Source organism: Manis pentadactyla, chromosome 10 (genome assembly GCF_030020395.1).
Source record: "Manis pentadactyla isolate mManPen7 chromosome 10, mManPen7.hap1, whole genome shotgun sequence".
NCBI lineage: Eukaryota > Metazoa > Chordata > Mammalia > Pholidota > Manidae > Manis > Manis pentadactyla.
Genome location: NC_080028.1, coordinates 29,218,426 through 29,362,604, shown reverse-complemented (window position 1 = coordinate 29,362,604; position 144,179 = coordinate 29,218,426). Strand labels below are relative to the sequence as shown.

General features: G+C 40.8%; 2 protein-coding genes and 1 pseudogene across 7 annotated transcripts; all 3 read right to left on the bottom strand.

Moving 5' to 3' along the window:
- Positions 1-61,367: 61,367 nt before the first annotated feature.
- POC1B (POC1 centriolar protein B) lies at positions 61,368-143,290 on the bottom strand. Of its 6 annotated transcripts, none has more exons than XM_036890097.2 (12): positions 142,539-143,235; positions 141,797-141,881; positions 123,044-123,215; positions 118,762-118,941; positions 104,377-104,484; positions 104,135-104,250; positions 102,891-103,024; positions 100,807-100,875; positions 99,924-100,076; positions 94,672-94,752; positions 66,054-66,272; positions 61,368-62,459 (listed from the first exon to the last, which is right to left on the bottom strand). In XM_036890097.2, the coding sequence occupies exons 1-12, from the start codon at positions 142,551-142,553 to the stop codon at positions 62,355-62,357; spliced, it is 1,437 nt and encodes a 478-aa protein (XP_036745992.1). In that variant the 5' UTR covers positions 142,554-143,235; the 3' UTR covers positions 61,368-62,354. The 6 variants fall into 6 exon arrangements, 5 of the variants coding, with proteins under 5 accessions (XP_036745992.1, XP_036745993.1, XP_036745995.1 ...); XR_005025778.2 differs by lacking the exon at positions 61,368-62,459 and adding an exon at positions 71,784-71,980 and having other exon boundaries at positions 66,140-66,272; positions 142,539-143,290; XM_036890098.2 differs by lacking the exon at positions 94,672-94,752 and having other exon boundaries at positions 142,539-143,268.
- On the bottom strand, positions 78,301-78,400 carry LOC118914850 (U6 spliceosomal RNA; annotated as a pseudogene).
- Positions 136,330-141,789, bottom strand: GALNT4 (polypeptide N-acetylgalactosaminyltransferase 4). The gene has a single exon (XM_036890096.2). It carries the CDS (start codon positions 141,236-141,238, stop codon positions 139,490-139,492), a length of 1,749 nt encoding a protein of 582 aa, XP_036745991.2. The 5' UTR covers positions 141,239-141,789; the 3' UTR covers positions 136,330-139,489.
- Positions 143,291-144,179: the final 889 nt, after the last annotated feature.

Genomic DNA, 144,179 nt, shown 5'->3' with positions numbered 1-144,179 from the left:
CTCCAAGGCCCCGGCCCCGCCTCAGCCACCGCACTCTGGGGGGTTGCTCTCGATAATGATTTCTGGGTAGCGAGGTCGACTTCCGACCGAGGAGCCGGTTGGCGGGACCGCCTGGGCGAGGTGCACCAGGGCGCACAGTGCCTTGCTGGCTGTCCCAAGCATGGGCGAGGCGTGGAGCAGTCGTCCTGCAAGGCCGTCAGGCTGCGGACGCTCTGGCGGACTCGGGGACTGATTACTGTAGACCCGGAGGCACGTCGGTGGGGAGCCTTTCGCTCGCCCGCGCCGGGCCACCCCTTCCCCACCGGAGCCGCAGCCCCCTCCCCGCCTGGCCGAACACCGACCGCGCCTGCGCGTTGCGCTCCTTGCCAGCACCCCGGCGCCCCCGTCTCCTCGTTCAGGAGGCGCGGGGCATTGGGCTACCCTGCAGACGGGTGCGGGCAAAGTACGGGTCTCTAGACTCCTTAGCGGCCTGGGCGGGTGAGCGGCAGGAGGAATGCCTGCCGGGACCTCTCGTCTCCAAGGAGAGCTGGGAGTCCCGGGGAGCGTCTGTGCGGCTCTGCAGAGCCAGCAGGTAACTGCAGGGGTGCTGGCCAGGCTAGCGACCTGCGCCCCGCCGAGGCGCCGCGGAGCTGGGAGGGCCGGCCGGGACCGGATGGGGGCGTGGCCGGTGGGGGCCGCGGCGGCCAGGGGCGCATTCCTGGCGGAGTCTATTGTTATATAAAAGGGCCGCGGCCTGCCCCTCCTGAGCGGAAAACCACCTGTGTGCGGCCGGAGCGGCGCTAGGGCTGGGGGGCGCCCTGCGGCCGGAAGGCGCGGGCCCTAACCCGGCTCCCCTCCCTAACTCCCGGCAGAAAAGAGGCCGCGCCTTGTCCCGCCGCCGCCTGGGAGGCGGAAGCGGGAGCAGCGGCCAGGAGGGGAGCGGGTTTTGTGAGCGCCCCCGGCGGATAGAGTAGAGGGCACCTGAGGTCGCGGAGGTCTTCCCTAGCCTGGCGCCCCGCGCCCACGGGCCTCCCCGCTCACACCCGCTACAATTTGCATTTTTAGTCACCCGCCTCTTCCCTGGTTTGGGGAATGTAGGCTAAAAAAAGGCGGCTGCGAGGCCCCGTTGCCAATTTTGGAGCGCTGCTGCAGGCAGGCTGCCCCTAGAGGAGCGTGGTGGAGGAAGGTGGGGGCTGCCGCGCTCCTCTCCCCGAGCCTTTTTTGGGCATCCCTTGGAACAAAATTCCCGTTTTAGTGGATATCATCCAATTCCAGCAGGAAGGCGCCTGCGCTGGAGTTGACTCCTTCGATCCTCCCTCACTTGTTACAGACGTTCCCACCCCAAGACTTCTCCGTCACTGGGACCTGGAGTGGAGAAGAGAGTCACCATGTCCTACAGCTCAGCCGAGAAGAGCAAAATCTCCAGGCCGGGACTTCCAACAGAAGAGGCAGGGAGGAAAACTGGTTTCTACAGAGATGTTTAAAAGTGCCGTTACATGAGCCTGGGCATATATATGGGAGGATGATCCCAGCATTTCTCAAACTAGAAGAGAGAAACATTTAGTTTGACCCATGCTTCTGAACCCTATGGCAACGGAATGTCAGTGCTTCTCAGCACATTTTATTAAATGGCATTCTGACCAATCTGAAGAAGTGTAGCATAAAGGGCCTCTGGAGTGGGGCTGCCCGGGTTTAAATTGTGCCCCTATCTGTAAACGTACGACCTTGGTCAAATCATCAAACTGTTCTAAGAGGCAGTTTCAAACACTTTGGCGTAACCAAGATAATAAAAATTAGTGCTTGGTAGGATCACTGTGATGATTAAATGGGTAAAAGGAAAAGCCCTAAGATGGGGTTGGTGTGCCATTAGCAGTTCATAGCCTTCTGAATTCCAAACCTGCGCAAGGGTCTGAGTTCTTTACATCTCAAAGACACCCTTTGAGGCCTAACAGCCCGCGGAGAAACCTAGTCTACAGAGCAGCCCTCAGCGGAACTGTCCCAAACAGTTTAAACCATCCCAATTCAGCTGCAAAGCAAAGCAGGTGCTGTTACAGACAAGGTCAAAATCCTTTAACACCAACAGAATGTACCCAGTTACCCTTCTGACTTCTCCCTAATGGGTCCCCTTTTAAACCCTCTTCTTCAACCACACCAAACTGATAGAATTTTATTTAATTCTGTAAACTGTATTGGGCATTCACTATATGGTAAGCACAGTCTTGGTTTCTGTGTTTACATGCATAATTTCCATCAGTCTCCAGATAACCCATGGAAACTACTGTTCACAGAGATTAAGGAGTTTGCCCAGTAGTAAAGGGTGGAGCCCGGATTTGAGGCCCAGACCTTTTATAGACCACTAAGGATGACCACATACACCCATTACAGGGCGTTGAGACCATACTCACACGCTGCATTGTTTCCTGCCGAAACTCGTAAGATGAAAGTCTGCATTTCGAATTTTGACCACCAGGTTTTCTAGCTTCACATATTCTGTTGCACATATATATCAAGGATCAAAAGTTAGGCTTATTTCCCTTCTCCTTTTACATTTGGTGGTTTTCTTTGCACGCACCTCTTCATCAGTCAACCATTCAGTAAATGCTGCATATCTTTCTTCTTTACAGTGTGTCTTAGATTCTAACCATCCCAACTAGCACTACTTATCTAGTCTGTCAGCATAGCCTATGACCCCAGGTTCAAAGTTTATCTCTGTCACACAATAGTAGTCTGACAAAGGAAAAATACTTATACTCTCTGGGCCTCCCTTCATTCATTCATTCTAGGTTCCAGGAAAGCAGCAGTGAATAATATGGACAAGAATACCTTCCCCCACCCCCAGAGTTTACATTCTAATGAGGACAGACAATAATAAAAATAAATAAGTATACCGTATATTAGAAAGTCAAAGTGTTATGGAGAAAAATAAAGCAAGGAAGGGAAATCAGCAGAGTGTAAAATTGGGACTAGTTATACCTACCTTAGAGGACTGAGGATTAGAGATAATCGAGATGACATACGAAAAGTATGGGGCTTCTCAAAGTGGGGATTGAAAAGTTGATGTTTTTAACTCACTGTTTCATTCCTGCATAAAGCTGACTCCCTGTGGCTGGTGATCCTGCCTTGAATCTTACCATTCTGGCCACATTGCCTGCTCCCAGGAAAAGCTGTCTCAAGAATTCTAGCAGCTGGAAGAAGCACAGGCCTACTTCCAGAGGGGACCCTTCATGGATTAGAGACTTAGTTTAAAGACAGGAAAATATGGCAGGTCATCCCTATTCTCCTAAGTACACAGAAATAATTTCACAGATCCTGATTGTGTGTGTGTGTGTGCGCGCGCGTGTGCGCATGCATGTGTGTGTGTGTGTACCAAGCTCCCATGCTTACATTCTTCCTGGTGTTTCCCCTGAAAGCTACTTAAAAATATGAAAAATATGTCCTTTTCGTTGTAATTTTTTGCTTACCTATTAGAGAAGCATTCCAGCTTTGCAGATATTTTCCGAGTTTGAGGACACTTCCAGTTTATGAGGCCCAAAAGGTTAGCATGACCTTTAATTTTCTTGGAGTAATCTCTATGAGTACAATGACATTTCTTAACACATCATGTGAAAATAGTTAAACAGATTTCAGTTAATAGGGACAGAGTGTTTTAGAAGGTCTGACTTAAAGTGTAGTTTTGTGGCATATTCAAGATTCACTTTTAAAGGTCCCAAGGAGCCCTGAAAGTGACAACCAGTGGCTTTCAGAACAGCTAAATATCAGAACAGAATTCAACCACATTTAAGAAATATATTTGACATGGTCTGCCTTAAAATAAAGGGCATATGGAGTTCACAGAACTCACTCTGAGTTTTCCTGATAGGTGCCTAAAAAAGATGGCAAGTGATGTTTAAACAGCAGGAACTGTAAACCCAAGAGGCCCAAAGACTGACTATAGAAAACACAGGTTCTGTGCATTGTTAGACTGAGCACAGAGAAAACCAAAGACAGTTTCAAATATGAGCTCCAAGTTAAAATACCACGCCTGTGGATCCTGGTTTCCATCAAATTTCTCCTCGCATAGCAGCTCCACGCAGCTTGCCCCAGTTGAGGGGCTGCAGGGTTTTAATAAAGGTGAATGATTTTCCTAAACAATGCAGGCATGGGAGAAGGCGGGTTAGGCTACACGCAGACCAACAGGTAGCTGGACAGCAGCAGTCACGTCTAGGGAGGGGCTAGAGCTTTCCTATAAACGAGATAGCACTTCGCACCTTACCAGAATGATAGGACCTGAAGGAAAACATGGAACTATTGTGAAAGTCAGATTTTATCCCCAATCAAGCTAAGCTTTTAAAAATCATCATCTTTGTCAGATATCTTGTGTTTCCATTTCACAACACCTAATGTGAAAGCACATTAATTTACTTTCAGGATCCCTTCAAGACTTTAGAATATTCTTTTGAAGTTAGTCTCTAGCAAGGAAATTCATTTGAAGATAATAATGTTGATTTCTTCCTTCAGATGTTTTAGTCCCTTTCCTTCCGGTGGGAAATCACTCACTGATTCTTTCCTGTTATCCTTTACCTCACAAAGCAGGAAATATAGAAGCACATGTAAATGTATAGGTAAGAAATTATCAGGAAGTTGCATCTTTGCCATACAGCCCAGCTCTCACCATTTTTTTTTTTGGAGGAGGAGCAACAGTACCTTGCTTCCCATTGCACTATTTCCAGTGCTTCAGCAATGACACTTAGTGGGAAACTAGGCTTGCATTGCCTTCCAGGGAGGCCATCTTCCCAGAAGATTCCCTGGCCATGTCATGGAGCCCCATGTGTGCAACACTCTGGACGTCAGCCATGCTGCATCTACACGCACAGTATTTGCCCTGTGTGGGCCATGTTTCGTCTGGTGACTTTTCTCCTCATCTTGTGTTCCTTTATTTATGTAGGAGTGAGCAGTACAAATAGCTGTTGTGTAAGAGAACTAATTATTTTTCTAAGTAGGTATTCCTGCCAGCTTATTTTTGCCTAAGCGATCAGTGGAAATGACTGTGCCCACAATAGGAGGAACACTTTAACTTGGTTTATTGAGCTTAAGAACTCACAGATCCTCCGAGAATTATTAGTGGAACCCCAGGGGGCTTCCAATCTCCAGTCTAAGCAATACTGCTTTAGGCCATTTGGTAGGTTAATTACAAAAGTTATATTTGGATATATCATGAAAATAACATAATGCTACAATCTATTCTACACCAAAGCTTTGTACATGTTAAATCTATCGTAACTTTGCAAAGCAGGCGTACCATCACCACAATTATATAGTGGAGAAGGCTGGGCTCTAATGTCAGGTAATTACACTGGAATCCAAACTCACATCTCATCCCTTCAAAGCCTCTCTAGTACGTTCTACTAGTAAGTGTGGCCCTAAAGGATGACTCCATGCAGCCTGTTATGAATCCGATCTGTTATAAAATGGTAGCTTCCACATAATTTGTTAAATTTTATTTGGCTGGGAAGACTGGGAGTTCTGGATTCCAACCACTTTGGATTCCAAGCCTGACTCACCTACTTTCTATTATATGAGTCTAGGAGAAGTCACATAATCTCCCTATGCTTCAGTTTCCTCATCTGTTAGAAGGGGATACCATATGACAGGGTTACTATGATAAATAATTTGTGTATATATAGAGGTAGGAACGGTCCTGAAATAATATAATTCATTGCCAGTTACCTTTTTTATTGTTAACCCCCCCCACATACACACACACCTATAGCTCCTAATAAATGTTTATTGACCTTGCTGTAAGGGGATGGTATAATGGAAAACACTACAGTGTCAATTAGTTCTCAGGAATAGAACAATTCACATAGATTTTTTTTAAAAATTTAGAGAACAAAGTCAATTGCTTCATCAACCCTCTGAGCTGCTCATTTAAGCAGCCCAGAAATCCTGGTTTCTCAATTTGCCAAGAGACCTGGATGAATTGGTGACCCTGGGACCGCTGCTTGCTTCAAAGGGATTTCCCAGCAGTCTGGAAACTGTTAGCCTCTGAGGAGAGCAGGTGCTTTCCCTGGCTCCAGTGCCACAAGCGCAGGCCGTTCCTGTGCACTGCATGTTCAAAGACTGGAATTGGAAGTTCACTGGCCAAAACAGTGTAATGATCATCTCTCAGAGATCTGGGTTCACTGTCACTGATGGGAGGCACCCATTTATATTCTGGGTCCTCAAGTTTTACGTCATCCTGCATCTAAGAAATCTCATCTTCTGGGAAGTTCCTTTCTTCCTCTGACTTCTTTCCCAGCAGGAGCTTTGCAGATGAGGAACCAGGGGAGCTGGTCAGAGCTGGTCTGAGAGCCATTGTCCTGCGACTGGAAGTCATCTTCCATTTGCGGGTGAAGGCTGTGTGCTGGAAGCCACATCGCAGAAACATACCTGGCCTTAAGTAAACAGATCACCTTCTTAGCAGTTTCTATAGTAATTTTTGCACATGTATGATTCCAAGATCATTTTATGAACCATTTACGACAAGGGTGCACCTTTTGGTGTATTCCCATCCAGTTTTCCTGGGCCCACCAGTAGTTTTAGATTTTTTACCCAAACCCTCAAAAATCTAAATCTTTGCTAGGTCATGCCCCACTGCACCTTCCTTTCTCTCCACACTACCCCTGTCCTTGCCTAACCAGTTTCCCAGGGAAAAAGACTTTATGATGGGATTTCTCTGCCCTTTGGTTATATTGTCCACATGGTAATTGGGTACCACTACTGTAGGACTTTAAAGCTTTAGGAATGGGTAATTAGCTGTAACATTCTTTAATATGAATCAGTACCTTAGACTTGGTGACCTGAGGTGGGGGGGATTGTCTTTAAATTTAGCATGAAAGATGTTAAAAATGATTTGTGTTGCTGAAATTGGTGGCATTTACAATATGTCATTGCTAGAGTGTGACAGGGCCCATGGCTCTTGCGTTAACAAGACAGAGGAAGGTGCCAGCCAGCTGCACGTGCTGCCACCCAGCCTCCAGCACTGCAGCCTATGACCCTCTGCTTCTAGGGTCCTGCCCGAGAGACCACCAAACCTCACTGCTGCCTTCCCTGCAGGATGGCCCTTTGCAAAGTGCTGTTAATCAAAGCACTGAGGGTAGAGAGAAGGGCCGTTCCCCAGCCACGCACAGTTTGTATACTGTGCCTACCTGCTGAGACGTATCTTTTCATTTGTTAAATGGGGTATGAGATTTAGTTTTACAGTGAGAGTGAGGATGGGTGCAGTTAGGAGCATGACCTAACCTGGGGCCTCCAATCCCTAGAGGCCTCTGCTTTTTATCAACAGAATCTGGCATTTATCCAACCAGCTGACTGGCTTGAAAGCAAAGCTTTCAAGAAAGACAGATGCCCAAGACCATCTCCAGTAATTCTGATTTAAATGATGAATGGTAGGTCCCTGGGGTTGGCATGCCTCAAAAGCTCCCCAGGGAACCCTAATATGTAACCTGAGCTGAGAACCACTGGCTTAGAAGGATTCACAACACTCGTCCTCCATCAGTCCCCTTGCCTAGGGAGAGGTTTCCAGCCAGACCCGTAGGTCTCAAAGTTAAACACTTCAAAACACCTCGAGGTACCTGCTTACAGTCCACACCCTGGCCTCTTGCTCAGTGTCTTTGACCGAGAAGGTCTAGAGAAGGGCCCAGACAACTGTCTTTAGTCCAGCAATCAGGAGTGGCTCATACAGATGGACCACACTTCGGAAAGCTCCAAACGATACCCCACACAGCCCATTTCCTCCTCCATCACCTCTAGACAATAAGTATAGAAATTTTCTTGATGATTACCTTTAAGGATGAATCAAATAATATACTTTACCCACAAAGATCAGAACTTCAGAATGGAAAGGCGCAATGTTCAACATAACAGCTTATCCTTGTCAGTTCAATTCTTGAACTGACACACGGTCTGATTTGTTTTTAGGAGGCCTGAAATTATACCAGATCTGCCTGTGGGTTTTCCTAAAAGAAGGTTTCTCTTGACAATAGCATCAAGTGCATATTGAGCACCTGTTCTGTGCCTAGAACTGAAACGACTAGGGGGTGGGGAGGAGCATGTGGAAGTCCCTAAGACCCAAGATCTGCTGTCACAAAAAATAAGTCTGACTTGGGAGGTCAGACACATGCCCAGGTAGCTAGAATGTAACAAAAGACATGTGGCAATCACAATATAAAGGAAGGGCTATGGAAACAAGAGTAGGAAATGGCTCACTTATCTTGGGTATTGGGAAGAAGCCACTATCTGAGTTAGATCCCTATGAGTAAACAGATTTCTCCTTTCCCTCATCCCACAGGGACAGGAGAAGAAAGGCCCTCTAGGCTAGAGAGACAGACAGTGAGCATAGTTTGGAGGCATAGATGTGCATGGCAACTGGCACCAGCTGAGCAGTGTGGAGGGCACAGAGTAGCAAAGAACACAGGAAGGGTAATTAAAAACCTGATGGAAATGGGTTTGGATGTCATGCTAAGGAGTTTGGAATTTTTCTTTAGGCAGTGAGTAGTCATCAGAGATATTTATCCAGGGGTGTGACGATTTCAGAATATGATTCTGGTAACAAAGGAATGAGCCTGGGTGGGAGAGAGAAACCAGGGGCAGGAAAACCAATTAGGAAGCAATTGCAGTTGTCCAGGAAAATGATGTTATACCACAACTGCCCTGCTTCTGAAATAATGTACTAATCATCCTGCTTCATTTTACTCCTCTTATTTCTGGGGCTAGAAAAATCACTCAGTCCTTCTGTGACTCAGAATCCCTCCCTATTAATAGAAGATGACAAAATAATTACCTTACCTCACACAGGGAGGTCCTGAGAGATTCTTGTAATTGTGGCCAGAAAAGACGGGAAAATGTTATTCTAAATGCCAGTGGTATGATTCCTCTCCAGGAGAGAAGCTGCCTTTTGCCTCTAACTTTTTATTATAAAACCTTCAACTCTACAGAAAGCTGAGTAAAAGCATCAGAAATAATCTCTGGAGGGAAGCTTCTGCAGAGGTTCCAAGTGCTCACTACCCAGGAAGTGGCAGTTCTCATATATGAGTCCATCACCTTCAGGGTGAAAATGTTCCATGTTTGTTTAAAAAGGCTAGATTTTGTAAAAAAAAAAAAAAAGGCCTATCTTCCTGTAGTTTTTCCTTATAAACAAAACTGTAAGGGATGTTGTTACTCCTGAAATGCTGAAATGGGGGTGGGGGTGAGGGGCACCCCATGTTAGTAGAAGGAATTAGGCACAGTCATTTAAGTGAGGGCTTGGGCATAGTGCTTTCAGTCTGTGCTTGCCTTTTGAGTCTTGGAGTCTGTCCTCATAGCAAGGGGCATGTGGCCATGCCTTTCCCATCTGCTGCCCAGCCCTTTCTCACAATTGGATCCCCATTTCACTGTCAGGACCATACCAGCATCCTCTCCTCTTTTGGGAAAGGTACCAATGGTCTCTATCACAGAAAGCATGACAGACTGAAAAATGCTTTAAATATTGCCAAAATGACTTTGCTTTCTACCTTTTCAAAAAAATCCATGCTCGAGAGGGGCGGAAGATGGCGGCGTGAGTAGAGCAGCGGAAATCTCCTCCCAAAACAACATATATCTATGAAAATATAACAAAGACAACCCTTCCTAGAATAAAGACCAGAGGACACAGGACAATATCCAGACCACATCCGCACCTGAGAGAACCCAGCGCCTCGCGAAGGGGGTAAGATACAAGCCCCGGCCCCGCGGGAGCCGAGCGCCCCCCCCACCAGCTCCCGGCGGGAGAAGAGCAGGCAGAGCGGGAGGGAGACGGAGCCCAGGACTGCCGAACACCCAGCCCCAGCCATCCGGGACAGAGTGCAGGGCCCTCGATACTAGGAAAACAGGGCAGCAAGAACAGTGAGCGGGCACTGGAGGCTGGGCGACAGAGGGCATGAGAAAAGCGCGCGACCATTTTTTTTTTGCTTTTTTGCTGTTTTGTTTTGGCGAGCGCTTTTTGGAAGTCTTAAAGGGATAGGGACCCCAATACTAGGGAAACAGGGCAGCAAGACCGGTGAGCAGAGGCCTGAGGCTGGCACTGGAGAATAAAGAAAAACGAACGACCACCTTTTTTTTTTTTTTTTTTAATTAAAAACTTTTTTTTTTTTTTTAATTAAAAAATTTTTTTTCTCTTTTTTTTTTTGGTGGGCGTTGTTTTGTTTTGGCGGGTGCTTTTTGGAAGTCTTAAAGGGGCAGGGCGGGTCACTTAATCCAGAGGTAGGGAATCCGGGATCACTGGGCACCCTAACCCCTGGGCTGCAGGGAGCAGGGAGGCCCCTTACAGAGATAAATAGCCTCCCAGCAGCTCCTGCTCCAACGCGACTCCACCATTTTGGAGTAGCTACCAGAGCCAGGCCACGCCCACAGCAACAGCGGAGATTAACTCCATAGCAGCCGGGCAGGAAGCAGAAACCCTGTCTGCGCGCAGCTGCACAGCACAAGCCACTAGAGGCAGCTGTTCTCCCAGGAGAGGAGGGCCACAAACCAACAAGAAAGGAAGTCCTTCCAGCCGTCACTCGTCCCAGTTCTGCAGACTATTCCTATCACCATGAAAAGGCAAAGCTACAGGCAGACAAAGATCACAGAGACAACACCAGAGAAGGAGACAGACCTAACCAGTCTCCCTGAAAAAGAATTCAAAATAAGAATCATAAACATGCTGACAGAGATGGAGAGAAATACGCAAGAGAAATGGGATAAAGTCCGGAAGGAGATCACAGATGCCAGAAAGGAGATCGCAGAAATGAAACAAACTCTGGAAGGGTTTATAAGCAGAATGGATAGAATGCAAGAGGCCATTGATGGAATTGAAATCAGAGAACAGGAACGTATAGAAGCCGACATAGAGAGAGACAAAAGGATCTCCAGGAATGAAACAATATTAAGAGAACTGTGTGACCAAACTAAAAGGAACAATATCCGTATTATAGGGGTCCCAGAAGAAGAAGAGAGAGGAAAAGAGATGGAAAGTATCTTAGAAGAAATAATTGCTGAAAACTTCCCCAAACTGGGGGAGGAAGTAATCGAACAGACCACGGAAATACACAGAACCCCCAACAGAAAGGATCCAAGAAGGGCAACACCAAGACACATAATAATTAAAATGGAAAAGATCAAGGACAAGGAAAGAGTGTTAAAGGCAGCTAGAGAGAAAAAGGTCACCTATAAAGGGAAACCCATCAGGCTAATGTCAGATTTCTCAACAGAAACCCTACAGGCCAGAAGAGAATGGCATGATATATTTAATACAATGAAACAGAAGGGCCTTGAACCAAGGATACTGTATCCAGCACGACTATCATTCAAATATGACGGTGGGATTAAACAATTCCCAGACAAACAAAAGCTGAGGGAATTTGCTTTCCACAAACCACCTCTACAGAACATCTTACAGGGACTGCTCTAGATGGGAGCACTCCTAGAAGGAGCACAGCACAAAACACCCAACATATGAAGAATCGAGGAGGAGGAACAAGAAGGGAGAGAAGAAAAGAATCTCCAGACAGTGTATATAAAAGCTCAATAAGTGAGCTAAGTTAGGCAGTAAGATACTAAAGAGGCTAACCTTGAACCTTTGGTAACCACGAATTTAAAGCCTGCAATGGCAATAAGTACATATCTTTCAATAGTCACCCTAAATGTTAATGGGTTGAATGCACCAATCAAAAGACACAGAGTAACAGAATGGATAAAAAAGCAAGACCCATCTATATGCTGCTTACAAGAAACTCACCTCAAACCCAAAGACATGTACAGACTAAAAGTCAAGGGATGGAAAAACATATTTCAAGCAAACAACAGTGAGAAGAAAGCAGGGGTTGCAGTACTAATATCAGACAAAATAGACTTCAAAACAAAGAAAGTAACAAGAGATAAAGAAGGACACTACATAATGATAAAGGGCTCAGTCAAACAAGAGGATATAACCATTCTAAATATATATGCACCCAACACAGGAGCACCAGCATATGTGAAACAAATACTAACAGAACTAAAGGGGGATATAGACTGCAATGCATTCATTCTAGGAGACTTCAACACACCACTCACCCCAAAGGATAGATCCACTGGGCAGAAAATAAGTAAGGACATGGAAGCACTGAACAACACAGTAGAGCAGATGGACCTAATAGACATCTATAGAACTCTACATCCAAAAGCAGCGGGATATACATTCTTCTCAAGTGCACATGGAACATTCTCCAGAATAGACCACATACTAGGCCACAAAAAGAGCCTCAGAAAATTCCAAAAGATTGAAATCCTACCAACCAACTTTTCAGACCACAAAGGCATAAAACTAGAAATAAACTGTACAAAGAAAGCAAAGAGGCTCACAAACACATGGAGGCTTAACAACACGCTCCTAAATAATCAATGGATCAATGACCAAATCAAAATGGAGATCCAGCAATATACAGAAACAAATGACAACAACAACACTAAGCCCCAACTTCTGTGGGACACAGCAAAAGCAGTCTTAAGAGGAAAGTATATAGCAATCCAAGCATATTTAAAAAAGGAAGAGCAATCCCAAATGAATGGTCTAATGTCACAATTATCGAAATTGGAAAAAGAAGAACAGATGAGGCCTAAGGTCAGCAGAAGGAGGGACATAATAAAGATCAGAGAAGAAATAAATAAAATTGAGAAGAATAAAACAATAGCAAAAATCAATGAAACCAAGAGCTGGTTCTTCGAGAAAATAAACAAAATAGATAAGCCTCTAGCAAGACTTATTAAGAAGAAAAGAGAGTCAACACAAATCAACAGTATCAGAAACGAGAAAGGAAAAATCACGACGGACCCCACGGAAATGCAAAGAATTATTGGAGAATACTATGAAAACCTATATACTAACAAGCTGGGAAACCTAGGAGAAATGGACAACTTCCTAGAAAAATACAACCTTCCAAGATTGACCCAGGAAGAAACAGAAAATCTAAACAGACCAATTACCAGCAACGAAATTGAAGCGGTAATCAAAAAACTACCAAAGAACAAAACCCCCGGGCCAGATGGATTTACCTCGGAATTTTATCAGACATACAGGGAAGACATAATACCCATTCTCCTTAAAGTTTTCCAAAAAATAGAGGAGGAGGGGATACTCCCAAACTCATTCTATGAAGCTAACATCACCCTAATACCAAAACCAGGCAAAGACCCCACCAAAAAAGAAAACTACAGACCAATATCCCTGATGAACGTAGATGCAAAAATACTCAACAAAATATTAGCAAACCGAATTCAAAAATACATCAAAAGGATCATACACCATGACCAAGTGGGATTCATCCCAGGGATGCAAGGATGGTACAACATTCGAAAGTCCATCAACATCATCCACCACATCAACAAAAAGAAAGACAAAAACCACATGATCATTTCCATAGATGCTGAAAAAGCATTTGACAAAGTTCAACATCCATTCATGTTAAAAACTCTCAGCAAAATGGGAATAGAGGGCAAGTACCTCAACATAATAAAGGCCATCTATGATAAACCCACAGCCAACATTATATTGAACAGCGAGAAGCTGAAAGCATTTCCGCTGAGATCGGGAACTAGACAAGGATGCCCACTCTCTCCACTGTTATTTAACATAGTACTGGAGGTCCTAGCCACGGCAATCAGACAAAATAAAGAAATACAAGGAATCCAGATTGGTAAAGAAGAAGTTAAACTGTCACTATTTGCAGATGACATGATACTGTACATAAAAAACCCTGAAGACTCCACCCCAAAACTACTAGAACTGATATCGGAATACAGCAAAGTTGCAGGATACAAAATCAACACACAGAAATCTGTGGCTTTCCTATATACTAACAATGAACCAACAGAAAAAGAAATCAGGAAAACAACTTCATTCACAATTGCATCCAAAAAAATAAAATACCTAGGAATAAACCTAACCAAAGAAGTGAAAGACTTATACTCTGAAAACTACAAGTCACTCTTCAGAGAAATTAAAGGGGACACTAACAGATGGAAACTCATCCCATGCTCGTGGCTAGGAAGAATTAATATCGTCAAAATGGCCATCCTGCCCAAAGCAATATACAGATTTGATGCAATCCCTATGAAACTACCAGCAACATTCTTCAATGAACTGGAACAAATAATTCAAAAATTCATATGGAACCACCAAAGACACAGAATAGCCAAAGCAATCCTGAGAAAGAAGAATAAAGTAGGGGGGATCTCACTCCCCAACTTCAAGCTCTACTATAAAGCCATAGTAATCAAGACAATTTGGTACTGGCACAAGAGCAGAGCCACAGACCAATGGAACAGACTAGAGAATCCAGACATTAACCCAGACATATATGGTCAATTAATATTCGATAAAGGAGCCATGGACATACAATGGCGAAATGACAGTCTCTTCAACAGGTGGTGCTGGCAAAACTGGACAGCTACATGTAGGAGAATGAAACTGGACCATTGTCTAACCCCATATACAAAAGTAAACTCAAAATGGATCAAAGACCTGAATGTAAGCCATGAAACCATTAAACTCTTGGAAGAAAACATAGGCACAAACCTCTTAGACATAAACATGAGTGACCTCTTCTTGAACATATCTCCCCGGGCAAGGAAAACAACAGCAAAAATGAACAAGTGGGACTATATTAAGCTGAAAAGCTTCTGTACAGCAAAAGACACCATCAATAGAACAAGAAGGATCCCTACAGTATGGGAGAATATATTTGAAAATGACACATCCGATAAAGGCTTGACGTCCAGAATATATAAGGAGCTCACACACCTCAACAAACAAAAAACAAATAACCCAATTAAAAAATGGGCAGAGGAACTGAACACACAGTTCTCCAAAAAAGAAATACAGATGGCCAACAGACACATGAAAAGATGCTCCACATCGCTAATTATCAGAGAAATGCAAATTAAAACTACAATGAGGTATCACCTCACACCAGTAAGGATGGCTGCCATCCAAAAGACAAACAACAACAAATGTTGGCGAGGCTGTGGAGAAAGGGGAACCCTCCTACACTGCTGGTGGGAATGTAAGTTAGTTCAACCATTGTGGAAAGCAGTATGGAGGTACATCAAAATGCTCAAAACAGACTTACCATTTGACCCAGGAATTGCACTCCTAGGAATTTACCCTAAGAACGCAGCAATCAAGTTTGAGAAAGACAGATGCACCCCTATGTTTATTGCAGCACTATTTACAATAGCCAAGAATTGGAAGCAACCTAAATGTCCGTCAATAGATGAATGGATAAAGAAGATGTGGTACATATACACAATGGAATACTACTCAGCCATAAGAAAAGGGCAAATCCAATCATTTGCAGCAACATGGATGGAGCTGGAGGGTATTATGCTCAGTGAAACAAGCCAAGCGGAGAAAGAGAAATACCAAATGATTTCACTTATCTGTGGAATATAAGAACAAAGGAAAAACTGAAGGAACAAAACAGCAGCAGAATCACAGAGCTCAAGAATGGACTAACAGGTACCAAAGGGAAAGGGACTGGGGAGGATGGGTGGGTAGGGAGGGATAAGGGGGGGAGAAGTAGGGGGGTATTAAGATTAACAGGCATGGGGGGGTAGGAGAAAAGGGAGGGCTGTACAACACAGAGAAGGCAAGTAGTGATTCTACAACATTTTGCGCTGCTGATGGACAGTGACTGTAAAGGGGTTTATAGGGGAGACCTGGTATAGGGGAGAGCCTAGTAAACATAATATTCGTCATGTAAGTGTAGATTAGTGATACCAAAAACAAAGCAAAAAAAAAAAAAAAAAAGGGCAGTTCCTGTGTGGTAACCTCCAACGAGTTCTACACAAGGGTATAAAGGGTATATAAAAGTGTAGGCAAAGGGTCTGTTTGTGTTTATACAGAGGATCAAAGCCTAATTGGGCTACTCTGAAAATGAACTAAGATACGATATGAAAAAGAACTTCCAACATCTGCACTCTCTGGAAGACTCATGCCAGAAGATGATCATCAAAAAACCCCAACAAAGATCCACGCACTGCTACAGCTGTAGATGCACTCATCCCACCAGTTCCTGGACCTGCCATGGGTATGAGGAAGGAGATATCTAAGCTGGCCTGTGCATACAGTAAAACAACAAAATTGGACTGGATCTATACTGTTGGAACTCAACCAAGAATTTGGAGAAGTGCAAATTGTAGCGCTCCAAAGTCTTACAACTACAGACTATTTACTGTTAAAAGAACATATGGCATGTGAACAGTCCCCAGGAATGGGTTGTTTTAATTTGTCTGATTTCTCTCAGACTGTTCAAGTTCAGTTGGACAATATCCACCATATCATAGATAAGTTTTCACAAATGCCTAAGGTGCCTAACTGGTTTTCTTGGTTTCATTGGAGATGGCTGGTAATTACAGATATGCTTTGGTTATGTAACTATACTCCTATTATGTTAATGTGTGTGCACAATTTAAGTAGTAGCTTAAAACCTATACATGCTGAAGTTACTCTACAAGAAGATATGTCAAAGAAATAATCAATCTTCCCAGGTTTTCTTCCGCCTGCTACCTCTATAGCTTTTCTTCTTCCTTCCTAATTACAACCCTTAAATAGAATTCGTGCCTCATATCAAATTTACCGAGTATCATAATTCTTCCAAGTGGTAAAGATACCTCAAGACAAATGCTGGGCATAGAAGCCACAGGGCATAAATATGCAAAGAAGTAAAAAGCTAACCTTTTCAAACAATAAGGCTTCCCTCTCACTTACCAACTTCACATTTCCCTGTATGGCCCCGGAAGATGACTGGTTAGCCAGAGACGAGTAAGATTCCTCAAGGGAGGAACAACCTAAGACAGGCACAGTCAGGTGAGAAATTGGGGATCAACAGAGGTGAGGCTTAGAACCTCACCCCCCCCTGTTCTGAGAGAAATCTTTTGCATACGTGGATGTTTTATTGCCCTGGTCTAGCTTGGATTAACACACAGTCTACAGGCACACACCTGATCATCTACATTTGCTCTCTTACAACACTAAACTATGTTTTCTACCTTTATCTTGTATCTACCTACCACTTCAGCATTTTATTAAAAATAATAATAATAAAGAGAGAAATGTGGTATCCACATATAAATCAAGTATAAAAACCAAATGAGTATTCATATTTGAACTGACTGTTTAGAGTTCATAATGCATGAGCAAAACCGAAAGTTTCTGTGATGACTGCCCTTGTACGGTTCACTATGTAACTTATTCATTATGTAAGAATTTGTTCTACATGTAAGAACTTGTTTGTTATGCCTCAGAAGATTGGAGACTGACGAAAATTAGGCTTGGGGTGGATTAATGATTGTGCATTGAACATTGACTCCCCTATACAGAATTTTATTGTCGTTAACAACCATTTGATCAATAAATATGAGAGATGCCCTCACAAAAAAAAAAAAAAAAAAAAGGACAGACTTCCAATGGTAAAATAAATAAGTAACCGGGATGTAATGTATAGCGTAAGGAATATAGTCAAGATATTGTAACAGCTTGGTAGGGTGATAGCTGGAACCTAGAATTATGTATATAAATGTTCTACCACTGTGTTGTACACTTGAAACTAATGTAATGTAATACTGTGCGTCAACTACCCTTCAATAAAAAATAATTATTTAAAAAAAAAAATCCATGCTCCATATAACTGTTGAGTTGGTGCAAGATATTCTGAAGAACAAAAAACTAAATCACACAGGGACACACCCTTCAAGAAGCTAACAGGTAGGATTATTACCTAAGAGAATGTTACAGAGGTGGCATTCAGTGTGCTACTAGAAAAATTCAGAGCTCCAGATCCAAAGGGTGGTCATGTTGGATACTGATGGAGTCCCTCCATCCCAGGATGGGATGATTTGGAATTACAGGGAGGAACTCCACAGTATTTTATATATGAAAACTGAAAGGTTATAAAGTGATATAATATGGGGCATATCAGGAACATGTGAAGAGAAAAGGTAATATAGGCTACTTTCTGAGGTGCATTTACTTAAGTAATAAATGATTAGTTCTTCCAAATGGAAATATTTGCTCTGGTACAGTAAATTACCCTGATTCATTTGTTCTCCCTTAATAGAGTTCTTGGAAAACTTACTGGTGAAATTTATCACAAAGCAATTAGGAGATTACAAATTACAGAGGAATAAGCTTCTGTACAAGTCTTTACATGATTAGGTTAATCTTTACAGAAATTAACTCTTTAAACTCTTTAAAATTTTTTAAACTCTCAGGGAAGTTTCAGTATCTTGCCATCACAGTCTGCATTTGCATGTACTTGTCTATTACTCACTAGATTCCTTTACTACAAAGAGCTCAAGGAAATATGACTGTGCTGACAACAGTTATAAAGGGAAAGTAATAATGATTTATCCATTTATTAATAATGTCACTATTTGATAATTCTAATGTCTGACTCAGTGTTCAAAGGTGACATTCACTTATTTTTTAAAAAGTGTGCAAGCCACAGACAGGGAGAAAATACTTGCAAATGACAAATCTGACAAAGGACTGTTACCCAACATATATAATGACCTCTTGAAATGCAGCAGTAAGAAAAATGAACAATAGGATTAAAAAATGGGTGAAAGGCAAATTAAAACCACAATGAGATATCACCTCACACCAGTAAGGATGGCTACCATCCAAAAGACAAACAACAACAAATGTTGGCGAGGTTGTGGAGAAAGGGGAACCCTCCTACACTGCTGGTGGGAATGTAAATTAGTTCAACCATTGTGGAAAGCAGTATGGAGGTTCCTCAAAAAGCTCAAAATAGAAATACCATTTGACCCAGGAATTCCACTTCTAGGAATTTACCCTAAGAATGCAGCAGCCCAGTTTGGAAAAAACAGATGCACCCCTATGTTTATCGCAGCACTATTTACAATTGCCAAGAAATGGAAGCAACCCAAGTGTCCATCAGTAGATGAATGGATAAAGAAGATGTGGTACATATACACAATGGAATATTATTCAGCCATAAGAAGAAAACAATCCTACCATTTGCAACAACATGGATGGAGCTAGAGGGTATTATGCTCAGTGAAATAAGCCAGGCAGAGAAAGACAAGTACCAAATGATTTCACTCATATGTGGAGTATAAGAACAGAAAAAAAACTGAAGAAACAAAACAGCAGCAGACTCACAGAACCCAAGAATGGACTAACAGTTACCAAAGGGAAAGGGACTGGGGAGGATGGGTGGGAAGGGAGGGATGGGGGGGAAGAAAGGGGGCATTATGATTAGCATGTATAATGTTGGGGGGGCATGGGGAGGGCTGTGCGACACAGAGAAGACAAGTAGTGATTTTACAGCATCTTACTACGCTGATGGACAGTGACTGTAATGGGGCTTGTGGGGGGGACTTGATGATGGGGGGAGTCTAGTAAACATAATGTTCCTCATGTAATTGCAGATTAATGATACCAAAAAAAATGGGTCAAAGATCTTAACGATACCTCACCAAAGATGCTGTGCATATGGCAAAAAAACCATATGAAACAATGTTCCACATCCTATGTCATCAGGAAAATGCAAATTAAAGCAACAGTGACATACTGCTGCCCACCTATTAGACTGGCTAAAATCTGGAACACTGATAACACCAAACGCTGATGAGGATGTGGAGCAGCAGCAACACTCATACATTGCTGGTGGGAATACAAAATGGTGCAGCCACTTTGAAAGTTTGGCAACTTCTCACAGAATTAAATAAACACATCATATGATCTAGAAATAGAACTCCTTAATAGAAGTTGAAAACACATCCACACAAAAACATGCCCACAGATGTTTATAGCAGCTTTATTCACAATTGCCAAAACTTAGAAGCAACCAAGAGGTCCTTCAGTTGTGGAGCAGATAAGCAACTGTGATTCAACAAAACAATGGATTATTCAGTGTTAAAAAGAAATGAGCTATTAAGCCACAAAAAGACATAGAAGATTGTTATGTGCATATTTCTAAGGAACGAAGTCCATCTGAAAAGGCTACATACTGTATGATTCCAACTATATGACATTTTTGAAAAGTCAACACTATGGAGACAGTAAAAGATCAGTGATTGCCTGAGGTTAGGAGGAAGGAGGGATGAACAGAGGATTTTTAGGGCAGTGAAACTACTCTATGACAAAGTGATAGATACAAGTCATTATACATTTATTGAAATCCATAGAATGTACAATACCAAAAGTGAACCATTATGTAAACTCTAGACTGTGGGTGATGATGTAGTGTCAATGTAAGTTCATTGATTGTGATAAATGCACCACTTTGGTATGGGATGTGGTGGAAGGAGCTGGGGATGTTGGGGATGGGGGGGTGGGGGCAGGACATAGCTGATCAATCTCTGTACTTCCTGCTCAGTTTTGCTGTAAACCTAAAGCTGCTCTAAAAAATAAAGTCTAAATTTAAAAATAATAATGTGTATGCTATTGTCAAATAACTTGGAACTACAGAATATAGTTTTCCTATGAATTAAATGAAAGCCCCTTTTCAAATGCCTACATGTCACACAGTTTTTCTTCTCTTAAAAAAGTAAAGCATTACTGAATTATATTTGGATAGGTGATATACTTGTACATGGAATAAAACTCAAAAGGAAAGAAGTGATATAGAGTAAAAATCTCTTCTACTCACCTAGTTCCTTTCCTTAGAGGAGTCCACTATTAACTAGTTTTTGCCTATCTCTAAAGAAATTGTGCATGTAGAAGTATATACATTTAGTATTATTGATATTATTACTATACAATTGTAGCAGACTAAACAGAGGAGTGCAATTTGATTTTTCACTGAACACATTTTAGAGATGGGCTCATAACAGAAAACAGAACTTCCTTATTCTTTCTAATGGCTACAGAGTATTCCATTGAATGAGCATAGCATATTTATTTATCCAATCTTACGAACTTTTTTGCTACTTCATATTCATCCACTTTTCTATGTGGGTCTATCTGCAGGATAAAGCATTAAATGATTGAATTGCTTGGTCAGAGTATGTGGATTTGTAATTTTGATAGATTTCACCCAAACCTCCTTTCAGAGATTTTACTAGTTTGATTCCCACCAGTAATGTATTTCCTTATACCTTAACTGACACATTATGCTCTCAAACATTTCGTTCATTCATTTGATAGATGAATATGTTATCTCATGGTCACTTTAATTTGCATTCCTCTTATTAAGAGTCCTATAGATAATCTTTTCATATGTTTTAAAAGCTGCTTGAATTCTATGAAAAATCATGTGCCAATAAATCGGACAACCTAGAGGAAATGGACAAATTCCTAGAAAAGTACAACCTTCCAAGACAACACAGGAAGAAACAGAAAATAGGAACAAATACCAGTAATGAAATTGAATTGGTACTCAAAAAACTCCCAACAGACCAAAGTCCAGGATCGAATGACTTCATGACTGAATTCTACCAAAATTTAAAGAAGAGCTAATACCCATCCTTCTTAAACTATTCCAGAAAGTAGGAGGGAATACTTCCAAACTTATTCTATGAAGCCAGCATCACTCTAATATAAAAACCAGACAAAGACACTACAGAAAAAAAAGAAAATAATAGACCAATATCATTGATGAACATAGATGCAAAAATCTTCAACAAAATATTAGCAAACCAAATTTAAAAATACATCCAAAGGATCATCCACCATGACCAAGTAGGATTCATTCTAGGGATGCAAGGATGGTACAATATACATAAATCAATCAAGCTGATACACCACATTAACAAAAAAGGATAAAAACTATATGATTATCTCAATAGATGCTGAAAAAGCATGTGACAAAATTCAACATCCATTCATTAGCCAAAGTAGTCCTGCCTGAGAAAGAAGAACAAAGCTGAAGGGATTATGCTCCCTGACTTCAAGCTATGCTACAAAGTTACAGTAATCAAAACAGTATGGTACTAGCACAAGATCAGACCCATAGATCAGTGGAACAGAATAGAGAGCCCAGAAATAAATACATGTATATATGGTCAATTAATATATGATAAAAAAGCCATGACTATACAATGGGGAAAAGACAATCTCTTCAATAAATGGGTTGGGAAATCTGGACAGTTACATGCAAGAGAATGAAACTGGATTATTGTCTAACTCCATACATAAAAGTAAACTTGAAATGGATTAAAAGCCTAAATATAAGGCATGAAATCATAAAACTCTTAGAAGAAAACATAAGCAAAAATATCTTATACATAAGCATGAGCAATTTTTTCCTGAACACAGATCCTCGGGCAAGGGAAGCAAAATAAAAAATGAACAAGTGGGTCTACATTCAACTAAAAAGCTTCTGTACAGCAAATGACACCTTCAACAGAACAAAAAGGTGATCTACAGTATGGGAAAATATATTCATAAATGATTTATCCAATAAAGGGTTATCATCCAAAATATATAAAGAACTCATATGTCTCAACATCTAAAAAACAAAAAACCCAGTTAAAAACTGATCAGAGGACCTTAACAGACATTTTTCTAAAGAAAAAATACAGATGGTCAACAGGCACATGAAAAGATGCTTCACATTGCTAATCATCAGGGAAATGAAATCAATACCACAATGAGATACTACCTCACACCAGTTAGAAAGGCCGCTATCCAAAAACTAAGAAATAACAAGCATTGGTAAGGATGTGGAGAAGTGGGAACCCTCCTATACTACTGGTGCAGCCACTATGGAAAACAGTATGGAGGTTCCTCAAAAAACTTAAAACAGAAATACAATTCAATCCAGTAATTCCACTTGTAGGAATTTATCCAAAGAAAAACAAAATCCCTGATTCAAAATATATATGCACCCCTATATTTATCACCACATTATTTACAATAGCCAAGATATGGAAGCCATCCAAGTGTCCATCAGTAGATTAATGGATAAAGAAGACTTGGTACATATATACAATGGAATATTATTCAGCCACAAAAAATAAAGAAATCCTGCCATTTACAAAAACATGAATAGACCTAGAGGGTATTATGATAAGTTAAATAAAGCAGGTGGAGAAAGACAAATACTATATGATTTCATTTATTTGTGGAATCTATAAATAAAAAAAACAAAATGAACAAAACAGCAGGAGACTCATAGACACTGAAAAGTGACTGGAGGTTACCATGGGGTAGGGGTTGGGGTAGATGGGTGGGGAGGATGAGAGGGGCAAATAGGCACAAGAATCTCAGTCATAATTAAGCTAGTCACAGGGATGGAAGTGCAACATGGAGAATTTAGCCAGTAGTTCTATAACATCTTTCTGTGTTGACTAGATAGTAACTGTGCTAGTTGGGGTGAGGACTTAATAACATAGGTAACCACTGAACCACTGTGCTGTATACTTGAAACCAATATAATATTGTATATCAACTATACCTCAATTTAAAAAAGGTGTTTGAATTGCATTTCCTGTTAACTATCTATTCATATTCTTTACCCGTTTGTTGATTGGTAAATAAATAAAATTGAAAATCCTATTTTATTTTTTATACCTTATTTTCAACTGTGATATTAAGTTCATTGTAGCCCCTGAATTTAAATACCATTAATCAATCATTAGTTTCAAATAAAAAAAATGTACAGGCACTTGATAATCCCAAGACACACTTAGGTACGTAATTCATTGATCCAGCTCATTCTAAATCTCACATTGTAATTAAAACTGGTCTCCTCCTTAGTCTCACTCAAGGTTAAAGAGCCCTGGTTTTATTTGTTTTGTTTTAATCCCAGAAGAATTCTTGCCTTATGCTCTGTCTCAGCCATTATTATCTATGCAACCCTTCCAAGGAATTATAACTCATCAAAATAACAGCCTAAATACATTTTTTTCTCAGCATTCACAGCCCCTGCCTTCCACATAAGCAAAGAGAGAGAATGATACCACTAAGTATCTAAACGCCTTTTTCCTCACCCCCAGCACCTCCATAAGAAGATACTATCTGGCCCATTAAATAGAGAAGTAAAAAGTTCCTTTACTTCTCTTTCCCAGTGTGAAAAAGACTTTTGACACTAAAGTGTCTTGTTTATAATCTTCAAATATCACATTGCCCTTGGCTGCTGATATTCTTTAGCTACTGATTCAAAGACACAAAGCAGAATATCCTGAATCAAAAACGTTTTTGAATACTACTTTGAACTGGCTTTATCACAAGGACCTATCAGGAATTTTACTGAAAGCAAAATGGGAGGTAAGGACACAAAGAAGGCAGAGGTTAGCATCAAAGATACTAAGGCGAAAATCCGGAAGTGGGTTTGTAAATGGCAGGACTTTGTATACAGGAAAAGCTATTATCTATCATCTGTTGTCCTGATTCACTGCCACAAGCCAGGCAGAAGCAACCAATCTAAGAAGAGAACTCTTCTGTTTCTAATGCTATCAAGGTAAAAGATAAAACTCACTCACAGGAAAATGAGAAGAGATTTAGGAAACAAATTCTCAACTCAGAGACCTTTCACTGGAGCCACTCTGGTTAACCTTAGTACAGATTATGGATCTCCATTCATCTTTATTATGAAGAAGAAAATAGACTGTAGGCAAGAGGCTAGGTTAGAGATACAACATATGATTTAAGAGAAAAATCATTATCCTAGCCAAATCCCCTAGAAAATAAAACCTGAGGCAAAAGATCACTTGCTAAGGCTGTGCTGGAAAATGCAATCCCAGGGCCCCAGAAGTCAGGGAGGAAAAGAGAGAAGTCAGGAAGAAAAGGAAGCCAGATACCAGGCAGCGTGTTACAGAACTGGCCATAACCTCACAAGGAAATAGGAGCCAGGGGCTCCTCCTGTGTGTCCCCTTGAAGCAGTCCTTCAGGTGGGGGCAGTAGGTGGAGAAGAGGAAGGTTTGTCTTCTTGGCCTCTAGTCCCTTGACTCAGTTTAATGGCCCTGCACTTGGGGGCTGTTACTCAGCCGCTTGAGGGACCATTAGGAAAGCCGAGTCCCCATCACCCTAGTCTGCCTGGATGAGACAGAAGGAGGGGGCCCTCAGTGAGGCACGTGGGTTTGTCAGGTCAGACCCAGGCGCCTGGGAGCCACAGAGGCGCCTCCCGAGGCAGGTGGCATGGCCTCTCCGAAGCCCTGGCCCTGGGAGGCTGTCCACTCAGGGAGAGGCCACACTTGGGGCTTGGTGGGGCTGGGAAATCTTAAGAGGCACAAAACTTGGCTTGGTACGATCATGTTTTAAAATTACCAAGAACAGTTTTAGAGCTTTTTAGGATCCAAGAGTTCATGCTTCTGTGAAGGTTAATGTGAATGACTTTCAGATAAATGAGTCATCAAATCATAATGATAGAAATTCCATTATTAACAAGATTTATGAATGCCGAAATATTTTTATGGTTATTCAGATTGATTTCTGAATGGAGTTTACTCATTCTTAATCAGATGACTTTTATGATTCAAGTTGATTTTTAAAGGAGTGTCCATTAATAAAAAATGCTCTTAACCACAATGGTTTGCTTCTAAGTGGTATATATTAATTTGTGCTAAGAAACATATCTCAATTTTTAGATGCACATTTTACCAAAACTTTTATTGCACTAGGAAAAAATGATGAGTTCTTATCCTTCTGCACATTCGTGTGTTCACGGCAGGGTCCTGTGGTGTGGGTCCAAGGAGGGTGGTGATGGAAGGAAGAAAAAAAAATCACTCTGGAAAGTATGAAAAAAAGAGACTGTCAATGATATGAGTTCTCTACATCTAAAAATAAAATAACAATTACTTCTCCCAGCACATATATTCCCGTGACATTTCGGAAATTTGCAAAGAAGTAACAAGAGGGCCTAATGAAGCCTTCAGAAAATAAGTCAGTTTTTCAAACTGCATGTTCTCTTGGATTCTTGGGATTCTAGAAGCTTATTTCCGTTATCCAAGTGAAATAACCACAGTCAGAGTCATCTCCATACAGCAAAAAGCTGACATATGGGTGGTTATTCCTGAGATCATAGTATCTTTGTCTTTTCCATGCCCCCACTACCAAAAGCCCCCTCAGGAAAACAGTCTGTGTTTTCCTGCTTAATGCATATTTTTATCTGAACACCTCCCTCCTCTAGCTTCCCGCCAGGCATTTGCTAATCCTTCATCAGGTCAGGAGCTTGCCCAGTGGCCGAGGAAGAATACTCATGTCCTTCAGGAGGAGGAAGACAGCATGAGAAACTCTATTGCCACTGACTAGAAGTAGCTTATCATCTTATCTTCAGAAGGTTTCATTTCAAAACTTCAAGAAGATAAATCATCCAATCTGGGCTGCAGCCTGAGTTTCCCACTCTGCCTGGAGTTCACATGTCTGAGAAGAATCCGAGTGGATGTGGACGCACGTGTTAGTACCTGAGAGCAGGTCCAGCCCCCACCCTGGGACGCATGCACTCTTCCGTGTTTCCAGCGGGTGGTGGAAGGAACGGCAGAGACGGCCACGTGCCCACACACTCAGCCATCTGCCCTTCCAACCACATGTCTCTCCCCTCAACCATTTCCTGAAAATGATTCATCTATTCTTTTCCTCCTTGAAAGTTAACTGTGTAGGCATTTAAGGAGGGGAAAGAATCTGCAGTTCTTAGGATGAGGTAGAGCAAATCAGTCTGGAATCTCACAAAGCAAACAGTGCGGGCGTGGACTCTGGTCCCTCCCTCTCCTCCTGCTGCACCATTTCCTGGCAGGTTATCAGCCCTCTACACGAGCAGGGCTGCAGGCAAACTAGGGACACCTGAGTTGCTAATGGGCCGAAGAGGCAAACGGCAGAAGTCAGGACTCTGGATTTTCCCCCTGCAGATGCTGCTCATCTTATCATCATACGTGGCTTCTGTCTCTAATTTTACACCACTGAATGGGATCTCTGTGACTTTTTCTAATAAGCAGACCAAACAGCTATGTCCTAAGTCATGCTTTCAAGGCGACCCTAAGCAATAGCCAGAGAAGGTGATTATGGCCATGTCCTTGACACCAAAGAAGGGGGTGGTGTTACTGGCAACATGCCACTTGGGGAGGGGATGTCCAACAGGAGATGCTCCGTAGATATTTGTTCAGTAACATCAAATTGGAGGCAGATGAGCCTCAGTTCAAATCCTGACCCTGCTACAAGCTTCTGGAATATTTGGCAAGTCACTAAACCTCTGAGACTGTCAGGGATCTCGCGTGTGTGCTGGGGTATGAGGACACGTACCTCACAGGTTGGGGCGGGGACTAATGAGGATGACGAGTGCAAGTACTTTGTGCGGACCTGGGGAGGAGGTAGATCATACAAATATCAGAAAACAAGGAAAATTCCTTATCATCTCACTTCAATTTCTGCCATATTCTGCACCCGAAGGGCAGCAAGGTGAAGAACTCAAAGGAGACCTGGGGGCTCTGGCCCATCAGAAGAGGCAGGGGCAGACCTCACATGGGAACTGGCAATAGGGCTGCAAGGGACATATTCCTTGTTAATGCAAGACATGAGGGAGAAGAAGAGGCAGAGGGCCAAGCAGAGCCTGGTGACACCTTCTTCGCCAGTGCCCAACAGCCACCGCATTCCCCGGGCAAGTGGAGGGCCAGGAAGTGGGGGACCCTGTCGCTGAGTGGAAGATATGGATCCCAAATCTGATCATGTTCTTAAAGACTTCAGCGAGAGTCCTCCATGTTCTCGCCTCTAAAATAGATGTTTTACTAGTACTTATGCCTTGGGTTGTTGTGAAGATCAAATAAGATAATCCGTAAAGGGCTGAGCACAGCATCCCAGGACAGTCAGCAAGCTCTACATACGTGTTCACTACTGTATGTTGTATTCCTTGTCAGTATGTGGAATTGTTAACAGTGACTTCACTATTACCCTGTTTGTTGATTGATGAATTTTCCTTTAATAAACACTTGTTCACTCAGTCACTCCATTCATTTATTCATCATCAAATATTTATTGAGATCTTACATAACCGTGCTGGTACTATGATGGGCTCAGGGGGTGCTGAGACTCAGCAAGAAGCTTGAATACCAGTTGCAGAGAGACAGACAGGGTAAAGAAAACAGGACAAGACAAAGTACAGTAAGTGTCACAATAGGTGTATAAAGTGCTCCTGGAACCCGGAGGAGCCAGGAAGGGCTTCACAGAGAAGATGCTTTCGGAACTGAATCCTGGATGAGCAGCCTGAGGAGCTGCGGCTTGAGGATTTCAGATAACAAAAGCAGTTTGAGGAAAGAGTACCAACTTCCAGTTCTAAAATAAGTAAGTCATGAGGAGGTAATGTACCACATGGTGATTACAGTTAATCATATTGTGCTGTATATTTGAGAGTTGCTAAGAGAGTAGATCTTAAAAGTTCAAAGAAGGTGGTGGGGATGATGAAGTTGTGAAAAAAATGAGGCTGGGAGCCCGAAGACTTTGGTGTGCATGGTGTCCAGCCATCTGCCCGGCGCTGACCCCTGAATTCAGGCTCCTGTGCTTGGCTGGGGCCACGGAGTCCCACCCACAGCTCAGCCCTTCCCCAGGAGCTGGGCCCAAGCCTGCTGTTAGTCAGAGGACATATAAGTAGCTCACCTAACTCAGCGTCCGGGCAGCTGGGCTCTGGGTTCTGTTCCATGTCTAGCGCTGAGGTTTCCACTTTATTTCTGTTACAGGCTCTACTTTGTATTCCAGTTCTATTAACTGAGCTTCCACTTTGCTCCTTCCTCCACATTCTGCCTCTAAGTTTCTCTAAGCCCGGAATTCTGCCTTTCCTTAGCAGCCCTCCCCAGACCCAGGGTCCCGCCTGGAGCCCATCTTGGCCGTGGGGCCCCACTCCCGCTGCGTGGTCCACTGACCATATCGCCAGCCGGGTTCCTCCTCTTCGTCCTGCTCAGGTAGAAGAAAGACTGGTGGACTTTTGCTGAAAGTCTCTGACGACAAACCAAATGACTGACCTGCCCCTTTACTGCCCCAACAAAAACTCCCATCTACAGTCTGTTTGACTACCTGGAGGAACTGCTGCCAGAACCCTCACATCAAGCAAACTGCTTTGGCTCGCCACTGGTGGAATTCCTAAACTCCATCCTGACTATTGTGAATCAAAAAGGTACTACCTTGCTGTTGAAAGAAGCACCAAACATATGCTTTTTGGCATGCAGCTTATGCCATATGCTTTAGTAAATTCCCCACAAACGTTTGGACTTATGGAAGGGGCCATTAAATGCTACCAAGGTATACGCTACCAATGAACCTCAGCATCTCAGGCCCAGTCCTTGCTGGACTGATGGGTATTTTATAACAGGCATCATTTTCCTTGCTATTGCTAAGGAGATTGGGACACTAGTCATATGCTACCAGCCACAACTCTTAAAAAACACACTTGGTAATAAAGTCAGAAGAGGAAATTAGGACCATTTGGAAACTTGAGAACCCACACATTCTCTGTTATTTTTTTTTTTTTCTCCCAGGAAGGATTTCAAAGTTTCAACCTGTTTAATGCTAGCCCATCTGGCTGCTTTATTAATGAAAACAGCAGCATCTACTAATGCTCTCATGTGAGGCAGTGCTTTCCAAAAAATTACAGAAAGAACTTTTGGATTTGATGTACCATATTTTGTCTTCTTTTTTGCTTTGAAAAAGTAAATCCCAACTGGAGAGCATTTTAGAGAGATATCCTAAATTTCTATGTGCATAGAAATATTCAGTGAGTCACGCCTGGTGTTGAAGGTCTATTCCGGTGCGTGGGGTTTCCAGAACAATTACATAAGTGTTAGCACAGCCAGAAACTTCTGACATTTGTGGCAGCTTAATGGAGTTCTTTTCATCAGTGAAAATATCTTACTTGTTGTTTCCTTGAGTTTAAAATGCATAAAACTGGTGAAGCAGTATACGATGATTTTGAGGCATTTCTATCAAGTGTCCTTTGTTGGCAAAGAAACTGAAGAAAATTGATCCGAAGTGAAATACAGGTGATCAAGCTGTAACAACACAATAATCTAATCATCCTGCAAAAATTGCCTTAGAGCATAACTTGTAAGTGAGGCATGTTTCTTTTTCCCTCTACTCTCTGTCAAGATTTCCTTTACAATCTGAGTGTCTATAGTATCTGTGGACAACCTTAAATATGGGAGCTATTCAATAACATGGTTCTGAGAATGCTAGGATTCCAAAAGCTACTAGAACACACCAACATTTTGCCTCTATTTTTCAGAAAGCTACCCAGGAAATAAGGTGATATTCTAAGTTCCACTAATATATTTGTTTAAATTTTAGTTATCTTTTTTTTAAGATACTCAACTTCCATGGTAACTTCCAATGAGAGAAATTAGGCAAAGACCCAACTACAGCCATTGTCAAGTCATCTTTTCCATCTCAAAAGTGAGCGCTCCAAATCCAGGGTGTATGAGTTCTCCAGGGTAGGTGGAGTCCCCAGTTATTGCAGATGCTCATTCAGCATCTTACACAACTGTCCTACTGGCTTGTTTTCCTGTAGATAAGAGGTTGTCGTTATGGGTTTTACTGCATTTCTTGGTTCAAAAGGCTGGTGCAAAAGACAGACAGGCAAAGCGGGCACTGACTTAGAGGTCACTTCCCTTTTGAGCGGAGAGCACAGTCCACCCCGACCAGCTTGCACACCCAAGCACCACTGGATTCTTTCTGCATGATCACAAGTGCTTGAACCTTTCCTGTGTACAGAGCTGGTAGCATAGAGCACCCTGGGAATCCCTACAGGGCAGGAGTGGTGAGGCAGTGTGATCTGGGTGGGTTATGGTCACACAAATGAGAATGTCAATGGCTTCACAAATGGAGTAAGTATCCTGGGGACCTCCAGTCGCCATTAGAGTTTGCTTGTTGATGTTGGAGCGCTATGCACTGCCCGGGACTATTTCCAAGAATCTGCTGAACGTGTACTCCTGGGCCTTGGGAGATAAGATGAAAAGAGGAATTGGGAATCTCTGCCAAGCTTCTGAGATAATGGAGACGAGTTTTTAGGAGAAGTTATGTGTTCATCCCAGGACTGAGAGGGAAGAGGGCAGCCTTAGCAAGTAAGAAAATGTCAAAACCAAGCCCAGAGCAGAACATACTCTCTAGATCAACAGAAATGAGGTGACGGATGTTGCCCTACGTTTTCGCACTGAAAACCTCCTAATCTACTCTTCATATTCCTGGTTTTCAGATACAGTAGCCACCAAGTCCAACCAGCTCTGTCTCTTCGGATTCTGGGATGCATCTTCCCTTCTCCGTCTCACAGGCACTGAGCTCAGTCGCTTACCATTTTTCACCTGGATTCCTACAAGAGCCTCTTAGCTGGTCTCCCTGAGTATTGTCTTGCCCCCAAAGCCCATATCTCATCAAAGGAATCTTTCATTGTGCAACAATGGGAATTTATTGGGAGGATTTCTGTCAGCTGTCAGAGACCAGAAGACTCAGAAATTGATAGGAATGGGAAGAGGTGGGGATAGAATGGGTCTAGTGCCATTCAGCAGTGTCATCAGTGCCCTGCCCCAGAAGAATGATCTATCATTACCAGGGAGTTTTTCTTTTTATCCTCTTTTCAAGATTTCAATTTCTGTGAGTGAACACTGCTCCCCCTTAGTCAGATGGCTGTCTGTTGGTGAGTACAGAGTGAGGGTACTTAGATTTATTAGTCTCCCCAGATGTTGCAGTGCAGAAGAGACAACCCACTAAAAGGAAATCAAAGAGGAGTGATTAACAAATGGTCAAAAATCAGCATGTGCCCACAATATGTTGATTATAGAAGGGGTATCTGGGTGCAGCAGAAATATATGTATTATCCCATTTACCCTGTTAACTTACCTCTCTTCCCCCATAGACACTGAAGTGCTTGCAGGAAGAACCGTGCCTTATTCATCTTTGTATGCCTGGCCCCTTACAGACATTCAGAGACACATACAATAAATATTCATTGTATGAAAGAATGAATCAATGTCCGTTTAAATGAAAGCTTTGTTTTGTCTAGTCTGTAAGTTTCTAGAATTACTTTATGGTGCCAAAGCCATTGGTGATCCTTCACCCCTGACCTCAACTGCTCAACACAGAGCTCAGTATTTCTCAGCCCACTCACCCTCTGGGTACTCCCAAAGGGAAAGAGACAGAACCAAGAGATTATATGTCAGATACAAGATTCTGCTTGCATTCTTCCATCTCTTTTAGCACCATTTAGACCACTTGGGTCTTCAGGAATTCCTAACATGCATTTGTTCCAGGATGCTTAGTAGTTCCTGATGAGCTGATTTTGACATAATATAAAGGCAAGAATGTGCTCTGAAATCAGACAGATGTAGGTTCCAATATGAACCCATCAATTACTAGCTTTGTGACCTAGATTTTTTTTACTTCTCTGGCTCTTGGTTTACACATATGGCTTACACTGAAGATACAAGTGTAAATGGAACAATATATGCAAAAACACTTTTGTCATAATGCTTGTCATGTGATAGGTGTCCAGTGAACATCAGCTCCATTCCACTTTGCTGACTTATAGTGATAGAGGCATGAGGGAAATCTGCAGTGCTAGGGAGAGTAATTTGAACTGAAAGGAAAAAGAAAACAGCAGAACGAACATACTGATTTGTTCTAACGTGAATCAGTCAATTATTAACTTTGTACTGAACGATATAAAATGTACCGAAATTTTAAAAAATGTAACAAATAGGTTTAAGGGAGAAACAAACTCATATGTATTTCTAAAACAACAAAGGATTAGAAATATTCCCCAAACTAGAACCCGTACAAGCATAACATGGGAAGAAATTTCTTCTCGATGTGTGTTGTTTGATCTACTCTGGGACACACTTAGTTGAAGTCCAGGTACACTAGGAAGTATTAACATGTAACACCTGAAAGATCACTCACATGGACATCTTGGAGCAGAACAGACCAAGGATTGGAGAGTAGGCAGACATGCAAATGAATGAGCTGCCTAAAGGGTGGGGAGTGGGGGCTCCGCCCAACAACTTTGCTGCCCTTCTCTGGCACCCTTATTCTTTCAGTCTCATCAGTAAAAGACTATGTTAAATTACACATGTTATAATTAATTATATGATGTAAAAAAACACTTGTAGAGCAGTCAGTTCTAGAAAAAGGAATTGAACAAACACCCCTATTACTGATTACTGTATCTTTGTTTTCCCTTCCCTTTTGAAAAAGACACGAATAGAAAATTCAATGTACTGCAGTAGAAATATGGTGAGAGTTTCTCTCAAACTCAATAAAAATGCATTGCGCTGGGGTGAACCAAAACCAACACAACAGCTCTAAAGGAGGGTGTGATACCCGCTCCTCCCATCTTCAGTATTACTCCTTTTGCCTATTTTTTCCCTTCTCCAAAATTCAAAGCTGCTCACACAACCCGGATTGTTCCTGAGGAGAAGGAACCCAGGCTATCGTGGTGTGGGAATGCCTGGTGTGCAAATTCATGGTTTGGAGGAGAGGGAAGCCATGAGTCGAACTGAAAATACTGAACTAAAACTAGTATGACACATCTCCACGTCTCTCCCAGAAGAACTGCACTGCGTCTTCCTCTGCCAAAGGGAAGGCACGGCGCCAATCCCTACGCTGGCTGAGGGGAGGTCGGATACATGACTGAAGGCAGGTCTGTCAGATGCTCTTGACCTGGAATTCTGATGTCAGAAAAGTGACACAAAACCCAAGAATGGTTCTAAATCATTTGCTCTGGTAGCAAAGGCCCAAGGAAACTACGTTATTCCTAAAATCTGAGTTCCCAGAGCATCTCTGGAACTTTTCCAAAGCGGATTCTCTGCTTCTCCTGTTCTGTGAACTACTGCATATCCTTCCAATAAATGCACTTGTTTGCTTAAGATACCAGAATCAGCTTCTGCTATTTCCATCACAGAATTTGGACTAAAATAGCTTCTTAGGTGGTACAGGCTCCAATATGCAATGCTAAAGGTCCAAGTCTGGGAGGCGGGGAGAATCACTTGGAGTCAAACATTGACTAAAGAACCAAGTTCAGTTCTTCTCAAGCCATTCAAATCCCAAATGTTGGCTCTATGACAACCCTCACAAGCCAGGGAAGGCAAAGGAGCCCCGGAGGCAACTTCCCCAGAGTTAATTTAGCTGACATCACTAGATTCTCTAGTTGTGCCAAGGCAATTCCAGTAAGCCCCACAGATTCTAGGAAAAGGTCAGTGGTGCTGGTCTAAGTGAGTAAGTTTAAATCAGTCTTGTAGAGGCAGCCCCAGAGTTGCTCAGTAATTATATAACACATGATGATGAAAAAGCAGCCACTGCCGTCAGGCCACTAGGCATTTAAAAAATCACTGCGTGGGAACCTTTTCCAACCACAACCCCCCATTAGGAGCCTACATTTTTCAAAAGATCCTCATTCCTTCATTTAGGCTGCAGAGTTATAGTCAGCTGAAACCACAATTTCTGCACAACAGCAGCAGAGTCACATTATCTTTCTATTCTCCTGTACGCAATGGCATGTTGTATCTTTATGATGTCACATTCTTTTGAAGCTCTTTTCAGCTTTGGTCTGAGAAGTATCCTAGATCAACCATAACAAGTCTTTTCCTTATGGGGCTTAGGGAGCAAGAGGGAGTCAGGGAAAGGGGTGCCTAGGAGAAGTTTCTGACCCTTTTACCAGAGTCCTCCTCAACCTGCTGAAATTTTTTCTCTTTCCATTTGTTTGTTTTGGCCGCAGGTGCTGCTCTGGCATCCCAACCGGGAAGACCTCTGTGTATTCTTTCATTCAACATTTATGAGTACCTGCTAAGTGCTAGGCACTGCATTCTGTACCAGGCACTGATAAACTAGGCAGGCAGGGTGCTCACCTTCCAGGAACTTCTGTTCTGCTGGAGGGAGACAGAAACAAGCAAAAGGATTTCAGATCTCCTTGCCGCATGGGTGGGCCCTGAGTCTAATCAAATGGGATAAGGGAATTCTGACATCCTCACTTTCTAGGTGGAAATAGTTGTTTGGGTGAAGTAGCAGCTAGACAAACACTTCAGACAAGGAAAATCAAAACAGGAAATTGTTGATTTCAAATAAATTCAAAGAAGGAAAATCTTCCAGGGAAATGTTTACTTCCAATGACTTATGTCAGTATTTCTCGGTTTCCCTCATCTGGAACCTTTTAACCACAACCTTGCAATGATGGAATGTTCTTTAAGAAAGAAAGAGCCCTTTCTGCACATGATCTCATTTGGTCCTGTGAGATAGACTGAGTGGATACTATTCTGATTTCAGATAAGACGAGAAACCTGAGGCTCATACAACTTTCCCAAGGGTTCTCCACCAGCTTAAGGGGGTGACTAGAAGGCAGGTTTCCCCTTTCCCGGTCAGTACTATGGGCCTCACTTCTCCCCTCCACCTAACTCATTGCCATCTTTTTCATCTGTCACAAAGTCCTTGCTGCTGTGGGTGTGATTGGGATTAGTCATAATATTTTGATTGGGACACAGAACATTTCCCTGACACGCACACTCTCTTAGGAAGTACATACCTCTGTAATCTGCTACCATAATTTGTCAAAACTTATTTTTAAAACCTTTTCTTTCTGGTTCAGAAATGACTGGGGAAAAGGACCAAATTCCCAGTGAAGCATTTGCTTTCCTTGCAGGCATGGTCATAGGAAGCTATCCAGAAAGGCCCCAACACACCTCAAAACACTAGAAGCAGGAACACTGATGCCGTATTAATAAAAGCAACCTCTGAATTTGTAATGATGGCCTTAGTCTTCAATGCCCTATTTGCCTGATTCATCCATCCCCATAAAAACTGACTAATTTAATGAGAACAGAATGGAAACCACATACAGATAAACCATTTATTATAATAATATGTTCGCTACAAAAGAAAGTCAATATTTATCTAACACCTATGATAAGCCAGGCCCTCTCGTTCATATAATTATCTCATTTAATCTTTACCCCAACCTTTTCAGATAGTTGCTATTTTAATAACCACCTTACAGATGAGGAAATTGATACTCTAAAAGGTTAACTGTGTTGCCCAACAGTACAAAACTACTTAGTGATGGAGCCAGTGTTTGAAACCAGGGCTATCTGACTGTAGAGCCCTCTTTCCTAATCACTGTCCTAATTAGGGGCACAGGTTATTAGAGTTAGAACTTAGTCCAGCTCCCTATTTTACACATGAGGGAGCAGAGGCCCTGGAAGATGAAGGATCTGCTTAAAGTCACACAATGTCTCCACCAACAGAATGAGGCTTGTTTTCAATGTTGCCTCCCAACTGCAGAACAGCTAGAATGAGTCTGTGCCTATTTGCCTTTAAATTTACAGAGGAATATCTTTTGACAGTTTGAGTTGGGTCCATGCCACATAAAGTGGAATCTTGACAAAGTTATATTCAAGAATCCAATTCTGAGGTTATTTATTCAAACATAAGAAACATATCAAAACAACTGAAAACCAACCCTGTTCCAGTAGGAGTCTCTAGGTCCACCTGGATGTGTTCTTATAAGAGCAAACCTGGAGAATGATGGTCTGTTTCATAATAGTATATCTATCTCAAGCTTTCAGGGAAGTCATCTTTGAAAAACTCAACAGAAAGTTAACTTTTAATATGCCGATGATGATAATGCAGGTTTTATTACTTTTGTTGTTTTGTTTCTCTTTTCTTCTTTTTTTAAGAGCTCAATAGCCAGGCTGAATGTTAACAATCCATTAGCTCTAACAGGTACACTTTTAACTCCCAGAAAATTCATTTTACCTCTGAAATCTGAACCTGTAAACACAAAAGCTCTTTGTGTTATGAAGGTTTAGCATCAGTTGTTTCCACAAGATTAGCCCCATTGATCTGAAGCACCTGTGCTTCTAGAAAATGTAGGACATTATCAATTTTTACCATTTGTCCAGGAAGCTATGCTTGGACAAATGTTATTTATCCAGCTGGGTATACTGACTAGGACCAAAAAGATCAAAGCAGTTGGAGATTGTGTAACATCTAAGTAAGATGTGTCCTGATAATCAGTCAAGCTGGGAGCATATGGACCTGATTACAAAATACCTTCTTACACATCCTTCTGGGACACTGATAACTGGAAGGCAGTGCTCTCTGTAATGGCTATAACCTACTTCAAGGGTTCTAGGATCTCTTTTTAGGTCATTCTGTAGTTTTGCTTAGTTTTCTGAATGGTGAGCACACAAAATGCCCGAGATGAAAACCCTAACATGCAATTTGCAGCAGTGAGACCCTTGGGATTGTGTGGGAGGAAGCCTGCAGAGCTGCGCATGACATCTGTAGATGGGCCTGTGTCGGTCCTGGCCAGGGAGGAGGGCAGCGCAGCTGCAGCTCCACTTCTGTCTCCGACTCCTGCAGGAAGGCGGTGGAGCACAGGAGGAGATTCTCATCAGGGGAACCACCCCCTACAGTCCCAGCGCCTGACCTGTGTGTTCCGTGACAGCATCAGGGCTGGGGATGCAAGGGCCAAAACAGGAAGAGGAGAATTACAAGACGGTTTGGCAAGAAAGGAAAAATGGAAAGAGCAAAAAATATACAAATAAATAAGTAAAAATAAAATCAAACCCAAAACCACAGCAGGCATTTACCTGAGAAGCAAGAAACCGAAGGAAGCAATTAAGCTAGAAGGCTGCAAAAGTGGCCGGCAGCTCAGGGAGCCCCCGCCGCCTTCCCCAGCCAGGCTGCAGAGTGGGAGAATCCGGTCCAGCCAGGCACCTCGGAGCCCAGCAAAGGATTGCTCCCTGAACGCTGCTGAGCCTCTCCCAGCTGCTTGGAAAGGAGCCGCATGAAGGTAGGAGGGAAGGGAAGGCAGAGAAGCTGCTGGCATGCCTCTTCCCTCTCTGAGTTTGAAAGCTTTGCAGAGAACTTTAAAGGCTGACAGCTAAAAATACCCAGGGTTAAATCATTGAAATGGTGGTGATGTTCTTATGCAACACAGAGAAAAGGGATTCTGCCAGCACTTTCCCTACAAGGTAATGTACAGGCTCCTAGGAGCAGCCCAGCAGTTTGGAAATGGTATGAATTAAGGGGAGGCAGGAAATGTGGAAGTCTGGCTCATGGCTAAGTTGTCTTCTGGGCACTTGAAGCCTGCAGTTTGAACAGGCAGGGTTCCAGAGCTGGTGTTCTGTACTGACAGTGCTCATTTGCTCACTTGCTCACCCTCAGTTCAGCAAGATTCTTCATATACGTGGCACCCTAACTACATTCTACTTTTAAGACAGCCACTTCTCCTTAGGAACAACAAATGTGTTCTGCAAAAGGAGCTTGCATAAACCTTACAACCAGGAACTTGGACTGAATGAAGCATTCATTGTTTCAAGAGGCATCAGCTATAAGATTTTGTACCAGTTCAGTCATTTTAGAAAACGTGCAGGTACAGTTCTGGTTCAGACTGGCTTACCAGGCTGATTCTCTCTCTCTTTTTTTTTTTTCTTAAAAAATAAATGTTAAGTCAACAGTGATATGCCTAGGAGCCTTGACATATTGTGATGAGCAGGGTGCTTTACCTGTGTAGCTGTTGTCCCCCAAGCCCACAACCCTGGTCAAACCATAAGGAAAACATCAGGTAGACTCAAATTACATTCTCTCAATGATCTGACCACTACTCCTCAAACTGCCAAGGTCACCAAAAACAAGGGAAGCCTGAGAACTGTCCCAGTCCGAGGAGCCTAGAGGGACATGACAGCTGAAGTCACTGTGGTGTCCTGGATGGGGTCCCAGAACAGAAAAGGACATTAGGTAACAACTAAGGAAATCTCCATAAGACATAGGCTTCAGTGAATAATAATATAGCATTTTTGGTTCCTTAGTCATGACAAATGTGCCACGCTGATGTCAGATGTAACAATAGGGAAAACTGGGCATGGGATACCTGGGAACTATCTGTACTATATTTCCAATTTTTCTATAAATCTGTAATTATTCTAAAAGCAAGTGTTCACTAAAAAATAAATACTAAAACTAAGTTTGGCTCACGTTTCTGCAAACCCACTCTCTCAAACCCATTTCAGGCTTCTACGTACTGGTTGGTCTAAACTCCTATTCCCAATATCCCGTTATTACCAAGAGGAAAGTGAAGTGTGAAGATGAGACTGAACATGAGGTGAAGGACGATGTGGTGAAGGAGAAATTCCTCTTCTAGAACTCAGCCCCTTGGCTGTCCGTGCAAGCCCCTGGCCTGTGGGCCTTGCCTGCCTACCTCCTGCCAGGATGCTGGGTAATAAAGGAGTTTTAGGTGTTACCTTTTTAAGGTTCTATGTATTTCAATAGAATATTTTGGAGAGGGCAAAACAGATCCTAAGAAATAATTTTATAACAGTGGAATTTCTAAAAAGAGAAACTGTTGGTTAGAAATAGAGAATGGCTCCACTGGGCCTCAAGCCCTATCTACTTGATGGGCCAGGCCCTACTCAAAGCACATAGTCAGCCAGTCCTATCAGGGCAGTAGCCATAAATCCTGATTCCTCAGTTCATGACCTTGTGGAGTCCATGAGGGATAACTCATTGTCTCAGGTATATGCAACACAGTCAGTGTGGAAGTGAGTCGTGGAGTCCATGGCAGCAGGAGAGTGTAGCCAGCCCGGCAGGGATGAACCCTATCTTGTTTTTTGGACTGTACTCACCTGAGATGTTGCCACGAGCTATCTAAACAAGCTCTTTTGTTAGCAGAGACAGGCATCCAACATTCAGACTTTGGACTCATTAAATCCCCAGTTCAAGTACCCACTTTCAAGTTTGCCACTTCCTGGCTCTGTGTCCCAGGTGAGGCTGCCTGATCTCACTGATCTTTAGACTTCTCATCAGGAACAAGTCTGGTCCTCATCCTGCTTTGAAGGATGGCTGTGAGGATTAACTTTATCAAGTGTGTGAGTGCCCCTTATCAATGTCTGGAATATAGTAGATGCTAAACAAATGATCTTTCTTTTCCCCTTCCCTTGCTTTCTCACAGAACCAGGACAATGGGGACAGGTACAGCCTGGACAGTTCAGCCACTCTCACAAATGCTTCTCTGTTCTCATGAGATTAGCACTTCTAATATGATCAGGAGCTCTGCTGACTCATTGATCATTAATCCTGAGGTGTGCAAATAATCTCTTCTGATTTATGCAGAACCTAGCAAATGCTCTTTTAGGCTGTCCATTTATTTATTGTTATGTGTTATTATTTAGTGGAAAGGTCCAATTTTATCCCATCAGAATGGTCTGGGCAGCTTTCTAGCTGGACAGTGAAGGTTAATCAAACCTAGGAGGTATGCAAAGCGGTCATTAAAGAGGGATTGTGTAAAGCAAGATGCTGATAGGATGCCTGGCTGCAAAAGATGCCACTTCATCTTTGGTAGAATTGTGGGAACAAATAAGTAAGAACCAAGGTGCCTGAGAAGGTTAAGAGTGGACTGGTGGGAGGAAGCAAAACACTAAAGGGTAAGTGGCCAGGCAGGATGAACAGAAGGGAACCCTCAATACAGAAACAATCTGAAAGTGAACCGGTTGGGAAAAGTTCCCATCTGAAACCCAGATAAGGAACTCAAAAGGGAAAGCTTTCCCAACACACAGGCCATTTATATTCCTGAGTGGTGGCCGCCCTCATGGTGATTGTGTTTCCGTTATGCCGAGTGTACCAAGTGTATCTGTTACACTGGGTCTTGTCCCAACAGTGTGGCCTGCTGGGCTGCGCAATTTACATCTAACTGATAAAAGCAAGCTTCTGCCTCTCTGTAAATAAAACTAGCATTAAAGTCCCAAACTTTTCATAGCATTACTATTATTATTCATAATCTGCATTATAGCATGATGACAGCTGTCCAGCAAGCCATCCTGTAGACAAAACATGATTTTGAGGAATTCCATAGAGATGTTCACACAGTTGGCCCAAATGGGTCTTCTGAACCACTGAGGGGGAACAAAAAAGACTTGCATTTTAATGGTTTGTTGCCACATGTCCTTTGCTCTATTATTTTAGAAAACTTTTTCGTCTAACAGGGTACACGTTTCTGGTGGAAAATTTTGACAGAAGGGACCAGATAAATAAATACACTGCCACCCATGATCTCATTAAGCAAAGATAATGCAATCACTGCTGCTTTCTTTTTGTTTTAAAATTACATTTATATTTTTCATATAGAAGAATAGAAATATATTTTTCATATTTATGTTTTTCATAATTTTCAACTATCATACATTTTTAAAAAAGATCTTGAAAGTGTGTGATTTTGTTATCTGAAATTTCTATTTAATAAGATATGCAAAAAAGATGAAAAATGTATCTTTAATTATTGCACCTTAACTACTATCAGAATTTTGGTAGATACTTTTTTTTGGTACTTTTTCCATCTCTGTGAATAACATTCCTTCTTTAACATGGCTGCTGTACACAAACTGTACCTGCGGTTTAGTATCAGGACATATTTACCTGACACCCTCACAAGGTGTTTTAAGGTTACAATGTTTCTCTTCAAAAATCTTCATTTCTAAGGTCACAGAATATACAGGGGAATATATTTAACTATTCCTCTATAGCTGGGGTCCAGTTTGTTTCCAGATTTTGTTATTAAAAACACCATGGTATCCAAGCAGTACAACTATAATACATTTTTTTTTTTAAGATCTTGAAAGTGTACAATTTTGTTATCTGAAGTTTCTATTTCTATGTGCAAGGTGCTGTGATTCATTTTGGTATCAGGAGACTGTGGGAAGACAGGATATAACAGAGGCAGATGCTTACACAGTATAGTTTAATTCACACTGGAGAAGTACAAAATAGAATTAAGTGTCAAGTTCTATGAGCTAATATAAAAATCACTGGCCCCGTACCTGGCACATAGTAAGTGCTCATAACAAACCAATAGCAGTGATGAGGACGGCAGCTGTCCAATTTCTGATAAAATCATTAAATGCCAGTTTCCATGATTCATATTTAGAGGAAATAAATGAAATCAAGAGAGCAACAAAAAGTGCTCCTTGAATTATATAAACCAATGATAACCCATATATGCCCAGGCTATGCCAGCAAAGAGCACCAATTAACAAGTTCCTTCTGATTGCCAAAATGAAAGTCCTCCCAGAATGAACACTCTTTCCATAGCAATGTTGTAATGGCATGATGTCATTCTGCCTTCAGTGCTGGCCCATGGAATGACTGCTCTCCTGAATATGACATAGGTCAGGTAGAGCTATATTCAGAGAAGGGATAGGTCAATTTCGTTGTGCTTCTATTTCTTAAAAAATATATGCAGATTACAGTATTAAAACATATACAATACTAAACTTTGGTGGATTGAGGCAGATATGGAAGCTCTAAAATTTTCCATAGGGAGGATTTTTTTTGCATGTAATTCCTGATTCCCATCATTGCCTCCAGCAGCGAGGGCTGCAGACCTGAACAATGGTTAATGTTTAAAAAGGTACAGCATGTTCTGGTTCACAACCCTGCTCATTTCCTCTTCCTGACTGTTCTGCCATGACTGCGAGACTCAAGTATGGGCTTTTCATCACATGAGAACACATGAGCAGTGATGCTCAACTCGTAATTAGAACATTCGAGTGGCTTAAAGACAAAGAACTTGCAGCTCTATATGGAAAAACTTGAATTGGTCAGACCTCTACGGGGTTAGGCTTACTGTGGTCCATGGAAATGAGCCACAGCCAACACTGAAATAGGCGTAAGGATTTCACACCGGACGTGAAGGAAATGCTGCATGAAACTGAAAGCACAGTGGGATTTCAATAAGCTGAATATAGATTTTCTAGTGAGAATTTGATCACGGCACCGCTGGCATTGGCTCACCCTCTCATCCAAAGCAGTGGAAAGAATTACATGGTCTGCCCATCAAGGCCAGAACACAGAGCGCCTTTAAGTCCTGCGACGATCCTCCTCCTCCTCTTGTTAATTCCATCTCCTCAGTGCCCTGTGCGACGTACCACAAGGCCAGCGCGGCGCAGCTACAGACATTTCCCATGAATGATATGCCCATTCTTCTTCCCACCAAACCACTTAGTCCCACACTCTCCCAATTTATCCAGCACTCTTCTGCGAAGCTCTCCTTGACTACCCCGCAGTCCTTCCCTGTCTACCTCCCCAGGCGTTATTTGCTGATCAGACTCTCAGTTGCCGGTATTTACCTGTGCTCAGCGCAGGGCGTGGCATTTACATGAGGAGTGAGTCCCACTCACTGCCCTCCCAGGGGTCACAATCCGCATGGAAAGCAGTCTAATGAAATGTGATAAGGGCAGTGGCTGAGGGAGGCAGCTGCACGCACGACAGCATTCCCCCTCTGGGATGTCGGAAGGTTTCCTGGACAAGCTGACGCCAGACTTGAGTCCTCTGGGATGAGGAGAGTTGAGCGGGTGTGGGAAGGTGCGGGAGGCCAGGGACAGAGATGTCGGGCTCTGGGCTGGGTTGGGTCTGTTAGCCACCTTCCGCCTGCTGAGGAGGAGGTCTCTGAACTTGGGTTCTTCCCTACAATGGACCGATAAGCTTTTCTAGGGCCTGTATTTTCTGCTTTTGCCTTTTTCCTCACGGGTCTATGATGTATTCTCCGAAGTGTTGGAAACACTGCTAACTCACTGGCCCCTCCTGAGCACTTTGTCCACCAGGGCGAACAAGACTCCGAGCGGCCTCGGAGAGATGCGTCATATCTCGGCTGCAGGCGGAGACCCAGGAGCACGTGCATGTCTCTGACTCAGGATAAGTATGTGCCGCCTAGGCGGAGGAATCCTCCAAACACCTACCCAGAAACCCCACAGCCCCATTAAATATACCATCGTTCTACTATATATTCTTAGCCTTTGTGATGATGATGGACAGCTTATACTCAAAAAGCTCTCTCCCCGTAATTCAGTCAAGATTTCATTGGATACTTAAAAAAATGTCACTGAGCATGTATGGAAATGAATCATCCTACAAAAACAGAAAGTGATCGTTTTTAAAAATTAAGACCTTAATCACAGGGAAGACAGTACTGTAGCACAGAGAAGACAAGTAGGGACTCTGTGGCATCCTACTACACTGATGGACAGTGACTGCAATAGGGTGTGTGGGGGGGACTCAATAAGGGTGAATGTAATAACCACATTGCTTTTCTTGTGAAACCTTCATAAGAGTGGATATCAATGATACCTTCATAAAAAAAAAATAAGACCTTAAAAGCTCCTTTATTATTTATACGATTGCTACCCCAAAAGATACAAATGCTGGGTGAGTCACTGTCATCCATTGATCCATATGACTTTATTTAAAGGTGCAAATAGTGGGTGAACAAGCCAGTATCTTTCCAACCTTAGAGAGATCTGCCGAGTTTTCCCGAGATTCGCTGAAGGTCAGGTCCCTCAGACTGAGGTTGGGGTACAGGACGTGCGCGTTGTTTCTCGCCTGACGTCTGGCCCCTAGGGAGGCAGAGCTCCACATTCTAAGGCTGCCAAACTGCCATCTTTCACAGGTGGTGAAATCGCAAGGCCTTTTCCCTCTGCCTGGGGTTGGGGCCTGGGGTCGGGAGGAGAGGTTGAACCACAGCAACAGGGTAAACTCATTAAAAAAAAAAAAGAAAGAAAGAAAAAAGCACCAAGCAAGTTTCACAGGCTTTGCTGCTCTGAAGCTGTCATTTTCAAGGCTATGGCTTTAGATTGACAGAGGAGGCGGCTCTCCACCTGAGCCCTCCTTAAAGGACCAGCCAGTATCTAGCTCGCCTCCCGGAAGAAGAAAGAAAAATCCTGGCACATGGTGCCCGCTGGGGAATTTTGGTCACTGAACCCGGTGCTTTTGGAATCTTTGTTTCTGATGTCCCAGAATCGTATTCAGTGTGAAAGTGAAACTAATGGCCTGTTTTATATTCCACAACTAGAGTTTCCAAACCCTGGTGATATCCTAACAGCAAACACTACATGGATGAGGTGGTTAAATAAAAGCCACTTCCAAACCCAAGGCTGAGTCACTGAGGGGGAGGGGAGGCGAGTACCTATTTCCTTGTCTGGTTAGACTTCACAGTATCCAGGTCAAGGAACCCATTTCAAACACATTAGAAAACCTTGCATGTGAACACTTTGGGAAAGCAAATGCTTCCTGATGGACTTTGCTCCAAGCCTCTGTGTCGTCATTAGTATTTTAGAGCTATTAACAGCTTATCCAAAAAGGTAGTTATAAGGATTACACAAGATAAGATTTTCAAGTCTTCACACACAGGTACCGAGGGAGGATTTGCTTCCTCCTTTTCTCCTACTATTCTGACCACCCAAGCAGTTGGTTATATAACCATCTTGGGGTGCTTCTTTTGTTCAAGTTTGCTCTCCTGGAAGGGTCTGAAACTCTGGGGGAACGGGAACCCTGTCTGATGCACGTCCCACAGAGGACTGCGCGTGGTAGATGCCACAGTAGGTGCTTCGTGGATCTGTGTTTCTATGCCTGCAATGAATTGTCTGACTTTTCCTCCTTCTCATTCACATGCAAAGGGTGGTGGGAAATGCTTTTCCAAAGAAAATGGTCTTTCCCCACATTTAAAACACAGGCCACTAGGAATGGAGCTAGAAGGAGTAAAATATTTCTGAACACATGTTCTAATTAGAGGACAATGCTTGTATTTCTCAACCAGGACAGCATGACTGGAGAAATTATCCCCTAAATGGCTTTGTACAGTCCCAGCAAAATGTAAATTAAAAGCAATTATCTGGCCAACAGGGCATTTTAAAGACAGCTTCATCACTTTGCTGAATTCAGCTCTCTAATCTGTTGCAAAATACCAGCACCCTTGCAGCTGCCTTCTGATGCCATCAAACACCAGGCAGGGAATGCTTGGGGAGACTTGGACTGCTGGACAATTTCAATAGATACAGAAGGATATTCGAGATTATGGGGAGATGTTAAGCTGAAGCCAGAGAAGTTACAATTTGCCCAAGATCACAAGGCTAGCAGTTGGAGTTCAGCTAGATGGAAAACCTCATGTTTGATGGTTTCCAGTCCAATTCATTTATTCAAAAAAATGTTTATTAAATGCCTATGATGTGCCTAATATGCTGGAGATGCAGATGAACGTGACCTGGTCCTTACACTCATGGAGTGTATAGTCTAAAAGAGCAGGAGAGACAAGACAAAGAGCCATTTATATGACAATGTCGAGTGACAAATGTAGAGTATAAGGAGAGCCAGCCAAGGAGAGTGAGGCCCTCACCATGGGCTCAAAATTTAAAGGGACACCAAAAACTCATCCATCAAGATGAAAGAATGTCATCCAGATAAAGGCATTATCAGTATGGCTGATTTCCCCTTTTGGCTGGGACTCCAGCATGGCTCAGCAAGGCACTGTGACTGAGCTTGTCTTTATTTAACATGTTAATATTTTATTCATTGTGTATTTTTTGCATTAATTTTGATTATTTAAGTATTCTGTTAATACTTTATCTTAACTACTGAGTTTTTTTGGTGCTTCTCTCTAAAATTCTGTACCGTAGGCAAGGGCCTCACTCTGTTCTCCAGGGAAACCTGACAGGCTGCATAGGGATTAGCAGGAAAAGAAGGAGCTTTTGTGTACGTTCCAGGGGAGGTACAAGGCTTTCAGATTCTGCTTCCAAGAGGCCTGCAGGTCCGAAGAGCCCGCTCAGGGGAGGGGTAGGACCTTTTCAGTCAGAACAGTTCTGCCCGGATCTGCTTTGTTTGCTAACATTTTGTGTCAGGGTTTGCTCTATTCCTGGTTTGGTATAGAGGGATATGGAGTGATGGTGACAGTGGCCTGGTACTCCATCTACTCTGAAAGTGTGGCCCACAGGATTTGCTGAAGGCTGGAAGGGGTGTGTGAGAGACAAGGGAGATCAAAGAAGGTTCCAAGGTTTGTGGCCCAACTGGAGTTGCCATTGAGATGGGACCCCCATGGGAAGGGCAGGCTGGGAAGGGAGTAAAACTAGGGGTCCAGTTTTGGGCACGTCAAGGGCATGCAATGTCAAGGAGCAGCTGGATCTAGAGTTTGGGGCAAGGTGGGAGCTTCGAATAGGCACTAGAGTTAGATTTAGGAATTTGTCAATGTATCTATGATATTAAGGCCATATGGATGAGATCACCAAAAGAATGAGTTTAAACAAGTAAAATGTATCCAAACTGTGTCTCCTGAAGCACTCTAGAGTTAAGACCGTGAAGATGAGGGGGAGCCGGGAGGATGCTGAGAAGGAAGACGTGAACCGGGACACCAGGACCTTACGGTGTTCTGCAGCCTGGGGAAAGATACACATCAACGGAGAGGGGGTCACGATCTGTTCCCGCTGCTGCTGGCTGATGAGGTAAGATGACACTACAAGTTGCCCACTGGCTGCAGCAAGTTGGAGGTCACAGGTGACTCTGACAAGAATGGTTTTGGTGGAGCGTGGGGATGATAGTCTGACCAGAGTGGGTTTAAGAAAGAAAGGGAAGAACTGGAAACAGTGAATGAAGACAACTCTCTCAGTTTTGCTGCAGGGGAGAGAAGAGAAACAGATTTGCAGTTAGAAGTGGAAATGAAGCCAAGAGAAGGGCTCTCTGTTCATTTGTTTTTAAAGCTGGGAAAAATAAGAGACGTTTGTATGTTGATGAGAAAGCAGCACAGGAAAGAGAGGAAAAGTAAATGGTGCCGGAAAGAGAAAAGAGACCTGCCGGAGCAGTGTCCGTGGGTGGGCAAGAGGGGCTGGGGTCCGGGGCCCACCGGGAGGCTACCTCTCCTGCTAGAGAAGGGAGGGCAGGGGTTACAGCTGCAGATATTGGAAGGTGGGGAGAAGTGGTGAAGATGGTGGAAATGATCTTTTGGTGGCATCTGTTTTCTCACTGAAATAGGAAGCAAGTATTAAGGAGATGAATAGGTATTACTTAGCACAAGGAAATGAGGAAAGAAAGAAAACTTAAATATGCATGAACTTTCACTTGGCAACATCGCTTCCAGGAATTTTTCTTAAGGAAGTGATTAAGGAACTTTGCCAGATGTTCTCTGGCAGGACTGACTGTGAGAGCAAGAAATTAGAAGCAATCTAAGAGCCTCACAATAGCAGTCTGGTTATATTTAACCAATTTATTGATCAGTGCAGTGTACTCATTAATACACCTTTCAAGTGTATTTGTGGACACTGAAAGCTATTGACTGCCCATTGAGAGGGAAAGTTCCCACGTTTATAAAATCATACTTACTTGAATCTATCTACCTACATGTTTCTATGTTTAAAATTGCTATTCCTTGCCAAACTGAATTATGGATTGCCAATTCTTTTTGTTGACTATGTTTTCTGGTTTTTCTGTAATAAGTAGAATTTTGTGATGAGAAAACAACACAAGAATCTGCTCAATGTTTCTTTGCTACGTGGCACCTTTACAGTTTTTTGTGACCCTCAGGATGCCCTGCAGCTGATTAATAGGCTGCCTCTGCCTCCTCTGAACTTACTTGAAGTTAAAGCAAACCCTGGTTTAAATGCCACAAGGTGGCTACATTCTTACCTATAATCCCACCAGCCACACCATTACCACTAAAACTACCCCAACTAAAAATAAGGCCATATTTTTATCTATGTGACCATTTATTTCAAATATTTAGTATAGGCAGTTTGTGAGTGGGTATTAATTCTCAACAACAATGCAAGGAGTGATTAATTAGTATGTGAAGCACCCAGATCTAAATCAATATTCCTTATATTCGATTACTTAGCATACAGAGTATACTTATATGAATCAACACTTAAGGGTAGTTAATGAGCACAGATGTTAGAAACAGTGTTGATAGTGAACTGGTGAGTTAGTAGTGGCGGTGAGACAGGACTGTTTGAACTGGCATGGGCAAGCCTGGTAGCCCATGCCACTCAGGTCTGGGGTGTCAGAGCTCTGGGTCCCTCCACTCCATGAGGGTCCTCTTGTCTGATCTAACTCAAAAAAAAATGTTGCCTATACAATCCCGCTGTGGGTATGTCAGCAAGTCCGCTTCAGACGATGCCTTTCCTGTAAGGAGCTGGCTGACATACACAGCAGCAGAGGAAGCTGCCCAAAGCCATGGGTGCTCATGCCTGCCTGCATGCTAAAATGTGTGCATATGCTAAGCCTGTCTATTCTGTGACTTGTTTGGACCATGACAGACCAACTGGTTTGGATCAAATAATGCCACTGCCCTATTACAAGAAATACTGAAATTTACTGTGAAGAACCTCATAATCATCTGTTGGCCAGATTGGGTTAGGCCATTTGCTACAAAGAAAAACAGTCATATTGTTTGTTATGTATAATGGACATTGTCTCAGTAGTACATAAGGTAAGTATAAGCATATTTAGAATGTTCTACTACTTTTATTGATCTATTGTATATAACTTAAGTTTAAAAACTGTGCTGCCTATGTCATAGCTTTAAGACAACCCTCAACCACCCCTCTTTTAACTAGATTGCTGCCCCCAGCCTCTGGTGTACAGGGATACTGGCACTGCCACGCCCCACAGGGACTTCCATTATCTTCAGAAGGCCACCTGCCTTGTTTCCACAATGTGCCACTTACCCTTGAAATGGCTGCTCCAGAACTCACATTTCCAGCCCCAGTTGGCATTTCTCTAATCCATTTGCAACTTAGGCACTATTAATGTTTGGCTTAGACTGGATAATTTGCAGGTTAAAATTGATTCATGAGAAAGGATGACTGAGTAAGCCATAGGAGCGTGACCTGGAATAATCTCATGGTTTGATATTGCATAAACATGTTTTGTGATCTGTTTAACAGCAAACTTGATACTTCCTGAATGTGTCAACCTTAACACACCCTCTTCTGTTGGAAGGGAGAAAAAGAAAACACGTGTTTTCTTCTCATTCATAATCAAGTAAATTATTAAACGGAGAAGCCCTGGTTGTCCTCAGTAATACATTTACTTGTGATTTTCTTCTCAGGCTGTATTCTTTTTTCACCTTCCTGGGCTGGGCTGGAGGAACAGCAGTTCTCACACTTGGAATGTGGTGTTTCACCTCAAGTTTATTACTTTAAATACATCTGCCTGACTGACCAGAGATCAAAATGAGCATTGCCAATAATGTGGGTCAGACTGACATTACATGTCCTTTGAGATGACACAATGAGAGGGACACGGCACCACTCCCGTGATAGTCCTGGCAAAATGTGTATACTAATCAGAAGGAAATATCACATAAACCCTACCAAGGGAAAGTCTACAAAACAGCCAGGGCAAACTCTTCAAAAAGACTGAGGTCATGAAAGACAAAGAAAGGTTGAAGAATCATTCCAGATTGCAGAAGACCAGAGAGACATCAAAAGTATATGTGGCACATTATCCTGGATTGATCCAGAAACAGAAGAGAACAATTTCCTTTACATATTAGAGCAACAGGTGACATCTGAATGGGGTAAGTGGATTACCTGACGATACTGCATGAATGTCAATCTCCTGCTTTCGATGGCTCAGTGGTGGTTATGTAGGAGAATGTCCTTTTAGTAAGTTTACATTGACATTTCTAGTGGGACTGAGGTATCATGCCTGTAACTTTCAATTGTTTCAGGAAAATAGGTTAGGGATGACATAGATGGATATAGATAGATAGATAGATAGACAGATAGATGATAGTTGATAGATGAGATAGATGATAGATATTGATAGATGATAGAGATGATTGATAGATAGGTAGAGAGATGATAGATAGATAGATAGATTGACAGATGATAGATTCAGAAAGGTATATAGATACCAAGATAATAAAGCAGAAGTGGCAAAATGTTAACAATGGGGGAAAGGTATTTGGTAGTTCTTTGTATTAGTCTTTCAACTTTCTGAGTGTGAAACTATTAAAAATAAAAAGTAAAAATGAGAGAGACGTATCAAAGAGTATCTTAAAGCAAGAGTCATTAGATTATTTACCTTTACTTTTAAAATGAGAATGTTTAAATCACCATAAAACAAATCACAACTATCTGTATCTATAGGTAGATATTATATGTAAGATCTACATAGGTAACATCTATTGTATCTATTTCATAGATGACTATGTATACTGTTTTCCTGGGACCCTGCAGTCTACTCAGTTAGAATATGGGGACCCCGGAAGGCCCAGGGGTGATCACGGTGCCCAGCCAGTCACCTTCTAATCGAGTCCTCTCAGTCCCAGAAGCTCCTGGGTAGGCCTGAGAAGGAAGCAGTCCTGCTTCCTGTCCTCATTTCTCTCTCTCATTCCAAGTGCCCACACTCTTTTCTCCGTTGCTACTTCACTCACTAAGGTATAAATACCTCATAATGACTCAGCATAGCTTCCCAAACTGTGTTCTTCGAAACACTAATATGTACTCAGAAACAAATGAAAACAAAAACAAAAAAAACATTTATAATATGTCTTAGTTTATAAATGGCTTACAAATGACAGCATCTTGTGTAAGTCAGTATTTTGCAAACCTTTTTGGCCGTGAACACTTTCCCTACTAATTAACGCATATCACCTAAAATCCAGTGACGCTGTGCTTCTCCAGGTTGACTTTCTCCCGAAGGCGCGCGAAGCACCTAAAGGCAGTCGGGCCTCCGTCGGGGCTTAGCTCAGGGGGCTTCTCACTCTCACGGCTCTGCCTTCTTGCCTGCGTCAGCTTACAGGGTGACTTCCCTCCTGAGACGTCAAAAGGCCGTGAGCAGCAGCTGGGTCTAATGCTTCTCTCCACAGCCAGGCCGAGAACAGATTGCACCCATCCTGCTCAGACTGCCCCTGAACGGTCACCAGCTTTAGGGAAACCAGCCAGGACTCACTCCTGTGGCTGGGAGGGGCCCCTTCAGACCCGTGGCTGCACAGTGGGGAGTGGGGATGGTGGGATGGATGTTGTGGGGGTGTGGGGGCGACCTTCAGAAGGTCCGGAGTTTAAGCCAGCAGAGAACTGAGAGCATGATTGCCAGTCCCTGGGGCTGTTCTGCCTCTCCCGGGTGGGGAGGGGGCAGGGGCCTGCAGGTAGTCCCCCTCCTGCCCTAGGTGGAGTGGGAGGTTGGGGCAGGGGCGCAGGCTGACCCATTTTCTGCTCACTGAGGAAACGGAAGCATACCAGTGTCTGAGTGGCCCTTTCCATCTTTTTCATTTCTTATTCCTATCCTTTCCCATGCCTGGATTTTTCTTTTTCTTTAGCCTCACCCAGGTTTCCTGCAAGCCTTGGTCTCTGAAAGCACTGCTACACTCAAGACACTTCTAAAAAGAATACTGCACACAGGGATTGCTCCCCAGCTCCCCTGCTGGACATTGAATTCCAAAGGTGATTTTGTTTAAGCCTCAATCTCAACCTCTTGCCTCATAATTCTGAAGTAAAACCCTTCTCAAGACAGGTCCTCACAAAATGCTATGAACTAAACAACACATCATTACTATACTTGAAGTGATTTCCAAACCGCATCAACAAAGTCAAATATTTGTAAGCAACTTTGCATAGATCAGCAAGGCTGCAGCTAAGAAGACTCCAGTGCTAGGTTAACACTGGCGCTTTAGTTTGCTCTAACACACACGATGAACACGGGGCAAGTTTTCCCTCCTTTGTTTTGAAGTAGTTCATATTAACATCACAAGTCCAGTACCTGCCTAGGACTCAGCTGGCTCTGAAGGGCCGTCCCTCATTCATTCACCGAAGTAGGAGACACACATCCTAGGGCCAAGGCCTGCTCAGGGCAGGAAGCCTCGGAAAGTGCCCCACACTTGTCCCAGAGCAGATGTACAATTAAATGTTCTCTCTCTTCTTCCTTTTATTCTTTTCCTTCCTGCCAAGCCCTGCCCCAGAAAGAAAAGATCCAAGAAATTATTGAAAATTAATGTGACAAGTTGCTCGTACAGCTACTCACTTGTTGCCTTTCTTGAAATCATCAGCCCCCCATTAATAGGTGACTGCCTGGTTCATCTGATAAATTACTATTTGGTAATGTGTGTCTCACACACACACACACACACACACACACATACACACACACATTTTTAATGTTAGGTCTCCAACACCTCAATTCAAAATAGTGATGAGAGCTCACCATCAAATGCTTGTTCCTCGCTTCAATCAATCCTACAGGTAGATTGGATTTGAAACGTTTTTAGGGTCACTTTGGAGTACAAGTGGCCCCATAAATCCTACCATTTTTCAAACATCTGCCTGAGAGAAGAGTCAGAGATGGACAATTCTGAGAGTCTCTTGAGGCCCCAAATTCCTCAGGGTCATCTTAGACTTGTGAATCTCCTCTGGTCCCCAAATTACTTCTAATTCAGCAAATATAAACCACAGGATCACAGAGTCTCAAGGTAAGGGGCATCTTAAATGGTCTTTATTCTATCTTAGCTACAAATCCCTGCCGAGAGGTATTCTAGCCTCCCCTGTAACACCTCCAAGAATGAGCTGCCTCTTTTTCCTAAAGGAGGTCTGCTTTGCTTTCAGAAAGTACTCATTGTTTGAAAGTCTTTGCTGGATCTGGTTAAGGCCTACCTTTTTATAGTTTCTACCTCCTTCTGCCTTCCAGAGTAATACAGAAAATGTCCTGAGTTCTTATGGGGAAGCCTTTCAAATACCTAGAGTCAGCTGTTTCCCACAGAGGAACCCTGTGGTTGGGCAGGTGGGCTGAGGGGTCCCCCATCCCCCGCTGGGGGCAGCAGTGTGCTTCCTTGCGCCTAAGTGGCCGTGTCCTACGTGAGCACCACCCTAGTCAACCTGAAGGCTGATCCGTGGCCCATGAGTGGGCTGAGCATGAGTGTTTGTCTTGCTAGGGATGAGGATGATTAAATTAATCAATGAGATTCATTTTCTCCAAAACTGGGGAAGATCAGTTAGATGGTAACATCAGCAAAGCAGAGACAAAACAAAAGTACCCAAACCACGTTAGTGATGAAGTATTAGAATTGGAGCAGCCCTGCTGGGGATGTGGTCAAGCAGCCGGGTCACCTGCCATTTTGATCGACTTTTCTTAATCATGTTGAATGACTTCCTGCCCTAGGTCTAAGTTCTAGGCTCAGCTGGACCATGGTTCCTCTTTTCTCCAAGAAACTTGACTGTGAGCTCTTCCCAGATTGCCAAAATGCCTGGCTTTGTAATAGAGATTCTTGCCCTCAGTATTTCCACTTAGTCTTCAGAAAATTCCTGCATTACCTGAAATAAACCAAGAATCTCTAATCCTCAAACTTGAAGAATTTAACTGACATTTTCCAAGTCTTCTCTTCTCCAGGCTGAAGATCTCCAAACATTTAAGCCATCACTGTGAATGTCTTCCAATGTCTCCTGCATTTCTGCCTCCCTCTCTTTCCCTCCCCCACCATGTTTCTTAGTCCAACTTCCTCTTACCCCCAATAAACAGCATCAGAAATGGAGCAGCTCAAATGGCAACCCACACCCCTACTCTGTGTCTCCAGCAAAAGCAGGACAATTTTATGAAAGTAAACATGTACCTTCTTTCCATTTTGGAATGATCAGAGTGAAGATTCCCTACCTGATCAGCCCCCTGGAATCCAAGGATTATTAGAACCAAACTCATGAACTAAAATGGGATGATTACCTGTATGCTGTTGAAGGGCAGGTGGTGCGGAGTCTTCTATTGATCTCCCAACTAACCCCCTTCATTGGACGAGGTTGTCAAAAGTATCAGCTCTCATTTCAATTTACTTATGTCGTATTAGGAAAAGTAAAAACAAAACCAAAAAAAACCCCCTTAACTCCAGATAACTTATTTAAATGTATTTGAAAGAAAAGGTAAATGTTCTTCTGTGTCTCCATTTTTTGACTGCAAGTCAGAGAAAACCTACTTATCGTGTAAACCACAGGATATTGTTTAATGAGGTGTCTAAAACTTGTGCAAGGTCAGTGGTGCTTTGTCCCCATTCAAGGTTAGACTGTAATTCTGCCTGTAGAATTTGCCTGGCATTGTTACATAACTATGTTCAAGACTGAAAGTCCTGAAAACCTTGAGCCACCAGGAGACTTCCCCGCCTGCCTCCTTAGGGTGGAGGTGGACGGCCAACCCGAGCTACAGGGGAGCAAGGAAGTGAGGTTCTGGCTCAGGGAAGTGGGATTGTCACAACCAGGCAAAGCGGCTGCTTCAGTGTTTAGAATGTTTTAAAACAGTCTTACTTTACTACAAACATTAACATAATTATTAAAGTTTGGAAAACAGAAGGAAAAACCTCTGTAATGCCAGTACCCAAAGTCTTTTCTCCAAGTCCTATTTTATCCCTGTTCTAATCATCTTGTGCATAGAGTTTGATTTCTCTTTTCTTTTTTCACTTCACTAGATTATTCTAAGGCTCTCTGGTTTTTGAGATATTTTTACCATTTTGAAATAAAACACAAACTAAAGGAGGCCACACAGGAAGAGTGGAAAGAAGACTGGCTCGGGAGCGAAGCAACTGTTTGTGGCCGGGACCTGGGACCAGCCCCTCCCTGTATTTCCTTTTCCTCGAGATAAAGAGGGGTGTTTCCTTCGTTCTACCATTTCTGAGACTACGAGAGCATGAGAGCTGTTCCTCTGAGAAACAGCGCACACCGTTCAGACAGTGACTCAACACAGCAGCTCAGGGCCAAGCGACAAGCAGACAAGTGCATGGGAAGTTGCTGCCCTGTGAGACTGGAAGGCCAATATACAACTGGAATATATGACAATAACATGATCTTCCCATTTTTCTGCCAGGAATCTGGGTTTTCATGCGAAATTGTTTGATTTTTAAATATTCATAGCTAATTTGAAAAACATAACAAAACACCGTAGAGGCCGAACAAACCAAGTCTGCTGTGTGCCCGTTTGCACCTCCAGCTACACCAGCAGCCAGCTTGATCCACACCAGGTAAAAGGATGTTTAGAGGGCAGTTAAGAAAAGCTGCTTACAAAACGTTCAGGCTGTAGAGCAACTAGGTTTCTACAATGAGTCTAAAACATCAAATGCTTATATTAACCGTGAATAAATTTAGTCTAGGACTTTTATCATCTCTGTTTTTTTACACTGACAATACAATTACTTCCTGTTGTTGATTCCAAAATGCCCTCAGGTCCTAGCTCAGCTTTGAGTGCTGTCTTGAATAAGCATGCATTCTATTGGAAATAACTAAGTCAGGGCCCTCCTAGGCACAACGCCTTTTATATGTATTGCTCATAATCACATCTGGTTCAAAATCAAGCCATGTCTCTTGCCTTAATCACTTATTTGAAGGAGAAAATGAAAATGAAAATGACAGCAGTCTTAGACAGGTGTTCCCTTGAGCAAAAACTGCCACCTCTGGCAGGTTATTCTCTCCATGGCCTGAATGTGGCGTCTTTAATCTCTCCCTTTCAGAGACAGAACGATCAGCATCCCCAGGGGAGGCTGGCCTCTGCACTTGGCAATTCTGACTCTCGCTCACTGAAAGCAGGGCAAAAAGGATTTAACAACTTTGAACTTTTTATGTGGTTTTTGCCTTCGACACAGTTGTTATTAGAGTTCAAAAAAAGCAACAGCCCCCTACGAGAGCATCAGGCTGCTCAATGATTCATCTTCTCACAGACCTTGACATTCAATCCAGGTGTAGGAATAAGCACGACAGCCCTCGGGTTCTATCCTTGGGGCTTGGAAAGGCTTCAGTGAAACTCTATAGCAAAAGGCCCAGGCGCTTGCCCTGACTTTCTCTTTGTTCTACTAGCTTTTTATCTCTGAAAAGCAAAGGGATTTCCTTTGGGGATTAAACAGAGGAAACAACCTACAGTAGTAATAGTGTTTCAATAGAATTAAGAGATGCAAAAGTGTCCTGAAGTCAACTCTCCCGAGAAGCCCCTTCCCTAGCAGGTCTTGGACTTCGCCCCCTACATCCTGCAGAGCTCCACAGTCCTCGCCTCACTGAAGCGAATATCCTGGCCAAACAGTCGGGGTACAAGTAAGGCAGAGAGGAGTCTCATCCAGGTGTGATATATTCCGACTCTTTTTCTGTATGTTTCAAAAGTTTTTACACATATTAGTTGGTTAACACTAATCATGTAGAAATAAATATTTAAAAACCAAGAGGTGCTGTTCTCATCCTGTTGGGCCACGGTTTTGAGTCGCTAAAAGGAACAGGGGTAGAGCAAGACAGGTGATTGATTTTTCTTAATGACAGATCTTCACAAAGTGAGATGAAAGCAGAGTTTCCTGTTCACAGAAGGCCTGCGTGCTACTCCACAGATCTGTCCTCGTCACACTTTTTAGTCCAAACCAGAGTCTGTAGAAGGATTAGGGTCTGACAGTAAAGGAAAAGGATTTGTGTCAAAGCAGCTACTAAAGCCAGCCTGACATATTTGTCTCCTGTCAACACAAGCCTAGATTAAAAGTACGTACTTAGCTGCTGCTATCCAAGAGTCACTACAAAGTCTTAAAATAAACAATAACATAAATCACGTTTCTATTAGATTTGTTCCTCAAATTCTTACATTTTGATTCGTGGCTGACATTTAGCTTAAAAATGTTTAATGCTAACCTGAATGACCAAAATCTAAGTTAAACATGTTTTTATTAATTCCATGTGAAGTAAAACAAGGTTGGTTTGCTTTTTTTCTTTTGGTTAATGATTAACTTTAAAGTTTCCAAAGAGCCAATATTTATCACATTTCTTATTTTAACTTTGTTATATTTTTCTCTGATTATGATCATTCTTCACAACTTTAGGAAGATGCTTGGTTCATACTTTGTTCAGCAGTAATTCATCTCATTTGACGTATTGCATTTTTATTTTTATTTAAAAACACTCTTCACTACATTTTGGGGTTTCCTCTCTGGCCCAAGTATTATTATTTAATGGAGTTTTTTTTCTCATATTTCTAATTTTATGATTTGTCTCTGGATATCTGAAATATGGAGTTGTAACTGTTATTATGTAGTCCAGAACATGATCAATTTTTGTTTTAAAATACACCAGGGCCAAAAAGCAAATTGACTTATATATTCATGTAGTTCTTTGCACATATGTTAAGTCTGCCTTTCAAGTTTACGTAATATCATATCATGAGGGTGAACTAAGTTCTACCTCTGAACTGGTGCTATTCTCATTATGCATTGCACACCTGCCATTTTTTTCTATTCACGTGCTTTTTTAAAAGAAATTTAGAAGCTTTGCATGACAGAGTTATTTCTCCTACTGCTTTTGTTGTGAAATCTACTTTATTATGAGAAGAATCTCAAATCAGCATCTTTATTTTTCATAAGAACATGTTTATGTTTGACCCAAAAGAAAATGTAAGTGATTGACAGTAACTGCACTGGGGTATGTGTGTGTGTGAGAGAGAGAGAGAGAGGATTTAATAACATGTTGAACCACGTTAATAATATAACCAATATATTAATAACTACTGAACCACTGCATTGTATACTTGAAACCAACGTAAGACTGTACATCAACAATACTTCAACAACAAAAAGAAGAAAATGCAAATGATGTATTTGCAAAGAAAAAAGTAGTTGTGCCCCACTCTCTACCTCTACTAACCTCTGCCTCTTGGCAAGCCACTGACCTACTTTCCTGGTAAACCCAGGCTGCCACTGTTACCTGGCTGAGTCACAGTTGGGGCCTATAGAGGACAACCTGGCAATTACACAATGTTCCTACATTCAATGTACATTCATAAATCCTCTGGTGCATGAAGTTTAAAACCTGGTGACTTGCTAAGGCAAAAATATTGTGTAATTCATTTAGGAACATGAAGCATTTGGGAACATTGGCGATATATTGTAATTCTACTTCAATACCTATCATAGACTTATCTGTATTTATTATTAAATTGGCTTCTGAGTTGAACATGATTATTTGTCAATAACCTCCAAATACCTGAATCTTTTTTTTTCTTCTCTCTGCAGCCAAATATTTCTACCCAAAGATAGACAGCTTATCTTCCAGTCCTTAGATGGACAGAATTCATCTCGGGAACAACATACTCCAAGTTTGCTCGACAGACAAAATATTAAGTAGGGATCTGCACCTTAAACAAAATACCTGTTCTCCACATGGTCAAGGGCCAAGCATGGGATGAGTTCCAGGCTGTCTCTGTTTTAATAACACTCACTTGGCTCACATTCCAGGCCTTCTCCCACTTCCTATTATTGCCATCTTTAGGATAATTATGGTGTTGGTATTCTTGGGCTGTTTCTCTGGAGTTGCTCAATGGCCAGCTTTTGGCCTGAGCCTTGAAGTTTTGTGTATGGAAGGCTCATTTTTAAAATACATTCACTCTTTCTGTTGCACTTTTAAAAATGAGACATTAATTTTGGCTTAAATATCATCCTTTCATTCATTACCACTTAATATTAATCCCTGTTATCTTTTCCACAGTTACAGCTGAAATTGTATTATTTGGAAATACAGTCCAGGGGAGCAAAATGATGAATAAAGAGCAGTAATAGCTACCACTTATTGAGCACTAAACTCTGTGACAGCTACTGTGCTAATCATTTCACATAATTTACATTATTTTCATCTTTTATAAGCAGGGAAAGTAGGCTTTCTAAGTAAGTAGCTTTCCTAAGGGACACACTGCTAGAAAAGCAAAATCAGAATTTGCACCCACGTATTTCTGGCTTCAGGCTGTGCACCTAATAGCTATTGAGCTGTACAATGAATAGCAGGTCAGAGCAATGCCCGCCCAGCCCCAAATATCAAGCACCTATATTTTCGTCTAAGCTATTTCTTCCAGTCCACTCAGCCTGGTTTTAATTGCTTTTAGTTGTAAGTGAATTGAATGACAATGTTTTAAAACCACTTGAATAAATGAAAATTCTCATTTACTCGACAACTATCTGCCAAGGTCCTCCTACAAATGAGGCAGTGTGCTAGGTGGGGAATCTAAAGATGGCAGTGCTTGCTTTTTGCAAAGGTCAAGTCACGATGGGAGATGCAGAACTGCAACCATACTGCAATCTATGTTATACCACAGATATGCAGGCATGAAAGGAGGGGCAACATGTCACATATGATAGGCAGGCAGGGCACCTCTGAAGTCAGTGTGAGCAGGGCTGGGCTGTTAGGGGTAACAGAGGGATAACCTCTGGGGATAGAGGTTCCAAGCAGAGGAAATGCAAGTACAAATGCCCTCAGGTGGGAGCCACTTTTCTCCTTCAAAGGGATGCAAAGAGGCCACTAAGGCCAGAGGGCATCGAGTGAGGCTGAGCCAAAGGGAAGAGGAGGGGAGGTCCAGGAGGGAGGGGGAGGGGTCCCCCCACTACTGTCAAGCTCTGAGTAAAATGGAAAGCCCTGAAGGGTTTTAAGAACCACTGTGGCCGTGTGAGGGGGATGGTAGGGAGACCAGTTAGAAGGCAAATGAGCAGTTTGTCATCTAGGTAAGAGACTATGGTGGTCTGGGCCATGGTGGATGATGGAGGTGGGGAGAAGTGATCAGGTGTTTTGCACAAAATTTGCCGAAGGACTGGAATGTGAGTGTGAGAGAAAGGAGGCAAGGAAGGAAAGTTGCCTTTTATTGAGAAGAAAAGACTAAGGGAGGAGCAGGCTGGTGGGTGGTGGCTGGGGACAGGGAACAGCAGAGCTTGGTTCTGGACATACTGAAAGGTGTCTACTAGTCTTCCAAGTGGAGGTTTTGATCAGGCAGTTGACCATACAAGTTAGGATGGAAGAGAGGCTGGAATCTGATGAAGACCAAGAAAATCTGCAAAAGCTTTAAAAGTAACAAGGTGCAGGGGTTTTAAAATGACCCCCTTGAAAAAGTTTCAAGACATTTGAAGTTTTATCATCACTGCTTTTATACCACTTATAAAGGTCTGTGTTGACTGTAAAGATATGTGGCAACACTATATTGTAACAAAGGGCCACAGCTTGCTTATCAGTGGTTCCCAAAGTGTGGGCCTGAGGCTAAGGTGCACCAGCATTGCCCCTGAGCCTGTTAGAGATGCAAATACCGGGTCCCACTGACCTGTGAATCATAAACTCCAGGGACAGGACCCAGGGAACTGTTCATCAAGTCCCCCAGATTGCTACACACATTGCATGTTACAGTTGAGTGAACTAGAGGACAAGACGTTTAGTATTTTCATATTTTAACCATTAAAGAAAGAAACAAAGGAACTTGTTTTTAAAAATGAATGTCTTTATTGTTTGAAGCATAAAAAAGGGTAAACAAAAATCAGTATGACATTTCATTTCTTACTTAGTCTTCTCAATGGGGTTATAAAAATTCAATGCCACTTAGTCTTTATAAAATCTTAATGTCTAGACGTTCACACTTCATATAATATGAAAAGGCACTTAAAACACACACTGAGAAGATTAGAAAACCCCACTTCATAGAAACAATTGAAATTGCTTTGAGAAAAATTTCTAAATATAGACACCTACATAAATAGGATTTCACTTTTTCTTTTCCAAAACATGAGATAGCTCTTTCCCCATGTTACTTATAGGCATAAATACGGACTGCCTTCTCTCACCTTCTTTTTTGCGTTGATAGAGGATAACAGAAAAGCATGCTAAAACCAATCTGTTTTCCTTCAACTTAATCTCTTATTTTGTTTAAGATAAAACAAAATCCTTTATTTGTAACCAGATCTTTTAGAATGCCTGGCTCATTTTCATTTTGTGTCAAGTCACAATTTATTAAAAAGAAATAGGAAGATGATGATGCCAATGTTTGTTTATAAGTCCTTATTATTCAGCTGCCAAAACCACCCCAGGCGAGAACATTTCTGAAGCATGTGAACATACAGGTGTGCGTATCTTTACATACTGCTGTTGCATCGTTCTGGCTGTCGAGCATACTGAAATCACACTTGTGTGAGCCTACCCGGGACCAAAGCCTCAGATACAACCCCAGTCGGTCAGTGCCGTCGTTGGTGAATGAAAAGGTGCATGTGTTTCACATGCTTCTAACTCTTCAGTGTCTTTTAGGTCGGGCGGAGGACAAACAATGTCTACCACAGATTAAATAAAAACCCACTGCCCTATGTCATGTACGTGTTGTTGCTAATAAGTATCTTCTTGCTGTGGAAATTCTGTGGTTTGGGAATTTTATAAGATAGCCTTTTCAAGGCATTGGTAAGAAGAATACATTTTGTTGAGCTGAAAGAAATGAGTCAGATCATTAACTCATCCTCTGCGCATAGGGATGCTATTTTAGAGGTAAGTGAATTACTTCACCCCAAGGGTGTTGCTCACTAAAAATACATTAATTGCCTTAAGGATTTGCCTGAACATGGTTCATTTGAAATGATTTAACAATGAAATCCAGAGATTTGGCTACTTTCCTGGCAGGATTCGGACTAGACGTGAAAACTGACATTTAAAATAATATGGGGGAAAATATAGAGCCACTTGAATGCTTATCACTTTATTACTGTAATCATAAATGGTAATGATGTGAATTAGTCCTTGCCATTGATTTGTGTGTTTAAATTAGTCCTTTATTATGCCTTTTCTGTCTTTTATTCTGTTGCTCACCCTTTGGAGAAATGTCATGATAATTAGCACATGGTTGTGTTGCATGAAGTATCTTGTACCACCTTCCTGAGTGTATGTACATGTATTCATTTACTGTGCCTCTGCTCATGGTTTTCTATTCAACTTTTCTGATGGATAGCATTGAAAAGTTTTTGCTGATTTTCAAGGCAGTCTTTCAGCTTATCCTCTGTCAAAGTCAGTCGCTGCTCCAAGATCGAAACAGTCTGCAAGAGGAGAACAAAATGATCAGTGCCTGGCGACCTGCGGGTGGGGCTCATGACAAAAATCTTTGCCTAGGAGATCTTTATTAGAACTTGAATGCCTATTCTTTTGCCAGGAAGTTGGCTTGAAAATGAGCCAGAACTTGCCTGCTTCTGGTCCCTACCACAGGACAAAGCACTATCAAGCAATCTGAAGGAAAGAAAACAACTGATGCCTTTGAGGAGTAAAAGATCAGGCCTCTGTAGGCATTCTTACATCTAATCTTCTAAAGCATCACTGCCAGGAAGAGGCCACATGAAGGGTTCTAAGTGGTGCCACAAGCTACACGGGAGTGTGGAGGGTAGGGGTGGAATGCCACATGCCCAGCCCAGGTGCTACTTAATGTCATCACTGGTCACTCTGTCACAATCAATCCATGATGGGTATATCTACACCACCCCAGACAGCTGGATACCCAGTTTCCTTTGAAAATACCACAATGATTGCCACCAGTTCCCACACCCAGAAAACAACAAGAGTACCTCACAGGGTTTTAGGAAGACCGAATGAAATAATGCATGCAAAATGCTTTCACTAGTGCCAGCACATAGGACTTGATGAATCTTAGCTATCCTAACTCCCATGGCTAATAAATGAGCATATAACCATACACACACACACACACAAATGACAACTTAAATTCAGGAAATCTGATTTTTTGTGATATTGACTACTGGATCTCCAGTCTTTTATATTCTTTTTAAAAAATTTTTTTATAAAACAGATTTAGGAAGCTGCACAGAACATGTGTTGCTTAATGAATTATCATGAGAAAAACGCCCTATAACTAGCACTCCGGTTGAGAACTGAAATCTGCCAGCCACCCTGGAGTGCCTCCCATGTGCCTATCAGAACCACCACCCCTGCCCTCCCACATAATAGCTGCTATCCCGACCAACAGAGTAATTGCTTTCTTGCATTTCTTTCTGGTTTTATCTTTCAGGTATATATCCGTAGACACTATAATTTTGTCTTATTCATTTTCAGGACTTGAAATATCATTTATAGTCTCTTTTAATCGCAGGTCCCCATCCTCTCCGTTTCATTTCTTTACACTTTGTTGACAGGCTCAGGCTATTTGACCTGCAGAGTTTCCACCGATCTGGATTTTAGGGATGGCACCCTCAGGGGGCAGGTCAATACACGTTTCTCTCTGTATTTCCCGTAAATTGGCAGCTGGATTCAAAGGCTTGAGGAGACTGATTAGATCCCTTGGTAAGAGTACAGGTGGTGGTCTACTGTCCCATTAGAAGTAGCTTAATAAGATTTTGTTGTTTCTCTTCTCATGATGTTAGTTAGTAACTACTTCCTGTCTAGATCTATTAATTCTTGAGCTTTGAAAATGAAGGTATAATTCTCTCATTAAAAAATTATCAGTTGGGATAGTATACAAATAAGAGACACCTCCCTCATCTACTATTTGGTTACTCAGTGGTAAAGTTCATAGAGGAAAGGCAGAAAAAAGGCTTGGTTATTTAACAGTCAACAAGTTTCACGATAATGAATCCATTTCCTATCATTCTCCCAAGGTAACCATATTTATAAAATGTCATTATTTAATAGCTTTTGCTTTTATATTCCATAGTATAGATTATGTACTAATTAAAAATAATAGTGATGCTGATAATATTTTCTACCATTTCTTGAGTACCTACTGGGGACCAAGCATTTTGCCTGATACTTCACATACATCATTGTAATTACACATGCTAAAGTCTGGTAAAGATACAAATATTGTCAACACTTTTAACCCTGGTTAACTCCATTTACCTACCATCTAACATGTAATTTCATTTTAATTTATTAAATATATAGTTCAGTACAGTTATAACACTGCAACTGAGCTAGGAGATTCAGTTACCTGTAATTAAAGTAAATCAGAACAGGTTTATTTTACTTGCTACTTGCCCACAGATTCCCCGTTCCCATTTCGCAAGTGTGTTGTGCCTGCTTTTTACCTCTTCAATTGTTAAAGAAATCCAGCCTTCAAAATTAAAAATAAAAAATCATAGAGATGTTCAATAAAGTTTAAAGTGATTCATTAAACCTTGAGTCAGGTAAAAAGGAGAAATGGCCCGTGAAACTGAGAGAGTATAGAGAATGGAAAGATTAGTTTGGGAGAGGCTTAATAAGGACCCAAGATTGAATGAGATGGTGTAAGTGGGAAATCATGGCAATACGGGAAACACGCCAACTGAAACTAAGTTTGGCACATAGCTGAGAGGAAAACTGCCTTAAAGTCAAGAAATGTCTGATAAATACAGAGACCGTCACCTCCAGCACTATACTGCAAAGTGAAAACTGATGATTTTAATATGATTTTCACTCAAATCTTATGACGACTTCTCACATGGATCTTTCCCACAATCTGTCAGGAGCCCAAATCCATATATATGCCTCATCTCCAAAGGCCCAGAGATGTTATCTATGGGTAAAAATGATCACTTAATTAGTGGCTCTAAACCCTGGTGGTAAAAGCATATGGGGTGCTTACAAAACCAATCCCAGAGCAATGGAAATGAAATCTCTGGAGCTGAGAAATGGATATCGGTATACTCTTTAAGTGCCCTGGTGATTATATATATATAGCCAGGAAGGTACATTAACAGAATTAGGAGATTTCTATGCAAAAGCTACTTCAACTTGAAATAATTATTCTTGAAAGTAACTGACATCTCTCTAATTCACATTATAGCCTCCCTTTCTATATGACTTGTGCCAGTGTGTCTGCTCTGACAAATATTAACATCCTCAATCTATATCAAAGAGGAACAGTAAGACTTCTTCAGAGAAAACACTGAATTAGCAGAGCTAGAAGGGAAACCTCGAGTGTATCCATTTCAAAGCACCACTTTTCTTAAATGAGATATACATCTTTTGACCAAGAGTTGGAAGATCTTTCATATAAGATCCATGATATTCCTTCTTTGCAAAGGTAAGTTGGCATCAAAGGACTAGGTAATATTCTAAAATGGGAATGTGAAGACTATCACCTCCAAAATACAGCATCAATGTAAGAGGCTTTGGAATGAAGGAAGTTATATATATATTGGACAGTGAAAAATTCTTCAGAATGAATAACTATAAATACTGCCAATATTCATTTTAACCAGAAGTGGTTAATCCCAATACATTTTTCTTATGGCCCTAAATATTTCTCAATAATGTCCTAATCTGAACACATTACATAAAAAATTCTTAGGGCAAAACATTACTACCCAAAATGAAATACATTTACAGCATGGAGCACCATCACTGTTCTTCATAGACTCCATTGTCCCTTCTGGCCCCTGAAGCCCAGATATAATGCCGTGTGTGTGTGTGTGTGTGTGTGTGTGTGTGTGTGTGTGTGTGTGCGCGGCGCGCATGGGCTCTGATCTTATCCCACATAAACTTGCTAGAGCAGTTCGGCAGAACATGCCTGGCTACACTGATTGTCACCCTGAACTTACCTTTCTAAGGAAGAAAAATTTCCCCTGCTCTGCTAGTTCTGCAACCTGTGGCAACCAGGAGTGTTTCATATCTCTTACCACCAAGTACAAAGTATGCCAACCCACCTGTGTCAGAACATTGAGCTGTTCCATAATATGCTCTAAAGCGTCAGTCACAGCGAGCGGTATGCTTCTTTGGCTCTGAGAACGGAGGTTGCTAATGTCTTCATTTTTCTTTTTCAAGGTTGTTGGTGAACAATCTGACGACATTAAAGAAGGGTTCAAGAAATAGCCACAGATTTCTTCACCCTTGTCTGGTAGCGTTCTAATAGTGGTTTCTGTTGCCTTTGACATCATAGAAAAGACAGGAAGAATTATATTTTCCACACTTAAGATGATATATATAAAAGTTTTAATATTCCTCACTAAATGACTAGCTTTCATTTAATTGTTTACCCTCAACTATAGCAAATTATAGGAACTACAATTGTAAGAAGGAAATGAAGCTAACAATGAATAGAAAAAATTCACAATATTCCTTAATTTTTTTTAATGAAATATGTGTTGTATGTATCTGTCTGAGGGGTCAGGTATTCTACCATTAAAAGGATTGTTGATGCAGTCTACTTCTTAATTTAAAAACAAATATCACCTCTATTAAAATGACTATTATAAAAAGATGGAAAATAATAAGTGTGGGTGAGGATGTGGAGAAAGTGAAACCCTCATGCATTGCTATAGGCATATAAAATGATGAAGCCAACGGTTTGGCTATTGTTCAAAAAGTTAGACACAGAATTACCATATGATGCAGCAGTTCCAATCCTAAGTATATATATCCAGAAAAACTGAAAGCAGGAAATTGAACAGACTCTTGCACACCATTGCTCATTGCGGTATTATTCACAAGTGCCCAAAGGTGGAAACAACCCATGTATCCATCAACAGATAAACGTATAAACAAAATGTGGTATATACATACAGTGAAATATTATTTAGCCATAAAAATAAATGGGATTCTGAATAATGCTACAAAATGGATGAATCTTGAATTATGCTAATTGAAATAGGCCAGACACAAAATAAAATATGATTCTACTAATATGAGGTATATAGAATAGTTAAATTCATAAAGACAGGAAGTGGAATAGAGGTTACTATTGGCTGAAGGGAAAAGAATGCATGTTTATTTTTTGATGGGTGCAGAGTTTCTGTTTGGAATAAAAAAGTTCTCAAAATAAACAGTGTTGATGTTTACACAACACTGTGAATACTTAATGCAGTGAATTGTACCCTTAAAAATGGTTAAGATGACACATTTTATGTTATGTGAATATATTTAACAAAAGAAGTGCAAGATTTGTACACTGAAAACTACAAACTATCACTGAAAGAAAACAAGATCTAAATAAATGGGAAGATATCACATACCCATTGTTCATGGACCAGAAGACTTAACATTGTTAAGATGGCAATACTCCCTCCCCAAATTGATATACACAGAGTCAGTGCAATCCCTGTCAAAGTCCCAGTAGCTTTTTTGCAGAAATTGGCAAGCTCATCTTAAAATTCATATGGGAATGCAAGGAACCCAGAATAGTCAAAATAATATTAAAGAACAAAATTGGAGGACTAATGCTTCTCAGTTTTAAAATTTACTACAAAGCTATAGTGATCAAGACAGTGTGGCATTGACATAAAGATACACATATCAGTGGAATAGAATTCAGAGTCCAGAAATAAACCCTTCCATTTATGGTCAGTTGATTTTTGACAAAGTTGCCATGACAATTTAGTGGGGAAAGAATAGTTCTACCACAAATGGTGCTGGGAAAATTAGATATCCAAATCCCAAAAAATGGATTTGAGCTCCTACCTCATGCTACATATAAAATTAACTCAAAATGGATCATCAGCTTTAAAAGAAGAACTAAGACTATAAAACTCTAAGAAGAAAACATAGGAATAAATTTTCCTGACCTTGGATTAGACAGAGGTTTCTAGATATAATACCGAAAGTATTAATGACTGCCTAAATAAATTACTTTATAAAAATTAAAAGCTTTTGTGCTTCAAAAGATACCATCAAGGAAGGAAAAGAAAAAAAAGCCCCACAGAATGAGAAAATATTTGCAAATCATATTTTTGATCATTTGTATGGAAAACAAAGAATTCGTAAACTCAAAAATAAAAAGACAAGTAATCCAATTAAAAAATGATAATCGAAGGATTTAAAGTCATTTTTCCAAAAAAGATACAGCAATGGACAAAAAGCACATAAAAAGATATTCCACACCATTAACCATCAGGCAATATGAAACAAAACCACAATGAGATACCACCTCACATCCACTAGGATAAATAAAAAAAGAACATAACAAGTGTTAGCAAAGATACAGAGGAACTGGAACCTTCATGCAGTGCTCATGAGATTATAAAATGGTGCAGTTAGTTTGGAAAACAGTTTGGTAGTTCTTCAAAATGTTAAACACAGACTTACCATTATGACCCAGCAATTCCACTCCTCAGTATATACCCAAGAGAAATGAAAACACACATCCATGCAAAACTTGTGCACGAATGTCACAGTAGCAGTACTAATAAGAGCCAAGAAACAGGACATGACCCATATGTCCAGCTGCTGTGACAATGAAGACATAAACAAAAGTGGCCTATCCTTACAATTGATGCTATTTGTCCACAAAAAGGACTGAAGTAAGGATACATGCTACATCACAGATGAACCCTGAAAACTTTTGATTGAGCTAAGGACACTCTATACAAAGGCCACATATTGTGTGATTCAACAGATGTGAAATGGTCAGAATAGACAAATAAATGAAGAAAGACTGAGATTGGTGGCTGCCAGGGGCTGGGAAGTGGGAAGAATGAGGAGAGATTGGTATTGGGTATAAAGATGATGAAAATATTCTAAAAATCTTTTTAAAGTGATGAAATACTCCAAAATTAGATGGTGGTGACAGTTGCACAACTTCGTAAATATACTAAAAACCACTGAACTGTATACTTTAAAAGGGTGAATTCTAAAGTATGTGAATGACATCTCATTATAGCTATTATGAAAACAAACAAAAACCCAAATCTACACATCACAGGAGACTATTTTTTTTTTTATATCAGTGTGACATTTCTGGCTGTCACCTGGGACATATGCATCCCTGACAGAGGTTACCTTAAACATGGGAAGGATGCTGCTGCTGCTAACAATGACAATTAGCATTTGTAGAGTTTACTGTGTAGCTGGCACTGTTTCAAGTATTTTACATGTATTACTTGATTAAATCTTCACAATAATCCTTTCAGGTAGGTTCTACTATGATGCCCATCTTACAAATGAAAAGAAACAGAAATACAGAGAGATTGAATAACTTCCCCAAGGCCACGCAGGTAGGAAAGATGTATGAAACATAACCAATCACAAATCTAAGAGATGCCAAAGCACCCTGGGATCAAAGCCACTGTTCTCCAAGATCCTCCCAACCATTTTTTTAGAAGATAAAAACTTTCAAACTTCCCTCTGTCTTAACCATTTGTTGAAAATAATTAAAATAAACTCAAAATTCACCATTCACAATTCAAGCATATATTTAGCACGTGTATAAAACACATCTTAGTAATCCTACTTAGCCAAGTGTACCTGCTCAGGGTCTTTTTGTTTGCTCACTCAGCAAATCTTTCTGGAGTTCCCCTCTGCGCCAGGCACTGTTCTAAGTGGTGAGGGCTCAGCGGCAGGTAGGGGACCCTCCTCTGAAGCTTACGGTGCCCTCAGTCATTTGGTGGCTTACCTCTTCTACTCTTCTCCCTCAGAAACTTATAAACTAATGCCTAGCAGGCTATATTTATTTTCAAAAGCCACCCTGGTCTCTGAGCAGATATGCTCTGTACTCCCATGTTTTCTACCTTTGAGATGTGCCTGACAATGCTAGAGTGTGAATCTGAGTGGGAATGCCTTTTTAAGGTATGAAGCACTCATTAAAATCCACACCCCCCAACAATCCCATGACTATCCCTTTGAATTACTCACTCCAGCTGAGGAAGAAAAACTAAAATTGTCCTTCAAATGTCCAGAAGCAAAATTCCTAGCCATCACAGATTATGGGAAAACAAGTCAACATAAAGGATTTTTAATGCTACTCGTTAGCTGTGACCCACCCATCCATGCTCCGAGCTGAGGAGCTGGGGAAACAACACACAGAACTTATCTACCCGGGTCCCCAGCTACTAGCTGGAGGTGAAGACCAAAATGAAAGCCACGCAAAGATGGGTATAGCATACACAAGGCTTTACTAAGAAGTAACACAGCGTGTGGTCCTGATCTAGGCAACCACCTCACTGACTGGGGACAGGGTATTGATGGCCACACACAACCCTCCTCTCCCCGAGTAAATAATTCCTGCTCAGAGCACAGACTTTGTTTTTGAGCATTGCTTCTGCTCGGCTTACAAGGGCCTTCTTTGCCCTTCTAGCATGGCAAAACCCTTTTTGATCTCTACATTTCAGCTTAACTGCCACGTCTTCAGAAAAGTGGTCCCTGACCACCGCAGCGAAGCGGGATCCATCCTCTTACGTGGTATCTCGATGTTTTCCCCCATAACTGATCAGAGTCTGCATCTATATATTTTTTCCCTGTCTACTGTCTGTCTCCCTCACTAGACTGTGCTATGCCCACTCTTCTCATCACTGTATCCCCTGGAATTAGCAGGGACATTAATATTCTTGTATTATCTGAAGTACTAAAATGCAGATTTTATTACTGTTCTCATAGATGGAAACCAAATTCTTTATAACCAGGACAGTCTTTTTGACACAGTTTAGAACACACCTAAGTATGTACACACATGGCCACAGACCTCACTAGTCATATTGTAGTAACGGTTCCAGCCACTCATGGGACAAGGCATCAACTTAATTAACAAATCAGTCTTTGAATTCTGGGGGTTTGCAGTCAGGGTGGTTAGTGAAGAAAGGGAGATAGCAATAGGCCAAGAAAACATTTAAGACCATAGACAGTCCAAGCAGTAAAAGATCTCAATACAACCTTAATGGTTTTATTTGGGACCAGCAACAAATACATTCCTATCACATGACTCATGGAGATGAATAAAAAAGGGAGAAGAACATGGGAAGGAGCGAGAAAATGCACTACTTTTCCAATCCACATTAGTCAACCTACATCTCTTGTTCTTTCCCAAAGGTGTTAGGACCTAGACACTAACAAATTCTTTTCCACCAACCAACCCTACCTTTGCATCCTATTTGTATAGGGAGAGTGAGATGCTCAGCTTGAGGAAGTTTCAATGCACTCACCCGTAAAATTACAAAAAAAAAAAGACTGAGAAGGGAAAAAATACATTTCACAGTCAGGGCTATTAGAAAGTCCAGCAAATGTGGCTGCAGTACCTGCTGCTCCCACTACACTGAGGTTCCCTCCTGTTCCAAGGTTCTCATACTCATTTCTTGAGTAAATGCTTACTGAGCAACCGACATGCTAAGCATTTACCAATGTTAAATGTGAGTACTATGCGATGCCTGAGCTCAGGAATTCTCTGTTGAGGTGTGAAAATTAACACAGAGCAAGGCCTAGGTCCCCCTCAGTGCCTGACATGTCACTGAACAAGAAACAGAGTAGTCAAATGACTGAAAGACTGCAAGGAGGAACAAACGCTTTGGTAGCTCATAAAAGAAAGAAATCACACCATGTTCCCTTTCTCTTATTTCTCTTGCTGACACTTCAAGAACAGTGAGGTGACAAGAATTCATTCAGTGGTTCATTCAACAAATGAAGACCTCTTCCAGTAGGCATTAAAGCTACAGCAAACAAGTGAGATGCGGTACCTTCCTTTATGAAGCTCACGGTTCTCTAAGGAACCACTTCACCCAGAAGGGTGGCCTTCGGTTCTCCTAACCACCCCTTCAGTTCTCCTTGGACAAGCCAGTGGTTGCCATCTCCAGATGGCCTCACGAAGTGCAAGAATGAATCTGAGTGGCTGAGAAATCCTTTTTTCTACACGTTAAAAGGCTCCACTTCCCATCTGAACATATAAAATAGAGTAAAAGAGAGCTGACTGATGCAGACAACTTAGTTCTGAGAGTCAGATATAAAACCTGCCACATTCTGGGGACAAATGACTCTTAACAGGTTGTTTAGATACCATGGTTAATTTGAATGCTCAGTTTTTCACTTGTCACTTACATTTGAGAAAGAATTCTTTTAACCTATCAACAGAAAGTGAAAATTGTGCATTTGCAAACAAATTTTATTAGGAAATTAGCCATTCAACAATGTAATTAAGGTCCACACATTCAAACTATTATAATTACATAATTAAAAATGGAACATTCAAAATACTGTGGTGCAAAGTTCATACATTATATTTATACCCTTTTTTTTCTCTCCTCCTTTTACCACTCTATCCACCCACCCCTGCCTGGGCTAGTAAGTCAGAATTAATCCCTGGTACCACTACACTCTCAGAAGTCTTTGTTTGTGCCATTAGTAGAGCATTTATGCCTTCTTGTTATAATTGTGTTCCTATGTCTCTATCCCTGACTAGATTATGCGGGATACACTCTTGAGGGCAGAAGTCACCTCGCATAGTACATGAGACACAGAGCTCAACATTGTTGAACTGATTTCAGTTGACTGCATCAGTTGAGGCATCCACACGATATAAATATTAACAATTTGATAGTATATGGAGAAAAGCAAAAACCCAAGGGTAAGCCAATAGCACTCTCTGCTAAAAATTATAATCTTAAATGCCTTCTCAGAGGCAGAACAAGGGAGCAAGGCAAGAGTTTATCACTTCACTACGATCACCTGATTTTTATTCCCTAAAAGCTTATTTCATGGTTTCTGGTGGAACAGAATAAGTAAGGGTTTCTCTGACAAATGTGAATGCAAAAATAGCCATTTCACATGCAAAGATAATTAGTGAACTTCACAAATTATCTTTAATACATGGGTTAAAAGAAGTCAGTTCGGCTTATAACTAACATTTCTAGTCTTGGTTTAATTCTTGGTAAGTGGAGAACAAAAGTGGAGAGCAGACAAAGGTCAGAAAGGTCTATCCAAAAGTGGCCTTGACCCCTCCAGCTAAAGTGAGTTTCCCATCACTGAAGGGTCTAAAATATAGACGTGTGATGGTCCTTTATTAGGGATAATGTGAGAAGACACGAACATCAGCTCAGGAAATTCAACCGAATACCCTTTAAAGTCCTTTCCATTCCTGACATTCTGAGATTTTTAAATAATTACACACACACACATACACACACACAATGCCTGTGTGAAATAGACTAGGATAACAAAACACACCTTTTGCCTGGACAAAATTAAAAGCAAATATTACTTTTCAAAGAAAGATTGGATTATTTATTTTCAATGATAACATTTAGAGCAAGGATTAGAAACCTTAATCTCTTTATGGGATCTAAAATAATACAGACATACCATTCATTCAAAACAAAATTACTTTACTTAGCAGTTTCATGCCAGGAAAATTTTAGGTGCTGGAAATACAGAAGTGTATCCGTTTCCTACTGCTGTGGTAACATATTACAAGTTTAGTGACTTCAAAGCAACGCAACTTGAAAAAAGTTCTGGAGGCCAGCAAAATAGGTTTAATGGGGCCCAAATCAAGGTGCTGGCAGAGCTGGGTTTTCTCTGGAGGCTCCATGGGAGCATCTGCTCCTTGCCTTTTCCAGCTTCCAGAGGCTGCCCACATTCCTTGGCTCAGAGCCTCATCACCCCAACTGCTTCCACGTTTTATGTCCTCTAATTTCCAAGCCTCCCTCTTTCCTTTATAAGGATCCTGTGACTACGCTGGGCCCACTCGGATAATCCAGGATAATCTCCCCAGCCAAGATCCTTAACTTTATCACCTTTGCAAAGTCTATTTTGCCACATAAAGAAACCTACTGACAAATTTTGGGGATGAGGACATGGACTTCTTTTTGGGGTAATTATTCTGACTACTAAAAGGAATGAATAAACAAAAGAGACCCAGAGATCCTACTGACATGGGTTATGCTCAAGTGGGTTGAGTAGGGAAACAGATAAGTGATGTAATGTTGTGTAGTTACAAGGATTATAAAGAAAAATAAGGCTGAGTAAACTGCTACATTACAGTGTAGCTCCATTAATGATACATTTTTTTTAATGGGGGGGTGCCTAGAGAATAAATTTAGTACATTTAAGTTTGAGATACCTATTAGACTTCCAAGGGAAAAGCCATGAATGCAGTTGGAAATATAAGCTCCTAGATTTCTGCAGAGGGGTTGTGGAGAGTTACCAGAATATACACATTTACCAGTTTTATGAAGGACACAAAGGAACAGCCAGATGAGGAGGTATGTAGGGCAAGGCCTGGGAAGACTCCAAAGTGGTGGAGCTCCTGCTCCCTTGGAGTTGGGGTGCTCTGTATATAATTATTGACCACGGGTCTAGGGCCACTCAGGGAGCTGTCAAACGAAAGAGTGGCAAAGACCTCAGAAGGCAGGAAGAGCAGCAGCAGAGGTGATGGGTGGCCTGTGAGGTAGGAGGGGGAGGGGCCAGGAGGCCAAGCGAGCAAAGAGTTTCAAGGAGAAAGGAGTGAGCACCAGACAGACTGCTGCAGAAACGCTGACTTAGATCTGTCACTGGGACTTTGACACGAGTGGAATGTTGGTGACAAATGCTTAACTGGAGTGCATTCGGAAGAGTGGAAAACTGAATACAGGCAACTCTTTGGGGGAGTTTGCTATAAAGGGGAGCAGAGGATTGTGACAGGAGCTGAAAAGGGTTATGAGGGGTCAAATAAAGTTTCCCATTTTAAAGACGGGAAATATATTACAAATGTGCTGATGGAAAAGAACAAGTAGAAAGAGAGCACTGATGTCATAGGACAGTGAGGGGACAACCACTTGGCAAAGGGTTGACTCGGCAGGACTGAATGCGCCCGGCACGCTGTGCAAATGAGTGCAGGTGCGATCAGTCAGCATGGCTGTCTAGCCCAGTTCAGCTACTTGGGTATACGTGTCGAACAGGCAGAGAAACAGATTTAACGACATTGAGTTTTTGGGGGGATGGTACAACACGGGGAGAAAGGGGCAAGGGTCGCAATGATGGACTACAGCATCTGCACCAGGTAAAGGGACAGACAGACATAGGAGATGGGCAGTGAAAAGGCAGGAGGCTCAATGGATCGAAGGCCCTTCTGGATTGATGAATTATCAAAACTGGGAGACTAGAGGAAGTGGTGGCCGAAGAGTGGGAGGCTTTACACTGTTAATCATCAGCACAAAGGATTCAGTTACTGAGTTCATCTGAGAATCCTGATAGAGGATGGCTGTCTTTGAGAAGTGTTCATCTATCTTCGGTTTTTTTCCTTGAGATCAAAAGCCAGTGTTTGGCCAAGTGGATGAAACCGAAAAAGGAGCTACAGAGTCATGCATGCAGGGCTGTCACAGGACCTCAGCACAGGATTTGCTCTGTTATTTCTCAATTTCAAAAATTCTTAAGAAGAAAAGGCTGTTGATCCTGAAGGAGACAGCCATATCTCTTCTATCTTATTGTGTATTATGTATTCTTATAAAAACACACCCACCTGATCAAGCCTGATTGATTTAAAATAATTTCTAGGATAAAATCAGAGATTGTCAAGTGAAAGTTGTGTATCCCAAACCTAACTTGCTCAGAAAGCCTTCTGTTTGTCCCTTGGGAGAAATCATACATCTTTTTCTCAAAGAGGAGCCTTCAGGCTTTAGGGATATAGGTGTTTTACAGCGGGCTTTGATTTTTCTTCTTCAAATCAAATTGGAAACTTCATTTTTGTTAAAGACTTGAAAAACATAGCCCTAAGCAGCTATCAACTAGAATATCTGAATGATTAATTCAGTCCTCTTGGAAAAGACAGCTGAGGCCACAAATCTACTATCTCTTTGCTTTTAATCTTTATTCTCATCTCTAGAGAAGCTTATTAATTTTGAAGCCATGAATGGGAAAGATACAACTAGGACACATAAAATCTGAACAAAAATCTCCTGTGTTGCACTTCTTACATGATTAGGCAAATACAAACTGTGAATTCCTTAGAGGAAGATCTGTCTCCTAATGTCCTATGCTGAGTCTAGGATAGTACACTGCACCAGACAAATGTTAATTAATGATAAACTACTAACCAGAAGTATCTGGGGAGGGGAGGTTGGTAGAGCAAGTAGCCAGTGAAATAGAAATAGTGATCTGTGTTCTGAGTTAATATTAAACTACAAATGTTACAGGTAATGTTATTCCCCATATTTTAGACAAATATAACACCAATAAGAGTTTTTGAAAATGCAAAAGGGATAACAGATGGCCATCTCTTCTCTTATAATGAATCCTGCTGTTATACCTCAAAGGGCTACATACTAAGGGGTTCATTCTTACTCTCTCTTTCATATAGAATTCATTGAGAAAATTTATGTAGAAGGTTGAAATGACTAGGGCAGAAATAAACCACTGTAGTTAAACTTACTTCACTCTTTGTTCAAAAAAGGTGTGTGTGTGTGTGAATCTAAATTCTGAGACATATTAAGAGCTTATATTATACAATGATATATTTTTTAAAAGATCATTTTATATTCAAGCACACAATACACTGTGGAAAAATGGAAGTTTGACTTCAAAGCTCCATATTTGGTTTCCTTTCACCCACATGTCTCAAAAGAGCCATCTGTTCATGTTTCAGGAAGCTACCCCTTCTTTGTGTGTCCAAAGCAATCAAGTGAAATTAATATGAGTGAAAAAGAAACGCAACCTCACCATAACACTAACATTTTTTAATCAATCAGAAATCCTTCTTTCTGTCTAATGAATAATAATAGGTGACTTTTTAGAAGGCCCAACTATGCTTTAAATAATTCAATGGAAATGCATAAAGAATAACAAAGCAACCCTCTCTTTCAGTGTAAGAGATAAAATGTACCCTCTTATGGTCTATCTCCCTTCTTTTCCCTCTTAAAGGATCCCATCTTACATATAGTGTCTATCATCCTAATCTATGATCCTTTACTTTTATCACATAGATCGACATCCCTAAACAATGGTATTGTTTTTGCATGTTTTAGAACTTCATATAAAATAGTATTATATTAGATACTTGTAGTATTTTCTGCTAATTTTAGATTCTGTTATTTTGGTTTGTCCATGGTAGTGTGGTTAAGTCTAGTTCAGTTATTTTTACTGCCAAATAGTATTCCATTGATTGGACTATTCCACAATTAATGTATCCTTTCTATTGTAAACTAGAAATGGATGCTACAGTGAGCATTCCTATAAAGGTCCCCTGTATACAGATAGGAGAGTTTCCCTAGAGTGCTCAAAGAGTTAAGTCATAGTTTTACCAGCTATTGTCCAAAATGGTGGTATCAACTCACTCTTCTCAGGAAGAGTCTCCTTTTTTTCCACAAAGTTAACAGTATTTGACTGTTAAACATTTAAATTTTAACAAAATTAAGGCCAGAAATGGTATCTCTCAGTTTTAACTTCATTGTGCATTTCCTTGATCACTGGTAACTTGAGCTTATTTTATGTATATATTGACCATTCTATATATTGCCAGTTTAAATCCTTTGTCCATTTTTTAAATTGGTTTAATTCTCTTTTCCCAATTTTGATTTGAGTTCTTGATATATTCTGGATACTAATACTTCATTGTTTATGTGTAATACACCTCCTGCTCTCTGCTTTGTCTTCACTTTTATATATGGGTTGTTTTCCTTTTTTACATAAGTTTTCATCTTAAATGTAGTCAAACTTATTAAATGCTTCCCTTATAATCTGTACATTTTATATTTTGTTTCAGCAATTCTTCCCTACTCAGAATACACAATATATTCTTCTGTTTTGTAAGTTTTTAAGTATTGTTTTTCACAATGAAACCTTTAACCCATCTGATACTGATTTTGTTTGTGGTTAAAAGAACATAATTTTATCTTTTTTCCATATAGCTGGTCGTCCCACCAACATTCGTTGAACAATTCATTTAGTGACTAATCCACCTTGAAGGGTCTGCAAAGCCACACCTTTCGTATACCAACCACCTGTATTTGTGTGGGTCTCTTTATGTGTTCTCCATCCTGGACTCTTTCACTCCCTGGAACAACCACTACACTTAGAGCTTAAATGAGTCTACAAACTTTGAATCTCTTCAAAATTGTCCTAGCTATTTTTGGTTCTTGGCTCTTCCATATAAATTTAAATCAAGTTTTTAGGTTTCATTAAAAATATTACTGTGATGTTTATTGGAATTGCCTTGAATTTGTCAGTATATTTGGGGAGAACTAACATCTTCACGACACTGACCCTCCCTATCTACAAACATGGTATTTAAAAAACATGCAATATTTTATAAATGTCATGTTATCCTCACATGGAGGCCACTTATATTCTCTGTATCATTTCAATTTTAGTGTATGTGCTGCAAAAGCAAACTTGCCAGCACCATGTTTTTAGTATCTTAACAATGTACAGATGGTCCCCGACTTAATAATTGTTTGATTTATGATTTTCAACTTCACAATGGCACAAAAGTGATACACTGTATTTCAGATTTGAATTTAGATCTTTTCCTGGGCTGGCAGTATGCAGTACAATGCTCTCCTGTGATGCTGGGCAATGGCGAGCGCGTAGCTCCCAGTCAGCCGTGTCATCATGAAGGTAAATAATCGATACACTTACAGCCATTCTGCACCCATCCAACCATTCTGTTTTTCACTTTCAGTAGAGTATTCTATACATTACATGAGATATTCAGCACTTCATTATAAGATAGGTTTTGTGTCAGATGATTTTGCCCAACTGTGGGCTAATACAAATGTTCTGAGCACATTTAAGGTAGGCAAGGCTAAGCTATGATGTTCAGCAGGTTAGGTGTAGTAGATGCATTTTCAATTTAAGATACGTTCAACTTGCGATGGGTTTACCAGGCCATAATCCCACTATAAGTCAAGGAGTATCTGTATATGGAAAGTCAGCCAAATCAACAAGTCAAAGTATATCCTCAAATAACTGTCTTGATTATTTTTATGAAACATAAACTCATCACAGAATCAGCAGCATTATTTAGACTACATTTTTGAAAAATTATTTCCTGAGCTTACTTATTTTCTGAGATAAATAATGCCATTTCTTGGCCTTTCTTACAAGTGTATTTTCTGTTCCTCAAAACTCTTAAAGTATCAACTTCAACAGAAGTGAACTGTGTGCTAAAAGTCATGAGATAATTCTTTTAAATTATACATACAAAATAAATTATGCTTTGCTCACTTGAATAAGACTTTAGTTTCCTTACTGTATTTGTTTAAATGCTATAAAGAGGTGATTTTAAGGCAAGAATTCATCCAATCATGTAACAAAGCTACATTCAGAAAACTGGCAAGCTTTACAGAACATCTTTTAGAGGGCAAATATTAATTTATTTATTGTTCTATTCACTGTCTAGCATAATGTGAACATTCTGGTACAATTAATGATAACTGTTATAATAACACTAATGTATATTCATAGTTAGCTATTGAGAACCACCCTTTACTTATTATTCATTAAATCACTCAAAAAAAAAAAAAAACCCAGAGTGAAAGCTTTCTTTCTATGTGAACCCAGTAAACACAGTGTATATTATATTTGTTGACTTTAATTTGCATTTGCAAAATACTGAAGTCTTCCCTCATATTCCCCAAATAGATGCAATTTGCCACTCTTTTAAATCTCTATAAAAATTCAATTTTGCTTTTAGGCAATTCTCAATATCTCCTTGCATTTCTCTTATTTGTGACACCATACAATGTTCTATGCTACCACATAAAATGGTGGCTATATGAATGGAACATCAAGTTACACAGATTTGGGTTTCAGTCCTATCTCTTCTGTGTATTAATTGTGTGACCTGGCCAAATTACTGGACCTCTCTAAGCCTCAGTTCCTTCATCTGTAAAATGGGGAAAATAATACTGGGCTACATTATAAGGTTTTTGTGAGAAGGAAAGTAGAGTTTCATACATAGATTGTATTAATTACCTATTATCATCAACATCATTATATTATGTCCTCTTACCACGCCACTAAAATTAAATTTGCACCTTTCCAGAAGGCAGAAACCATAGCTTACCTTCTTTCACATGGTTGACAACATGATGAGTAACCCCTACGTGTAAGGCACACACAAAATAATTCATAAAATTTGTTGAATTAATGATATTTATCTATTATATTCTATGTTTTTTCCCTCCTATCTATATGTCTCGTTTTTCAAATTAAGTAATAAGCTTTTAAGAGCCAGGACAGTTCAGTAAATAAGTGAAAGAACCATATAAATAAATATTAACTGAGTATCAAATAAATAAGTATATACATTTAATGAAAATCACTGCCCAACAAATCCTAAACAAAATATATTAGGACATGTTCAGGTATAGTTTGACAAAGAGAAAAAAGTCTCTGTTTTCAGGCAGCTGCCTGAAAATGTACTAATACTTTTTAAAGACATCTAGTAAACAGAGATCCAAAATTTATTTTAAAATTCTGGTCCCATCATTTTAATAGATGAAACGATTTCCTAATAATAATGCAGAAGCCAATGTACAATAAACATTTAAATCTTGAGTCTCATCTAAAATATTAAACCTCCTGGCAAAGATTACATAATTGGACATAGTTGAAAAATTATGGCATTAAATCTCAGGAAGAATAATTTGTGAGTAGAGTATCAGTAACAGATACTTCATTATAAACAACTGAAAATAAGATGCTTTCATAACAATGTACTGTTTGATAAATATACTGTATTTTTCTTTCATACATTTTGTCGCAAGGTGTGGGCATTTTCCTCCTTTCTTATTTTTCTGGTGGAAGACTGAGAAACCAAAGACAATAAAAATAATGACTCTATTTATAAAGAAAGATACTCTTTTCTTTTTTAACCAATTACCATGGGGGGAAATGGGTCCAGGAGAAATAACATTCAAATACTACCATAAAATTAAAAAATACTTCTCACAGATGCCATGAGTCAAAGAGAATATGAACTAAATTCTGTAACTTTGTAAAAAGAGGGGTTAAAATCATGATAATTTACACACACACACACACACACACACACACACACACACACATGCCTGTAGGAAGTTCTTAAAGAGGAAGCCACGACACCACTAGCGCATGTCTGCTTCTTCTAGCCAGGAAATGTAACCAGTTTTATCTGTTTCCTATTTCAGTCACAGCAGTTACCAAATAGGCAGCATTACTCAGTTTTTTAACGATCCCTCTTGATGAATGAGATTAGATTAATGCCGATCATCTGTTTATTGTAATCATTACCATATTCACCATGGAGCTGTAGTTCAGGATCATCCTGTGGGACCTTATGACTTGATCTATGAATTAAAGATTCTCAGATCTCTATTTCTGGACTGGATGCCGCACACAGAACCCTTGTCTTTTTCCAATCTTGTTAAAACAGTGGCATTATCTCCCCAGCAGTTCCCAATTTGGGAGATACTCTGGACTCCTCTGCTCCTCCCACGTCAGAACGTTTGACTCTTACTCTTCTATTATCTCCCGGGTCGGTCTCCTCTTCTTCATCCCATGTTACTGCCCCAGATCAAACACTTCTCACTTTATACCTGGATTACTACTGCAATTGCCCCCTAACTCTCTATGCCTCCCTCTAACCCCTCCTTTATCATATTTCCAGAGTAACTGTTCTGAAACTCAGCTCTCCTGCTTAAAATCCTTCACTTGTCCTCCTGAAATACTAGGGTGAAATGACATTCAAAGTCATTCATGATCCAACCACACCTTTTTTCTCCTGCCTCATCTCTTGCTGTCCTCAACAACACCCAGTGCTGCCACCAGCCAGAAATGTCCATGGGTCCCTGCATTCGCCATCCCCTCTCTAAAGCCTTCTTGCCTATGCACATGCTGAGCTGGGTCCTGGTGCCCCATATCATCAGGCAAATTCTTAAAGAATGGACTCAAGTATCAGCCCCTTCTGGGAAGTTATTTCCAATTAACTTTTCTGTCCCACCGTAATTTTCTAGTACACATGCACATGCATGCACACACACTCTCACGCTCCTTATTTAGCTACTCCACTGATGTACTCCCATAGCAACTTAAGCATATATCACTATTTTTGGATGTAATCTTTCATCTGCACATTCTCATTGCTTGTTATATAACAGATGCTCAGCAAATGTATTGAATAAAAGGATACTCTATTCTAGCTGCTTCTTTTGTTCACTCCTTCCCCGCCACTCACTGTTCAATCTTCTTCCTACTGTCTTGACCTGTGTTACTCCATCAGAAAAGCTCTCCAAAAGGTAACCAAAAATCTCTGCTGAAGTCATCACACATCTCCAGCTGTTCTCTTGACCTCAACAATGTTGACGCTCCTGTCCTCTCTAATTGCTCCTCTCCCGGCTGCCAAGACACCGCACTCTCCCACCCACCGCAGCTCCAGCCCTCCTTTCAGGCCGGGAGCATCCCCACAGGACAGTCTTTGGGTGCACAGTTCCCTCTGCCTAGAACACTCCAGTCCTTAGAACCCTCTCACCTCAGCTCCTTCCGAAGCTTTATATTAGCACTTTTCAAACTTAAGTGTACACATAAATCACCGGGGGATCTTATTAAAATGTAGAGTCCGACTGTGTAGGTCTGGAGTGGGACTGGAGAATCTGCATTTCTAATAAGCTCCCGGGTGATTCTCAAGCAAACCATTTGTGGACCACATTTTGAATATCAGGGTTTTATATCTCAGTTGAAATGTCTTTTTCAGGGAAACTTTCTTAGAAGCCACCTCACCCAAACTCCTGATTTAGTCAAATGCCCCCAAGTAATACTCTTTATTGTACCATGTAACTCTCCGTGGTGGCTTTTGATTACCATTATAACCCTCATGCATCTTTCCCCTCAACCCCCAGCTCCTATCTAGTGCCCAGAACTTTTGAGACATGAATGAACAATGTCTATTGAGCCAGCCTCTGACTTAGGCCGAGTCCCTTCCCCTCATGATGCTAACACATCAAGGGTCACTGCCCTGAGCTTACCTCCTACAGAAATCCAGCTCATCTGTGGTTAGTACTCCAAGATTTTTCTATTTCAACCAAGATTCACTTTGGGGTCTGCAGAGCTCTGGTTGGACAGTAAATAATCCCATGCACACTGGCCCTTTGACCTAGCAGCCTGGTGGGCCACAGTCTCACAGTCTACTAGGACTCCAGATTCCCTCCTGCTAGGTAGATAAGCAGCAGACAGAAAAACACAAATCCTAGTTATTGTGGCCAGATCCAAAGTGTGTGTGAGGAATGGTGCCAGGAGGTGTACAGGCAGGAGGAAAAGACAAAAACTTTTAGTACATTCTGATTTTTTTTCCATTTAAAATTCATTGCCTAGATTCTCACAACATTCATTTTTTTTTCTTTAGGAAAAGAATTTTGACTAAAAATATTGTAGGAAAAATTATGTAAGTTAATGGCTGGATACAATAGCTAGAACACCTGCATGAAGTAAGCAAGTGTGGTGGCGATTATAATAGAAGTGCTTAACTGCATAAACACACAGCAGGCAGGAGCTCCACCACTGCTGTCAAGAGAACTGCCCAGAAAGAACGGCAAAGCAAAACCCCAAACTAAACAGATAACATGTAGTTTGAGATAGAAACCCCACTGATGTCATTTCCCTTGACTAATAAATATAGAAAAATAGTCATGGCGCTTAGGAGCAGAAATAAAAAGACCTTAATGCTTGATTAAAATATTGGCAATAGTATCTTAGAGAAAACTGTTGCTCTCTAAATAATAAGTTTTAGGTACACTTAAGGGGAGAGATCATTTATGTTGAAAGTTTTAAAACATTTTATCAATACTGTTTGGTAAACTTATTAGTATCCTCAATTTCAAAAATGGTGACATTTTTAAAAACATAATTTTATTTCCTTGACATTTTTCATGTCATTTCATTGTATATCAGAAAGAAATTGTTATATCCTAGAGGATTGTTATATCCAGAAAGAGACTGTTATATAAAAGGGTGTGACCCTCTAATATAGTAGTTCCCCCAATGTAGAAGAGCCATAGTTTTACAACACTCATAATTCATGGAACATTTAAGTATATAAATGATTTCTTGAAAAATAATCTAACTTTTTAAGTAGCATTAATATTTTAAATTTTTTCAATAATTTTACTGTGTACTGAATTACACAAAAGGCACATAGAATTTTCTAAAAGTACAAATCTGGGAGAATACATTTCTTAGTCAAATTTTTCTAATTTTAGATTTTCCAAAGCACACACAATTGTCTTTATCATAATAATGTGTTTCCAGTTCTATGTAAAATAATTAATTATTTATTGCCCTGAAATTTCATTAAATTATTATTATCCCCCAAATTTATATTTCTGAATTTAGAATGACATTCACTCAGCATGGTAATTTGCCTGATGCTCGATGTCAGCCTTAGAGAATTGACAAAGCAGGGCACAGATCCATTTTCCTGAACTGAAGCTTGAAACAGAAGAATTGTCTGAATGAACTACGAACTGTGTTTGAAAGTTCCACCCATAGGCTGACATGGTATAACACTGTCACACAGAGCTACTGCCTAGTTGCTCTCAAAGAAGAGCTGCAAGTCTGAGGACTATGAAAAATGGAAGGGCTGGATCCCACGAGCTGCCGGTACTCGTGATCTGAAGGGTAATAACAGCAGCAGAAAGAAAGGTTGGAGGAGACGGCCTGGATTCTGCAAATAGGTGCATAGTTGTAAAAGCTCAAATCAGTAGGAAAAAAAAAGCATTATGGGTTTGGATATGCTTTTGAACATTGCCCACAAGATTTTCAGCCCAGCAGACAAGATATTTACCAAGAAAATGTAGCTCTGTTTATAAATAAAAGTCAATGGAAAATGGGATTCACTTTATAAAAACGACACTGTAACCAAATCTGATGGAAATTGATGTTATCACTTCAGAAAGGAAATAATAGCTGCACACACCAGAACTAACAGCAGTAACACCACCAAAGAAACCTAGGTACAGACAGTTCTTGCCACAAAGAACATCCTTTCTCAAAAAACTAAAAAACAAAAAAATGAAAATTAGTGATAGGGTGAGGCTGGAGGCCTGGGGAGAACAGTAAAAGAAAAGTGCCAACAAGCCCTGCCCAAGAGCGAAGCCATTGGATGGTTACTGAATAGATTTAAAGGGTGACAATCACATAACTGTTCTTATCAGGAAGCTATATCCACTCGGGCGGGCTTCCTCAACCTACGACCAGCATGCCATATGGTGCCCTTCTGTATGGAAGACCAGTAGGAGATGAGGGTGACTTACACATAATTCTTTTTGATGAGGATTCTAAAACTAAGTTAAGGATTTGTGTTCACTGATCTGGTACATGCCTAGGATTTAGGTACTTGGCAGGTGGGAACATGTATAAGATTCCACAACAGCACCCATTACTAATTACAAGGGCTGACTCTCGGGCCTATTTCCCCCATATGCTCCCAAACTGGAGGTCCCTAACACTTGGCCGTTTTTTTTTTTTTGAAATAGAGATACTGATCAGGACTTCTGGACTACTACCTTATACTACAGTGAAGAAATACTTAAGCCATGGTGATAACAAGAAGCTAAAACCAGAATTCAGCATGACAAGAAATATGGTCTGGTATCATGACGATTTGGGGAGCAGTATGATGCAGGGGTTCAGAGCTTGGGCTCTGAATGCAGTCTGATCTGGGCCCCAGCTTGCCTGTCAGTCCCTTGTTGGTGTGAATTTGGGCAGGCTGGCTTACCTCTTAAAAGCTAATTTGTGGAGACAATCTATGTATATCCTTGGTGAGGAGGTAAGATGCTTAATAGTATGTGAAAAATGGTAGCTATTTTTATGGAAACCACAGGCATGGACCAAGAATGCTCCTAAATTTGATTCAGTGAAGCTTTAAAATACTTGTCTATAATACTACATTCTTAGATGAGCAAACGTAAGATAGTGAAGTCGGTAATTCTGCTCAAATTATTTTATAAATCTAATGCAATCCTATCAACATTCCAATGGGGTGTTTTTTTGAGAATGGAAAAATAATTCTAACATTCATAAGGATAAATAATGGGCTAGCATATCCAAGAAACTTCTGAAGATAAAAATTGTGCACCATTTTTTAAAGAAATATCTCAAAGCTACAATAAATAAAAAGGTGTGATAATGGATCAAGAACAAGCAGATCAATGACAGAAGATAAAGTCTCCAAAAAGACACAAATACATAAGAATTTCATGATTTAAGAAGGTAGTTCAAATCAGTGATGAAAGAAACAATACATATTGAAGACACAGTGGTTTAACTATAAATCTGCAGCTTATAACTAAAATTAATCTAGAATGTGAGATTTAATTGTCAAAAATAAAACCTTAAGAGGAGTAGCTGGAGATATTTTGAGTAGGGAAGGTCTTAGGCATAGACTCCAAAGAAATCAAGAAGACAAAACAACAATATTTTTCAAAAAAATTAATGCAGCTAAACCTGTCAATAACCAGAAACAAAATTCAAGGGGAAATGACAAATAAGGATGACATTAGTGACAATCAACCTCATTAATTAAAATGGCTTAAGGATCAATATTTAAATGAACAAAACCATTGAAAAAAGGGCAAAGCAAAGACAAACAGATAACTCTCAGAAATACAAATGAACAGAAATCATGAACAAGTCAAAACTCACAAGTCACTGTTCTTACATCAAAAAAGGAGTGGGGGCAACTACAGGAGGATGTGTTAATTGTTTTGATTGCGGTACTCATTTTATAATGTATACATAATATCAAAACATCACACTGTATACCTTAAATATATCTAATTTTTATTTGTCAAAAATAAATGATTTTAAAAAGCTCACAAACCACTAAAAAACAGAAATGAATATTTCTTGCTTATTACCTTCTCAAAAGCTTAAGAAATTAAATAATTATAATTAAATAAAAATAACACCTAATGTCTATGTTTTAAAGTGTAGGAAATGGGTACTCACTCATATGTTACCAGTGGGGAACCAAATTTGTACACACATTCTAGGGTAAATTAGCCATATATTTTTAAAGTTCCTATCCTTTAGCTCAGTAATTCCCCTTAGGGATTATGTTTCTGGGTTCCAAATCTACCCTTCGAAACTCTTTTTGCAGTGCTGAGGCTGGGTCTCTGCAAACTCTAGCTGTCTCTCACCAGCTGGCCCCCTGGTAGGCTCTGCACAAGGGGGAGAACAGAGGCCCGAGGTGATGGGAGTCACCTGCTACTCCCAGTTTGCTTGCTGTGCCTGTCAGCCTCCTCCCAGCAACAGCTCTTAACGCCTGCAGATATAGTAGCTTCCAGCTGACCAGTGCTCCTCAGAGATCTGGGTCCAGCTCATGGGGTCTGACCTCTGATCTCCTGAGGCTGGAGGGCAAGACCTCTTCTCCAAGCTGCTAGTTCCAATCACAGAAACCTCCTCCCGGGAGACTATACTTCAAGATGTTAACAAAGGTTGACTCCCGGTAATATTTTGTTTCTTGTGTTTTTTGTGTGAGGTTGTATATGTTTATCATTTTTTGACTATTATTCATTCTTTGATAATTAGGAAAGTTACTGCTTTAAAAACATATACATTCACACTACACAGTGGTTAAAAACACACTCTCTAAAGCTACATGGAGTTCAAAATCCAGCTTTGTTATTTACTGGCTAGATGACCTTGAGCAAATTCCAATGCCCAGGTTATGACCCATACAAGAAGCTGGAAAGAATCTGTTTGAATGGATAAACACATTTTTTTTTCTTTTGACAAAATCAGACTCATATTGCTTGTTATACTTTTTTCACTTGATGTATAGAGTATTAATGAAAAGTTTCAAAAATCATATTTAAAAACTTAAAACATAAAAACCACACTTAACTATATAAAGGATTTTTAAATTTTTTTTTTTTTTAATTTCAAACTTGCAGAAAAGTTATAAGAATAATAAAAGGGATTCTCATTTGTCCTTCATCCAGAGTCATCCAATTGTTGATATTTTTCCCCATCCACTACATCATTATCCATCTCTCTAGGTAATTATTTTCTAAATCTTTTAGGAGAAATTATAGACACCATACCCCTTTACCCCAATTACTATAGTGGGTATTTCCTAAGGATACCATTTTATTCTATAACCACACTATGATGATCAAAATCAGGAAATTTAGTACTGATACTATTATCTAATATTCACCCAGATTAAATTTTTGCCAATTGTCTTATTAATAATGTCCTACATAGCAATCTTTTCCACGGAGTTGTTGTTAAACATGGCATGGCTATGTAATATTCCATTTACTGATATACTATACTTTTATTTAACTAACATTCTTAAAGGACATTTGATTTGTGACCTTTTTTTTGGTTATTATAAATAAAGTTGGAATAAACATCCTTGAAGAGATGTCTTTGTATATCTCATTTCTTTAGGATGATTTAGGATCTTTAGGAGGATCATTCAGGATCCAGCAGAGAAACAGACATCACAACAGTTACTTTAACAGAGAGAATTTAATATAGGGAACTGTTTAAGCAGGCCTGGGAGTCTATAGAGGCTAAAAAGGAAGGATGGAGGCAAGAAGAAATAGTAAATACATGAAGCAACTACCTCTCCAGGACTCGGGGAACAAAGGAAAGAAGTTGGATTATTAGAAACTCAACACTCAGAGGCCTCTCACTTAGTCGACATGGTTTGTACACGGGAGGGAAGAGGAATGCTCATTAAAAAGACATTCTGAAAAGGAAGAGGAAATGCCTGGCATTCCTTCTCCACCTCCCCTGCAACTTAAAACAAACAACAAGCAACTCATGTGCTTTGGTAAAAAAAACCCAAACACACACATGAAAAGTGAAATTTCTGCCACCATCAACACTGGAACCTACCAAAATTCTGTGGTGATTTCAAAAGCAATTTGAAAAGTACATAATACAAGCACTGGGCTTTGAGGTGGCCATCATTATCTCAAGCAAAGGAAAAAGAAAACCCTTAGGAAGTAGGGGAAAAAAAAAAAAGAGGTCAATATACTTAAACATTCTTTAACTGTAAAAGTCAATTCGGAATTTGAATGATCGAGGTTGTTGGTTGATTTAAAGCAACAGATTTCTGTGTATGCTTGAGGATGTATGACTGCATACAGTGTACCTCCTACTGATGTCTGGCCATCTCAGGAAGCAGAAGCAAGGGCATGCAAAGACACAGAAGGAACTCGGCAAGGACAGCGCTGGGCCTCAGCAGCCAGTCCGCCCAGAGTATGAGGGTTTTAATCTCTCTGAAGCCCTAATACGTTTTATACATCCTAGCACAAGGAACTGACTGAAAATTCAGTATCAGCAGACTTGATGACTATTTCCACCAAATAATTACCTGTCAGGTGGCTAAATAAAGGAACGAACTGGCTTTATTATATAAGCAGTAGAAAATAACTCAAAACCAGACAGATGTACAGAACAGCTGAGAAATAAGTTCCCTATTTTCCATGAAACTCTGACAGACCCACAAAGGGCACCGAGCTCCCTAGTAAGCCATTCTCTGGGTCAGCAACAGGAAACTTGTTATGGGCCGACAGTCCAGGAGACAAGCGCTTTGCAGAGCGCTCCTGCAGTGATTTCCTGTGTGAAAAGCTCACTGCTGTTCTTGCATTCCTCAGGGTGCATTTCTTCTCATCTCAGAGGATGTTGCTCTTCCACAGGAAGAGGAAGGAACCAGTTGTTACTGGATGTGTGGGCTGAGAGCTGTCGGGCATTTTCAGCATACCTCAGTCTCAGCTGTGGGAACTGGGGATGCGGCTTAGATTCCCAGGCCCGCAGCAGTCAGGAGTCACAGTTTAGAAATACAGTATCTCCGGAAGTTGGAAAGCAGAAATAATACCTGGAACTTCAATGCCTCCAGTTCCCAGAAATGTGATAATTTTATAAAGGGAATTCTAGAAAGTTATTTACTCCACTGGGCTCCCAAATAGCATAGCATGTTTTATAAAATCCTTTTGTAAAGTCTCTCTCTCTCTTTTTAACATTTCATAAAGAAAAACTTATAATCCTAAATTATTTTTGTCAATGATATAAGGACCAGTTTCACTGCACAAAGTATTATTTAAGTAGGATTATTTTTAAAAATTTATTTAAAATAAAATTATTGGTAAAAGGAAACATTCATTAATGTAAGCTTTCTTTTCCTGCATTCTTGAAACTGGGAAAGAAGCTCAAATTAGTAAATTTTTAGTATAGTTAGATCAAACACTTGAAACTTAGGATTATTATGATTTTTATTAAAAAGTATAGTTTGGAGGAAAAAACAAATACTTTGATCCCCTCTGTTAATCTCTTTTGCAGTGGTACTATCTCAACAAATTTTATAGATTTCTAGATCTCTTTATCCTAAAAAAAAGAAAAATTCCATGTTCCTTTAACAGACTAAAATGTTTTAGTTGTGTTTTGGATTTTTTTGTTTAACAATCCCCAAATGTATTTTTTTTAAAGGTCAGCTGTGGCATTCACAACTGTTGGTAGTTTTTATAACATATGGGTCATGATGTACTTCAAAAGCAAGGATATAATTAATTTGGAAATAGTCTATTCCCATTTCTAATATTTTCTCTCCCATCTTCAAAATAACTTGTATCTGAAAAATATATAAATGCTGTCTTTTGTATTTATAAATCCTAAGGGATCTGTAAAGACGTATTTTCCCTCATTTACTTGTTGATTATCATGTATACCCTACTTTTAAAATGGTTTTGATAATTTAAATACTTCATTTCTTACAATTTCAAAGGGTGATGTTTTTAAGTTATTTCTCAACTCTGATAAGAATTCCTCTTCCTACGAAGCATCTAGAGTTAGATTTAACTTTTTGAGTTGCTGGATAACAAAAAATTACTGTATCCCACTTGACATATTCATTATTGCTTGAAATGAAGACCAAAGTCTTTTAATAAAAGGGAGACCAATTGTGGAAGGCCAATGGGTCCAGAAATTGATTCCACAAACACCTATGTTCATTTCCTTCCAAATGCTTGGAGCAAGGCTACTGAACCAATGCCCAAAGATACCCTTAAAATGCCTGTTTCCTAAAGCTTACTATAACAAAGTTACAAATACACATACCTGAAATTACATGCACTAAATTTATAATTCAAATGCCACCTTAAAAACTGTTGCAAAGTTTAAAACCTTAAAAAAGAACCTCATCTATACCCCCCAAATTTAGAGGCTGTTTATATGTAAACCCAACAATCTTAGCACACAGAAAATATGTGAAGCAGTGAAAAACAGTGAAAGTAGAGAGGTTAGTGCAACCTGACTTTTAATGATTTTTCCTGGAAAAGGAAATGGTGAATCTAGAGATAATAAATTGCATTATTGCCTTTTTACCCATTCAAAGTTATAGATTTTAGTTTTGAGACATTTAGGTTTGCATACACTGTGTTCTTTCAAGTAAGTCTTTCCAAATCTTTGCTTACATAAGCAGTTAGGAACTGGAATAACTGAACTAGTTACGCAATGTTGTCTAGTTACCAGGACAAACTGTTGCCACAACATCCATGGAAATACTCTTTCTGTATCTGCAATCTTTGTATGTTCGTGTATTTTGCCAATAAGTTAATATTTTTCAGAAAGCATATACCATATGACAATCTCCATGAAAGTGTGTAACCTTTTCCTTCCTAAAAATACACTAAGGCAAAAATCTTCCTAAGAGGGAAATCAATGCCCTTTGCTGAAAAATGCAAATCTAAATGACATCTAGAAAGGAGTGTTTACCACTGTGCTTCCCGAAAGTCATAGAAACATCAGAGATTCTTGCATTGATTCAGCTGATCACTTTCCTGATTCTGGAAAACAAGCTAGGAAGACCACAATTTTCTTTCTCTCAGCAACCCCTCTGCCAAAATGATGCAGAGCTAGGAGATAATATTGGCCACCCTGAGATCACTCAGGGCTGCATTTTATTGTCCCTGGGAAAAGGAGATACATAATCCCATAGCTGACATCCAGTGTTCGGAAATCCTCTTGGCTCTCTGCCTTCAAAATCCATCCAGAATCTGATCGTTTATCACCACCTCCTCTGCTACTACCTTGGGTCAAGTGGCTATTGCCTCCTGTCTGATCATTTCATTCGCTTCCTAATTAGTTTCTTCACTCTTCTTCACCACCACCCTCAGCAGATTCTCAACACAGTAGACAGAGTTACCTGTTAGACGGAAGTTAGAGCCTGTCTCTCCTCTGAAGGAAACTGGCTCCTATCTACTCTCAATTCGACCTTCTAGAATGGTTCCTACTTGCCCAGAGTGCCTGCCGTCCCTGACATTCACAAGACCTGTTTCCTCCATTCCTTCATTCTTTACTCAATGTCACCTTTCACAGGACTCTTACCTTGGCCACACTACCTAAAAAGCAGCCCTCTTCCCACCCAATCACATGTACAGTTCACACCACAAATATTTTATGCAACTGTGCTTCATGCCAGAGTAGTAACAAATCTGTACACTTATGTCTGATTTGTAGTGCAGAAGCCAAAGAAAAGCTGTCAAGGTATAGAGAATACAGATTAAGAATTATTTACCAGTAAATTAATGGAAAGGTGAACAGTTAAAGCAATTATACTTCAGTTATCTAATTATCAATGAACAAGAAACAAGATATACATATCGAAAATTTAAAGGAAAGCACTTTAGAGATAGTCTTTATAAAAATCTAAATGCTTTATGAGCATGCATGTCTTCAGAGAATGCCCTAGTAAAATAAATAAAATTAGGAGTCATTATGCCTTGCCTAGAGGCAAGCAGTTATCTTCCATATTGTAAGGGAATCTACCCGGATGGGACTTCATTAGCTTAATCCCAAATCAGTTTATATCAAATAAGTTTTTGTTTTCATTTGTTTTCCTGTTTATTTTTAAGAAGCATCAAGCACACAACTCAAAGTAACAGTGGGGTCTTCCTTTTACTGCTTATATATTGGGTTGAATCATGGGAAATGACTGGTATTAGACAGTTTTTGCCTAAAAAATGGCAATTTAATTCATCCTAACATTATCCCTTCCCTTCTGTGGATAAAAATTGTACTCTTCAGTCTTGTAGCACAACTTCAAACCCTTCCTGTGCTTATTATAAAGAATCATCCTCCTGAAGTCCCCCACACACCAGTCCCTGAGTCAGTGTCCTGTAACATAGACTAGTGGACTTTAGCACTTCCAGATTACCTTTCAGGGACAGAAACCCTGCTCTCTCTTGCTAGGTGGCACTTATGCCCACCTCCATAGCACACCGTCAAAATGTGGATTCCTCAGGTCATAAAGCTTTGTAAAGCTTGAAGGATACCAGAAGGGAGAGTGAGTCTCCAAGTGTGAACCAAAGGTTTTTTATGATCTGTGATATGTTCTAGACTGGGAACACACAATTTTAGTCTATCAATTACCTCACAAGGAGGCAGCAAATCTCAGAAACACCTATCTTTTGCTCCTCTCACTGCAGGGAGAAAACCCAACTCACCAGAATTTGTAAGTTTCAAGAGTATGTGTTGAGTAATTCATGGAACATAAATGTATTCAGTACTTACTATAAGAATTAGGCAAGAATTAGATGTCTAGTTAATTTTTAATGTTATAATGTAAGTTACTGAAGCAGAAATGCTACTGGGGTTATTTTATAAACATGAGACAAGACCACAGACTCACTTCAGGTCCTAGCTGTCACCACTGACCTGTGGACTTCTTTAGCAGTCAGCCTCCCGGTTGCCTCCCCTGCAGATTTCTTGTCCTTGGGACTTCTCATGTGTCTCTACAAGCCTTCTATGCCTTGCATTAACACTGAAAGGACTCCTCAACAAGTGCAGTTCTTTCCAGTACAGGACAGACTCAAGATGAACTAGCCCCTCTGCAGAATTCCTCAATAATAAACACAATTCTTGAGATCTACTGGAGAGTTTGTAATGTCATAATGTCAAGTGGGTTTTTTTTGTTTTTCTTTTCTGGCCATGCATTAATAATTTACCCCAAATATTTTACTATACTGAAACCATCACAGTAGCGTTACCAAGGAGCATGCATTCCTCCCCTTTGTTCTTAAGACTAGTTTTGTACTGACCAGCAGAATCAATGGTAGCAATGATCTACCTTCCAAAGATTAACTCTCAAACTGAAAGGCTGAAACTCTCAGTCTCTCAAAACTTTGGATACACTGAGTAATTAAATTATATGTATATGTATGTAATTTTTATAAACAAAATTACAAGTATTAGAAATATTTAATTTCTGGATAATCCATCAAGACGGATTATCGAAGGGAAATGACTCCTTTCCTTATATCTTCTAAGAACACTGGAATTTTAGGACCTCTAAAATGCAATCAACAAAGAAGAAAATGTGTTCAGTAGCAGCAAGTGAAAGGTCACCTAGGTGGCAATTTAACAGGAGATGAAACAGTCAGTGTGGATTAGACTGAGCTCAAGGTCACCAAATTAAAAGCTTTTCTGGAAATTGGTGCTGCTCCCCCTTGTGGCTATTAGACATATAAGTATATGAGTTTTTGTACAAGGTTTTTTTCTGTGCTAAAATGTTAGGCTATTTAGCTCACTTTTTATTCCCTCTTCCACACATTTTTAAGGAAAATGGATTGTGCCCAATAATTAAATACCACTTAAATGTCAAAGAAAACTTACTGTGGTAGAATCAAAAGAAAGGATATCCACAACAGGGGGTGTAGAGGTCTGCAAATCCATTACCTCAAGCTTTGGATTAATCTGTGTGTATACATAAGGAATGTTAATATTAGATTTTTATACCATAAGAAACTGGATTCCATTTCTAACACCCTAGAGGGTACTTCCAGATATGGCCTAAAATTAAAATATATTGGTACATTCATTAAAATGCATGGAAAATTTTTAAATGAAATATTAGTCTATCAAATCTATCACTGCATAAGAAAAGAGTATCATGATGAACCTGAATTTATTGCAGGTAAAAAGTTGATTTTACACTAGAAAACCAATAAAGTTCACCTATGAAGGAGTTTCTAAAATAAAGTAAAATGACCCACCACCGAAGATGCAGAAAAAAATCCTAGCCAGTTCATTAAGAAAAGGAAATAAAAGGTGTTAAGATGTAAGAATTGAAACAGAATAAATAAAAAAGTGTCATTCATATATAATTACAGGTGGAGAAATCTGAGGAGAATCTATTGCTGAATCATTACAACTAATAAGAGAGTTTACTATACAAAACCAATTGCATGTCTGCACTTCAACACAAAGAAAATGTAAATTTTAAAAGACATCATTTACAGTACCACAAAAATTTAAAATACATCAGAATAAACATACAAAGATGTATAAGACCTCTATGGGAAAAATAATAAAACTCATGTAAAGAAATTAAAGAAGGCTTTAAGTAATAGAAAGCTATGAAGCAGAGCCCTGTATACATGGAAAATAAATATAAAAGAAAAATAGTACCACAAATCAATAGAGGAAGGATTATTTATATTTGAAGAAACTATGGATCCTTGCCTAACATTACATACAAAGGTGGACAGCAGATAAATTAGAAACCTAAATGTTATGTTAAAACTATGAAATAAATAGAAGTAAATGTAAAGGGTATATCTGTGACATGGGAATGAGGATATCTTAAAAAGTGCAAAAGCAAAGCCATATAAAAAAAATTGACATGTCTGATTACATCAAAATTAAAGATTTCTGTTAAAAATGGACACCACAAAGCTAATAATACTGATAATGAAACAGGAGGAAATATTGTGATGTCTAAAAGTGAAAAAAGGAGTCATCTAAAATACATAAGAAAAACTTACAAATCAATGTGAAAAAGATAAGCAATCACAAGAAAAAAAATTATAGACGAGAAAGCCCACCAGCTAATCAGCATATGGAGAGATTTTCAGGAACATTAGTGATTAGAAAAGAGAAGATTAAAGTAACACCACTTAACACCTACTAGGTTGCAAAAACTAGAAAGCTCAATTATGCCAACATTGTGTACATAGCAGCATTTCTTGTAATGGCAAAAAACAAAAACTAGAAGTCCCCAAATGTTCATCAGCAGTAGAGTAGATACATAAATCACAGGAATCACTACTGTGGTAAATTCATTGGAATGGTATACAAGAGTGAAAAATGAATTTAATACAGTTATGTGAAACAACATATGAATGTAGGAACTCAGAATCCATAAGCATGGATCTCAGAATTTTAATGTTAAGTGAAAAAGCAGGTGATAGAAAAGTGTACTCAGTATGATTCCATTTATATAAAGTCTAAAACCACCCTAACTAAATAACATCTAATTATAGCATCAAACATACAGTAAATTAAAAAGAAAAGCAAGGGAATAATTAACTAGAGTGGCAACTACTTCTGAAGGAGGTTATTTCAGAACTTGAGAAGACCAGCAAAATAAAAGATATCATCACCACATCATCACCAATTATTTACTAACCATTACAAATATAAGTAGTACATAAAGGGTAACAAAGATAGCAAATGAATGGTACCAGTAATAAGTGTGTTAAAGAACCTCCAAGAAATGGCTGACTGAGAACCAGTTCATGAGAAAGGCTTCCAGTACAGGAAACAGGGCTTAAGATGGCTCCTTTTAAAAAGTTTCAGAAAACAAAGAGACAGAGATAAGGTAAAGAGCATTCCTGAACAGAGAGGCAGAATGCTGACATGATACTTTTGCACAGGGTAGCAATAAGAGAGGCTGGCAGGGGTCAGACTGTGAAGGGTAAAGGAGTTGAGAAGGCACAGAAAAATGGGAGGCTGAGATGTGCTTTAGAAATATGAATCTGACAGAAATAGAGCACCAAGAATAAAGCAGGGAAAATAGTGAGGATACCGCTGTGACAGTCTGGGACTGTGATGATCAGGGTTGAGACTATGATAGGAGAAGTGGAATGGCTTTAAAAGCACTTATCACATCTGATGGGTACAGCTGTAGCTTTGGAAATAATAGGAAGCTTTTATAATCATTCTGCAATTGTGTTAGAGGTGGAGGTGTACATGCCCAATGATCCCTGCTATGGTAAAGAAGGAATTAGGACGTTTCAGCCTGCCAACACCGTTGTTTCTTCCTGGCCATTCCATAGAGCAGAAAACACAGCTCTCTCCTCGCAGCTCTGAGTCCAGAGTTGAGGTAAATATAAGAAATCCGAGGATGACTCACTTTCGTTTCAGTCTTAGGCTAGCTGTCCAAAGAGATTGCCTGCAGACATTTCATTCTCTTTTATCTACTGCCACCTAGTGTAGATAAGAAATTCTTTACTTATGAAAAATGCAATCTGTTTTTACCATCTGAAATTGGAACTACTCAAAAAATCCAAGTTACATGGAAATACTATCTCTTATAGAGAAATCCTTGAGCTTCTATAGCTGGGAAACGCTTGATGTAATGGTATTTTATTGCAATGTGGTACAAGCTGCTGCCACATACATTAAATGGAGCAGGAGATTGTTACAAAGTAAAACTTTATACAGTATAAATGTTGAAAACAGTTCTTTGCTAGCTAACTTCTGGGAATACAAACAATACCTTCTAGCTCTCCATCTTTATTAAAGAGAAGAACCTTTTAATAACTATAGTTTCCTGGAAATGGAGGGGGCTGCCTTTGGAGGGGCTGAGTTCTCCATCACTGAGAAAAACTTTAATCCAGCAAATTAAATATTTCAAAGAAAAATTTACTAATCATAAATGAACACCATACAACTGCTATTCTGGTTCATACTATTCTATTCTGGCGATATCTATAAGCTACTAGACTTTCGGCTCTATGAGGGATCCACAGACATTAACTTCAAGTCTTTAAAAAACAATTTGATATTTGACAATAATTTATTTATAATATTAAAGATGTCCTCTGTCCCAAAAACTTTATGCCCTGGCTTTATTACGACATTTTTAAGAAAAAAAGAAATGAACAGTGAGTTGTTCATATGCAGAACCCTATCATTTCACTAGCATTTTATATCACAGGATCACAAGATGTTTTACAAATGTAAGTCATATTGTGTGCTTAATTCAGGCAGCCATGAGTGCAATAATTGAAAATGGGTACACACAGGCTGATTTTCTTGAGGCAACAAACACAATTCAGTCACAATGCTCAACATTCTGTACAGTGTAACTGAGGTTCTAATTTCAAGACAAATCAGTTCTTAATAGGTTTTTTTAAATGTAGATGTGAAAAATGCAGTTGAGAGTGGCTTTGCATGGCCTGGGTCATCCTGACCACCATCCTGCCCTAGCACAAAGCAACCCAGCTGGTTTTACTGCCTTCTGGCTGCATTGTCAGAGCAGAGCTACTCAGAAGACTTGTTGACATTTTAAAGAAAGTCCAGCATTCTTAACGGTTTGGGGCTGATAGTAAATCACAGAGAAAACGGCTTGAGTCTCCAACATTTCAGCGTCACGGAAATATCACTGAGTTAGGAGTAGGGACCTGGGCTCAGACTGCAGCTCTGTCCCCCAGTACTCTGGGAAGGTGGCTGAGTGGGCCAGCCAAGCCACAGAAATGCTAGAAGGAAAATACCAAGGGTCAAACACCAGCATGGATAAAATGAGAAAAGGAACTCAAATGAAATTCAAATATATTTCACATATATTTTATGTAAATACATATGATTACAGTGGATCAACAAATACATCTATAATTGTTGAAAATGCGACGAAAAATGAAAGAATAAAATGATACAATAAGTAGCATGAAGTAGTAAAGCACAATGGTAAATACTTAGAAGAACAGAAAGAGTCAGAAGTCAGAAAGGGCAAAAATTGCAGCAAAGAACTCCAAATAAATACACCAAGGGAAAACTAGGTCAGAAATCCTAAAATGCACCTGGATTAAACAAAATCTAGAAGACAGCCCAAAAAACTTAAACGTTTGAAAACTTAAACTACACACACACACACACACACACACACACACACACACACACACACACAACCTAAGACTAACAGTAACAGAAAAGACCAAGAGCAAGGAAACCAAAGTGCAGGAACGCATGGGGTGGGAGGCAGGGAGACCCTGGGAGGCAGAGGAGCCACCGCATCACAGTGCAGGAGGCAACCGTGGACTGACTCGGGACTTAGTCTTACAACTCAGAACAGCTACTTAAAAGGGAAGGCAAGACTCTGTTGATGAAAAAGTTTTAGGTAAACAGCTAATAACGACTTCTAATATCAGCTCTTGGAAGAGAAAAGGGCTTAAGGAGAATCATGCAAAATAGAAAGAAACAGATCATCACCAGCTAAATATACGGCAAAGAGGAATTTTCTTCTGTGACGAAGAAGAATGCTTAAATCTATAGGACTTAAGAGAACTTGCCAACAGAAGCCTACAGTTAAATATGTACTTACATATTTGAAAATATATGTAGGCAAACAGTAAAATGACCTCAATGATTAGGCCTGAATCTCTTTTTACTGCCATGAGACTTTTTTGTGTATATTTTTGCTATAAAAATAAAAGGCTTCAAGATACCTATTTCAATAGCTGCTATAAAAACCCTTGCCCTTCATCCCTGTCCTCAGGGCAGCTGTCCCATGAGCTCCCGAAACATGCCTACATGTCTAGAACATGAAGCTACTTCAAACTTCACAGCCACCAGAGGCCTTAGGTCTGCTTTCTCATTTCCTATTACTATTAACACAGTTTTTGGTTTTATTTTCAGGCCTTCAACAAGCAAATATGAAAGGCTTGAGCATTTCAACATGCCACTGTGTGTACGGCTTTATTTTGTTAGTGAAAATAATTGTCACTTCAAGTGTTACTGTTCTAAGACAGGACTTGGTTTTATATAATTGAGTCTAACAGAGCATAATTTCAAGCATTGAGTTGATCAATAGCACCAAAATGTTCACTTACAAAGAGTAGGACAAATACGCACAAAGTACTCACTTCAACAGTCTCAGTTTTTCCCTCATGGGGATGCGATGTTCTTGGGTAGATATCATGAAGATGTGGTGGTGAATCAAAATGTAATCTTTTGAGATTTCTTTTAATAATATCTTTAGAGTTAAATTCATCAAAGTTAGTCCTCCATAGTAAGACCTGTAAAAAATTAATCATGTTGGTAATTATTGACTTGCATGTACAAACAACAGAACTGGTTTTTTAAAGAAATCAATCTGTAGAATTGTCCCTCATAGTAGTCAGAAAGACATGACATATATTTTTTCCAACAATGTTATTACTTCTCATTATTTTTTTTTATGGGGAGGAGGGAGAGATTCGGCACTTTGAATTGCTTTCACGTCCAGTTTAAAATTTGTATTAAGAAAATAACGTATTATCTTAAAATCTTCTTATATTTTCAAAGCCTGAAACCATGTTTTTGGCTTGATAGTTAGTCTACCTTATTCAGTAAATCTGGCTATGAATGACTTTTTTCATTTTAAGTAAATGCAGATTTGCTGTGTAAATAATTTATATTTGCCTTCTTCAAGAAGCTAACATCTGACAGATAGACACAGATAAAAGACTAGTCATATTTCAACTGAAAGTGCCACACCCATGCTGGGCATCTAGGGAGTGTCTCTTACATGTATGATTAAGTATAAAGATAAGCAAAAGAAAATAACTGCTATTTGAATTCCAAAAAGTATCTGAACTGACTCTATTTCAGCTATGAGATAATAGACTTCCTGGCATTAACTTAAAATGCTAATTCATTGATAATCATGTTAACATAAACAAGCTAGCAAGTTGTAAAGATCTTAACTAAGGTCTTGAATTCCTTCAGCCTAACCAAATCAAAGAGGGAGCCGAAAGATTTACAAACCTGTGCATCTGTACCTCCTGATGCAAATAGCTCTCCACCTTTTGAAAATGAAACAGTAAAGACAGGCCCCTAAGAAATAAAGGGAGAGAAAAGAAGAAAGCACTTGATGATATTTTCTCATGGCCAAGGAGACTGTGAGTATTAATTTTTCACCCTAATTATGTACACTATGCAGTAAGTCTGATAGAACACACCCAGATGCTGGCAACTAGTGCAGGCAGAGTAAAGATAATCAAAGAACCATGCCAATTATATTAAAACACATCAAAACTATACTAAATAAAAAGGTAATGCTAATAAAAATAAGATACTCTTTTTTTTCCTTTTATAGAAAAGTTTGTACATGTGTAAGCTGATAAGAATTTCTGTTGAGAATTTCTGGCTTTGGACTCCGTATTCAACAAATCATGAGCAGAAACTGCATGGTAACTGTAGGAGACGGGCAGGAGGCTACAGGACCAAAGGCCATGCCCGTCTCAACCACAGCAGGCCTCACTGAGTCCTCCCTTCATGTGGGCAACAGTGAACTACCAAAAATTCTAAAAGCAGGACACAGACAGGAGGAAAACTGTGACTGGTGAAAATTTAAATCACAATTGTGAGAACAATGAGCTGGAGTAAGAATGAATGGCTGGAGGCCAGTGAGGAAATTATGGCAGTTATCTGGGTTAGAGGCAATGACAACTTGAAATTGAACAATGACAGTGGAGTTGGAGAAGACTACACCTGGCGCAGTCAGAAGGTCCAAAGCCTCGGGGTCAATTTTTCAGTCCATGTAAGGTAATTATTTCTCATCTCAAAAATATTAGTGTAGTCTATTTGTTTTTAGTATGTCCTTAATCTGTACAAGAAAATTTGGGGGAAAGAAAACGTCGTGTATTTTTCAAGTAGATCATACCACAGACTTGGGTAATTACAGCCTCATGAACACCTTCACCTCCAGACTATGAAAATTCCATCTTTGTGTATAGTGTTTCTCTCCTAAAATATTGTGTTTATCTTTTTTTCTATTCTGACTTCTTCCATGGATATTTTATTCCTTGGCCACTTTGACTGGTTGTTTATTCTGCCTAAATCCATGGATACACATATATGTAAGCTGGTTAGTGTCCATTTCTGCTTCACTCCAACACAGCTGCAGAACAAATAATAAGACAAAGCAAGAAGCCAGGCAGGAAATTTGAAGGCAGAAAAAGCCCCTTTTCCCCTGGATCACAAAACACATTCTATTTCCAAATTTAAACAGCTTATACTTGATTAAAAAGAAATACCTACTCTATCTTTAAAAAAATGACGATGCATTCTAAAAAATTTAGAAAAGTCTGAATATAAACCCAGAAAGGAGAAATAGTTTATAGTTTATACACTTGAAAGTTTTTCTTTAGAGCATTATATGCTGATGTGTGTGTTACCTGCCTTCCCCATTGGGTTCTAAACAGAAATAAGACAAAAGAATGTCTTTCTTACAGATAAACCTTTGTACAGAGAAGATGTGGCTTTATCTGCGGACAAATGGGCTTTCTAGGACTGAATCCCAGAATAGGTCAGATTCGAGAACCCAGTCACAGGCAGGACTGGACAAAGGTGGGCCTCACAGAGAAATATTAGAGGAAAATAGTGAGGACAGGCTGCCAAAGTAGAAGTCTCTGGGCTTTACTTATCAAGTTTCCCCTTCTATAGTCACCAATCAGATTAGTGAAAGGAGTGAGGGGATGTAAAAGGCTCAGATGTTAGAGTGAGTGGGACAGGTTCCACATAGCAGAAAGACCAGCAGTAAGAAGAAAACTTACCTCTCACCATCTAACATGTCAAAGCCACACTGCATACTGATGAAGACAGCTGGAAATTAACTTAATGGCCAGTGACAAAAATGGCCATTTTAATGGCCATTGATTTTGGCATGAGTTACAATAAATAATATCTCTAAGAATTTCTAGAGGATAATGATATAGCCTTAGAAGAAAAAAATTTTTATAACAGCAGCAATGTGTGCTATGCTTAGAAAAATAATAAAGTCATATAATAAAATGGACCAAAACTTTAAAATGTGTATTATTTAAAAGCAAAAGTCTTTGAGTTAATACCGTATGTCCTTGAAGTGTATATATGAGCCTTCCTTCTAAGAGATCCAGAATCTTAAGTGTACCATCTGAAGAAGCCGTGATGAGATAGTTACCCGAAGGGTGGAACGACACACAATTAACTCCGCCACTGTGAACTGAATTGCAGAAAATGAAAGCAAAAAGTTCAGAGAACAATTCTTAATTCTAAAGATGTCCCTTTGCCTTTTTAGCAATACTAGGTTGAAAACAGTAATAAATTAGGTGCAATGTATCCACAACACCAAAATTCCATATAGCTCACTAGGACAAATAAAGTTGTATGATGCAAATAGGTTGGCATCATACAACTTAAGCTTCCAGCTAACAAGACAGAATAGCTTTAAGAATGAGAGTGTGCTGTGGAAAGACGATCTTCTTAACCACATAACTATAAAGTCTTCAGACATATTACTAACAGTTGATTACCACTAGCCTTAAACTAAATTTAATAACCAATTAGTGGCTTGGGACTAAGAGGTAAAGAGTATGGAGATATATTTGACAGTGTTGCCAGCTTGAGAATTTACTTCTGGAAACCACCCTCCCAATGGGAGGCAGTATAACACAGCAATCAAGAGGTTTTGCAACATACTTTGTAAACAGAAAGACCCAAGTCAGTTTTACCATTTTTTTAGCAAGTTATTTACCTTTTTTAAGACTCAACTTCCTTATCTTTAAAATAGGGGTAATAATACTACCTCTTAAGGCTGTTATGAGGATTTAGTAGTGTCTGCTACATGGTATTATATTTACTGAGAAAGGGAAATGTGGATTTAACAAATCCAGTAAAAACCAAGAAATCATTTCATCCTCTTTTAGCTTCATACATAGGCACAGTAGGACATTGTTTTCTACCTATTATAGTATCTATGTATGCTCACATAACTCCTTCTATTCAGAATTCAGAGTCAATTTCTATCCTTGACTGGTCATATAATAATGCAGATAGCCAGAAAGTGACAATCTCACAGTGACTTTTTTTTTTTTTTTTTTACAGAAAAGGTCCTGGCATATTTTTAAGTTCCCTCCACCTCCCTCACCACTCTGACACCTATTCCAGCTTTTCGGTCCACGCTGTTGACTGGGGCTAACTGTTCTCTGGTCAAAGGCAGCCCATGACTCTTATTAAGAGGGCCATAAACACGGAGAAGGATACACTGTCAGTTTAAGAGTTTTCCAGAGAAGCCCATGCAACAGCTGCATATTTCTATTATGGAAATTGTTACCTTGATAATGCTGGAGTAATTTGTTCACTCTTATATCCCACAGTTTCACAGTGTGATCAGAACCTGCTGAAGCTATGTATGTACCGTTAGGATTAAAATCCACATAATTTGCAAACCTACGAAGAAAGAATAGGATAGTCTAATATTCTGATTTCTTTACCTTCATTTCTTTATTTAAATTTTAATAGTTAAATGTTTCCTTAGGGTACTAATCCATACAAATGCAAATAGAATAGACTTACCCTATAGAATCAGAGAAGTTACTAACACACTGCTTATTTGTGGTATCCCAAATTTTAATAGTTTTATCCTCACTACATGATACAATTAGTCTTCCATCAGGTGAAAATCTGGAAAGCACAAGAAAGATCATTTTTGTGAAAGGCTCCTGACGCTTCGCACCACCCCTACCCCATCTCACACACACAAGCCGGGCTATACACATGGAACACCAGAGACCAGTTACCGTACCATGCAGCAAAGTCATTCTGCAGCCAACATCTTTCCAAGTAAAAATAAGCACAGCAAAGGACCCCGAGAGACCACAAAAAAGGTCCAAATATACTGGAGACTAACCAAGTTTCTTTTTTCCTTTTATACTTTTATTTAAATAATTTAATTTTGTGGCATTTGCTTGAGGTCTCTGATTCAACTCTGCTGTCCTTCCAAGACAGTACCTGGTTGTGGGTTTTTCTGTGGTTTTTTTTGCTGCCATTTTAGTACCTTTTTTTAGTAAGTATCCTTTATTTCTTCTTTCTATTTTTGTCATTTTCCATGTTATTCATAGAACCCAGAAGAGCCTCTATTACTCACCCTACCAACTCTGTAAAGAAGCTTTTGGAAGAGAAGGATTGGTGTGTTGAGAATTAACATTACATGATATCACCAGGAAGAGAAGCAACGCCCCAAAGTCTGTAATTTCCTGTACTTGAGGAAGCCAGAAAGCTCCCCTGGCCTGAAAAATAGGGTGACTCACTTACAGAGAGCTGAAGTTCCTTCACAGACACACCCATCACCTACAGGTCCAGTTAAAAAACAAATGAGAAAATTCTCAGACATCTTGTCTACTGCTTTTATGCTCTCACTTCCTTTAAGATCCAACCCTAGGTTCTTTATTCCAAGTGCATTTTTAGACTAGACAAGCAGAAGAACAAGAATTAAAAGAAAATTTTAGACTATTAGGAAACTATGAATAGTATCTTTGTTATTAACAATTTTGCAATAACAAAAACCAAAAAAAGATCGATTTGGGTCATAGACTGATGATGTTTCAATTTGTAGTTTCCCACTACGCCCAGATTACTATAAAAGTCATCAATTAAGGGTGTGGATTATAATTGAAGGTTTTTGTTCTTGCTTACTCCATTCCCCTCCCTTCCAGTTCTTAAGGCTAACCTCAAAATAATTCTTCCTGAGAAACTTTGAATCTGGCATTTGTGCATTCACCAAATAAAAAAAAGGACACAGAGGCATAATTCAGTTCTATGCAAAATAATCTTTAAAAATTCAAGAAAATAATCTTGCAAGGAAATATCTTCCATGCTGGGTAGTTCAGCTTGATTTCATAATATAATATTCTATTAATCTTTACATCTAGAAAATATGTGAGAAAGATTCAGATATGAAGAGCAGTATTATAGAAATGCTCCAAATAGATGAAACTTATTTTACATAGACCTTGGGGAACAAAAACATACTCAGTATCCCTATGAAAATAAACTCTGCATAGTAAGTAAGTGCAAAGGAATTAAACTGTGTTTCTTAAAAAGCTATCCTTTAAAAAATTACCTAATGTGAATATTTTAAATGATAAAAATATTTCTAAGAGATGACCTGACTCTTACATTAAGAGAACAATGATGATCATATAACTTCTAACTGGGTTATTAATTTTAAGACTGGTAAGAGGGTATAAAATTTCTACTGAGACATTAACAGATTTCTAACTCTCAAATCAGTGCTACCCAACCACCCTTTAAAACTGTCATAATGTGTCACATCAAGATGGATATTACATTAGTCAATAGTGACTAATGAATCAGCAGACACAGATTGTCTACAAAGTCTGTGGGAAGTTAGCTACTGAGGAAAGTTAAACTACTATTCAATCCCTTAAAATGTATTGGTACTCATTTGAGAAAATGAGGAAACTCTTGAGCTTTCTAGAAAAACTAGCTCACATGTCCTTGAGAGTAGCCAAGTTATAAAACAGGGGTTCTTTAACCAGGACTCTATGGAGCTCCTGAAACTGTATGTAATCTTGTATGTGATACGCAATCACAGAGTTCATTGTCCATTAGAGAATCAAAGGGGACCATGCACCAAGAGAAGTTTTGAAGTGTTTTCATAAGAAGTCAAAATTTTCCTTTGGATATTTCTTTCCTTCCCTTTCTGTCCCTTTCTGCTTCCCTTTCCCCTTCCCCTTTTCTTTCTTCTTTTCTCTTTTTTTCTAACAGGAGAAAAAAAAATTAATTATATATGTGTGGGGAAGCCACAGACATGGGTTCCAAAGACAGTCAGGGAGAATGAGGTCTGTATGTCATCCTGAACCAAGGACAAGGGGCTAGGGGTCGGAGACTTCATAGGAAAAGCGAAGCAATTCACAGGGATAGGAAAGAGTAAATGTTTGGTAAACAAAATACTTGAGATGGGCCACACTGAAACAACAACTGGGTACAGAGCAGAACGTTTACAGACTTTGTCATACTCCTCCCTGTCTCTACCCCTAGGTTGCCCTATGGTATAGCTTTCTGTGGTGACAGCTCACCTCCTGGAGTGGTTCCTCCATCTAAATCCTTTTTATGAAGTTGTGGGGGTCCTTTGGATATTTCTCATTGGATAAATATTCTATAAAAATACATTTGCAGCCCTTGGAGCTCTGAGACCAGAGTGGACCCCATGCCATGTCCCTTTAAGAAACAAAACTTCAGTAAGAGGAACTCTGAAGCCAGCAGCTATTCAATAGAAGGGGGAAGCAGTAAAAAGCAGTAGAAATAAGACTGCTCGTCAGTAGAGAGTCCTGCATTCTAGGGCCAATTCCGCAACAGCCCAGCTATGCAACCTTGTGAAACCCACAGCCACCCTGGCCACTGTTTCCTATTTGTATAATGAGGAGTTTGGATTGCATTCAGACCTAAAACTTTCATAGACTCATTTAAAAAAATGTTGGCAGTCTCAGAGTTTGCTTTGATGGGATTTTGTGTTTACATACTGAAGGTGAAGTTCAAGGCAATAAGCAAAATATTTATGTTTTTTTTAAGTGTTGGTCAGCATTAGAAGAGAGCCCATCTGTTGATTGCAATAACAGGATTATTTCCTGCAATTGCTGAGAGACAAAAAGCAGATGAGAGAGAAAACGATATACGTGTGCCATAGAACATGCTCATTATTTGCTGGGTCACTGACCATTTACATGCTCAGACTTCTTTCCTGGGACCTCCACCTCTAAGTACAACTGTCTACTGGGTGTCTCCTCTTGGACACCCTGAGGCGCCTCCAACTCCCAACTTGTCCAAATCTGAGCTCCCCGTCTTCCTCCCCACATTGCTCCTTCTCCACTGTTACTTTTCTCAGTAAATGGTTTCTCAAGCCAGAAACCTAGGAGTCAAGCTTGATTCCTCTCTCTCCTCCACTCCCCCACATTCCAATCGACTATCAGGCCCTGTCTCTTCAAACCACAGTCGGTCATACTGCTTCCATTCTCCACAAGCAACAAAAGTCATCTTAAATCTTAAATCAATTTTGTCAGATTAAAACCCATTGGTGGTTATGCACTTCCCTTGGGAAAATGTCCCACGGCCTTGCCACACTGTCACCAGGCCCTCCAGGATCAGCCCTGCTGTGTCTTCTCTTCATCACGCTGCTCTTCCCGACACCGCCCCTCTTCTCACAGGTCCCTGGCTCTTGCCTCATGCCTCTCCTCACATGCTGTTCCCTGTGCCACAAACACTGGCTGCTACTCTTTACCTGGCTTAAAATACCTAAGAGGACTTATTTCATCCTCTGAGTCTCCCTCAGTGCAGCCCCTGCAGTAGGTGGGCTCCCCAGCTTGTCTTCTTAGAGTAGCTCATATTCATACTTAAAACCAAGTGCTGTTTGATTCTCTAGAACATAAGCTCCAACAAGAGAGATACTACATCTGTCTTACTCACGTTGTAGCCCCAGGCACAGTGTGTGGCACAGAGTAGGTCCTTAGAACATATTTACGGCATTAAAAAAAAAAAACTTCTTAAGGGAATTGTAACTAACTTAATATTACAGCCAATGAAAGTTGATGTTTAAAATCTTGTGCACTGTGAAGGTCTTAATGCCACTGAACTGTACACTTAAAAATGATTAAAATGGTAAATGTACAGTATATGTATTTTACCACAATAAAAAAAAGTCTTTGCAATTCAGATGGCCAAAGATCACTTGTAACACTACCAACAATTCAAAATTAAAAGCAGATTTTTCCCCTAGAACTTAATGTTGGAAAAGTAATAATGTTGGAAAAGTTGCCTCAATAGACTCTACTTATTTTTGACTGAGGATACCATAAAGAAACATACTTTATCCCACAATATACATTATCTTAAAAAATACAGGGCTACAATAATTTTAACTTTTAGAAAAATTCTCTTGCCACTAAAAGGAGATATTTCTCACCTACATATGTATTTCAAATGATAAACGTTTTCTTTGTTGCTCATTAAAGAAAAAGTGCTTCTTAAAAAAATGGGTAATACAATAAGTAAAAAATGTCAATAATCCCATTACCCAAACAAAATCACACTTAATATGCTGTGTATAATGGGGATTTTAACTTTCATTCAGACATAGATCTTTTATATTACAATTCTAAATTCTCAATTTTGCACTTTCTCCCTACACATAAAAGGCACTTTCATGTCATTACTTGCATATACTCCCCTTTTAAAGGCTACACAACAGTCTAAATTTATTTAACCAGCTTTCTTTACTTGGAAAAACTGGTTCTTTCATATTACACACTAATATAAATTATACTGAATGCAATATCTTGCATACAAAGCTTTTTCCTTTGAATATAAAAGAGTATTTACTTAGGATAAATTTCCAGTTGTGGAATCACTGCAACAAAGACTCCTGATATATTTTGCAGACTGACTTCTAAAAAGACCATGCTAACTTATATTTTAAAAGCATGAATATATTTCCCAACAGATAGCATATTTAAAAAAAATATTTCTGTGAATTAAAATGCATGGTCATAAACAATGGTTAGTCCAGAGAATATAGTTATTTGTCTCTTCTTACATTAATGGGCACCATCTCTGGGCCACTTGGAATGCGTCTAGGCTCCAAAAACAAGCACACATTAAGTACTGGGCACAGAGAAGACATGGATAATTAAGTGCATGGCATACATTTGAAATTCAAACACTAAAGGGAGAAACAATATCTCTGCTGACCCTCTACATTCATTTAAATACACTGTCCAGGCATTGGAAGGAAGAGCACTATCACTTGGACTACTTTTAATGTTTAGTTGTTTAATTCATCTGCAAATTTTGTAAATGTATAGTGTGTAACAAAGATCTAACTTTATACTTTTCAAAATAGAAATCTAATTGTCTTGACTACATATTAAATAGTTCATTTATTTCCTCACTGATTGGAAAGGTCATCTTTATCATAAAACATACATATGGGTCTGCTACTGGGCTTTCTATGACTGATTTTCCTAATCCTGTACTATTATCACCATATTTTAATATCTATGGCTTGATAATGTATACTGAGAGCTGGTTGGACATGTTTCTTCTAATTTTTTTTCTTGTCTATTCTTGCACATTTAATACATGCATATAAATTTTGAAATTGGCTTCTCAGTTTCCACTAAACTCCTTTGGCAGAATTCCCAGTTCCAGAAGGGGGAGTGATAGTTATCAGATTCATTTCTGTACTATAAACAATCATACAGCTAGGCAAAAATACATGAAACACCTGTTCTTAGGCACTGGGTAAGAGGCAGCACAAGGCTGTAAATCTTGAGAGACAGAAAACAAATGAGATGAACACCAAACCCATCCCAGATTTCTACCTGGGAGCATTTTCCAAATTATGGCCCTGCAAGGCAGCAGTGGTCTCACTGGCAGAGGAAACAAAAGTCAGAATTCAGAACTGCTAAAGGGCAATTAAAAATAGAATTTGGGGGACAGGGTACAAGACCCTTGAGTCTTTGATCGGATACAAAGCTGCTTATGTGCAGGGCAACAGGGTTGGCAGAGGACGACAACTGGAAGACAGAGCGGAATGAAGATCACATAGGGTACACAGCAGAGAGATGCTGAAGTTCCGAGCAGACTTTGCTGAACAGTCCAGACACAAATATGACAAAAATATCAATCCGCAGATCCACAGAGTTTAGTGAGCAAAGTAAGAAAAATATACAAAAACCACATTTAGGTTCATCATGGTTAAAATGCTAACAACAAAACACTAAGAAAAAAGAGCAGCAAAGATAAAAAGCCAGATTACATTTTATGGGGCCCTAGAAAGGCCACTGGCATGATAGTGTAAGAATCAGGGCTATTTTAGATCCACCTAAAAATTCTAAATCCAAGCCTCAAGAGAATCTAGCTGAGCCAGCAGAAAGTTTATTGCTTACCAGAACAAAACTCAACACCTTTTAGAATATGATAGAGTAATCCATATTCTCAAGCACTCAGCAATGTTGGGGCCTATAATAAAAACAACACAAGACATACAATGAAACAGAAAGTCTTGACCCAGATATGACAGATATTAGAATCAGCAAACAAAACCTTTAAAACAGTTAATATTAATATGTTCAGGACTTAGAGGAAAAGGTGGGCACAATGAGCATATAAATGTGGAATCTCACCAGAGAAATGGATAAGCTTACAGTAGATGGGACATTGCCGCAACAAAAACACCAGTGAAGTTGAAGACAGGTGCACAGAAATTATGCAAATTGAAGCACAAAGAGAAAAAAAGTTTAAGAAAATGTACAAAGCCTCAATACACTATGGAACACTATCAAATGGTCAAACAGGTGGATCTGGAGTCCAAGAAAGAGATGAGAAAGAAATTAAGGTATAAAAAATATGAAGACAAAATTTTTCCAAATATGACAAAAATATCAGTCCATAGATCCACACACTTCAATGAACCACAAGAAAAACATATGAAAACCATATCTAGGCTCATTGAGGTTAAACTGCTAAAAACAGAAGATTAAGGAAAAAAATAAGAGCAGCAAAGAAAAAAAAATGCCATCAAAAATTAAGGGAAAAACAATAAAAATGGCTGCTGCCTTCACATAAATAAATGCAGACCAGAAGACAATGAAACGACATTCCCTAAGTGCTAAAAGAAAAAGCAGCTATTGAACTAGAATTTGACTTATCAGCAGAATTATCCTTTAAAAAGGATAAACAAAAAGAGAGGATTCATCACCAGAAGACCTGAACTACAAAAGATAGTAAATGAAGTTTTATAGATTAGGGGGAAAAAAAATACCTAAAAGATATTTTAGGGTGAGGGAAACATGCATCTATACACAGGACTAGATGCTGAAAAAGGGTAAATATAAAAGACTTTCTGTTTTTATTTTCTTTAAAAGAAAATGGAAGCTTAATGTATTGTGGGCTTACACCATATGTAGAAGTACAATTGTCAAGAGCTGGGGAAAGGCAGATATATTTTTGTAAGCTCTAAAGGAGCTTTTATAAGTTCCAACATCACATAAAATGCCATGAAATTAATTCAAAAGTAGACTGTGATATGTTAAGGATGCGCAGTAAACTGTGATATGTTAAGGATGCGCAGTATAACCTCTAGAGGTACCACTAAAGCAAACAAGACAAAAAGTACGCTAAAAAGCCAACAGAGCGTACTTTTTGGGATATCAAGAAATACAATGGGATACCAAGAAATACATGATTAATCCAAAAGTAAAGGAGGAAAAAGAAAGAAACAAACAGGATAAACAGAAAGCAAAGAGGAAGATGGTGGCCTTAAACTTGATCATAGGACAAGTTACATAAATTTAGATGGACTAGCACTCCAATTAAAAGGTAGAAATTTTCAGACCCAAGTCCTTGGAAATAAAGTCACCCTCTGATAATTAAATACATAAATACATTCAATGGATGGTAGTAGTTACCTTAAGCAGCAACTCCAAATGTGTGTAAATGTGTGAAATGACTTTTGAATACAACCTAAAGGTTAACTCCAGTATAATTCCTAGAAGAAAAAGCTGGAAAGTGAGGGTAGTTAATAGCTGACATTAAGACACTTTATGTTTATTAACCTATTTAATTTGCAGTCTGTATGAGGAAGGTACCCCTTTGCACCCATTTTATAGAGAAGCAAACCAAGGCCCAGAGAGAGAATTCGTTTCCAGGATCACCTGCTAGTGAGCCCATGCTGTATCTCTGCTGAAACTAGTCAGCTGCACTGCCCCACCTGAAAGATACTGTGTCAATCAACAGAGAAGAGGTGCCCAGCAGCAGCAAGAGCAGTCAGTGTGTCTTCTGCCTGGCCAGGGGAGAGAGTACCCGACCAGCTGATCATACAGTTTCCCAGACATGTATGTATCATGGCAGAGACGGTCCATCTCACTATCCTAACCTGAAAAAACTACCCCTCAACTTTTGAACAAACTCTCTCGCTTTAGCTCCAGGGCCCATTAAGCTCTTATTCTGACTTTGTCAGCAAAAGAGGAAGGCCCTGACTGAGGCATGCAAATGTTCCAGTCCCTTTGAAAGGTACTGTTGTCATTGTAAATAAGTAAGTTAGCGTCGGGTTTACATTTCAGTCTCCCCTATATTTATTAAACATGATTCAGTTTCCTCTGAGCATTCTCACCTCTGTGTAAAGAGTGGAAACATTACCTCTGATCCTTCAGACCTTTACAAAGTCTTAGGATGACCCAAGCAAGGCTAGGTTCTCACAGGAAGTTCCACAAACACTTGAGAGTCCGGACCTGAGCAGTCAACTGGCCCCCTCTACTCTCTTGTTGTTTAACTGCAATAATTAACTGCAAAATAAGTGAAGAAAAAAGATTCTAATAAATGCATGAGAAAAAACCTCTAAGCATGTGGTAGATAGAGCACACACATGGAAAGCTGCCAAGATGAAATTCTTATTCATTAAATTTAACCAATTTATCAAAGGGCATTCCTCTAGAGAGGCAGCTGCATAGCTGCACATGAATCACTCACTCCAAACAGTAAGAAAACCAACTGATTAAAAAAAAAAAAAACTCTCAGAACTGCAAGGTACCAGCAAGATAAAGGCATTCCAGTAAGACCAAAGACCAGTTGTGCTGAGTATAAAAGTCATCTGAGCCGGGATTGGCCAAAACAGAGAGTGGGGATGCCACACATAAACATTCCCATGCATGATATGCATGTGTAGTACTCCTGAATTTGATACAAAAAAATCCACAGGAATGACTCATTCCTGAAGAAGCCCATGCAAACTCCCACCAAAGCTACCTGCACATTAGGGGTCAACTTTTCATTGATCCATTCGACCCACTTTTTGCACATCTTTGAGCCTTCTCCACCCCATAACTAATACCCTACAGTGCTTCTCACACTCCATCTGATTCTCACACTCTTCCCATACCTGCCTTACCAGCACCCTCACTTTAGTCAGTGTCATCTTAGCAGAGGCATCTTCCCTGACCTCCCAACCCTATCACTCTCTACCTTGCTACCCTACCGTATTTTTTTGCAGAGCACAAAAGTACTTTATCACTTAAGTATTTGTTTATTGTCTGTCTCCCTTTGGTAGAAAGAGATCCATGAGAGTAGGAATTTTGTTTTGTTTTCTGCAGTGTCTACAGAATTTAGAATAGTGCCTGGCAAGAGAATACAATATGAACAAAATACTTATAATTCAAAGTCTAACAGGCAAGAGAGGCTGAGAAACAGGCCTCATAAACAGAGCAATGTGATAGCATAAAGCAGTCATAATAAGTTCAGCCTGGGAAAGTCAGAAACACTTTTTAGAGGAAGAGGTGCAGAGCAGGATTGTGAAGAGAAGGCGGAATCAGGGGCGTTTCAGGCACTGCAGGCAGCAAGCAGAAAAAACAGGACATAACAGAGTATGACATGCTTGGTGGACCCTGTGTCACCGCAGCAAGGTGAATGGGACACAGTGGGACAGAAAGGGACCAAAGAGAAGGTGTGGTAGGAAGAGCAGATAAGCTGGGCAAGGAGTCACTGAGTGGTTTTAACCTGAGGGACAGTCCAACCAGATTTGAATTTCACAAAGGTCTCTTTGGAGTCAGTAGGCCAGTGAGGGAAGGGGCAGTGAGGCAAAGCTGTAGTCAGGGCAAACATTTAGGAGATTACTGCAAAAGTTTCTACAGGGGCCGTGGTGCTAGAAACAAAGGCAGTGGCATCCGGAATGAAGATAAAGCAGGCGTCTTGAGTGCACACCACTGGGGGTGAGGATCACTCCCACTTTTCCCCAACTGCCTCACTGTCACTTCCTATGGAAAGTGCCTTTTAAATAAAAAATGGAAGGAATTTTTTAAGGCTCATGTTTCACACACCCACACATACCCACATCCACTCCTTCACACACTAATAATTCCAGGTCTGACTGTATCTAGAAAACACTCCATGTAACTAGATGGTGCTGGGTTCGTCTTCATCTCACAGCTCTCAGGTCATACGGGCGTATCCTCTCAGGTCAGTTCTTTGCCTGTGGTGTACCTCACCGGCTGCAGGTTTAAATAAGCCCAAAAGTAGGAATCCCAGGGCAAAGGCCTGCGGTTCCAACCAGACTCACTAACTTCTCGAGCAGGGAGCCACATGCCCACCGCTGGGCGGGGAGAGGCTGGCTGCTCCAGCACACAGGTAGCCTGCAGGCACCATTGCCAGAAAATAGAAATGGCTGCGGGGCAGGCAGAAGGGCCGTGGTCCACCATCACTTCCTCCTCTCACACTGAGGAGGGAGAAGGTTTTTGGTGGCTCTTCCCAGTTCCTGAGTTTCTCCTTAACTGATGTTGCACCAGGAGGAATGGCCACTAAGACATCACTAATTCCAAACACAGCAAATGTTTCTCTCATCTTCACAGCAGTCCACAGTGAGAAGCCTCATTACCCTCCCTCCCCACAGAGGCAGAGCTGGGCACTAAATGGCTCCAGAGCAACCAGGTGGTACAGGCAGGCATATGAATCCAGGGCTGCAGAGCCACACTGGTACAGCAGACTAATGAGTGAAGGAAAGCTCAGAAATGATCAGCTTCCTCGGCAGGCCCTCCAATGTCTCCACATTACCTGTAGGGTGAAGTCCAAAGGCTCATATCATCCAGGCCGCTGAGCCTCCCTACTTCCCCTCCCACCTCGCCCCACTGGAGTCCCCACTGTGCCTGGCCAGGGGCAGTAGTTTCCACCCTCGGGGCACACCACATCTTTCGGCCAAGCACTTACGCCTGCTGATTCCCTCTGTGATTCCTTTGCCACCTGCTTCCTGACTGACAATGCTGCTGCCGCCTCCGCCTCCCCTTCCCCTTCCTCAGTTCGGGGCCTGGAATGTCTTCATTGACTTTTCCTCACACCAGTCTAGTTCAGCACCCCAGACCCCCTTACAATCTGGTATATCATTTTATAATTCTTTGGTATCTTTTTTTTTTGAACTATTGAACTGTAAAAGCTCCTTGAGGCTAAGACTGTATCTTTCTTTCTAGGTATTTAACACCCAGCACAGACATGGTAGAGAGAGGGGGGCTATGCTTACTAAAGGAATATTTCAAAGACCAAAATTTCACATTATTGGTGACCTTTCAATGTTTCATTAAGTTCTCCTGTCTTACCTTAGTGTTACCTTTACATTATACACAGATGATATTTAATATAAGGTCAAGGAGTAGAATTTAATATAGGAAAAATTCTCTTATTTGAACAGCTTGATAGGATTCCTTCTTGTTGTTAGAAAATGAAAATGTTAGCCACCACCATTTCATTAATACCTTGGCTGCAGGAAACAGGCTGAACATCAGGCCAGATGTGCACTAATCAAAGTTACATGGTTCTAGACAGAATTGTCTCCTCATTCTCTCCAACAGCTGATATATGCATGGATATGACCATGTATATATTAATAACCAGTTATTACATTCTTCTAGGAAGGAAAGAGGCACACAGGACACACCGGATAAACAGTAGCTACTATTATTAGTCAGAATGTACATGGAACATTCTGTCTTGATTAAATTAATAGTCAATATTTTAAATGATGATGAGTGCCCTGTTGAAGGTACCAAAATGAGTCTCTTTGCCAAACAATACCCAGAGTTGGCACACAGTGGGAGCTAAGTGACCATTTCCAGGACCCAACCTGGTCACCTGCATCTCCGCCTGTTCTCCAGGCCTGACCCACTAGATGACAGATCTCTACAGCATCCTATTTACAAAATCATTTCACAAATAAATACAAATGATTTGACCAGCTTCTTGGGACCATCACACACGTCACCTCCTTAGGTGGAAAAAAGATTATCAAATCAAGGCCCAGAATATCTTTAAACAGGAATGAGATGCTCAGTGATGGTGATGAGGATGATGACTGAGACTGGCCTGGTGATCGCTCTGCGGGAGACACGAATCTATGCGCTCTCTGTCTGCTCATTTAAATACCGTGACGACCTATGTGGCAGGTTACTATTGTCATCATCCTAACTTGGCAGTTAAGAAGATTTAGGAACTAAGAAGTCAGGTAACTTTCCAAAAGGTCACACAGCTGGTAAATGGCAGGGCTGACATTTTAACTCATATATTTAGGTCTCAAGTCCATGTTCTTAAGGACATAGGTATAAGGCATATAGAGAAATAGTCATGGGATGGCCAGAGGCTAAAGTAACAGAGATCTTTAGAAAAAAAAAACAACACTATTGACTAAAAGTATGACCTGTGTCTATCTTTTTTATTCTTCTCAACTCATTACCGTAGACTGTAACCAACATCTCCTGAGCAATAACATCCCAGTGAGAGCACAGCAACAGTTAAGAGATGGGCTGGAAGGAGAGACAGAGCTGGGCTCACATCCCCACTCCACGACATCCACACTGTTTCAAACAATGGGCATAAAGCTGGGTGGCTGCAGTTCATAGTTCTTCCCCCAGTGACCTCATCTGTACCAGTCCCTTCTTCTAAGAACTGTCCTTTCCCTCCACCACCAGAACACACAGCTGCTATGACCCACCTCTCTGGCCAGGGTACCTGGTCTCAGGCAGGTGTCTGGCTAAATGGAGACAACCACGGTCCCTCCCTGCCTGGTGAGGGCATGGCCATAGGGCCCCCACTGAGGGTCTCCCCTGGTACTTTCCTAACCAGAACTAGGACACACTTTTCTTTTCTGGTCACAAAGCTGTGAGGACTTTAGCCTAGAGCAGGCAGTGGCCTCAGTACCAGGACATTTGAGAGGATGAAGCTGGCACAGAGAGTGGCCTAGAGAGGCTCAGAACATTGGAGTCCCTGGTTCTAGCCTCCTCCTCCCCACTCCAAGGTCATCCAACACCATTTATGCACCTTGAGAGGAGATAAAAGAATTTCTGTGGGTTTCCATCACTTTCAACTGGAGAGTTCTACTTTTAACTCTGAAATTCAGTTGCCTTATCTGCAAAATGGGGAAAATAAAACAGCAGCCCTTCCCTCTCTGGGCAGTTCTGATGGGGAAACAAGATACATACGTTAACTATTTTCACAATGTATCTTAGGAATAGAAAGGCCTCCATGGGCTGTTAGCTTACAGTTAATGAACACCTACAATAACCTTTGTCCCAACAGCCTGTTGCCAAAAATTATGGAGTCATTCTTGGTTCCCCCTCCCTCTATATCCAGTATGGCAGCAAGTACTGATGGCTGTAATTGCAAACTACATCTAGAACCCAACCACTTCTTGAAATCTCCACTGCCACCACGCTGCTCCACACTGGGGTGTGAACGGCATAGCAGCCTCCTAACACCTCTTTGCTGCTGCTTTGACTTCTGACTGACCTTCTCCGCACTGCACTCAGAGTCATCCTATTAAATGGAAGTCGCGGCGATGAACGTGCTCCAGTGGCATCTCACCCCACTCCGGTGTGCGTCGGGGCCCTTCCCGACCTCCCCCAGCCTCCCGCTGCTTCTCCACGCTCTGCTCCGCACCAGCCTCTGGTCCTCAGCCAGCCATCAGGCTCCCATCCCCGGGCTTCCACCTTTACTTACTTCGTCCGGGACATTCTTTTCCCAAACTCTCTTCCTTCCTCTAGGTCTCTGCTCAAAGGCCACCCTCTTTGTGAGGCAGCTGCTCAACACCTGGGTTAAAATTGCAGTGCCCACCCCCTTCAATCCAGCTGTTTTTCTCCATAGCACATACCACCATCTGACCTATCATATTTATTTTCCTGTTTACTTATGGTCTGTCTCCTCCTCTCTCTCCCTAAGCTTCATGAGGGCAGGGTTTTTCTGCTTTGTTTACTATTGTTCCCAGCACATAGCAGGCACACATAAATATTTGCTGAATGAGTGAATGAACAAATGAATTTGTCCTCAATCCCCTTTTCGGGGGGCTGGGCATGGAGGGGAAGAACTATAGCAGGAAAAAAATGTGGAAATATCATTGTGAAACTTTGCACTTACTTGGCACAGTGAACCCAGTGTGTATGTCGGTACAAGGAATATGAGAAGCGCTGGCAAAACATGTTCCATACTTTGATGGATTTGTCTTCAGAAGCTGTAGCCAGAAACTGGCCATCAGCTGAAAAGTCCACACTTCGAACAGGAGCTGTATGAGCTTTAAATTCAGAGGACTTCCCTCTCCTGGAAATAAACAGTTTAATATTTATAACATTTAATCATAATATCTAGTCAGTATACAGACTTTGAAATATATTAAATGGTTTGACTCTTTTAAAAACTAACAAAAGTGTGAAAAGGCTCTTACTCTTTCAAGCTGGTTTTGTTAAAGTCACAACTGACACATAACAAGAAAGACCCTGGTGGTCCCTACCCTGAAACACACATACTGTTTTTGTTCTAATTGGAAGCCAGGGAAATAATACTTTGAACAAATCTCTACCATGCATTTGAAGATCTTGTTTCTCTAGAAACAGCAATATATAGTTTAAAGAACCTGCAACTTGGAAATGCTAACACTGATTAAATAAATAGCTTCAAGGAACCGTTTTCGAACTGGGGCCACGTGGAGTTGTGTGGACTGGCAGTCTCGGGGAGAATGTCCCGCATCACTGCCTCTAAGCTGAATGTCACTAGGTGATCTGACTTCCCTGTTTTCGCCTACCAGTAAAGAGAACTGAGACCCCCGGGGTGTATGTGAAGCCTTGCTTGTCCCTAAGCCCAATCTGAACCTCACAAGTGAAATAAATGATAAGAACTACTTGAGTTCTTAACACCTTGAAATCTCAGAGCCATTTTTTTTCTTGGCTAGGGTGGGATAAAGAGACTAGGAAAAAAAAGATGGAGAAAATAATGGGTAGCATTAAAAGAGAAGCAGAGATAACATTTTAAAATAGGTGCAGAACTAGCCAGTACTGGAGTCAAAAGTGACATTTGAGTAACTCCATTCGGGACTTGGGAACACTGACCCAGCATTCCCGAGTTCCCAGGGCACTTCCACTTAATACCACATTCAGACTTGGCAGTTTTCCCATTCAGAACGTCATATTTAGTCAGGGGATACCCTATGGGGAAAATGACCTCATCTGTTTGAAAAAGATCAGGCAACAGAATTAGCAGAAGCCTGGAAGTCACACTCAACTTCCTTCCCTCTCCCCATTCTCTTCCCACCGTACTATAGGTCAACAAACCTATTTAATGATAGTGATATCACTATCACTTACTAAATATTTTTTGAACCCCTCTACCCCAGTTACACTTGCATTAAGGCAGATACACTCTCAATACCCTTCACCTACATTATTGCAAAAGCCTCTTAGCTGCTGTCCCTGCTCTAATCTTTATCCCCCTCCAGTCACTTACATACTGTGCTTATTACCTTGCTAAAAGTTTTAACTCCAAGCAGGTAAATCCCAGTGTAAACATGTCACTAGCTGCCCTCCAAGAAAAGAAACAATGCTCAATCCCTTCAGCGAGGCTTTCTGCCACCACACTAGACTCTGTACCCTAGAACAGTTAAGTGCTTCAAGTGCACCTCTGGCCTTGTAGGTACTTTCTCAGCCAAGACCACTTCCCCCACCGCCCTTGATCAATCCAGACAGGCTTAATTGCTCCCTATCAGCTACACCTATTTCACTTACATTATGCAGTTTTTTTTAATAGACTTGATTCTCTCCTATTAAGCAGTAAGTTTTCGGAGGACAGGAATGATGGTTTGTTCATCTAAGACCAGCATCTAGCATAAATGTCAGGCATATAAAAAGAGCCCAAAACAGTTTGCTGAATTGCACTGGGAAGAATCAGTACCTAGAGGTTCTTGGCTCTGTCGCAGCTTATCCTTCCAGGGGCCTGTAGATGGCAAAGGCGACTTTCTCATAACTCTCCATCACCCGACTTATCACACCAGAAATAACAAAATCAATACTAAAAAAAAATAGGTGGGAGCATGCAGGGCCTACTTCAGTGAGGATTCAAGAGAAAGTTCTATGAGTTACAAGCCAGGAATTGGCCTGCACTTAAATATAAGGCCTAGAGAAAAAAAAGAAAAGACTTGGCATCTGTGATGACCCGGAAGCCAAGAGACAATACCACCAATATCTGTGCTCATCTTTAGTTCTACACTCCGCACTCCAGCAGAGTATCTGCTTTCCATCTTTCTGAAGCCAGGCGGGCCTAACTACTGGATCCGGTCTCAACAGGAAGCATGTTAAGAAAAAAGATAGGAGTGCCTTATGTTTATCTTGCTGGCGCTAAACAGGTTTCCTCCCCTTGCCGGAATATAGGCTCTCTGCCTCCGGTGTATTTACCTGCCCTTTCTGCCCAAATTCTCTTGCCTGCCCACTGTGATGACCTCTAGGCCAGACCTGCTTCCCTATCTGCTCCTACTGTTCTTTCCTGGCTTTCCAGTCCCGAGCTGCAGAGTCTGTCTGCAAACGTGGCTGCCCACAATTCCCCTCTTGCCTGTACACACTCTCCACTCCTCCCCACAGGAGGTAGAAGCTGCCTATTTCTCTTCTGTTTGAAGTGGAACTGATGTTATGACTTCCTCTGGCCAAAAGAATGTGGCAGAAGTGACACTGCAAGTTTCAGGTCTATCCCTTAAAAGGTTTAGCAACTTCTGCTTTTACTGTCCTAGACCCCAACTACCAGGTTGTAGATCCTTTTCCTGCTGGAGAGAGGGCATACGGAGAACCGAGGTGCCCCAGCCAATAATCAACACCCAGGCCCCGGTACATGAGTGAGGTGCTGGACCTGCCCGCCCAGCTGCCAACTTAGTGGGACTCTATGAGTAACAGCAAACCTCAAATGGGACAGAAGAATCACCTAATCCACAAAATTGTGAGAAATGATAGTGTATTAAGCTACTAAGTTTGGAGAACTACTATATAGCAATAGATAACTGATACATCAGTTTCCTTCCAATGGCCATGATCCCATACTGTCCTGGCCCCACTGTGATAGGATTTGGAAAGGGGAACTAGAGACATCCACACAAGCCTGCCTGTCAGGCTTAGATTAGCCAGTGCAAATGAATGATTCAGTATGCATTTAGCTCATCTGCTCTTGTACAGTTTGCTCACTGAGATTTCCTTGAATTACTAACAGCAGAATGAGGCCATGCTGTGCTGAAGATAGTAAAGCCATTAGTCCTAAATTCCCAAAGTTAAGGATTTTTGAAAATGTGTTCCCTTTTGGACCCCAAACCAGTCTCTCTCCCTTAGAATTCCATCTATACTGCCATCCACAGTGTCATTATAAAATGTCACTTCTCTTCAAAAGTTTTTACTACCATCAGAATAACATATTCAGATTTCTCAGCCTGGAGTTTCCCCTGGGTGGTGGCAGAAAAAAGTGTCCACTGGCAGGAAAATGCCCTGTGAACTTTTTCATTCAAGAATGCCTGAGCCTGTTCAGGCACATACCACAAATCAAATCCCATCACGATCGTCAAGGGAAATACTCAAATTCTTAGTCTCTGAAGTATTTAGGGTGAAAAATGATATGATATGTGAGATTTGTTCTAAAAATATTCCAGCAAGAACAGTGGGGAGGAGAATAGACCAAATTGACAGAATACTGATAACTGATGAATATGCTTGATGGGTATAAGAGAAGAAAGTTGTGCTATTTATTCTATTTTTAACATATGTTTGAAATTGTATATAATTAAGAGTTTTAAAACTTCTAAAAAATCATGGCTTAATAATTGTTTAACATAGTTGGCCTACCAGCTAGGGTTTGAAAAGCTTCTTATAGAGAGATTTGTTGTAACAGGATAGGACCTTATACAATTGCAGTGATTTATATACATTTGTCAGAAATGTTCTTTAACAAGAATATTCTGGAGCCCAATAATGAATAATAGGCAGCAAAGAGTAATTCTGGCACAGGGGTTTTTAATAGAAATCCAAAGACCCTGAAAGGATCCATGAATGCATGACAGTAGGTTAATCAACTCTCAGGTTACACATGCAGATGGATATCCTGGGAATACAGTCTAAAGCGTACATCAGATTTATAAAGGGACTGACAACCATCACCCTACCTACCCCCCACAACAAAACAAAAAAAAGCTTAAGACATATCAAGCATATTTCCAATCAAATAATATCAAATAGTTTGACATTATCACAAGGGCAGGACACCTCGTATGTGACTCAGACTAAATACAGTACAGGTAACTGGGGAGTTCAGGAATTCCTGAAAAGTGCTTTAGTAACAGCTGGGCTCCAGTTTTCTTTCACGTTTTTAAATCCAGAGCATATCAGGTGGTTATTTCTCTTACTTATCAGGAATCCAGAGTCTAATGGTTCTGTCTCGTGAAGCAGATGCCAACAAATTTCCAACTGGAGAAAACTGCACGCTGGTTACGACGTCTTTGTGACTCACATATCTGAAGGCTCTAGCCTGTGGCTTCAAATTCCATAGCATGAGAAACGTATCCCAAGAGGCAGTAGCTATCAAAATATAGGAGAACAGCACCATGTTTGTTAAAAAGCTAGCATACACATGTCTCATGACAATGGGCAGCATATTATATAAGATGACCAGGTATCAGAAGGGCTAGAAGTTTTAAGGCTGATCATGTAATGGCAAAAATACTTTTAATGAAACCCAAGTTACATCACTAATATGCAAGGCTGGCTGTGTCCTATGTAACCACACAGCAGGATTACTCGCCCCCATATTCGGTTACAGCTCAATGACTAGTTCCTAGAAGGAGGCAGCACAATACAGCAGAGAACACAGGACTAGGGGTCAGTTCTGTTTCTGCCCTCAGGGTGACTGGGAAAGTTAAACTTCACCTTTGTGTCATGAGAACTCTTCCTGAGAGGGCTGGATGAGATGGTTATTAAAAACTATGTATGTGGGGATAATCTCACAGAAAAGTTATAGAGTAGTATAAAGAACAATAATATACCCTTTACCAGATCCACCTGTTGTTAATATTTGCGAAATTTGGGTTGTAATTTGCTCTCGCACACATTGTCTCTCTCTCTGTACAAGCATGCATTCATGGACACACACAATTTTTTCCTGAACTGTGTATGTAAGTAAATACATCATCATAGCACCTTTATTCCTAAATACTTCAGTGTGTTTTTCTAAGAATAAAGATATTTTTTATCTCAAGAAAGCACAATATTGTAGAACAAACAGTTCATCACTAATGTCACACATGTTCAGAGGAGTTTTATAATATTGCTCATTCTTACTGTTATATACAGTCACTGGTCCTTTCTGAGGAACACCTGTGAGCAGAGGCGGGGGCCATGAGGAGTGGCCCAGGCTCTGATGTGGAGAAGGGGCGCTCCAGGCAGAAGGAGCCCCACGTCCAAGGGCCTGAGGCAGTGAAGCACTTGGTAGACCAAGGACCGGTAAGGAGAGCAGCATGTGCACAGGGGAGGGGAAAGAGAGAACAGCCGGACGGAAGCTGGGCAGGAGGGGATGCCAGGTGAGGAGCCGTGGTGAGGGGCAGGTATTTTATTCTAAGTGCAGTGAGAAACCTCTGAATGATCTGAACAGCAGGGTCTCATAATCTAAGAAAATTGTCACTCTGACAATAAGAAAAGGACAGTCTTTTCTAAATATGACGTTGGGTCAATTGGATATTTATAAGGAAAAAAATGTCTCTTGATTCCTACATTTTATACTAAACACAAAAATAATTCCATATGGATTTCAGATTTAAATGTGATGGTAAAGCAATAAGTTTTTACAAGAGAACATAGGAAAATATCTTCATGGCCACTGTTAGGATAAGCAAAGATTGCTTAAACAGGACATAAAAAAACTAAATTACTAAAATCACTAAAGGAAAAGGAGGATAATTTATACTACACTAAAATAAATAAATTTCATTCATTGAAAGATGCCACTAAGTGAGAGAAAAGGCAAAGCACATAGTGGAAGAAGATATTTACAATACATGTATCCTGCAATCATTAAGAAAGGGCAGGAAAATAGGCACAGGGCTTAAACAAGTACTTAATAAAGGAGGATATCCAAACAGTCAATAAACATGATAAATGCTCAGTTCCACCTTTTCTAGGGTACTGGTAACGTTGTATTCTTGCTCTGAGGGCTGGCTAAATGGGCATGCCACACTGTGAAAATGCATCAAGTTATCCAATTTTGGTACATATCTTATACTCAATAAAATGTTTAGGAAAAAAAAGATCACTCTGGCTGTTGTGTGGAGAATATACAGGGGCTAGGGGGAACAGACTGAAGAAGGAAATCCATTAGGAGGCTATAGCAGTAATCCCATCAGAAGAAGGTGCTGGCTCGGACTTGGAGGGAGGCCGTGGAAGTGGCGGAAGTCAGAATCAAGATGCGTCCTACAAGAGGAGCCTACGAGGCTTGCTGATTAGATGTGAGGGAGAGAAAAAGAGAAATAGCAAGGGTGCCAGGCTTTTGGCCTGGGCACCCAGGTGAATCTTAGAGCCATTTAATGAGACTGGCAAGACCAGAAGAGGAGGAGGTTAGGTGTGAGGCAGGATAGGATGGGATCAAGAGTTTTTAGGATTTAGCAAGTCTTGAGATGCTCATTAGATATACCAGAGGAAATGTCAAGTAGGGAGATAGAATAAGTCACTGGCAGCTCAATGAGAGACTTAACTAGTGCGGTGGTTAAAAGTGGTGAAAACGACTGAATTAGACTCCTTTGGTCAAATCCTGGCTGTCACTTAAGGAGCTGTGTGCCCTTCAGCAAGTTACTCAACCCTGCTATTCCTGGGAAAAATTCACCTGCAAAATGAAATATTAAAGTACTAAGTGAAATGATATATACAATTCATGCTTGGCAGGTGGAAAACACTCTGATGCAGCTGTTAGTAACATAGCTTTTGGTTTTGTTACTCTCAGCAGTTGCAGCAATTTAAAAATACCAAAGACTGGAAACTGGATCACCCCAGAACTGAGCATAGATCCAGAGGGTGAAAGTACCTAACCTTGAGAGAAGGAAGAGCAAAGGAAGGAGCCAAAAAAGAGGTAGGAGTGGAGAAGAGATTGTGGTGTCCAGCAATTCAAGAAGTATTCCAAGAGGGTGATGAGCTGTGTTAAATACTTCAAAGAGATTTAGTAAGACCAGGCCTGAACAGGACCAGCTACATAATTTGTGGAGCCCAGAGGAAAATGTAAATGTGGGGCTCTTGTAGAAAAATAATTTCCAGACACTAACAGCAGGGCATCAAACTAAGTGGGGGACCTGTGCGACTACACAGGTCATATGCCTATAAGTTGGCCCTGGGCCTGAGGAACAAACATTGGTTTCAAAGTAAGAATCATTTCAGGGAAGTGGTGGGATCAAAGCTGGAATGGTGCGGGTTAAGGGGTAAATGGGAGGGAGGCAGTGGAGAGCCAATATACATGATTGATTCATTAACTCATTGAAGGTTTACTGGGTCCCTAAGACTCAGTACAAAGACCAGAAAAAAAAATGGTAATACAGGATCTTGGTGAAGCAACAAATCATGGGGGAGGTCAGAGGGAAAACAACATGAAGCTTAACACAGGGCTTGAGCCTTTACTTATTCTGTCAGAAGAGGAGAAGGGCATCCTAACCAGAGTGGAGGCTCAAACATGACAAAGTCGGTTACTACTACCTGCCCACATTAAAGAGACGCTTGCTGTTGTCGGCATGAGGCTGGCTGACAAGTGAGAGAGAGCAGGATGGGGTTGAAACAGATGGTTTAAAGGACGTTAGGGTGAGGGGGCATTTCAGAGGCCTAGTAATGAGGAAATGCCAGAAGCTGAGACATCCTAATTGCAACAGTTTGACTCAGAGTATACTCTGTATTTTCTTCCAAATTTCAGGAAAAAAAGAAAAATACTATCTATTTAAAAAACTCATGTATGCATTCTTATTAAAAAACTGTGGAAACCAACACTGAATTTTCCTCCTTGCTCTCTTAGCCTTGTCCCATCCAAATCCTAATAACCATGGTAATAAAAGTTATTTGATTATTGATATCAACACTGCACAGTGTCAACTTGGAATAGGCTTTCATACATTTCCATTGAACCACACCCTATATAAATATTACCACACCATTCAAAATGTCACCCCTGTAGCATTAGTCATCTGATTGGTCTATTTTGAGATACAGTGTCAAAAGGAGGAAGTAAAAAAGAAAAGGTTAACTTGTAAATCTACCCATTAAAAAAAATTTATTTATATTATGCAACAATAATTCATTGTTTCAAGAAATCCTCCTTTGGACAAAAGAAAGAACAAAGTCCATGCTCACCTAGGCCAGTACCATGTCTCTGGAGGTAACAAGACCATTCTCAAGGAGAACATGTTTGCTCTCTAGAATGTTCAAAAGGCTTACCATGTTATCTTAAGTAGCAATGACTTCCTTTAATCAAGCCAGGATTTCTCACTCATTGACTTAATCAAAATCAACTACAGTTACTTAGTTGCTAGCTCTATCAGGAATACTATTTTCTGGAAAGAAATGGTAGTGCCTCCAGTTTTTGTGTGTGTTGGTAAACTATATTTTAAATTATTAAAACAAGTACATGATACAGAATTCCAATATTCCAAAGAGTATTTACCCAAATCTTCCAGCCACCTGGTTCCCCTTCCTTGAGGATATCAGTGTTAACCATTTTCTTGAGTATTCTTTTAGGTGCTTAAACAAAAACTTGTGTCTATTCACATGCAACTTTTATACAAATTGCAGTATACTCTTTCCATATTCTGCATTTTGCCTCTCCATCCTCCCCTCCCCCAGCCCCCTTAGTGTAACTGTTAGACATCATACTTTATTAGCAGATAGAACTTATTTTTTTAATGGCTACATAATATTCCACTGTGCATCTGCACCATAATTTTTTTAACCAGTCTGTCCTATTTAGGTTACAGTGTTGTCCTTTTAGAAAAAATGATGATGCACAGGTGTCATTTCTGATGCATGCAAATATATCACTGTGATACATTACCAAAAGAATTTGGGATGGGTCACAGAGTCCCTAATTTAGAATATACAAAAAGGTCTGTGTTTTACAACCTTATATAATTGGATTATATCCCTCTCAAGCCTTTTCATTCTATAGTCGAGAGTCCTAATGATTCAATCTGCTTAGAAATTCTTTAATTTTTCAATTATTTCACTAGTCCCTTGTAAGTCTGGGGAAAGGAAATCCTGGGGCAAAAAACCTCTAAAAACCAAAATCAGTCAAAGGGAGAAATAAAGTTTAAAACCTATTTATTGCTTACAAAACTGCAGTCCGGCTCATCTCTCTCCTGCTCAAGACCTCCCCCTCACCTCTCAGGTACCGATAATCCCAATGTTGCCCAGGTAATTACCCATTGATATGCAGATGAACTTCTCTCCACTCCTGAGGAAAGATGCAAATGTACTAAAGCCACACTTCTTTCCACTTCCGAACGCCTGTTGATATGCAGATGCACCAAAGCCAGGCAAGAAATTCTGGAAATGTTTCAATTTTACCCACACCCCTCTATAAATTTTCTGCCTTGATAATGTCCTACTTATAATCCACTACCAAAAATAAACTCAGCTTTCTAGCTTGCGGGCACCACGATTTTGTACTTTCTGTTGCATTGCCAGGTTCATGCTGGTCTTTCGGTCACAAAAGAAACACTGGACTACCTTCTTCAGGAAAAAATAAGTAAGGACATCTAAGGAAATCTGTGACAAGGGGCTCTCTATAAACATTTTCAAGAAAAAATGTAATCTCCAGGCATTCATATTGTGGGTAAAATTGCAATATTTCCAGAAATCTCTTGCCTGGCCTTAGTGCATCTCCATATCAATAGTTGTTTCCAAGGGGTGGAAAGTAGTCCATCTCCATATCAACAGGTAATTACAAGAGGGAGCTGAGGGCCAGAGAGGTTGGGTGGGGCCCCTTTTTGCAGCTGGGTCGCAAGAAATACAGGCAAGCAGAAGTGGGTGACTGCTTGTAAGCAATAAATGGGTTTCTACCACTTTATTTCTTCCTTTGATTGATTTCAGTTTCAAAGGTATTTTGCCCCGGGCTGGGAAAATATATTCCTCCTGGAGTTACATCTGGCAGTAGTCAGCAGGACCTCTGAACCTGAAATCTGTCTTCATGTGTGCAACTCTTGGGTGGGCCACCCCTAAAGATGGTGGGAGATGCCTGGAAAACCCCTGTGGATGGTGGGGAGGCCTCAGTGGATGTAGTGGTGGAGGGTGCAGCTTCACCGGGGAGTCCCCTAGCTGTGGGGCTTCCAATTGGGGAAGACCTAACAGGGAACTGGTCTAGGATAAAGCACTTTTTAGACAGGTGGGGCCTTCTCCAGAATTGGGGAAGGGTGGAGACACCAGAAGCTCTGGAATTAGCCCTCTGTGAGATAGAAGACTGCTTAGAGGCCCTGAGTAGCCATGTAGCAGCGGACTGTAGGATGTCTTTTTCTCTAGATAGGAAAGGGTTATCGAGAAGAGAGAGAGACTTTAGCAGGAGAGAGACACACTTTAGCATCGCTTGGAGGAGCTGAGCGATGACCTATGGGATGCCCTTAAGAAAGAGAGAGTTATTGAGAAGGCAGGTTCCACTCCTGGAAGATAAGTTAGCAGTGAGGGAGGAGGCAGCTGAAGAATCCACGTTGCAGGAGGCCACTGAGGAGGCGGAGGAATGAGCGGCGCCTTCAGCCCTGGAGATGGTATAAGAGATGTCGGGAGAGGATGAGGGGGGCGGGGCCAAGGGTCAATCTGCAGCAGAGGCCACCGCCCAAGGCACCAGCCTCTCCTGTATTAAAGGTCCACCCAGTTGTAATTAAGAAAATAAAAACACAATAAATGTAAGCTCTTCAGGGGGAGGACTGACAGCTGGGCCATCTATTGGGGCTTGACCCTGTGGCTACCAACATGGTACCATGCCAACTGGATGGTTGACTGGTCCCTTTGGGGGCAAGAGTTGTGGCAAGACCTACGGGCCTCTGGTCAGATTAAGACAGTTACTGTATATCATGTGACTGGCCATTTGCCTTTGGCATCCTCAGGGAATGATGAAGCAGACACACTGGCCCAGGTGCGTTGGCCTGGCATTTGAATGAGAAAATCTGCCTTTGATGTAACCCAATGATTACATCAGCAATGAGTGTTTGTTCATGCAGGTCAAAAGTGGGGCTTGCTGTTGACATTTGAAGAATTCAGCAGAGCCCAGAAGGAGTGCCTTGTGTGTTCTAGGAGGGACTTACACCGAGTTCCACAGCAACATGGGACAATAGTAAAGGGGCCGATACCCCTTGCCAGGTGACAGATAGACTATATTGAACCTCTGCCCATATCAGAAGGATATCGGTATGCTATGAATTGTGTGGACACAGCTACTGGCCTGTTGGTTGCTTTTTCTGCATATCATGCAGATCAGCAAACCACCAAGAGGGGCCTAGAGCATCTCTTTGCAGCCTATGGCCGGATGCAGGTGATTGAGAGCAATAAAGGCACCCACTTCACTGGGCATGCGTTACAAGAATGGGTGCAGCAATTTGGAATAAAGTGGAAGTTTCATGTACCATATAACCCTACCAGAGCAGGCATGATAGAGAGGTACAGTGGTTTGTTGAAATCTGGCCTGAAGTCAGACACCAATAGTCTACAGGCCTGGTCAGTTCATTTATGGGAACTGCTATGGCATTTGAATGAGAAGCCCCAAAAAGGAGCCTTAAATCCTGTGGACATGCTAACACACATTCCTTCCTCTCCTATACAACTGGATGTACAAACGAAAGAGGAGTTATTGAAGCCAGGATATGGCCAGCAGAGCAACATCCTGCTGCCAGGCCCAACTGCATTAAACCCTGGAGACTTTATTGAGTGGACACGGCCCTGGACATTTTGACACATGGACCAGCTATGGCTGGCCCTTCTGGCACTTTGGGGAAGAGACCTGGAAGCTGGCCTCTTGTGTGTTCCTGGAGTAACAGCAGACTGGCCCCCCAAAGGTTACAGTAGTGCACCCAAAATGTCCAGAAGGTAAGAGCATCTTACAGGGAAGTTTAATCTTTATGGCCAGTGCATGTACTTTCCATAGCCCTATATACTGACCCATTTGTAACTCCCACAGGGAGGGGGTGAAAGTCTGGTATCCTAGACCAGGATGAGATCCCATTTCTGCCACTGTTCTATCACAGGACTACACTCTTGCATGCATCCTACCTGATGGACAAGATTTGCCTATGCTGGTGTCATTAAATTATGTATCTTATCTCCCTTAAGGTTATTTTCTTCTACAGTCCCTGTGGCCTGGAACCACCTACTGGCTGCAGCTGTAGCATGATGATTGCTCTTTATTCCCCACCCATTCAGCTACTGGTGCCTATGGAATCTGCATAGGACTTTGAACCTAGCTTAATCCTCCAGTTTAAGAATTATCATGACATTATTGCTGTTGTTATTGTATGTTATTAGTTTGGTTACACTGCTTGTTTTCTCACACAGGGGCCACTGCAGAAGATGCGGATTGAGTAGATTTTGAGGTGAGATTTCAGGAGGGGTGGGGGCTGTGGTTAAAATTGCAGTATTTCCAGAAATCTCTTGCCTGACTTTAGTGCATCTCCATATCAACAGATGTTTCCAAGGGGTGGAGAGTAGATCTCCATATCAATAGGTAATTACAAGGGGAAATGAGGGCATATCTGGACTGAAGAAGTTGGGTGGGGCCCCTTTTTTGCAGCTGGGTCAGAAGAGACACTGGTGAGCACAAGTGGATGACTGCTTGTAAGCAATAAACAGGTTTCTCCCACTTTATTTCTGCCTTTGACTGATTTTAGTTTCAAAGGTATTTTCCCCCCAGAGCTACTACACACATCTATAAATCAGAGAGAAGTAAGGGAGAGGGTTACACAATAAAAAGACAATAATTGTACTCTTAGCTAGATAAACTTTAATATCCTAATGCTTTCAGAACTAGTTTGTACCATCTGGGCACTATAAAATAATAAAATTATGAGATGACACTAACTTAAAATTCTTCTGCCCTAAAGGAGGAAATAAGTATGTTTTCCTTCTAGCTGACACTAAGTAATTAACTTGCTAGTGTTAAGTATGGTCTTAAAGGAGATGTGGATGCTTTAAAAATAATCTTTGTAATGACAATCTGGATAAATTTAACTTATTCAAATTCCCTCTCTCTATGAAGACTGACAATTACAACAGCACACATCTTTACTGAGTTACTATTATAGGCCAAGTGCTTTTAAGGATTTTATAAGCATTCTTTTATTTAATCCTCACAAAAAGGTAGGTGAATATCATTATCCCTCTTTTACAGATGAGGAAATTTGGCTTAGTGAAGTTAAGTAACTTGCCCAATGTCATCATAATGGAAGGTAGTGGAGCCCCATTTGTGACCCAGTTCTCCCAGGCTCCAAAGCCTGGGCACTTAACCAATAACTCAGTGCTTCTCAGTTACGGACTGCCTGCGTTGGAATTACTGGGGGCCTTGTTAATAATGTACATGTCTAGTAAGTTACATTCTTTGGGCTGGGGCCCAGGAATCTGAATTTTTGAAAACTTTCTCGCTTTATTCTGATGTATATTAAAATTTGAGAAATACTGCACTCTGCTACTGCCTTCAGTGTGTACACTTGATTACTTTAGCACTTGGGAGTAATCTTTTTAAATTCTAACAGCAAAAGAAGCTATAACAAAGCTACAGCACAGGTTGCCATCAAGAATCACAATAAGAAAAGAATTTCTGGCAAACTTTTATTATGAGGAGGTGAATAATGTCTGAGCCCGGGAGGACAGCCGGGACCCTCCAAAGACCCTTCTCTCCATGCCTCTGCAGTGACCCAGCCCTGGGTCCAGGGGTCACGTCCTGGGTCTTGTCACCAACAGAACCGGAACCCTTCCCAGATCACTGACTGAAATCCACCACCCTCTGACAACTTGCTTCCCTTGTTTAGTAGCTTCTTGCTTGTTCAATAGCTTCAATCTCATCCTAAACACCAGTCCATTGACCTATATTCTCCACAGAGGTACTTTTCACATTCTTCATTCACTCTCCAATTTATAATCTTCATTTCTCTCCTTATCAAATTTATATTTATTAATCCCCCTCTTACACATATATTCAATCCTGTCACCCTCCTCCTTCCCTCCTTCCAATACCCATGGCAAAACCCCAATCACCCTGCCTTTTCTGGGGCTATATCTGTGCCAGTGAGAATTGCCAGACACACCCCCAGACTGGAAACCACTGACCACTAATTTCACATGGATCTTCTGCTCAGTCGTACTCGATTCTGTAATAGTTCCCTCCCCCACTCTCTCTAATGACTATTTAATGTTTTCTCCTCTCTCCAACATTTCTACCCCACTCTAGCCTTAGATTTCATGATACCCTATCCTAATGATTTCCCTCCTATCTTTTTGATTTTTCATTCTTGGATTCTTTTGCTATTTCCTCTTCTGATCTAAAGGTTCGAGATCTTTAGGACTCAGAACTTGAACCATTTGCTTTTATTGTTCTGTGTTCTTCCCAGGTGATTGCATCTATTCGCATAACTTTGTTCAAAATCAAAAACAGAAACCAGCCTTGAAAATTCCCTGAGCAGGTTAAAAAAAAACAACAGTTTTATCAAACAAACAAAGCTGTATTCAGCTCAATTTACTAGACTGACTAGCCCTGGGTCACCTCTTGCTTATGTCTCTGGAAACCACGAGCAAAACCTGAACTGTTTCCCAAGGCTGATATGAGGTAACCACTGACGAATTCCCTATCATTTAAAAAACACTAATAGTATAACCAGTCCCCTGGAGACCAAACACTCACTGCCGTCACTGTACGAAGCCGCCTCATACACTGTACCCGAGCTCATTCCGTGTCTCAGTTTGAGTGCTCCCAGCTTGCAAACTCTTTTTGGTTGTGCGCACAGTAAACTTTTACTAATTATGACTTTGGTGATTCACTGGTTTTATTTCTAAACTTCGAGCAACTTTAAATACCATCTGTGTGCTAATAACTCCCAAATTTCTCTTTCCCAGACCACCACCCTAGTTTGAAGTCAGCATCCTGGTTTGAATCACATCTCTTGTTGACATTACTGTAATAGCTCCTAACTGACTTCTCTACGACTAGTTCATTCTCCACACACCAGTGACCTTTTCAAACTATGAATTAGATCATGCCATTTCCTTACTTAAAACCCTTCAACAACATCCTATGACACTCAGAACAAAATCATAAAACATGGTTTTCTGTTGCTACCCTAACAGTTATCACAAACTTGGAGGCTTAAAGCAAGAAAAATTGATTTCTTCTTAGCTCTGGAGACCGGAAGTCTAAAATCAAGGTGTTGACAGGACTCGCTGTGAAGGCTCTAGAGGGAATCCGGTAACTTGCCTCCTCCAGCCTCTGTACTTCCTTGGCCTGTGGCTCTACCACTCTTTCTGCCTCCTGCTTCCTAATGGCCTGCTTTACTTATCTCCGCTATGTCTCTTTCAAGGACACTTATCATAGCATAGGACTCAGGGCTCACCCAGATAATCTGAGATGATCTCTTCTTAATTACATCTGGAAAGATTGTTGTTTTTGTTTTTTTTTCGAATTAGGGTCACATTTACAGGTTCCAGGGGTTAGGCCACAGACAAATCTTTTAAAGAGCTTTAAAAGGTAGCCTCTAAGGCCTTACCTAAACTGCCTCCCTCTGCAACTTCACCTCTCAAAGCTTTCATTCTTCCTTTGTTTACACATTCTACCCATTCTGACCTTATTTTATTTCCTTGATGGAGGATAAGTTCTTTTCCCCACCCTTGGTCTTTGCATATGCTATTCTTCTTTGGGCTTTGTCTCACTAACTCCTTCAGGTCTTGAGTTAAAACTAAGTTCCAGAGACAAGTGTTCTTTGGTCCCATAAACTCAAGTACATCACCACTGTTATCAGACCTAAAAGCACCCTGTTCCTTGCCTTCACAGCATTCAACTAGTTCACCATTTCAAGTTGTGTCTGCACATGATTTATATGTTTACTTATTAATACTTATCCTTATCTCTAACAATGGACGGTGAATAATTCTTCATACCATTTTAGGAAGCACACCTGTTTTGGTCACCTCTGTATGTATGCCCAGAGCATAGAACAGCATCTAGCAGACAGTAGCATTAACTAAATAAAGGAGCACTAAATAAATAGAGTAACTCCCACTCCCCTTTTGAGCAGGACTAGATAAGTACAACTAAGTGGGTTAGGATGGTGACCAGAGAGCCAGAGTCAGCTTGCCTGCAGGAGACATCTCTCCCAAGCCGGTCTGGGAAAGTGACGGAGCTCGGCACAAAAGGAACAGACCTGAGTATTGGCTACTTGTAAAGACTTCTCTACTCTTCAGTTTCTACCCTGGGCTAGATACAGCTCTAGAGCTCATTTCACTTTTTATAATAACTTCTGTTGCCTGTTCAAAAGGATTGATTGCAGTTTTTCTGAAATGTTAGGAAAAACTAATACAGAGTGATTTCCACTTGTAGCCTAATACTAAGCTGGGAGAGTCACATACATACATACTTAACTTGCTTAATTCCACTGAATTACAAATGATTCAAGTATTAATAATAAAGCCTGCTGGCCTGTTTAAAGTCCAGTATGCACAGAAATCTTTTCTGGGGTACATGAAATTCTGTGTCTTCTTTCCCCCTGAAATTATTTTTTAATTGAGATGTAATTCACATACCATATATTCACCCTTTTAAAGTGTGTAATTCAGTGTTTTCCCCAAAGTTGTACAACCATTGTCACTAATTCCAGAACATTCTTAAGATCCCCTCTCCCCAAAAAAGCCATCCTCATTAGCAATCATTCTATTCCTCCTCCTCCCTCCCCCAAGTCCCTGGCAACCATTACATACTGTCTCTATGGATTTTTCACATCCATGAAACTGAAACACAGAGAGATTAAATGATCTGTACAGGGTTGCAGTCACTTTGTAAGAGAACAAGATTATAACACATACTTATAGTAACTTTTTAAATGTATAAAAAACAAAAGATCAGTGAACATATGTTCAGCTCCACCATACACATCCTAAATGTAGCTCTAAGACATCTGATGTATGAAGCAGAGTCCTTAGGGTAGTGTAGTGATTCTCAGGCAGTATGTCAGGCTGAGGAAAAGCTGGGGTGTAGGGCACCAGCCAGAAATCTCTAGAGTAAAGGAGATGCTGCTGGTGGACAGGAATTGCACTTAGGGACAAGGTGATGCAGACAGAAGGTTGAAAGAAGTGTGAGGTTATGTGGCTTATAGGACAGACACATTTCTTTTGGGCCTAGGGTTTTGAAACTGGTGCTGATGTGCCCAAGTGCCCACTTGCTTCCTTTTAGAGTGCCAGTGGGTCCCAGAAATCCCTTATCATTTCCAGTTTAGTTATGGGTAGTTTATACATTAATAGTGCCAACACCACTTGATAATACTTGTTAGTTAATGACACCTTGCAAAATAATGCAGGGACTTTGACTTTTTTATATTCTACTGTCTGTACTTTCAAGTAAGTAAAATAATCATAAGCCTGACTTACTTCTGTTACCATCAGTAAATGAGTACACAGGAACAGTGACCCCACAGACTAAAACCATCAAAGTCCATTTGCAAAAATAATTAGGCACACATTTTATTTTATATGTCTTAATCAGTATTTCAAATACCATTAACAACAGGAAAAAAGGATGGAAGCCACTCATCACACAGGAAAATAAATTCATCACCCAAAAGAGAGTAATCTGAACCTCAATATTCTTTGTATTCTTTTAAAAATGTTATTAAACAGCAAGTCAAAGGGACAAACAAGTCAAAACTAAATATTTTATTAATTAAAACCAAGACCCTAAAACCAACTAAGACTGTACAGCTTAAAAATAACCTCTTGTCCTCAACCTAGAAGTTTGATTTGCCAACATATAATGAATACTCAGGAGCCTGGGTGAGCTTACTACAGGGTGAGCAAACAAATTTTCTTTCACAAACAAGTTATTCTCAGTTACAAAGATCCTACAGATGACTAGATTATCTGTTTTTAAAAATGACTTCTAGAAATGCCTATTAGATCGTCAGTCTATTCATAGAATTGGACACTAAATGACACAGCGGCCATTTAATATCAAAACTTATCTACCAAATATTTTACTGGAACTGTTATTAAGCATGTAAATGAAGTTAAAAGGTCAACTCTTAATTGCCTACAGCAAAAGAGAGCTTTGGGATCAGTTACAGTTAGGGAATCAAAATATATTTTGTTTATAGTTTTACAATGTGTTTTGGAATTAAATTGGAAATGCCTATAAATAAAAATGAGAGTCTTGTTCTTCTGTTACGTACACAATCGTGAGGAATGAACAGCCTGACTGTTCTGAATTATTGATAAAAATAAAGCACTAGCCTAAAATTTCTTGCAAAAAAATCAATGGGTCTCATCCTATAATTTAGGCAAAAAGTAAAGAATTAACTACTTTACTTTTCAATGTCCCCTTTCCCTTTTAACAGGAGCAGCAAGACACAGAATAAAAGTAACTACAATAAGTACTTCTTGAATATGTCAGTTTTAGTTCTTCCATTTGAAAGGGGGCAAACAAGGACAACAAAAAATAAATAAATAAGAGAAAGGATGATTAAAAAAAAAACGCATTCTGGGCAAGGGGAAAGGGTAGGTTAAGAACATCCGCTGTCAAATCGGCTTTTTTGCAAAACACAGAGTATTATAAATCCTTCTTACAATATACCCAGGGCCATGCACATTGCACATGGAATCTGGACAATACTTCACAAACATTAAGGTTGCTAGATAACTTATAGAAAGTTATTAACACATTTTAATTTTAAAAGCAAAAAAGAAACAAAATATTCATGATATATAGCAATTTTACTTTTGAAATGGTTATCCTAAAAGTTTTTCTTAAATTCAGATTTTGCAAGGTTCCTTCTCTCCAAGTTATCAAGTAGACACTGAAAACAACTCTTAGAAATACTGCAAACTAATTCTTTCTGAAGTATGCATTTTTCATAAATCTAGACCAAAGTGAACTAATTGCAATTTAATTCTGAATTCAGCTTGTGATTTCTGGATTTAATGGAATGAAACCAGCAAAAATACTCTTTTTCAAAAAAGTATGTTCACTTCTCAGATAATTTAGTTTGGGAAATATTTATATTCTTAGTCTAAAAGATTATCTTTCGAGTTGGAACGATTAAATATAAAAACGAAATTGGTTCAACAATTGTCAAACTGAAATGAATACAAACATTGACCGCAACAACTTTCCACTCAATCCAAAATAAACCACTTCACTGAGCTCAGCTTACTTAATTTTAAAACCATTTCTCTTTTCCACTTTCATAGCTAGACGGAACAGTGCTCAACATTACCTATGTTAAAAGTGAAGAGATAAAAAGTATTGTAAAGACTGCACAGTGACTGAATCTGAGAAAACTATAATGTACAATTACAACACTTTAGGGCTAGAAGGCATCTTTGAGATCTAATCCAGCACCCACATTTTACAGATGAGGAAAATGGGGCCCAAACTGAGTGTTTTGGTCAAATGGTTTGAACAAAGTCACATTCCTCGGCTAAGCCATTCATTTGGTGGCTCATTCATTCACCCACTTACTGAAAGCTGTCTAAGTACCAGGCTCAGTGCTAGGTACTGAAAATATGCATTCACTATTGCCAAGGGGACAAGATGCCAGAGGTTTCCTTGGCAGGAAAAGACTTCCAAGGCAGTCTTTTTTCCCTTGTTTTCTTAAGATAAATCCTTAAATGTCCTAATCAGCAAGAACTGGTAGAAGAGTTCCACAGCTCTTGAGAACTGGGCCCACTTTCAGTTTCACACATTTTGGTAAACACAGTTGAGTTTAACTTCAGAGAGGCCTCAATTATGTTTACTTTAAGTGATTAAGCATTAACAAAGGTTAGCACACTACTCTGAATGAGTCTCTCCAGTACATTCATAACTTAAGGAAGTGCAATCAGAAAATGCTCTACACACAAACAAGTTCATAGAGGGGACAGCTTACAAAATCAGAGCAATTTGAGGTATCAATATAGATCAGTTAAATCCAATAGCTCAAGTTTACAAAGTGTGGAATGTAAATATTTCCCCATTTCATTCAGACGTGGGTTAATTTTTCTGAGATGTCTATGTTAAAAAGACCTCCAAAATCACACTCATACTGACACCCTCTTCCAATGACACATACATCTAAACCAGGCCTTTCTCCTTAAGATCAACTTTCTTTGATTTCTATTTGACTAAAGGAAAATTAGAGTTTAAAGAACACAAAAGTTTAATGTGCTGGGGAAAAGAAATTCAAATGTTATGCACAAGAAAGACAGCAATAGTTCAAACTGCACATTTATGAGTTCTGTTTAAAAATGGGATGGGCAGTGAACTTACCCATCAACACAAATCATCCCTTATTCTGCTTGGACTTTTACATTCTTTAATATTAAGTAGGGCATGTAAATGTTTTGTCCATCTCAATTCACAGAAGGAGAAACAAGAAACCATACTGACAAAGCTGGCAAATAAAACAACCTAAAAGGAAGGCACTTTGAACCATTAAAACAGCAGCTCTTCGTGCACCCAGCTTCAGTGTTCTATAGCAAAATGAACCACAGCTTTTACAGAGCTCTTGGAGATGACACTGGGTGATTTCTGATAAAATACAATCTTCACTGAGGCTCTTTGAAGGCCCTTTGAGTTCCCTGAAGCTATTGTCAGCTTGGGATGAAAGTGCTGCAATGCTCTTCTATCTCTCAAACTTCCAGATCTGATTTTTATCTAGAGCATCACAAGTTTTCATCTGAACATCAGGTCGGCCCTCAGGTGTCCGATAAGCACTAAGACACAGTCCTGAATGTGGATGAAAAATGGTTCCATCTTCTTTAAAGTGCCAAATAATGTTTGCTGGAACAGGGAACCCATCTTTTGGACAATTCTGCATTCCTACATGGGTTTTTTGCTCAGGAACTTCTGCACATAACTCTGTCACAGAATTAAACCTTATTTCTTTGTTTGAAGTATATTCAAAGAATTGATTGCCTCCTTGACCATGGCATCCAAACAGTGAGAGGTTAGCACCTGTGGGGTTGCTGTCAGGAGAATTATAATCTAAACACTCAGAAGAGATTCCCATACTGCGAATAGCTCCATGCCAGCCTGGCCTATCCTCTGGAACGTGTAAATTAGAAAACACATTTTTTAAATACCAGTCAAAGCTCTTGCACTTTAGCCGTTCTCGTAGTAATTTTCTTCCAGAAATATCACCATACACTTCTTTCCTTGCTGGAGGGTTTCGATTGTAGAAATGCTCTTTGTACTCATCCATCCACACTTCCGCTGCCCGGGCAGTATTCTGCAGGAAATTGGGCCGAGCATATGGTGCCCGCTTGGGGAATACGTGGCCTACATGGGAACATGGGTGTATCTCCAGTTTACCTCCACACTGCCACACCCTAAAAGACAGCTCCAGGTTTTCACCTCCCCACACTTCCATTCCAGTGTCATATGTCCCAAGGTACTCAAAATATTTCTTGCTGACAGCAAACAGTCCTCCAGCCATGGTGGGAGATCTGATTGGATCAATTCTCGATTTCCGCCTGTCCCTTTCATGTTTGGGGACAGGTTGCCACTGGAACGTTAAACGCCAGTCAAACCCACCAATCATGGGCTCCCCAGTCTGCATATAGAATTCAAAAGTATTCCAATCAATGGTGTCTATAACAGGACAAACAATGGCTGTTTCATCTTCACCAATCCTTTCCAAAAGTGGTTCCAACCAACCGGAATTGCACTCGCAGTGACAATCCAGGAAAGTAAGGACATCCCCAGTGGCAAAAGTGGCCCCAATCAGGCGGGCCCTAACCAGCCCCTCCCGCTTATTGGTTCTAATCAAGCGGACTCTCTCAAGATTGCTGATGTAAGTTTCAAGTTGTGTCTTCAAATAAACTCTGTCACTCAAGTCATCCACTAAGATGATCTCCTTTAAAAGGACAGCAGGGGAAGTTTCTAAAACACTGTGGATAGTGCGCAGCAAAGTGGACCAGGCTTCATTATAGAAGGCGATGATCACAGAGGTGGTGGGAAGGCTCCTATAGTTAAATTTCTTGGACTTACACTCATACATTCTTTTATCCTCTATGTGGCGGTGCAGGGAGATCCTGTCACTGAGGTAAATATTAATGGCATATCTCTCAATAAGTTCTTCTTGCTGCTTCAGCTCACCTTCATCGAGCTGGAGTTTGCTGGCCTTCCCCCCGTCCCCAAGGGCATGGGAATCGGCAGGGGGCTTCTCATACAGCGGCTGGGACAAATCCTCCGCCCCTTCCCCGGGGTGAGAGAGCTGTCTTGGCCCGCGCTCCCGGGCAAAGCCGGCTTCTGGGGAGGAATGGAAAGTGGAGACCGAGAACTCCACCAGGATATAGGCCACTGTTAAAAGCGCCAGCAGAAGGCAGCTTTTGCCTGCCCAGGTCCACCTCACCGCCATCCGGATCCTCATGGCCAGGGCGCAGAGGCACCGCCAGTCACCACGCAGGGGGAGGGCTGCGGGACCCACAGCTCGAGTTCTCGGCTCAGGTGGGAGCGAAATGCCAGGCGGGTCCTCCTTTCATGCAGGCGTTCAGCTCCCTTCCAGCCCTGCGATTTCCCGGGGTCCCCGGAGACCTCCCAGGCCTTGGCCTCCGACACAGCCCCAACTCCTCTCTCCCCACTTCCTCTTGCTCGGCTCACAACTTTTCACAAACTCTCTCGCCAACACCCCACCGCCTGGCGGAGGACAAACCCCTCCCCTTCCCACTCGCTCCTCCTGGTGGTTAGATCGCGAAAGTCCTCGGGCAGACCCAGGCCTGCGGGCGACCCCGAGGGGCGGCGGCGGGGGCTCGGAGCCGCGAGGGGGCCGGTTCCGCGCCCTGACCGCGCAGGATTCCGCGAGGGCCCGGGCTCTCTACCCCGACGTAGGTCCTCGGTGGTTCTCCCCTGGGCCCCGCGCGGACGGAAGGCAAGGTTTCCGCCCAGCTGGGTGTTGGCCTCATCACAGAAAAAAGACAATAAAACTTACCAAGTTGTTTGCCGTTGGGACTAAAGTCCACGGAGGTGATCGCAGCTTTGTGGCCTTTAAAGTAACGCTCCAGAACGGGGTCCTCCTGGGAAGGAAAGTTGTCAAGTTTTGAAAGCAGGTGCAGACCTCGAATCCGGGGGGCCGGGGCTCCGCGCTGTCGCCTCCCCGGGGTCCGGCCTGCGAAGGGCCACAAGGCGGCGGGCTGCGGGGCCGGGGAGCCCGGCACGAGTGCACGGGGTACCCTCCGTGGGGCCGCCGCGCGACGACCTGCGCCGCAGAACCCGCGGAATCCTCCATCGGAGCGTGCCAGAATCCAGAGAGGGACCACCCGGGCTGCTCCCTGAAATGCACGTTCCTGGGCCCCGCCCGCGGGCGCGAGTCACCGGTGCGAGGCGCGGCCCAGGCTCTGGTACTTTTCAAAAAGCTCCCAGGTGATTCTGACGCAGGCACTCCACGGAAACCCTCAGAGAATTCTGAGGGCCACCGAGCTGCCCCGGCTCTGTCCCGGGCGCCGGGGTGGGGCCAGGAGCGGCCGGGAGCCCGGCCGGAGCCCGGCACCCCGACGACCCCGTAGCCGAGAGTGAGACGCGGGCGCCCCGGAGCGACCCGCTAGGAACCCAGCGGCTCAGGACCCGGCTGCGGACAGTTGCTTCCACCTCCCGCCAGGTGCGGGCGCGGCCCCGGCCCGACCCCGCAGTCCACGGGATCGGCTCCGCGGAGGCGCCCCCCAGCCCGTCCTTACCGGGGTGGAGGCCATGGGGGAACGGTCGGCGCCGGGCTACCGCCGAAGGGGGGAACCGGGAGAAGGGAGGGGCGGGGCAAGAGGGGGACCGTGCGGCGCCCGGAACCGTCTGCCCGGAGCGGCGCGCCTCCCGGTCACTACAACAACGGCGCTCAAACCCCGCGCTCCAGGCGTGCGCAGCCGAGCCCCGAGGCCCCGCCGGCGCCGGGAGAGCCGGGCCTCGTCCAGCGGGCAGGCGGGACGCCCGGGGTCAGCTGCGACCACACGCGGACACCAGCGTTCACTAACGCCCCCGCTCCCCGCGGCTTGACACCTAGAAGGAGGGTAGTGACCGGGGTGGAAGAGAGACCGACGGGAGGGCGGGTGTAAGGACTATGTGATCGATGCAATCAGCGTTCTATTACACATTAAAGAGACCGCGCCCGCGAATTTCAAACTTAGAAGGGGAAGCTAGGTTCGCTCTGGGGCAGCTTGCTAGTTATTAACATACACAAAGGAACTAAACCTGTGAAGGACAGATTTGAATTTATTTAATCATTATTTTCCACACAATGACCTTTAAGATAAATATAGATGGTGGATAAACGCGATGACTGAATGTTATTCATTTTATGTTTTTCTGCTATATGTTTCTGTAATAATTTGCTCGTTTGTATATGCTTTAGAGCAGCCAATTTATACTTATGTAAAAGTCTTTAAGAAAACTCAGAAAGAAACATATATATTTTGTTTAAATTATGAGGCCACATAGCAACTATAGTCATTTCTACAGCAGGCTTTCTGACACCTAATCAGTTGTGTTTCAGCAACACTATGAAATTGATAGAGTTACAAAATGTTACCAATGTTTACATATTATAAACTTGATTCTTAGGTGTTTTACATTTAATTGTCAAAGATCAGATAAAGACAGCTTGTAAAATTCCGAGTTCATAACCTTTTATATCCTGCCTCAAAGCATGAAGGACTCAGCTGAAAATCACATACAAGATTACAAGATAAAGCTTCTTGGCAATGTAAGATAGCATAAGAGACCACAGCTGGTAGGATACATGTTCTATGCAAATGAAAGGTATGCTACACACCTTAATTACAGGTTGTCTAACTAGTTGTCCAGTGATCGAATTTATTTTTAATGAATACTGTACATAGCAATTAAACAGATAGGAAATAGCTTTAGATTGCAGTATTAGTTTAGTTCAAGTATATGTCTGTTGAATATCTTGCATATGTTTGGTTCTGAGGGATACAAAGGTGACTAAGATATTTTCCCTGCCCTCAAGCACTCAACAGTCTCGGTTCCTATGTCTCATATTTTAGCATGCATTATGATTATCCCAGAAAAGCTGATGCAACATACATGGGGTGGGATCAAGGGCCCTACAGATATAATCGGCTCCTTAGGTGATTGCTAGGGGAGTCTCAGCTGTGTACACTGAGAAACATTGCTCTAGTCTAAAAGATGATGCATCAAGAGTATTGATACTAGCAACTTCTCAGCAGACTGTAGCAGGACTCTAAGCTTTGCTATTTATTCCCAGTCTAGGTTTGACTTTTTTTTTTAAAGCCTGACATACTTAAAAATAATGCTGGATGCTGGTGGGAAGGTAAAATGTAGTGCTGTGGAAAACAGTTCTGCAG

Excerpts from the sequence above, each read along its gene's own strand:
- POC1B (XM_036890097.2), bottom strand. Across the intron at positions 104,251-104,376 it reads AACTTCTCTGATTCTATAGG|GTTTGCAAATTATGTGGATT; the intron begins GTAAGTCTATTC and ends CTTTCTTCGTAG. Across the intron at positions 100,876-102,890 it reads ATACACTTCAAGGACATACG|GGGCCTGTCTTTACTGTTTC; the intron begins GTATTAACTCAA and ends TTTATTTCTTAG.
- GALNT4 (XM_036890096.2), bottom strand. The coding sequence starts at position 141,238 with ATGAGGATCCGGATGGCGGTGAGGTGGACCTGGGCAGGCAAAAGCTGC.